At 44.5% G+C, this 139,608-nt stretch overlaps 8 protein-coding genes and 1 long non-coding RNA gene across 20 annotated transcripts; 5 read left to right on the top strand and 4 right to left on the bottom strand.

Annotated features, from left to right (window-relative positions):
- Nucleotides 1-831: 831 nt before the first annotated feature.
- Nucleotides 832-31,181, bottom strand: LOC306714224. Of its 6 annotated transcripts, XR_013767611.1 has the most exons (5): nucleotides 30,954-31,181; nucleotides 26,546-26,607; nucleotides 8,545-8,682; nucleotides 4,809-4,864; nucleotides 832-2,477 (listed from the first exon to the last, which is right to left on the bottom strand). It is a non-coding gene; the product is annotated as an uncharacterized lncRNA (long non-coding RNA). The 6 variants fall into 6 exon arrangements; XR_013767612.1 differs by lacking the exon at nucleotides 26,546-26,607 and having other exon boundaries at nucleotides 30,954-31,178; XR_013767613.1 differs by lacking the exons at nucleotides 26,546-26,607; nucleotides 30,954-31,181 and adding an exon at nucleotides 16,577-16,731.
- A 12,603-nt stretch (nucleotides 31,182-43,784) lies between these two features.
- On the top strand, nucleotides 43,785-49,860 carry wnt7ba (wingless-type MMTV integration site family, member 7Ba; the record flags this gene model as incomplete). The annotated part of the gene is made up of 4 exons (XM_079183407.1): nucleotides 43,785-43,999; nucleotides 45,089-45,319; nucleotides 48,348-48,615; nucleotides 49,381-49,860. The coding sequence occupies exons 1-4, from the start codon at nucleotides 43,917-43,919 to the stop codon at nucleotides 49,858-49,860; spliced, it is 1,062 nt and encodes a 353-aa protein (XP_079039533.1). The 5' UTR covers nucleotides 43,785-43,916.
- A 1,878-nt stretch (nucleotides 49,861-51,738) lies between these two features.
- Nucleotides 51,739-60,361, bottom strand: atxn10 (ataxin 10). The gene is made up of 11 exons (XM_079183579.1): nucleotides 60,229-60,361; nucleotides 59,442-59,633; nucleotides 59,111-59,190; nucleotides 58,906-59,002; nucleotides 58,479-58,643; nucleotides 58,256-58,336; nucleotides 57,855-58,011; nucleotides 57,562-57,679; nucleotides 57,007-57,194; nucleotides 55,026-55,089; nucleotides 51,739-53,773 (listed from the first exon to the last, which is right to left on the bottom strand). Exons 1-11 carry the CDS (start codon nucleotides 60,357-60,359, stop codon nucleotides 53,589-53,591), a joined length of 1,458 nt encoding a protein of 485 aa, XP_079039705.1. The 5' UTR covers nucleotides 60,360-60,361; the 3' UTR covers nucleotides 51,739-53,588.
- Nucleotides 60,362-62,736: 2,375 nt separating this feature from the next.
- On the bottom strand, nucleotides 62,737-80,479 carry LOC306713853 (fibulin-1-like; the record flags this gene model as incomplete). Its single annotated transcript, XM_079183692.1, has 26 exons — nucleotides 62,737-62,876; nucleotides 63,000-63,140; nucleotides 63,438-63,574; nucleotides 65,605-65,943; nucleotides 66,262-66,385; nucleotides 66,488-66,619; nucleotides 66,740-66,859; nucleotides 66,988-67,113; nucleotides 67,314-67,436; nucleotides 67,561-67,704; nucleotides 67,786-67,923; nucleotides 68,045-68,182; nucleotides 68,859-68,948; nucleotides 69,492-69,645; nucleotides 70,864-70,999; nucleotides 71,411-71,522; nucleotides 73,205-73,342; nucleotides 73,464-73,601; nucleotides 74,644-74,733; nucleotides 75,903-76,056; nucleotides 76,234-76,369; nucleotides 77,091-77,202; nucleotides 79,113-79,266; nucleotides 79,439-79,574; nucleotides 80,107-80,218; nucleotides 80,425-80,479. The coding sequence occupies 26 exons, from the start codon at nucleotides 80,477-80,479 to the stop codon at nucleotides 62,737-62,739; spliced, it is 3,519 nt and encodes a 1,172-aa protein (XP_079039818.1).
- Nucleotides 80,480-81,873: 1,394 nt separating this feature from the next.
- Nucleotides 81,874-91,465, bottom strand: trim24 (tripartite motif containing 24). 3 transcript variants are annotated; one of them, XM_079183454.1, is made up of 19 exons: nucleotides 90,785-91,465; nucleotides 90,411-90,529; nucleotides 90,182-90,329; nucleotides 89,776-89,908; nucleotides 89,456-89,572; nucleotides 89,193-89,307; nucleotides 88,961-89,107; nucleotides 88,738-88,852; nucleotides 87,959-88,098; nucleotides 87,477-87,722; nucleotides 86,877-86,999; nucleotides 86,608-86,755; nucleotides 86,430-86,487; nucleotides 85,871-85,997; nucleotides 84,834-85,162; nucleotides 84,297-84,408; nucleotides 84,049-84,123; nucleotides 83,589-83,750; nucleotides 81,874-83,494 (listed from the first exon to the last, which is right to left on the bottom strand). In XM_079183454.1, exons 1-19 carry the CDS (start codon nucleotides 91,053-91,055, stop codon nucleotides 82,859-82,861), a joined length of 3,321 nt encoding a protein of 1,106 aa, XP_079039580.1. In that variant the 5' UTR covers nucleotides 91,056-91,465; the 3' UTR covers nucleotides 81,874-82,858. The 3 variants fall into 3 exon arrangements, with proteins under 3 accessions (XP_079039580.1, XP_079039581.1, XP_079039582.1); XM_079183455.1 differs by having other exon boundaries at nucleotides 89,776-89,905; XM_079183456.1 differs by having other exon boundaries at nucleotides 90,806-91,465.
- Nucleotides 91,466-91,837: 372 nt separating this feature from the next.
- Nucleotides 91,838-94,907, top strand: LOC306714211 (aldo-keto reductase family 1 member D1-like). The gene is made up of 9 exons (XM_079184175.1): nucleotides 91,838-92,051; nucleotides 92,189-92,356; nucleotides 92,473-92,589; nucleotides 92,698-92,775; nucleotides 93,600-93,722; nucleotides 93,982-94,091; nucleotides 94,241-94,406; nucleotides 94,520-94,602; nucleotides 94,691-94,907. The coding sequence occupies exons 1-9, from the start codon at nucleotides 91,959-91,961 to the stop codon at nucleotides 94,731-94,733; spliced, it is 981 nt and encodes a 326-aa protein (XP_079040301.1). The 5' UTR covers nucleotides 91,838-91,958; the 3' UTR covers nucleotides 94,734-94,907.
- Nucleotides 94,908-95,517: 610 nt separating this feature from the next.
- On the top strand, nucleotides 95,518-109,002 carry kdm5a (lysine demethylase 5A). The gene is made up of 30 exons (XM_079183852.1): nucleotides 95,518-95,970; nucleotides 96,175-96,655; nucleotides 97,429-97,506; nucleotides 97,916-98,038; nucleotides 98,198-98,368; nucleotides 98,642-98,821; nucleotides 99,101-99,179; nucleotides 99,273-99,358; nucleotides 99,470-99,628; nucleotides 99,736-99,855; nucleotides 100,016-100,174; nucleotides 100,449-100,630; nucleotides 100,825-100,987; nucleotides 101,098-101,217; nucleotides 101,327-101,521; nucleotides 101,734-101,915; nucleotides 102,033-102,157; nucleotides 102,254-102,404; nucleotides 102,551-102,671; nucleotides 102,865-103,041; nucleotides 103,145-103,323; nucleotides 103,415-103,553; nucleotides 103,732-103,911; nucleotides 104,010-104,570; nucleotides 104,680-104,838; nucleotides 105,245-105,373; nucleotides 105,476-105,623; nucleotides 105,819-106,039; nucleotides 106,255-106,731; nucleotides 108,344-109,002. The coding sequence occupies exons 2-30, from the start codon at nucleotides 96,509-96,511 to the stop codon at nucleotides 108,698-108,700; spliced, it is 5,268 nt and encodes a 1,755-aa protein (XP_079039978.1). The 5' UTR covers nucleotides 95,518-95,970; nucleotides 96,175-96,508; the 3' UTR covers nucleotides 108,701-109,002.
- Nucleotides 109,003-111,429: 2,427 nt separating this feature from the next.
- Nucleotides 111,430-118,376, top strand: LOC306714164 (sodium- and chloride-dependent GABA transporter 2-like). Its single transcript, XM_079184119.1, has 14 exons — nucleotides 111,430-111,616; nucleotides 112,851-112,985; nucleotides 113,171-113,311; nucleotides 113,416-113,503; nucleotides 113,588-113,720; nucleotides 113,938-114,072; nucleotides 114,948-115,051; nucleotides 115,274-115,398; nucleotides 115,496-115,608; nucleotides 116,240-116,377; nucleotides 117,231-117,333; nucleotides 117,458-117,558; nucleotides 117,777-117,947; nucleotides 118,210-118,376. Exons 1-14 carry the CDS (start codon nucleotides 111,469-111,471, stop codon nucleotides 118,357-118,359), a joined length of 1,785 nt encoding a protein of 594 aa, XP_079040245.1. The 5' UTR covers nucleotides 111,430-111,468; the 3' UTR covers nucleotides 118,360-118,376.
- A 1,648-nt stretch (nucleotides 118,377-120,024) lies between these two features.
- Nucleotides 120,025-138,085, top strand: usp15 (ubiquitin specific peptidase 15). 5 transcript variants are annotated; one of them, XM_079183928.1, is made up of 22 exons: nucleotides 120,025-120,119; nucleotides 120,883-121,010; nucleotides 121,362-121,492; nucleotides 123,517-123,643; nucleotides 123,913-124,058; nucleotides 124,762-124,823; nucleotides 125,298-125,387; nucleotides 129,185-129,332; nucleotides 129,586-129,759; nucleotides 130,289-130,447; nucleotides 130,622-130,846; nucleotides 130,941-131,024; nucleotides 131,283-131,377; nucleotides 131,783-131,971; nucleotides 132,128-132,246; nucleotides 132,423-132,698; nucleotides 132,988-133,058; nucleotides 133,280-133,395; nucleotides 133,480-133,629; nucleotides 134,144-134,247; nucleotides 134,546-134,634; nucleotides 135,293-138,085. In XM_079183928.1, the coding sequence occupies exons 1-22, from the start codon at nucleotides 120,031-120,033 to the stop codon at nucleotides 135,683-135,685; spliced, it is 3,165 nt and encodes a 1,054-aa protein (XP_079040054.1). In that variant the 5' UTR covers nucleotides 120,025-120,030; the 3' UTR covers nucleotides 135,686-138,085. The 5 variants fall into 5 exon arrangements, with proteins under 5 accessions (XP_079040054.1, XP_079040053.1, XP_079040056.1 ...); XM_079183927.1 differs by having other exon boundaries at nucleotides 132,128-132,285; XM_079183930.1 differs by lacking the exon at nucleotides 125,298-125,387 and having other exon boundaries at nucleotides 129,230-129,332; nucleotides 132,128-132,285.
- The last annotated feature ends 1,523 nt before the right edge of the window (nucleotides 138,086-139,608 follow it).

The following is a 139,608-nucleotide window of genomic DNA, read 5'->3' as shown; positions in this document are numbered from 1 at the left end:
CCACTGCATACACAATATATAAATAACAATGAAACTGCTTTAAATATGTACAAACTTATTTTTCCCGTATCCAAAATCCGCCTATTGTAATATCTAGCGCCATCTACTGTGTATGGGTGCTCAGCAATGTTTTAATGTCTCCATCCTGAGGCGAGAGACGGTCTGGGGGTGTTTAGCCATCACCCTTTCCTGTTGACTTCCACAGTACAGCTAGACAACCAAAGCCTCCGGAGGACGCTCAGTGTGTTTTCACACAGAGAGACGAGTGGGAGGGTGAGCACCTGGTCTCTTGTTCCATCTGTGAGCGCCTTCCACACTCTGAAGCTTGATGAAGTGAAACACGCAGTGTGAACCAGACATCGGCTTTTGAAGAAGTCCGGGATGCAACTTGAAAATTCAAAACCTACGACTACACGATGTATGTTGCATAATGCTGAACATTTGTCAAATAAAATAGACTCTTTTTGGATACTTTGGTTTTTAAATCTTAGCTCCAATTTTTTTGTGGAAATAGATACAAAGAAAAAAAATAGAAAATACATGAAAATATTCTCTTTTGGTCCAGTAAATTAACTTATTTCATAGAAAAGAAAAAAAAGAAAAGACAAATACTAACTTGAGAACATTCTTCTGAATAGACACAGAACATCCACATGTTAAAGCCTGAGTTACCGAGCCTTTTAAGATTCTAATATAATAAGCTCATTACAAACATTACAGAATTAGGCAATATTTCATGAAACTATTCCAATAATATCTAGATATTTAGAAACTCCACCTCGGTACTCAGCATACATTGAAAGGATCACACTCCAGTCATTGTTTGTTCTTATAGTATTTCTAATCCAGTCTTTATTTATGTTTATTAATCAAACAGTACATAATTAAAACACAAAGCATGATGCTCTCTACATTAATTGCAAATCTGTTAAGTAACGACTGTTATTGAGATTTGGCACCACTCACCCGTTTGAAATCAAACGCCAGATGAGTTGCTTCCTCAGTAGGAAGGAGACTAAGTCGTGTGTGCTCCTGTGATGTATTGCTGCCCTCCAGGGAAGGCAGTATGTTGTATAGTTAGCTCCTGATGGGGTAAAATAACAACCCTGAAACCACACAACCTACTACCTCACCCTGTACGAACACCATACAGGTTTGTGCACATCTCGTCACTGTGCAAATGAAGACAGATCCACCGTGTTGCTATTGTGTGACTACAGCGAGGTTAGCTGTGGTAACATTAGAGATAAAATAAAACACATTACTCAACTATCAGCTAATGGAGGAATTTGCAACAGCTCTGTTTGAAATTCCAATGACTGTTTATATTTCAAATAATGAAGAAAGAAGGAAAATGTTCTTAATATTATGTTCAGCACCAACGTTATGTACCCCTTAACTAAAACTTGAAGATTATCTCTTACATTGCTCTCATATTTATCTGCTTCTCTCTCTAACATTATAAATATATAAAAACATGATCTGCAGTGGGGAAGTTGTATTTTTCTCCGCGCCGATGTCGATGATGACGTCGCCATCACAGTCGCTTCAGGAAAGACAGTAAGTTGTATAGTCATCTGACAGCTTGGGAATGACCCTAAAACTATACAACCTACTACCTCACCCCAAAGGACAGTTTATCTCCGGCAGGTGTCTCTCGTGTCACACGGTTGATGGTCGAGCTGAGGGAACACAGACTCAGAGCGACAAAGGGTTAATCTAATAAAAATACCCCCTCTCTCTCTCTTTGAGGGAAGAAACGTGAAACACATATCTGCTGATGAAGACGCTGAGTTGCAGTTGTAAACTCAGAAAAAGCAAAAAAAAAAAGACAAAATGTGTCATTACTGTATTATTGTATTGTATATTTTGTCAGTCGATATTTTATTCATTTTAAACACACTTGGTCTCAGGAGTTTTAATAACTTTCAAACTAACTGAAGAAATAATAATAATTTTGTATTATAATAAAAGTCCCCCGACTCTCTTTTGAGCGTAACACTATGGCTTCATCAAGACAAATCTCTATCAAAGGGATTTTGTCAGGATGTGACGTGTCCCTGCTAGCATGAACATAAGGATTCATTTAACTGCAGCAATATTTTTTTAACGTACAACTTTTGATAATGTTTCAGTTATATTTTATTGTACAATCTATATACAAAATCATTATCTACATTTGTTTTAATGTAAGTAGGGTTCACTGTATTAAAGCAATTGATACATTTGTTTTCATTCTTTATTAAATGAACTTGTGTTGCTTTGCATATTTAAAGGAAATCCAATTTGATGTGAGAGCAGAGCAGAGTGCATCTAACGGCATGAACTGAGATCGTGTCTGCATGCCAAAATTGTTGCAAATGAAAGAATGGTGTCAGGATACTTCCTGGATGTCACTTATGCCCGACAGGTCGCCTCCTCTATGCAGCTTCAGTCTCATTGGTCTGTCGGCTGTCCTCCTCTCGGGTTTCCTCGGCCTGATGGAGACAAATGAGAGGAGAGAGTGAGCCGCTGCAGGGCGTCGAAAGGTCACACTTTCACCTCTTGTCTTACACACGAGAATCCCGTTACGACTGTGCACGTGAACCTGTAAAACACAACAGACGAGGAAATCGGTATCTGTGCTTATTTGAGTGTGTGTGTGGAGTGTATACACTCCACCGTTAGCTTAAAACGAGTCAGATAAATCCTCTGAACGATCCATCATGCTTCCTCTATAGCGAAGGTGTGTATTTCACAGGAAATCTTGGTGCAAATAAGAATAAATCTGCACGTCTGTCTGAAAGGTCAGACAGGAAGGTTGTGGTTGTTTCAGAGAGTTTCCCGAGTGAGACAGGAGAGCGACCGGTGGGGGGGGGGGGGATGTGAGGAAGCGAGCTGTGGCCGAACTTATAAAAGTGAGTCACCGCCTTAACTGCTCACAGGCACGCACGCACCAGTTTGCGGCTGTTTTTATTGCAGTTTGGTCATCCCGTAAATGCCACACAAAGCTCTACACGAGCTACTTAATGCACGAGGCTGTACGGTATACAGTGGACCTGCATCTCGCTCCTACACGCACTCTACTAACGAGTGCAGTGCACGGAGTCGGGGCTACACAGGGTAAGGCCTTTTACATAAAGGGTCGATTCACGCAAAGTACAGAAAATAAGCTTTTTCTCGTTATTCTCTTTTTCCTGAAAAAGTCCCGTTTCTCTGGATAAACCACAGGCCTCACTGGGAACTGGTTTGATTTGAACTTCTTCCTCCTAAAGAAATAGTCCCGACAAAAGCTATTGACAGCTCGTTATGTGGATCATCCAGAGTAACAGATGTCAGCGCTGTGAGCGCTCCAAACTCGACAGAACTTTCTCACAGCAGACATTTTGCTTTGTCACAGTAGGAGAAGCACAGGTGTTACTAATAACACTAACGTTGGTTCCGCTCTGTTACAGTGTTACAGTGAGAGTGACAGTGAGCTCCCAAGCACGATACCAAGACCCTGAAATCAAAGCAGCTAAATGGAATTCAGCCATCATTCATTTTGATGTGAATGTGTTTCCTACTGTGACAAGTCAAGATGTTGTCTGAGGAAAAGATCTCTTCGGTACTCGAAACTAGAAACTAGATAAGCGAGACATAAGCGAGACATTTTAGCTAATATGTGGGACTAGGAGAGGGTTAAAATATTGCTGTATATTTAGCTCGTTAGTTTAACTTTAAAATATATATTTGAAATAAAATAAATAGTTTTCAGGGATTATTATCATATTAACGCACTCCAAAAGCTCCAGTCAAATATAATGTAGTATTAACTGATGAGAGGTGTAGCTGAGGAACACCCTGCAGCCATGATCTTGAGCACTCGTCAAACCTTTGGACACATGGCGCCGTAAACCCAAAACTGTGTTAAACTGTCAAGAAAGAGCCGTGAAATGATTTGAGATGAACCACTCAACTCTTTGAAGTAAGCGGACCCTGTGCGTCTGCAGGGTTGTACATAAAACTGTCTTATCAGCAAATATAGATCCAAAGCTTTTCTCTTTTCTTTTCTTTTTTTACTGTTTGGTGTTTCGACATGAGACAGAAACTCGTGACCCGGAGTCAAACCTGTGACCGTGTCTGCTGCGCCCCGAAACCATCCAACACATTCGTGCCTGTTGAAAGTACGTTAAAAAAATATATGAATTTGAGCACCACCCTCGTGTGCTGTCCCCTCTGCCTGCAGTTGAACAGAACCACCAACAGGTGTCATGTCTCCCCAAGTGCACAGGGAGAGTGAGTGCAGAGCTGAGGACTCCCGTGACAATGAGGCCTTTGTGCAGTTCCGGGTGCCAGCCGGTGTGCCCTCGTGTACTGTTTCCCTCTAATCTTCATTTGCCCTTTAGGCTGACGGCTTTTCTTTCCCCTTTTTTCCCCGACTAATTTCCTTTGAGGAGATTATCTTCGAGCCGCACCAGAGACTTACTGATTCGGAGGACATGACACACACAACCGGCCGGAGTCGGTTTTTGACGGGACGCGACACTCGCGGCCGCTGCTGTGTGCTGCGTGCTGGGAACAATGTGAGTTGGGTTGCGCTCAATAAACGAACGACAAACGGAGTTCATTCAGTTGTGTGCCTGCAGAGCGCTGAAACAGGAAACCGAAGGATGCGTGCTCCCAGCGACAGTCCTGACCCAAAGGAATTTGACAGAGAATACAACAGTGTGTCGGCATGCACACACGCAGCTAAACGCGTCGTTGAGTGTGAAGTAAATATATACCGAGATCAAATAAAAATGTATTAGAAATTATATTTTTAAAAAAAATGAAATCTTGAAACTCACCTTGACACTGAGGTGTGACCCGGAAAATAAAGTAGGCTGATTCCCAAATAATGAGCCTGCAAATGAAAGAAAAAACACACTTAAATATAGTTATACTTAAACACATCCACGTCAACACACACACACACACACACACACACACACACACACACACACACACACACAATACTGTGCAGATATATTCAAAAAACACACACACACCAAGGTGTCCATGCAGCCCTCAGGTCATAAACCTGCCTAGCAGCTACTTGACTGCATCATTATGCTGATGTCACATGTGTTACAGTGATCACGGCTCAGGATACTGCAGCTGCATTTAGAAAGGATAACGATATGACCATTTACTGGCCACTGTTGAGGGAGCTCAAGAGTCATCTCCAAGAAAAGTATTTGCTTCCTGAAAATTACCAGCGGGAATTACATTACTGTATGTTATTTATTACATCTGTCTAGATTTTATTTAATTAGTAAAAAAAATAATGGAAGAATTAAAGAAACATCAAATTAAGCAACAAATAATTTTACAAATAATTTTAAATATACTATGCAATGTTACACATTATATAAATACATATTACAGGTCTTCCCCCTCTCTTTCTCACACACACACACACACACACACACACACACACACACACACACACACACACACACACACACACACACACACACACACACACATAATACAGTTTCAAAGTGAAAATCACTTTAGAAAAAGTATTTGTTATATCATAAAGCGTAATTAAAACAATCAATCAATATAAATATGTTGTATATATTGTAACAATATTTTTGTTAAATAAACAGCCGAGTTTATTTGAGAAAATTATACAAAAATAAATGTAAAAATAAATACCTCTTTTAATCTAAAGATTACATTTTAGAAACTATGCCCCATATATATATAGATGTATATATTTATATATATATACAAATATACATAACACACACACAAGGACTTTGTGTTGCTCAACCCTTAGATATGGAAATGTTAGATTTTCCCACAAACATTTGTTTCTGCTTCATTTAAATTCTCCCTGCAAAACAAACCCGTATGACACACACTCGCACTCTCTCTCTCACACACACACACACACACACTGAAAGAAGGAGGTGTGACCGAAATGTAACCAAAAGTAAAACACACCAAATACTCATTTACCTTCCTCTTCTCTGCTTAACAAATGAAAAGCGGCTTTCTATGCCAAATTGCTGAAGCGCGAGCGTTAAAGACAGAGCCGTGTCTCACTCCATCTTTAACACTGACGTGCTCATCATGACTGTGAGTGCTCTGAATAATAATCTATATTTGTCTGTGTGTGCCGTTGTGTGTGTTTATTATACTCTAATGCACCTATGTGTGATTGGGTAAGACTGCGCGGCCATCTGTAGTTTGTGCATTGTGTGAGTGTGTGAGTGTGTGTGTGTGTGTGTGTGTGTGTGTGTGTGAATGCTCAGAGGAGGAGGCTGTGCCCTGCACTCCTTGGGAGAGGCGTGGGAACCCCATTCATCTTAGGAGCCAGGGTTCATTGTGGGGTACATCGCATCAAATGTGTCTGGGTGTTTGCCTGTGTGTGAGAGTGTGTGTGTGAGTGTGTGTGTGTGTGTGTGCGTCCTGTGTGTCTGGTTCATGATGTGGTGTGATGGTCGTTATGTTAGATTTCACATTCCCCTCAGTTATCTGCTTTCAAACATTCTGTAACAAATCATGTGAATTTCTTTAGAAACCCGACTCGCAAATTCAATGTTTCGGCAAAATCACAATTTAAAAATCACTTTTTTCTCTTAAAAAAACAATACAGTGCTCCTCAGTGGTTTATCGTGAAGCACAACTTACTGTCAGAATTTTTTTTTTTTTAATGAATTCCAAGGTCAAACCACGTTTGTTATTTCTCGTCTCCTCGGGGTGAAATATTCGGCCAATAGTTTGAGGAAATGAACTGCAGGACTTTCTTGTTATTCCTGACATAAATAGACCTGATACAGGACACTTTGAAGCATATTCATGTCGGAGGGAAAACACTTTTCCAAAAGTTAACGAACCAAAAGTTAATCAACAGGTTCCAAGTTATGAAATGTGTATTATTGATTTTCCTCGCCGCAAATATTACCTTTTATTTCTCCGCTATGTGTGTTAGAGAGTTAGATGGAATAAAGTCGAAAAGAGAGAGATGGAAAAGAAGAGCAGAGAAAAGTCAAAACGCAATCGCGTCCTTCATTTGCACCCCGTGAGCCCATTGGTGCTCGACGATGACGTGTTGCTTTTTCAAACGCTGACGTACACACGACCCCGTACGCTCGCCGGGCTGACGGTCTCAGAAGACGGGTTCGGGACGCGCCGAATGCCGGCGAGCGAAGTCGGGGATTCCTGCCGACGTGACTGCGGAGAGTGGCAGATGAATAGGCCCGTCCTACGTAGGATGTAGGTGGGATGACTAGCGCTATCTGTGATGACTCACGCTGCCTCCACTCCTACCTATCGGTCGGTCATGGTAGACTCTGATGTGCTGGGGTGTTCAACATGAGGCCGTATCGACAGGCGGCGCAGAAAAAAGAATGAAGGATTTTCAATTAGTGCTCCTTATAAAAAAAAAAAAAGTGATTCATGGGCGATAATTAAAATATGCCTCACTGGAAGGTATCAGTGATGGGTGTGGCACCTTGAGGTTTTTAATTATGAGGAAAATATAATACAGACAAAAATAGAGCTGATGTTCTTCCTGAGGGATGAAGCAGGTGTGATCCTAATATTAATGACAATATAACTTCTATAAATTATTTATAAAGCAAGCCGCTCTATTCCGGTTCAGTTACTTTCTATTAAATACTGTATAGATGGAGGTTACAAGGCTTTGGATTTAATAAATCTTCGAACCGTATAATCGAACTACACATAAATGTCTCAGGTTTACTGTTTTGAAGCATATTTCTTGTTAACTTAAAGGAAAAATAAGAAAATGTAAATGAACGCTTTATATTTGTTATAAAGCGTAATAACAGGTATGCCCAAAAAGCCTGTTTGAGCTATATCAAAGCTACGTGTGGCCACGTGTCAGCAATGACCCATTTTCAAATGTTTAACCTTCTATTATAAACCGGAACGCTCGCCCATACTCACTGAAATGAGGTTTTAATGAGAAAACTCAATATGATAATTGCTGTTAATAGTTTTCTGATAGCTGACCAGGAGAGAAAAAGGGAGAGCGACACAGAGTGAGACAGAGAGAGAGAGAGAGCGAGAGAGAGAGAGAGAGAGAGAGAGAGAGATATGGTGGGGCTCGGCCTTGTGCAGCAGGCCTTGTCTGGCCCTCGGCCCAAAGTTACAGCACTGGTCCCTCTCGGCTCCCTCCAAAAGCGTCTCTTTCACACACACAAAAGGCCGACCTGGAGTGCAAAACTGCAGGTAGGAACGCACCAGAGGAGAGATTAGCCCGGTTTCGTCTGAAATTCAAAGCCCACGCCACGTTTCCCTCTGGTTTCCCTATATTTAGTTAAGCCTCGTCTCTCTGGATAGTCATGTAGCCCTGAAGGAAACAACACCCCGACTTCAAACACACAAACTCAGGAGATCAGTTCAACCGAAGTCGCACTGTGGCGTTTGTTTCGTCTTTGTGTGTCATCGCTTTGCCAATAGAAAACCTCTGCATGTGTGCATGCTACATACACACGCACACACACACACACACACACACAAAAACCTACACACCCACACCCACGCACACACACATTGACTTACCACTGAGACTTTGTAGGCAACGGGCACACACGCCATGGTGATCAGCTATCCGGGGGTAAAGCACCGAAATCTCCGCCGTCCATTGTTGGATTTGCTGGATCCCTCTGTAGCTGCACGCAGTACGTCCACATATCCTCTCTGTGGAGAAGGGCAGAGAAGGAGCTCGGATTCAGTCACACAGCTTTGCACTCCCTGCAAGGAGTAGGCGGGCACGCCAACGAGAGACCCATTCAGAGTCCCAGAAAGTGCCAGCCTCCCTGTCTGCTTCAACGCCTTGTCTGCGTGCCTGTCTGCCCATCTGTCTGGGTTCTACCCTGTCAATCTGGCCACCTTGCCCAAAACCTGTGCCTAAGCCTCGGGCAACCCGCCTCAACCCGGCTAAGTGCTGTCTAATATTTACAAACCGGCTCCCCTCGCTCTCCCCTGTCTGCCACCTCCTAGTCTGAGACTGTCAGGGCCCGCCACAATAAGGAGGCCATGTGGGTTTCCCATGGAGTCGCGTGTTCCTCCCGTCTGGCAGTTAACAAGGCTTTGAATGAGGAATGTTAGCAAACAGAGCCACTGAATGTCGGGTGAATGCTAAGCCAGGCAGCCAGTCAGATTGCAGCACTGGCCCGGGCATATGAATAATGCAGAAGACTCGACAGGGAGGAGAGGAGGCAGGGCTCCGCCTCCCACTGCCCCTTCCAAACTCCACCCGCCCCTCCTTCTTTTCCCCGCTCAAAACTCAAATGCCTTCACGGGAGCAAGAGAGCAGAGAGGGGGGGGGGTGGAGGATTCAAGATCTCTGCTGCTACTCACTCATGCAATACAAAAAAAAAAAAAAGTCCTGCAAGAGAAGAATAGTTACACATGCACACACGTTATTACTTCAAATACGTTCTAAAATAAATACTTTTTCCCTGTCGTTGGGAACTATCTCACTCTTTTTTGGCTTTTTGTGTCTTTTGTTTGAAATTGGCACCTGTCCCAGAAAAAGCCCCGTCCCTGCTCCACCCTCCTGCTCCCCTTTCACTAGAGACTGCCCACGAGAGAGAGAGAGAGAGAGAGAGAGAGCATGAGAAAGAGAGGGTGGGGCAGAAAACCCAAAAGAGGGAGAGGTTTAGAGATAGAAAGGGTGAAGAAGGCGGAGGGCAGAAGAGATAAGAGGACAGGAAAATATATGAGAAATCATCTGCTGAAATCGAGACGCACGCACAGGTAACGCAGAATCGAGCAGCCGGCCGAACAACATGCGGAAAAAAAAAAAACCCAACTGCTGTCTTCGTCCTCAGCTTTAGGGAGGACTCACGAGAAAAAGGAAGCATGGCGAGCAATCGCCGAGCACGTGCTCGAGAAAGCCTCCGTAGAGCACAAACCCCAAACCCCTGAATGTCCCCAGTCCAGTTTAACTCTACCCACAACTACCCAGAAGCAGCAAAAACTGACCAAACGCGCGTGATGAGCGCCCGCGGAGTGAGGAAAACGGTGGGTTCCCGAAAAAAAAAGGGTCTTTGCAAATGGCGCAGCAATGTCGAAGTAGGAGTAAAGCAAAGCCACTTGTTGCACGATATTGAGTAGCAGATCGTGCAGAGAGAAGCGAGTGCAGGCAGGGGGTTAAAATCCTGGGACTGGGAGTAGTAAAAAATCCCTCCCTCTTTTGGCACAGACTAGCTGAAGGGGAGGGCCCGCCTGTAGAAATAGCAGCAGAGCGTTTTTTCCCCCCCTCTCTCTTTTTTTTTTCAGAGCTGCAGCGTCCTAGTCTACCCTCTTGCATGTGGTCGGGACCCACGGAGAGAGGAGGAGGAGAGCGATGGATAGAAAAAGAAGCTCGAAGCTGAGAGGGGAGGGGGCGAGAGAGGGAGGGGAGAAGAGTTGTGAGTGGAGGAGAAAGGGCTCAGCTGATGATGAAACAGGGGACGTGTGGGAGTGCGTGCGGCGCTACGCATTTCCATCACCGGCCCGGCGCGACGTGCGCGTGCATGAGGCGGGGTGGGGAGAGAGCTGGAGTCACAGCAAACACACACGCGCACACACACACACACACACTTACACTCACGAATGATTTAACGATTCTGGGACAACCTGCAACGCCTAACTCTGATGATCATGAAGAACGATTAACGATTCATCGTTTCCTTTCAGAGCTGTTTGCTGCTCCGAGTTTCATATCGTTGTCTTTGACCCGCATGTCCTTTAGCACAAAACTTCCAGGGGGCAGAGCAGAAGCAATGGCGCTTCCCTTAATAAAGGCCGGAAATGAAAAGTCTGGCAAGATCACTGACGAATATCGCCTCGATTTCTCTCTCTCTCTCACTGACGAATGTTAATGAGTTGACGAGAGAAGCTACATTGAGCAGCCTGGAGTGTGCGACTGCCCTGCCACGATTTGAAACAGTGAACCACGCTGTAGGATCCCGTAATATTTACCGCAGTGCGCCCGCCATGTGCCATCGCTAGGCCACGCTCGCCACGCTGCGATCCGCAGCAGCAGCGGTGGTCCTGCGTGTGAATAGGGAGAGGAGAAATGTCGGGCAGTAACCAAATGATAAAATGGACTCTGCTCGTGTCCTGCACCCCCCCCCCCCCCCCCCGCCTCCCCTTCAGTGTCCAGCCTATTCTGTCTCCCACCCTTTCTTGTCCTTTCAGCAGCACTGTTATAGCCTACAGTAAAAAAACAGCCCTGCTCTGAGCAGCTAGTGTTAATCTAAGCCTGCACGAGGAGGATCCTGCTGTCCCACCCCCCCCCCCCCCCCCCCGCCCGCCCCTCTCATGCACACCTACCAACCTCTGCATCAGCCTGCTGAAGGTTATTCACACCCGTCCGGTTTCCACCCGACTCCCCTCCCCGAAAAAAAAAACTTCTCCCGTGGCCAAAATGCTGTAATGCCCCCTTAGCTGTTTTGCAACAGATTTCCCCGATTGAAGAAAAACAACTTCCTCTCTTGTGGACGCCTTTCCCTTCGGTCTTCTCTTTCCTAAAAGAAACCCAGAACTCAGCACAGGCACATTTCTTTCCCCCCTCCTCTCTCCCGAAACTAGCAGCCGCACAAACAAGAGGGGAAAAAGGAAAAACTGTCCAGAAAATACGACGGATCTCCCATCATGGAGCACAGCTAGCTGGGCTTGATTTCAATCGGTCTTTATCCAAAGGGGAACAAATACGGTGGGAAAACCTCCTTATGTACACTCAACCGTTTTCTCGTGTGTGTTTCTTTTTTTTTTTTACTGGGGAGAAGACGACGAAGACCAGAGCGAGTAGGAGCGATTAAACAGCAAACTAATATGGCCGCTTGGTTAATAGCAGTCTCTCCTACCTCCTCACTCTCAGTCCTGGAAGCTGAAAGAAAAGGCGTTACACTGCTGTGTGTGTGTCTACCTCAGAGGACGGACCCAGAGAGAGAGAGAGAGAGAGAGAGAGAGAGAGAGAGAGAGAGAGAGAGAGAGAGAGAGAGTGCACTTGTCATGTTTAACTCTCCTCAGCTTTCCACAGTCAAATAAAACTCCAAGTTCCCTGCGTTCTGTGTCTCGCTGCACCATCGCAGATCAACAACACACAATGCGCAAACGCGCAAACTTCAATTTAGAAAAATGAGCACGAGTGGGACAGACGACACAAGGATTCGTTGCACCTCATCAAGATCCAAACTCCCTCGTGCTCCTCGATCAGAACAACGGATCGAGCGCCAAGCGGTCATCGGATTGAACCCTGTGACGTCGCATCGCACCACGTCTCTGGACCAATCGCAATCCCCCGTCAGCACAAAAACGCCGCTACGACGGCGCGCAGAATATAAATCAAACAATAGCGTAAACAAACGCATGTTGTTTTTTTTTGTGAGCAATTTGAAGAGTCCCTGAGCCCCCCCCCCCCCCCCTCGTCTCTCCAAGACACTGTTTCTAGTCAGTTGTTTACCATCCAACATGTGGCAGGAATTCAAAAAACTTGGCAGAGCCTGTTGCACCGTACGTCGTGGAGAGTTCACTTGAGGATACGACTCTGGTTTTGGCTCAGCTGCCAACTTCTGACACTGTAGCCCTCAGCGCGGCCTCGCCCCTGCAGGAGCGGCCTGCGCAATGCTGCCATTGATGAAACTCCAGTATTAACAAGCGCATTTATTACACCTCCAAGAGTCCACCACCACCGCAGTTTCTTCATCGGGTCCCCGTGTAAAAGCACATCGCACGCAAGTCATATTTTGACTCTCTTGAATATTTCAAACTTCAATGTCTTCTGAAGAAGGAGCGAGGCTGCAGTCAAGTGATTTGGTTCTTCCACGTAGTATTTAAAAGATGCAAGGGAAGAACAAAACAGTGTTAAATAAACCGGCCGCAGTGAACTCATGTTGCACGGTGGCAACAAGGCAGTGAATGTGTCAAGAGTGAGAGTGAGTTTCATGAGCTCAAACAATGGAGTTGTTGATTCAGTGGTCTTATCAGACCCCCGACGCCTCCACATCTTTATGAATCGTCCCACGGACCCACTGCAACAAACACGACCAGTCAACACACACAGATTACATTTTTATAGCACGCACACACACACACACACACACACACACACACACACACACACACACACACACACACACACACACACACACACACACACACACACACACACACACACACACACAGCCATGGGACAAGCAGTACGGCGAGAATAATATGAACTACAATATTTTAAATACCTGTATGGCAAAAAAAATTTAAAAATACAGTATAAATATGGACAAATCACAACATGAACTGTAATTAAATAACAAGTTATTCTTTCATTTCATGGGAAGTTGAACAGATAAGCCAACAAACAGCTCTCTCTTTAAATCATTAGACAACAAAAAAAAATACAAAATTATAATCAATTTCTGCACCAAAAATGCAGTTTCTTCAATGTGTTTCTTGTCGTTTTTTTAGTCCGCAGTTAATAAAATGCAGTTAAATAACTAGAAGCACCTGAGAATGCCAGTAAAGAGAGAGGTGACCCTCTCTGCAGTAGCTACTTCTGTGAATACATGACTTATTGCAGTTAAAATGCCAAAGTTCAGGTCCAGTAATATTTTCACTTCATAAGTTACTGCCATCTATGCGTTCACACACACACACACACACACTTCCTCCTCTCTTCGGTGACCGGTGCGGCGCGCCCGCTCCCTCTACGAGGTGGTCCGCTGAGGGGCCCCTCGGCAGCACGTGCCTTGACAACTTCTCTATTACAGCCGTGACCTCCGAGGTCAGACTCTGAAGGGTTCTGAACAAAGGCCACGACCCCGGGGTCAGAAGTGTAACGCCGGGGGCAGGCCGGGGGCCCCCGCTGCAAAGGGAGCGTGCTGTTTGCTTTGAAAGGTAAGGATCACTAACACGGAGGCATAATAAGGATTAAGGGGCCATCCCCTTTGGGATGTCACTCTGGGGCCCTCATACATCAGTCTCTATTAACCTCCGTGACCCACCCGGCGGACATTATGGGGCCGCGGGTCACAGTCGCCCATGCTGCGGAGCTGTGGCACCTCGAGTCGTGTGCAACGCTTACCGTGGGAGCTGCCGATTACGTGGACAAAGTGTCCCGTCTCGCTGGACACACGTGGATTTGAATGAAGAGACTTTAAGGTAAAAAGTGATCAGCCATCAGGTTTATCAATACAACTAAAGCCTGACGGGCCTTTTGAAAAAATAAATGCACATCTGAAAAATCATGTGAAAGCAATAGATGCATTTGTTTTCACTTTGGTAAAAACAGGGTTTGGTTAAACTTTCGATAAAAGCAGGTGAGCAAGAACCGAGAGGCAGAATCACAAAATGGAGGACAGGAGGAGACAACATGGCGGCCCGAGTGACGCAGTCACTCACACACACACACACTGCTCAGAACTTCCCAAATCGCTACAAAACCGTTGTAGAACTTTGCAGAACAGGTCTCTATAGGTGTGCGGCAAATGTTGTTTCATTTAAATATCGAGAGCCGAAACAGAAAGCTGCGATGGCCCGACTGAGTGAGACACGGGTCACTGTGGGGGAACCTCTGCAGCCCGTCAGGGAGCAAGTGTGCCGACACGCTGCAGCTTCTCATCCGATCTGATTCATTCACATCACATTTCATGATTTCTTCTTTTTGCTCAAACCATGCGAGGGACGAAAAAAGAATTTCAATTGTTTCAAAGTTCAGAATGAGTCTGAAATATAATTATTTCACACCAGAATGAGAGAAGAAAGAGTCTTATTAATTTATATATATATATATATATATATATATATATATATATATTAAGAATTATTAGAAAAACAGGAGAGAAACCATATATATAGTATTATTAACATAGAGTCTAAATAAAGGCTCCATTGTTAATAATTGGTAAAGTAAAGTGAGTCAGTACAACCTGCATTCGGTGCACATTTTTCAGTCGGGGATCGAAATGGGTTATGTTTTTCTCCGCATACATTTTTGTAAAACCCTAAATTAATTTATTTATGAATTTGTTTAAAAAGTGAGTCGACTGAACAGAAAAAGTGGAAAACTCCCAATTCTAAATTTGAATGTGACCTAATAAAAGAAAAGAAAAATGCAAGTTTTTCCAAAAGGGACCCATTGAAAAATACAAACTTTTATCCTGAAAAGATGCTGTATATTTAAATAGAAGATTATGATCATTTAGTTTTTATTGCACTCTAAATGTCACTTTGACCTCTTTTTATAAACTGAACTCTGGAAAGTAAAATTGCAAACTTGAATACGGAGTGTTCTTCTTTTCAGTCGAAGCTTCATCATGACTAAATGACATTTTAATTATTGCTTAAAAATTAGAATATGGCATTTGTATGAACTCCTTAAGCTGCAGGCTCAGATGGAGACACTTAAACATGAAAGAGGATTTTCCTCTCTCAGTTTGTGAAATCAAAAGAGTTTTGAGAATTCTTGTCTCTGAGATTTCACATTCTTATGAAACTCTAAATCTTTTTAGAAAGGTGAGATTCTAAAAATACATAAGCGTCAAGAAAATAAGCGTCATTCTGCAAGTAGAAAATAAGAAGTTCCAGACCTTTCAGACATTTTGAATGTGTAACTAAAAGGTCATCCTGTCATTAATGTAAATTGCTTTGATCTTCTACGTTTTTTTTATTATTTCACTAACTGCAGTATTTAATACATTACACATTTTCATCACTCCATAAAAAACAATTTTCAAAACATTTACATTACAAATGCACAAGAGGGCAAAACAGCTGACTAAGACTTTAAATAAACAAAGTGATAAAAGCCTGCAAGGTCAAAAAAAAAAGGAAAAGGTTCTGGAGTGTTTTGCGAACACAGTTCACACTTAGGAAGAGCACTGAAGCAGCACTTTGATTTGATAATCATTAAGCCACTCACCTCTGGAAACACAGCTTCTCCGTGTGGAGGGAGCCTTTTCGGCAGCCGATCAGAGCAAAGGTTGGAAAAGAGGAGAGACAAAATGGATGTGCACTCGCTACAGACCAAGTGTCCTAAACAGCTTTCAAAACAGCCGACCGGACAATAAATTCTCGGACAAGCAGCACTTTGACAGCTCAACAAGCCCGTGCTTCTTCGCAGCTCTTTTCCCACTGAAGTAAAGGCTTCGGGAGAATCATCGTCCTGCTTTTAGTTAACCATGAGACTCCCCTCTCTGGGTCACTTTGCAACTGCCAGGTTTATCAAGAGAAGTTCGCTTTCCAATTTAACAGAAGAAATGTAATTACAAGGATTTTTAACAAATAAATTCTGAACATTTGCAAAAGGGCTTTTTTTCCCCCTCTGGAGCATGGCAGAAATAATGCTGCAATCCTTGCTACCTTGGTCTTATTCACTGTGAGGCAGAGGAATATTCTGTAACGCTAGATGACAGAAAAAATGCTCTGAATGCAGTCAAGTCCTCTCAAGGGAGCAACATTTCCGTCATTTTGATCGCACTGATTCTTTAGAATAACTTGTGATTAATAATGCAAATAAACAAAGGCACATTTTAAACTGCAGACAGGTTTAAAGGATCAATTAAACATCTTTTTTTCAGACGCATTTTTGATATTTGAAACTTACCCCTCGTCTTTCCTCTTCCTAACACACACACACACACACACACATACACACACCACATTTCGGGGTCCGTCCCGCATTAATAAATGATTATTTCTGCAGCTATGATCAAACATGAGCCTCCATGCAGGTCTCTGGCGTTCTCAGGGAGTGCTAGCACCTCTTTAAAGGGTTCGGACCTGTTGTTGGTTCTAGTTCAATGCCACGTCACTGAGCCACTGCAGCGTGGATGGGCCCGCCTGACCTAGCTCGGCCCAGATAGGAGCCCTCCGCACCACAGCCCCCATCCGGACCGTACACCCACATTTCATACGAAGAAGGTTGTGGTGCAGGGAGGGAGGGGGCGGGGGGGGGGGGGGGGGATGCTTTATTTTAACTGCAACCTCTCTGTCCTTCTTTTTATTTCCCTCTTATTTCCCAAAAAAAACCCAGGCATTTATCTTGACTGAGTGACAGCACGTTCGTTTCAGTTGCCCGTGTCCGACTCAGATGGCTAATGCTTCATGAAACCTCCAAATAGAGTGTTTGTTTGATTTCATATCGCGCACCAGAGTGCACGCACATGCTGCAGGCTTTACACACATGCACGCACACGTCTGGAGTCGGGTTGCGCAGGGTAACGCGATGTCTACAAGAAACCAAGAGTTTCTATTTATAAGAGCAGGAAATTCACAAGTAAAGGTTCTGAATTTAGAAGATCATTTGTGTCAATTGTCTTTATTGCTGGTTCACTTTGACCAGACAAAGAAAGTGTGCGTGTGACTTCGTGATCTACTCAAGGACGTACACGTAAGCGTGCTAAAATTGGAAAAAAAATAAAGAGCGCTAATAGGTCGGAGCCACTCCTGACTGCCGCAGCCGTCGAGTCGTGATGCTTGTGATTTATCTTTAATTGGATTTTACAGAGGGGACTCCCAGTGGGAGTCAGCGGTCTCATTTCTGAACTGTCCCGACAACTTTTTGCAAACTGTAAAGAGAAATAAGCAAAGTTGGCCTCGCAGTGAACGGAAAATGCAACGAAAGCTGACACGTGAAAGCAAACCGACATCTGACCTACATGAATATTGTTTCATAAATCTATACAGCGGAGCCCAAAATATTCATCTGCATATTTTTACATACAATTCATGTGAAAACACTCAACACTTTTTTGTTCTGTTTCTCTGGTCTTTCCCTATTCATGGCTGACCTCGATATTAACCCCAAATCATTGTTAGAAGTGAAGCCCTGATCCAATTCCTGAAACAATGTACAGCATTCAGTTTGGCTGAACACAAACAGATTTTGAATTTAAAGAGTGAGTTTATAAATATTACACTAAAACTATACGATATCTATAATATACTTTTCTTTTGAAATACATTTTCTGAGGACTTTTTGCTGAACGAAATAGTCCACAGAAATCCCAAACGCTTAAATCACTCAAATCAAGTGTTGTTTTTTCCTCTCGGTGGTGTGTACTGCAGGGCGTAGTTTAGTGAGAGGGGAGAAGAGACGCTGGCTCTCAGGGGTTAAGATGCTAGCAGTCATGTGCCTGTCGGCTGCAACAAAAGCCTGCCTATGTAGGGTGCATACAGATGGAGCGAGCTCCTTTGTGTGTAGCGTTTCACACGTCGCAGCCTCGGAGCTGCCAGGTCTGGCTCTCTGGGCCTGGCTGCAGGCCTAGCTAGCAGCTTGTAGCACCTGATGCTGGGCTCTCACTTTGCTTCTCTTTGCTCGGGGGCCCCCGAAATGCAGCACATTTTGAGAGATAATGGAGCGGGGAGTCCAAATAGTGGGTCACACGGCTCAACACAAACAATCGCAACAGGCACAGCAGACCACGGCGCTGTAGCCAGGCGAGCTCAGATCAGCATGACAGGAGCAATTGTAAGCATGCCTCCCACTCAGGTCTGCCACAAAATAGTCGATGTTTCCCTCCTCTGCTGTCTGTCAAGAAGCCCAGTGAAACGCTCCTCAAGACTACGTGTGATACAAACACAACCAGTGCAAGTTCTGGATGCGTGTACTCGTGTGTACAGTTGTGCATGACGTGTACATAGTTCTGTGTCCTACTATATACACTGTGTCTGTGTGTATACTCTGCTATATTTATGCTACGTGCGCCAAGTCGCTAAGGCAGGTCCCTTATAGTGTACATGCTAGTGTACACAGTTGATTAAACTAGCTAATGCTTGGAACACGATTTAACATGGGGGTCCAGATCCTCACAAGCAAGAAACTCATGGGAAGGAAAATGTTTCTCACTTTTACTCAGAAATCATTCATTTGCCCTCAACGCCGCAAAAACGAAATGTGTATACATATATCTCATACAGTTTGCTCTTCCTACCTGTGTTCAGGCATAAACTACACATTTACATGTATAAACTTGACATGCTCAATTTAATAGAATCAATCACAAAAAAAAATGCAAGTTTATTCAAATGTGGAGGATTACGCTAATGTGGATTTTCACATCGCACGACTGAGATGTTGCAAAAGTCAACCCATACGGCGGCACAAAGACTTGACCTCGAATAGGGCATTGAGTTTCATTCTGCACTACACAGTGTATTCAAATAATTCTTCAGGGCAATGTCACTGTGGCTAATACCTTTTGTGTGTCACGCTGTTTGCTGAAGATTACATTTTGATAAAGCCGCACTGTAAATAGAAAAAAAAGGGATAAAAGAGGCCGAGGGGGGATTGTGTGATATTGTCGCAATTATAAACATAGACACGTACAATATGCAGCTGTCAGCGATGTGTAAAGTGTGACACTACAGTTTCACAGTTTGTTCACTCATGAGGTGGGAGCTCTTACCCAGAGTGAGTGAGCGTGTAAATCTTTCACAATAAATCTTTAATGAGACAATATTCTCCTCAAATAGGCCTTCTGGCATAGGAAGTACAGCTTTACAATGTAAGGACCGATACTGAGTGTAGCACTTCCGCACACATTAGCAAGATGGTAATTAGACATATTTGATTATTTAAACGTGACCCATTCAAAGCTCTTAAATGGTATATAACATGAGTAAGAAACTGAGTCACTGCATTGATAAGTGCGTGTTGAATAGGGAGCACTTGTTGCAGACGATATGTGCACTGCTAGCCCAAAGCTAGTTTGACATATCTAAGCTAACAGCTTCCAAAATGTTTTTGTTGTGCTTCTAAATATGACAGGAGACTTTTTTATATAATGTGTCCAGTTCCCAGAAGAGAGAAGTAAAACACTAAAAAGTCTTCAAGCAAAGTGTTACTTTATTTCTGCATAAATGCCACAATGGTCATTTATCCTGCCAGCACACTTTTGAGGTGCAATTAGCTCCCACATAGCGTCACGTACTGTTCCACACCATCTTATTAAGAGTGTAAATACTTAAGGATCGGGAAATTAAACTCTGCGCAGGTTTGTATGTGGAAAAGAAAGTCTCTGCTTTTTCTTTCTTTTACACACACACACACACACACACATACACACACGCAAAACAAACCCTCTCTGTCACTTAAACAAGCTACTGCTATATGTTGTATGTTAATTAAACCTTTGTAAGTGCAGTCTGGAGAGTATCAGCTGCTATTTTCTGGCCCTGCACCCTGCTGTGTCCCTCAACATATACTGCACACATGTATATGCACCACATGCTTGAGTTACATACGACCAGGAGAAGCCGGCCGGCTGCCTGACAACCACAGCGACGGAGGAGACGCGAGGGAGGGAGGAAAAAAAAGGTACCCTAGCGTGTTAGTTTTCTGCCAGGGAGTCCCTATTGACCTGTTAAACCTTTGTGACTGGAACAAATGCAAATGGCGCTGACTTGTTCACACAAAATACTAAAGGCCCATTCAAATGAGGCCCCGGGCCACAATGCAGCAGCGGCCGAGCGCTCTGTGGAGGCAGGGCAGCCCCCCCAGTCTGAGAGAGAGAGAGGGAGACAGATTCTTTTAGCCATTGCACAGTTCATTCTGGTTGTCTGGTTGAGAGCAACCATCCACTTTCATTACTTCTCCTTCATGAACACAGACACACACACACACACACACACACACACACACACACACACACACACACACAAGATAAAGTTACCTTACACCTCTTACTAAATCACAAACACTGTTACTCTGCTCTGAACATTAACCCATAATTACCCTGTATGTAATACTTTGTAATTGGACGCCAGGGGACCTGAACTGTTCCTGTTCATGACACCAGTCGTGCTCGATTATCAGACACTGCTTCACCCACCTTGACTTTTGCAAGGATACTTAGTGTCCCTTTGACTAATATCATATCCTACTTTAATATGGGAGAAACAAATAATCCCTAAAGTAGCTGTGCTGATTAGTAGTTAACTCATAACCCGCACAGTAGTATGATTTCGTGTCAGTGTCAGAAAGATAAAATTGCGTAAGATGTTTACATGCCACAGAATGGAAGAAAGCCAGTCAACCCAACTGAGGTTTTCCATAATCAGAGTATGAGCTATTCAAACTGAGATATGAGATTTGAATGAGCCAACCCACAGCGGGGTTAACCCGGTTACAAAAACAAAATTCTTCTGCATATAAATGCAGTCACCAATGCTAAAAAATGAAGGCAGTTAAGGCACCGTGGGAGGTTTTGGGATAAAAATATCTACCAAAAATACCAAACAAACCACCTTAAATGAAATATGACATGTTTCTGTGGGACAGAGACTCAGTTCTGCTCACTTGGCTGTAAACATGACGCAAGGATGCTGTTTCTGAAAAGACAAATCTTCATCTGATACTAAAAGAACAGTGTATGGCGCATTGGAGGTCTTGGAGGTCACGGAGGGCTTTCTTGTTCCATCTCTTCTCTCCAAATAAGAGATTAGAAAAAGCCAGAGGATGGCTCTCATCAGCACATCTGGACAACACCTGATTTGAAGCATGCTGCCTGCTGGACCTCCACTAAAACCGCTGGTCTATCAAATGAGGGGTTTTATTCCAAAAGAAGGGGTGTGATGAGCGGTAAACCAACCAGCCAAAGTCTCTTTATCCATCCAATACACTGTAAATGTGTAGAGACTAAATTCATAGTATGAATTTGATGTAAACGTATTACATTTCATTTTCTGATAATGACTTGCAGCTCCCTCACATAATTAAATCAACTGTTTGAAGTTCTTAACATTTCTCGGGACTCATTTGACTCTAAATTGTTTCCTTTGAAATTTGTTTATTGACTTTAAAGAATAGTGGCTCTTATCTGGACTCACCTGATCAGGAAATTCAATATTTTGGAGATTAATTCAATATTGCAGATATGCAGAATGAAACTGCGTAGAGCACTAACCTCCACGCGTCACAATGTTATCCAATTCCTCGTCTCACATTTTCCATGTCTGCTTTTTCCTCCTGCCTTTGTCAAACTCTCCTGCCATCTTGAAATCCCACCGCAGCAACTCCTGTTTCGGGGCCATTCCCTATGATCCCACCTGCACACCTGTTCCCATTTCCCCAGCAGCACAGTAACATACTGTATATACCGGCCCACTTATATTCATTCCCAGCCAGATTGTTTCTTAACTTCTGCCTTAGTGTTTCAGCCCTTTTCTCTGCCTGCCAGGGTTTTGCCTGTTATGACCTCCTGCCTCCCTTTTGGACTCGTGCTCTCTCGCCTGATCCCATATTGGATAAGTTGGCCTTATCTTCCCTGCCTTCCTGGGTTTGACTTTTTCCTGTTTTTTGATCTTGTGTAAACTCAAACTTCTAATTTTACAAGCCTGGGGACGTATTAATAAAGCTTCCTTGTATAAAGAGTTCCTCCTCATTTTCTTAATCAACCAGTCACAACTCTTTAGAAGAATGCCTCCTCACTACGGTAAAGGTTTCTGTTCCTTCCTTGCTACAAATATTTAGGCTAAGTTAGGAGCTCTCTGAGAGTATTCTCAGAGTCTTTGTGAATACGGTCGCAGATCTTTTGTCTTGTCAGACATCCGCACATTAATGTTGAGCCAAACACCGGACCGGTGTCGCACTCCATGCACCAAAACCCCTAGAAGTGGCTTGTCACTAGAATGAGAACATTTGATCCACCTTAAAAATCAGTCCATCTTAAGTGAGCCTGGGTTGAAGTTGTCGCTAACTTCGCGCTAACCCCCCCCCTCACTTTAATCAGCAGACGGCAAGCAAGACGCGGGAACTTGGCTTGAGTCTTGAGGAGTTGTAATAAACTAAACACATGCTACACTGCTACGGTCATAACTATAGCGTTACTGCTAACGTCATACTCACGTCACACACATGCTCTCCCTTTCTCTACACCACACATTCGCTAATGTTACAGGCTTGTAATACACTAGGTGGCGGAAATCCGGCTCGTCTCGTCACGCCAATAAAACAACTGTTGACCCCCATACTGTCAACGGTTTTTGGTCCGTCCTGTCTCCTACTCCTAGTGATCCCTTAAGAGCTTCTTCGTTGTGGACAACCCTTCCCATCTGCATCACTCATTTCCTCAGCTTTCGACCGCTGTTTTTTCTCAGCTTGGCCTAAAGAATGCTTATCACCTAGAGGACGTCTAACACACCAAGTGGCCAGAAATATCTGGTGACGCCTTTTGGTCTGACCGATGCTCATGCAGAACGAACATGTGCAGTGTGTCTATTAAAGGAGAACCAGCTGTTCGTTTGGGTTCACTGTCACTGCAGGCAGCATTCAGGTGGACTCCACCAAGGTCAGGACAGTTACAGGCTGGCCCGTCCCTTCCTAAACTTACCTCAATTTTAAAACTTCAGTCCCACCAGTTCCAGTCCGAGGACACTGGCAGTGGGGATCCTCCCTAACTCCATCATTGGAGTAGTCTCCTGGGGATTCGAACAAAAGAACATCCAGCTGGTTGTCCTGCTATTCGCCTTTGGGTCCCCGCTCATGTATGCTCGCAGGTCCTTCATTGGGGACGCTCCTCCTGCCTGGCCCGTCATCCTGGGGTTGGATGCACACCGGCTCTCCTCGCAAGCATTTCTGCTGCCTGTTCCTAACATCTCCCTGGCCTTTGTCATCGGTCTGCCTCCTTCTGATGGTAACCCAGTCATTTTTGTTAACCGTTTTTTTCCAAAACTGCTCATTTCATTCCTCTGCCCAAGTTACCCACAGCCAAAGAGATGTTTTTCGCCTGCCTAGTCTCCTCAGAGACATTGTCTCTGAATGGCGACCTAAATTCATCTCGTTTCTGGGAAGAGTTTTGCAGTCTCACATCAATTTGAGGATGTCCAAAGGGACAATCGGAGCATCACTCTGGCCCTTCGCTACATCCCTGCACAGTCCTCCCTTCACGGGCCCCTTCCGCATCTCCAAGGTCATCAAACGGGCTCTTTGATTGTCTCGTTTCATGCGCATGTGAAGGACAGCCCACTTGAATCAGGGTCCAACAGTGTATTGAAAAATGTACTCCCCGCCTATACTAGTAGCGAGATCCTTTAAGCAACAACTCGTATGTCGTGTGCGTAACGTTAGCAAGTGTGTGTGTGTGAGAGAGAGAGAGAGAGAGAGAGAGAGAGACGATGAATATGAAGTCACCTGTAACGTTATAGCTGTGAATATCGCAGGGCCGAACATTTTTTCTGACAAAAACTCTGCCTTTAGTTGGCTTTAGTTATCTGCCATAAAATATCTTTAATATTACTAAGATTAAAAAAATGCATCATGTTAAAGAACTTTAATAACACAACATGAAAAGCATTTAATGAAAATGTCCCAATTCTGCTTTTTTTCTTGAGTGAAAGCCTTTCATCTAATATTCTGGCAACTTATTTTGACATGTAAATATTAAGCTGAGATATGTTAGTACGGACTTTATTTATGTGGTAAGCTTTGCAAGAAAAGTAGATGATCCCACGTCCTGCAGTGTGTCTGTCGGCCATGATGTATGGTGAGTGACACCTAAAGAGGTCTCACATGAGCTAAAGCTGTGCAGGGAGAAGGGCAGAGGAAGTGGAGAGGAAAGAGAAACACCAGAGAGACGACAGAAGCGACTTTTACTAAAAGCATGTACAAATAGTACTTTTATGGACTGTTGAAGCTTGCTTTGTGGGCAGTGTGCTAAAGAAGAATACAATGAGTGCAGCAGATTTGAGTAGGAGTAGAATTCATCAGTTCTTAATTAGATATTAAAATAACCTTTGTCATTTCTGCTGTATTTGCTAGTAATTATTAGGTAGAGACACTAAACAACTGAAAGTACATTGTGTTCTTCTGTAATACAACTGAAGCTATTTCAATGTTCTGTACTTTTCACTCTGTCTGTCAAAGTGACCAGTTACTTTAACACTTAGATCTTGTGCCACCAGGATCAGCCAAAATACTAAAAACTGTTTTAATCAATAATGTACATATCCATTATTTAATTAAAGGGGACAATTACTTTAAATAAGTACTTTATTTGGAGAATATTTTCCTGATAATTCCTTCTGCATTTCAGAAGGTCACTCAAGTCAAATCTAAACCCTGAACATCACGGGAAAATCACACAGGTCTGGGCCAGCTGAGCTACCACAGCAAAATCAAGAATGTAAAAACTCTTCACACAGACACACACACACACACACACACACACACACTATGCACTAACCTATTGAGCCACACTACTCTTATAACACAATGAAATGCATCAGTGTTGATGTGAAGATAAATCAGGAATCGGGGACACTACGTCCAATGAAAACTGCACGCAGCACAGAAAGTTTGGCCGCCCCTTTGCAGCTTGACATTTGTTTGAAATTCGCAGTGAAGACGGAATTGGTAAATAAATAATGCTGTACGATAAAAAAAGAAGGCTTCAAATAGAGCCCGTGATTGGTGCTTAGTATCGGCCAATACTGCCTCTAGTGATTAGTGTACATCCTGAGCACCCTTTAAACATTTCATGTGATAGTGGGGCCATAAAAAGACAATCTTAAGGTTGTTGAATATTTCATCTGACACAAGCATTAAATACTCCGGCTTCAGTGAAGCCTTACATACAGAATACTGTATGCATGTGACACGAGCATATGTGTGGAAGATGTTTTTTATCACCTTAGGAACACATAAGATTAAGAGGAACATCAAGTTTCCTGCAGCTTAAGTGAACTCAGAGCCTGATATTAAAGTTATACTGCTGGATTTATACTGTCTGCACCAGTTAACTCCTTCCATCTGGTAGTCAATGTGAGTTAAAACAAACATAATAAACTACTTGCACAAAATCTGTTCCGATTGATTAACAAGTTATTTCTCTCAAAACCACATTTTGATACAAAAGCATAAATTCATAAATAAATAATACAACATATGTGGTCTGAATTATGACGAGTCAAAGACATCGCATTGTTGGCATCAACTTCAAGGCAAAGAACACAAATGTAAAATAATCAACCACTATTTCATTCTATCCCAGAGAGTCTCCTTTCATAAAATCCACGATGGTCATAAGTTTATACATAATTATTATTATTCCAAAACTAAAGCCAGGCATCGAAAGAGTGCTGACGGTGTTGCTTGACAAACTGCTGCTCATCTCTCAGATCTGATTCTGCTTATTATGGTCTGTTAAAATAAAATTGGCTGTTTTGAAACATTAGACAGAGAGTCTTATTTTCTGTCTTGTTATCACTCGTGATTTCACAAGAGCTGGGGAAGGATGCCCAGAGTGTGCATTCGATTATGAAACTGCAGTGATATTATTGAGAAATGCATCTGAGTATTATTGAGAAATGCTGATTTTCTAGATCAGATTCCATTATACTCAAACTTCATTTAACCAGGTTAGTCCTGATTAACAATGTATTTTTCAAGGTGCCTGGCTGAGAGAAAAGCATAAAGCCAAATGGGACAAATCAATGCACTACACATAACATATGATTTGTACTAAAAAGAAATAGAATAATAACTACAACGCTGCATAATTAGGCTCCATAATTCATTAGCTTATGCCGAGTGGACTTGTGCTGGATTTGTGTTTGTGTTAGAAAATGTGTTCACCTGCATCGCAGTATCTGAGGTCTTGTGGCTCCACGTCTACTTGTGTCCTCACTTGCCCTGCACTAAAAACACAAGACATAGAAAGAGACTCAAATGACGAATAAAAAACTGTGTGGAACGCCACGTTCCTGTTGTTGCGACCTGCACTGTTAAAAACAGCGATGGGAATCAATGATTGATGAGGACGTGCGGTGCTTGGTCGTCCCACAGTGTGCCAGTGCGAAGCCGAGCCAGGACATTCTTACTGGATCCTTTCTGCTGTTACATGTCGGTGCTGTCGGGCAGAGAACCCGCTGGAATTTATTTATGTCTTTTCAACCGTGAGTTATGTTGGTAGAAAAAACAAAACATTAATCATTAATCATATTTATGTAATGATTCATTTACTAAATATCAAAGACACTTTTATTTTCAATTAGAACTCTGATGAGCTGAATCAGGGTAAAAGCTATCAGGATTCTAAGCTTTCCTTTATTAAACAAACACAATAAAGGAAATGTATGTGAAAAGAAACAAGCTAGAGAATGTAGTTCTGCTCCGAGACGACTGAGACGGAAACAGGAGCAGCCATTCCAGATTAAACTGTGTCTATTCGGTAATAAAACGTTTCCCTTTGGAAGGTCGAAGCACAAAGTCATATATACTTCGTATTTCTGTCGTGCTGCAGCAGCAGTGCGTCTGTCCTACTAACAACTAGTTAAAGATTTTGCAAACACATGATAGAGGCTGAGTGGTTTCAGTTAGAATATCTGCTTTTATTTAATTCTGAAAAATCCCCTTCCACTGCAATATGCACAGGAAACCTTGAAAATTTGATAATCTACAACTGAGGTTCAGGTAATGCCGTTTCAACAATTTGTCTTGGCCTGCATTGGAGTTTCACTGAACATGAAATGTGTCTGAGAACAAATTCAAACTCAGTTACCTTAAAAGCTAATAATTCCATGTCGCATGTATGTCCAACACATGATTACAGTTAGGGATATCAGCTTTCAACCATGCTTGTTCTTTGGCATTGTGGCTACGACAGGAAATCTACTTAAATGTTTTTTCTTTCACCCAGAAGGGTTTATCAGTTATTTGGGGCTTTTGTTCTGTCCATTTTATCACAGCTTTAAGGAACACAAAGGGCTTCAGAATCCTTCCTAGTGCCTCAAAGCTGGCCTTAATAAATCCAGTGCTACGGTTTGTGTAGGTGTTTTTAGGCTATTTTTTTTGCTGTGGGTATGTTGAAAGTGAACCGGAAGAACCTGCACTGCTCCCCACAGAGCTCTGCTTCATTTGCTTTTCGTCTCTCCTTTCCTCCCCCCCCCCCTCCCCATCCTCTCACAGCGCTCATGAACTCTCCATAAACCCGCCGATTCCCCCCAGAACGCTGCTGTCTGTCCGACATCAGTAGAACTAGAAATAAAGGAAATAGTGAGAAAAAAAAGCTGAAACAGACAATACGGTATAGAGAGCGAAGAGAGGGAGGGAAGAAGAGAGAGAGAGAGAAGCAGGACAGATTGCAGAGGGTTGAATCAATGCAGCGGCCTTTTTTTCTCCCCTCTCTTTTTTTCATTTTTTTCTCTCTCTCTCTCTCAAATGATTCACAGTGGAAAGAAAAGGCCTTTTCCTTGTCCTCAGTTGAACTCCACATCAGCTTCCTGTTAGAAAAGCGAGGAGGAAACACCCAGAGCAACACGCGCGTGCGCACATACGCACACACTCAGATACACACAGAGGAAGGCCTTCACTAGTGGATTCTTCGCTGCCAGAGAAATTAGGTCAAGCACTTAAATGCCCTGCACCGAGATGTGCAGAGATTTAAAACGTGAAGTGTTTGCCGGGGACAGCAAAGGCATACCGGAGCAACAGACATGCACACACACACACACACACACACAAACGCTTGTTGCACTCGGAAATACGCACTATACTGTAAGCTCGCGGCTTGCCACTTTAATGAAAGAATCGGTGACGGACGCCCACTCCTCCTACTGTTAATACACCATCCATCTGTGCAGCTTAGAACATGACATGGTGGTGCAGACACACACGACGAAATAAATGATGTGTGTTTAAAAACGGGCTCAGAAAAAAACACCTTTTAAGTCCTTTCAGGGGCCGAAACTAAAGCGGTACGTGCTCGCGTTCTCAAAACACCAGATGACCTGATTAGGGAGTGACAGGAGTCTCTGTGCGCTTCAACACAGCTCAGGATGGGACAGCACAACACGCCACATTGCAGTATCAGCCGTGCACACCGAAAATCTCCCCCCCCACCCACCGCCTCTCCCACCCTCTGACCTGAAATGCCCTTAAAGAAACAACACACCACATCTCCATCACATCCAATCAACTATTCATAGAAAGGCTGGATTGCGCTCGGCCCGATCTTGCCGTTTAGGGTTTCAATCAATTGCGTGAGATATTAGAGAGCGGGAGGGAGAGCGGGAGGGAGGGTGAAGCTGTTCTGAAACCAAATGAGAGATATTTTTGGGAGAATCCAAGCCTCATCTCTTCTCCATGTTGGCCACTGCCAGTACGGCCCACAACGGGGCTCTGAGCTACGGGGCGGCGGGGGTAAATCAGACGATAATCACGCCAATGTTCACTCTGCAGCCACGTGCTTTCTCCCGTCCCACTGACTCACACTGGAGAAATGAGCCTCGGCCCATTGTCTGAGGGCCACCTGTGTTTCTGCTCCATTTTCTTGAAGGCACAATGGCATTTCCCTGTTCATGGCGGTAATAGCGCTTTATAAACACGCCAGACCCGGGTATTAATACATGACCAAAAGGTCATTCGGACCCTGTTCATATTTCGGCTTGCGGCAGTTCTGTTCCTCTTTCCAGTGAAAGAGACATGGAGGGGGAGAGAATGTGGTAGTAGCACAACACCACGTTTCTGTCAGCCAACGCAGATCTTTTTTTAGGAAACTGAATTGCAATTTCGACACTTCGGGTTTGAGCAGAATCTTACCGGCCTGCATACGGAGTTTTGAGAGCACAAACAAACACCCAGATCAAGCAGAAATACATGGGCAGATGTGCACTATGCCAGATATGACCCGAAAGGACGAGCGAGCCCTGTAGATAAACTGTGTGTGTGTGTGTGTGTGTGCCACATTTGAACTTGTGCTGCGGGTAAAAGTTATCTCTGGCATGAACGATATCTGGGGCATGATCTGAGACAACGGAGCGCCTGAATCTCACAAATAACGTGAAACGTGCTGTAAAGGTGGACGTGCACTATTTAAATCATGCATTTTCATGCAGTGTGAACAATAATGTGATTCTATTGCAAAGTAATAATGTTTCTACCAATGAAAAAGCACAGTAGCATATTTGCTTTTGTTGCTCAGAGAAAGACGATGAACCACACTAAGTATTTTTAAGGGACATTTTCTCAGTGAATATTCTGTAGCCCCACAAAGAAAAGATTTAGGCAACAAAACAAATTCTTTATGAATTCAAAAATACTACGTATTTGTTCTGTTCTCTTGCTTGAACACCTACATGTCCTACCGGATGAATGTGCAGCTCCTGTTGTGACTGTTCAAGCACACGCCAATAATTAAATATTATCACATACATCCTCGCTTTAACTCCTTTAAGGGTTAAGGGATGTAGATTTCTATCTTTTTCAAAACATATTTTTGTATTTTAAAGAAGCTGCACTGTGCACCTGAGAAACAGTCAGGGAGCTCACACAGGCCTTTTAATCATTGCAAATGCAGCCAGCTACTGCCGAGTTAGCCCCTCTCAGATTTCAATGAATTAATTTCATCAAAAACTTCTCTGAGGGAAACCACAGTGACACAGCGGGGGAAACCGCACAGCTCTGCCATATGTTCTCATGTCTTACACACACGTATTATCTCTGAGCGAGCAGCTCGGGAGACGCCGCTTTTCTAATTAAATGCACATTTTGCTGAAATCCTGTAAATTGCTCACTTGGAGAGCGGTGATGTCCCCCCCCCCCCCCCCCCCTTCCGCTGGATTGACGTGATCTGCCCGGGCCGTCTATCTCTGTTTGCATCGGGGACAACAAAGGGAGAGATTATGCCTCTCCGCGAAGGGAAAGTAGGGCACGAATAGGCGACGTCTTTGCTTGTACTGCGAGGGAGAATTTACGGTCTGGCGACCATTTCGTCTTCACGTGGGGACTGTTCGCAAATTTACAGACGATTATGTTAAGCTGTTAAACAGTTATTCCGAGAGCGCTTGTTTTTAGCACCCTGGTAACTTCCCCTTCAAGAACCGTGGGTCGGTTCAGTCACAACAGTGTCAATATCCACTGATATCGCTACATGCGTACGCTCAAAAAACAGACCATCGTTGTCATTTTTACGCACTTTACGCAAACCGCAAAAATAAATAAGTCGCCTCACAAAGAGAAAAAGGGTCAATTTAAGACTACGCACCGACAGGTCTCGAGTTCAAGTTGGCTGGTCGCTTCCTGCTGGGTGTCCAACTCCAAGTCCGGGGGCGTTATATCTTCTGTACGGCGGCTCGTCTTCCATTACGTCTCTGGGCACAAAAACAGCTTAAAATTAAAAATTAAAAATAGAGCACAAAGCGATATTTGTAGGCTGGGAAGTTGAAAATGCAGTCGTGTTGGAAGTGCTGGGAGACCGTATCCGTGAGCAGCTACGGAAGAGTTGTGTTCCCCCCCACCCCCCCTCTCTCTCTGCGTGTCTCTCCGCAGCTCGGTTCAGTGGGGACACAGGCAGCAGACTGCGCCGCGCGTCCTTCGCCGCCGATGAACCAGATGCGTCAGGTTCAGCTGAGGTGAAGCCTCCCGTTACACAACCAGCCCGGCTGTGCAGCAGCAGCAGCCTGCACTATCGGGCTTAGCTTATTTAATGTCTCCTATCGGAGGAGAAAAGAAAAGCCACATCACAACGAAGTACCTGCAAAAACTAGGCTGTGGTGAGATGATTATTAAGGGCTGCCTCACTCCCACCCCCACCCCACCTCCAGCCCCCTCCGCGGATCTAAAAAGCACTATTTGCTTTAGTGAATTTACCTGATGTCAGCCTTATGAAAAAGACGTTTTCATTGTGTCATTCACGTCACTTCTTTGGCTGAAAATAGCCAAAACTACCGCCGCTAAATTATAAACTAAACTTCATTATCACATGGGAATAAAACACATCTGTCTTATGACATTCAAATTCCAATTAAGCACGACAATGTCACTACAAAATCACACTTTTAGCGTCGTGCGCAGACTTCAACTCCATCTTGGGTCATTAATAAAACAAAATGCTTTTTTTCCCCGTTTGTATCATCCCCCAACTACATGTGTAACAGCAAGCTTCCCACACGCTTTAGCCACAAAGCCTTATTCATAATAAAATATACGTTCTTCAAACAAGCAACAGGTTAAAATTAGAAAATGTGTAATAACCAAGTAATACTTAATACCTTAAATATGTCTGTAACGGTGTTATCTCCCTCCAACAATGCTCAAAGAGCAGCACAAATAAATAAAAACACATTCAAACACAGCTAAACTCATCTCTCAAGCTACCTACAGCTTAAGCTCCACAGATAATTATTTTTCTTTTTATGCTAGCTGACAAAACACAACCATGCATGGTTTTAAGCTGCATTTCTCACACCGGTTTTGCCGGCGTTAATTAGCGTGGTTCAGTTGCGTCCCCTCTGTAAGTTAATGACGGTCTAGCTATCCCGTCAGAGGCCACAGGTGACTTGAAGACAAGCCCAGACCTGTTGACCCGATTTGCCTCGTGGACACTTCATTGATTAATCAGCTGTGGACACGAGTCGAGACGGAGCTGTTAAAGGATCATTCTGTAATTAAAGAAAGTTGTTAAAAAATGATCCCGAGATCAAAACCCGGCAACAGCTATTTAATTCATTATGCAGAGTCTTAATTTAAGCAGGTGGTTAGCTTGAACTTGAACCTGGCAATATTTTATTTGTTTGAATGAGGTAGAAGACATATTAGAGCAGATTATATATATATATGTATGAAAATATTTTTGAAAACACATAGCTAGCAAACAAGAGACACACAGAGAGACAGATAGATAGATTTTCAGCAGAATAAAGACATCAAGCAACAACCGATGTGAGAGAAAATAAAATGTTACACTCCATGCAAAGACCCCTGCTGGGTCACTATTTAAAAATGCAGAGATATAAATTATAAGGCATGTGAAATAAAGATTTAGCCCTAACCGGCATTTACAACTGTGATGTGAATTAGTAAATAAGAAACTGAGAGTCAATTATTAATTTAATTAATTAAAATGCTCTTATGGTGGATTTCAGTTCAATCCATTTAAAAAAATATGTATCATCTCTTAAAATGAAATTGGTTTGAAGTAAATGTTTTGACATTTAAAAAACAATTATAATAAAGTGATTTTATTATAATCATTTATTATAATCTGTGAACAAATCAGAAATGCTTTATTTAAAATTACTAATGTACTAAAACAAGCTGTTTGTGTTGTTTGATTTTTTTGCACCAGAGTAAAAGCAGCAACTATGAACCAGTGTATTGAGTGGTGGCAAATCTGTATTGACAAGTGATATCACAGTTGCACTCGGTGACCGGACGCTGGGTACAGTACGCCTATATCCATCAGCACAGAAAGATACCATAGGATTAGGAGTGTGTGTGTGTGTGTGTGTGTGTGTGTGTGTGTGTGTGTGTGTGTGTTCCTACAGCTCAGCTGCATGTAGGCTATAGCTTGGATTAGGATTAAAAGGAGACATACGTTCTTATTGATGGAGATTCACCTGATGTGACTCAAGACAAACACACACACTCTTTTTTTCAGTTTAAAAGTAAAATAAAGTGTGTGTTCTAGCAAGTATTAAAAACTGTGTTGTCTACAAGTTACAAAGCTGTGTGTGCACTTTTATTATCATTGACTAATTCACTGCTGATTCCTTTTAGCCAATTCTAAACAAATGCTTCAAAATAAGAGTGACATAATTAGTACGTCATTAATTAGAGTACTATTTGTCAAAACCTTTATACGGAAAAAATAAATATTTATAACAGTGTAAAACCAATTAGATTTTTTTTCTCTAATAATACATAGACAGACACATATACACAAGCCTGTTGCTGGAGCTTCTAACAGTCCTTATATTATCACTGTATTATTTTACATGATAAATCACACATTATGGAACAGATTTTTTTTTCCTCACTTTGACTGTGAAAGTTGAATAATATTTGTATTGTTTTTTTTAAGGTGTAAATTGATATGCTGATGAAGAGATAATAAGGATTTTTCATAGTTACTTAACAAAATGAATATCCTCATTGAGAGCATTCCTGAGCAGCAGCTGTCAAACCTATAATACAATAGAAGTTCTAAATATTCGATATATATCACTTCAAGTATGATAAGAGATGTTTGTAATGGATATACAGATACATGCACTTATCATCCAAAACCTTACACATAAATGGCCTTCAGCACTCAGCACTCATCAATCTTTCATTTTTATACGTGTACATTTGTACAAACCAATCAAGCAAAGAGTTATTGACAAAGGAAAAGTATTGACTCCACCACTAACCATCTCTAACTAGATATTTTCCATAATTTCAATCAACAACATGTTGGAGAGGAGAGGAGAAAAGAGCTTGAATCTTGTGTAGGTGACCGGGGGGCTCTGTTAGGCGCTGCTAATTTGCAATCAGAGACTCTCTTTGAGCCCTACCATGTCTCCAGACAGTGTGGATGGCAGCTGAGACAAAGCTGGCATTCTCCGCCGACCAAGGCCCCTCTTAGTTTTATTTCAGGCCACTGCTCTCAGACACAGACCATTCTGCGTGGAGCACCGAAAGCACGTCATCGAGAGAGAGAGAGAGAGGAGAGAGAGAGACTATAGGCGCGAGGTTGGAGGGCGAAGAGGAAGAGAGGGCGAGGGGAGGTGTGGACTAAAAAGTGGGAGGAGGTTTTGTTGAGGGCCAAACTGCTGTCTCTACCCCCACCGCCCTCACCGCCCTCCCTACTCCTGCTGCTCCTTCCTCTCCTCGGACGGTACCCCCGGCCTGTTCCCCTGCATCGTGCTGCAGTGCAGTGCCACGCCCCACCTCGCATGGAACGATTCGAGATTTGATCGATAAAACACTGCTGAGACCCGGAGAGCTGATCGGGACCTTCTCCCCTTCAACATCTTTACTTACTTCCTGGAAAAATCAGATTCTGGATAAGTACTCTGCGTAGGAAGTTCAGTAAACTCTTGAGCGGCCAACTTTGTCTGCTGCACATGCACCAAATACTATACGGTATATATATCATCCACATTAAATACAGTTTTAGGGCTACAGAAATCCCACCCTCATAATAACGTACATGGCTTCCACATAGAGAGGTACAGATTAAAATTTTAGGAATAAAAGAACACTGGAATCAGATTCGTACTAGCAGTTAAGTCGAAGTATTTAGGAGAGAAAACGTCAGAAAGTTGTGTCCCTAATAGCTTCTTGTTGTACATCTCCTCCATTGTGGTGGGTGTGCGCACAATATTTTTTAGGTCAGGTTGGCTTAGCATGCATGTTTTTGCAGCAATGCCCTGCTTTGGGAAATATTGAAAATGAGTGAAGGATAAATAGCTTTAACTGGGGCTTACTGAGAAAAGCACACGTCGCTAATACGACAGTATAACTTCTATCTAATTTCCTCTTTTAGGAATCAATGAAGTGTGAGCACACGATGCATGGCTGAACGCGTCGGTGCGCCCCGCGTTATCGCGTCATTATCAGCAGTCCTGTGGCTGTACAGTATGTTGTGGCTAGGTTGCCACAGGTAACAGGTCAATGATTACCCAGAGGGCCGAGGGTGTCCTCAAGCTGAGGTCAGAAGCACTTCCCCATGAGAGAGAGAGGGACAGCAGTCCCTGCCATCTATAGCTCTTGGCCTGCGCAGTTATCAGTTATCAGAGTCTTATCTGCTTGAAAAAAAAAAAATGTCACACCGTATGTACGACTGTGATATGAGCAGGGCCACGCTGCAGGAGTTTATGCTCTATTTTATGAAGGGATGACATGATCCTTCTTTTCCTTCGTGGTCATTTTAATCAAGGAGCGGCTACATCATTTTTCTGGGTCGCTTTAAGCACAGAGCTGCCACCTGTTCAGCCACGATTGAATCAATGACTGGCGTCTTTCATTACACATCAATAATGTTTAAACGCAGGCTGCAGAAAAAGTAAGGCTAACACAAACACAGAGGGGGGAAAAAACTGCCTCAGTCCTCTTTTTTTTCGGTTTGGGCCGATTCCCACAGGTTGCCTCACTTGTTAGCCGCTTTTCTTACGCTGGACCCAAAAGCACAATCCCTCTCAGTCTCACTCGAACACATAACAATGCCAGGAATGGCTGCATTTGTGCAGCACGACCATTAGGCAACATCCGACCGGCCTAATTCATTCAATTTCTCCCTCTGCCATGCCAGCACAATTGGCCTGAAAGGGCGCAGGCGGGGTGGGGTGGTGTGAGGGGGGGGGGCAGCAGAGGCTGGGAGGCTCGTCGCTGTAAATGCAAGAAAGCTAAAGTCAGTCACACAGTTGTGACTGCTGGAGGGCCGGATGGGTTAAAGCACAGGACGATGGGGCAGACTGTTGGGGAAAAATGGTGTCCTTGAGGCGATCCCAGCAGGACTCAGCGGTCACCCTGAACACCCCCCCCCCCCCCTCTCCCGCTCCGAGCTGGACTATATCTGTAGCAGTGAACGATACAAACGACTGGATCGTATGGCTCGACTTTCTCCCCTCTGCAGTCCAGCTCTCTTTCTCACTTTCTTTTTCTCTGGATGACCACAAGCAGCCATTGTCAGTGGCAGAACCACGGGAACAATTGGGTTCTTATGCTGCGGCCGGTCAGGGGACGGGAGGGTACACTTCAGCAGTGGCTGCACTAAGTAAATTATAGCTCCGACGGCCTGTGTGGTTTGGAGAGGCTGCGCTTTTTGTGAGAGGTCCCGCGACTAAAAAAAAACGCCGGTTCAGCACATTTGTTTGCCTCTGCGTGTGCAAAATGTCCACGGCGCGGCAAACGTAGACATTTTTTTTCTCGGTTTTGCAAACACTTTCAACCGACGGAGAAGGGCCGTTAAGGAGCACAAGTAGCTCCTTTTGGAAAGCACTCGACACTTTCTACACTACACTGAGTCACATCTTAGGAAAACTGAAAAGGCCTAAATGCGTGACTGCGGGGCAAAGCAGCGCTCCCTGTCTCCCTCCTTTCCTCTCTCTCTCTCTCTCTCTCCCCCCTCTCTCTCAGATCGAGGCTCCGCCTGTCCGCTGTCCTCCCGCGCTCCGATCACTCCACCCTCCCGCCCTATCCCCTTTCTACATGACATCATCTGCACATCTGTCGTCCCAACAGTGTGCTGGTGACACAGACAGGCCACACAATTATAGAGCTCTTTCCCACTGCTTTTGTCACCATCTCTCAGTTTCTTGCTCTCTCACTCCCCCCCCCGTCCCTCTGTTCTCCTCATTCTGTCTCCCCTTTTTCTCTATAGGTGCTTTTCTTACTTGTTTTTTCATTCATTCTTTCTCCCCTTGTTTCCCTGCTGCATCGTGTACTGTTATACGCTTGCATCTGACCGTTTCCTACAGTGTGACACGCACATTTGAGCCGGCAGGAAACAGCCATTAAACTAAATGATCCATTGGCCTGACCTCAGTCTTGACCCGTGTGATTGTGAGCAAACTCAATCAGCAAGGTCAGCACTGACATGATGCGACTCTTACGAAAGTTGTTTTTTCTTTCTCGACTCTCTGATTTGAGCTATTAGAGACTGCTAAAAGAGTTAAGAGGCTGAGGTTGCGGTTATATCAATTTGTGTGTGTGTTCGGAAGTGTGTGTGTGTGTGTGTGTGTGTGAGAGAGAGGAAGAGAAAGAGAGTGGGAGCGATTTTTTTGTGTGTTTCGACAGTAAGGCCCAACCCATAAAAGGGCCAAGTATCTTCAAGGGAATAGAAACTTACAGAAGTGTAACACATGTTTAACTCCCAAAGCCCCAGTGCAATAATTCTCCACGTACAAATTACTAACAGATCAAATCATCGTTGTACTGGATCAAACCGGCTGCAGCGGAGAAACAATCCTTGGCGAAGCAAATTATCAAATACAATTAATTCTACAATCAACAAAGTTTCCTTACATTTTTTTTTATAAATAAGAGTACTTCTTCTATAATTTCTCTTTATCTAAAAGGGTTCAAAAAGGGAGAAATAGCAGCTCCCGACCTGTTCCGAACACATATTTTTCTTGAGATAAGTTACAAGTTACAAGTTTAAAATAAAAAACATATTAAAATATAATTAACCACAACTGAGAAAATGATTTGCTGCTGGTGGACTTTAAGCAGGAGGATGTGGATTGTCTCTACTTTTGTTTTGGGGTCCTGATCTGACCCGAAGCGACTCCATCTCAGAATGCAGCAGATGAAATTTGAACCCAGGATTACACAAGGGTGTGGGGGGGGTCATGATGCCCGATGACCGCCACACAGTCCGCAAGCAAAACACTAATTTATAAAGTAAGCATGAGTCTGGATTATCACTTCAGTAATTCTTACTAATAGGCATCTTTGTTTAGGAAACAGCATGTTACAAAATGTGGCCCTTTATGTTAATAATAAGCACATTATCTAGATGTGTTCCTGTTGTTGCTGTGGACACCGGAGCAGTTCTGATGGCGTTTGAATCTCTTCGTCAAATACTAATGAACATCTGGCTCACGTGTCTTAACTGTATGTCTAAAATCCTGTCAGTAGGGAAGTGAACACGTTGCCCTTCTTGCATGCGGGTGATCAGATTGCACTAATTCAGCAACAAGTGGATGGAGGCATAAAGTGTTATAAATATCTTTTTAATCTCTGCAGTTCAAACGGATTCATGAAAAGCAACAGTGAACACAATTATCTTTGATCTCACGGTTCACTGCAAGCGTAGCGAATCTAAGAGAGCATGTTTAGTGTCCCGCGTTTACACGAACAAGCGTCGACGGTTAGGTTTTGAAATTTCGACGGTAGGAACCAAGATGGTGGAACCTCTGTCGGCTGGTGGGAAGGACAGGCTGCTGTACAGCTTCGCCTCCTGTGCTTCTGAAACACAGGAGCAAAGAGCCCCCTTGAGGATCTCGAAATGACTCACTTCATTTACTCTGAAATACGGAGACGCGACAATGCCAAAGTCACCTCGGGGATGAACACTGAATATCTGCACAGAATGTGGAATAAGCGGAAAGAGAAAGAAGCAAGAGGCGTTTTCTGTAGTTTAAACACGACTCACTGAATTAGCCTCTTCCATTTAATACTAAATGATACAAATGGAACGTGATGATGAAACCTCTGGAAGCGTATGGATGATGGTGCAATGCTGGCATCTGTTGTAATAACGCGTATAATAGCTGCTATTCTAATGTCAGGAAAGACAAAATGCTGGTGTGAAAGGGACTCAAACCAGAGAGGACTGAACTGAACTAAAAGCTTCTCTGGTGCTTTGTCTCCCTCTGCAGGTACGACTGAGTAAAGACAGTTGGACAACAAAGAAAAGAGAGTGAGGCGCAGAAGGCTGCAAGTGTTGCCAAAAGTGGAAAGAAATAGCAAAGCACTGCATGCATACGACATGATTATCAAACAGTCTGCATGTTTTTATTCCTATGCATCACTACGGGGGATCATTTCATCTGTTGGGAGCCAGAACTGTGCAATATTCATGTTTTTGGGCTTAGATTGCGCATAGTTAAAAAAAAATGCTTAACCAGGTCAAATCGTGCATTCATCACTTCCTTTAGATAACCGCGAAAAATGAAAACATCATACAGATAAGCAGCTGTTTTGACCTGCTCGTCTGAATGTGCTGATCCCTTCCTTTCTGTTCTGCTCGTTCTGTTAGTCGCTCCCGCTGTTGACTTCCAAACCATCTCTGGTGATGCCGTGTAGCCATATTCTCAACATCTGCAACATGTTTCCAACTCCAAATCTGCATTTCCACACAAAAAAAAAAGATAAATCCTGTTTACGTAATAAAAAAAACAACAACAAAAAAAAAAAGGAATAATTTCCGCAGACTTTTATTCGCCTCTTGGCATTTGTTCATCTGCTCTCAAAAAGGTTCAAGATGCTTCAACGACAATAATTGCTCAAAAGTGGAATTGTTGTTCCTCAACATGGAAACAATTTCCCGCCGTCAGCTTTGTCGGGTCCCATGAATGCTCGAAACGGTTAGAATTAGATTTGATTACAAAGTAGTTGCTTTTAGTTGTGTCATAAATGCTCTCCTGCCCGTTGACCCCCGGGGTAGTTTTGTTCTTCATCCCTCACAGTGCAGGGGGGCGACATTCAACCGCACTCGCATTTCTTGCGGGTTTCCAGCATGAGTTTTGCCCCCGTGACACATACAAGCACCATGTGTTTTGTCTTGCCACATTACAGCCTAAACAATGCCTCTGACATCGCGGTAAAGCTGGAAAAGCCACTGGAGCTGCATGTGGCTGCGTGCTAAAATTGCCCATGTGCACTTGTCTGACCTAAGCAAATGAAACCCATCAGTGTGTCGTTGGTGGATCAGAGGCACACGATATACGAGGCCAGGGGCCTTTGATGCACGTCTTTTCCCATCTAATTAAAAACTCAAATGCCGCACTTAAAGATGAACGCTGGTGCTTTTTTTTACATTTTCCTTTTTTTGTCAACAGCCTCGACACCGTCTGGCACTCGGCCCCGTGCCCTTCAGTTTCTACGTGTGTCTTCAAAAATGGGTCACACACATATAGTTTGTTTTAAAAAAAGGTAAACTCATTTCCTATAACAGTGCGGTGAGCGCTGGCGTTCACAGGATTGACAGCAGCCGTCGTGTTCATTGTAATAAAGGAACGTGCCACCCACGAGCCTCACTGATGTGTTCCTACAACGGCAACAACGGAGCCCTATTGAGTTTAAAAATAACTTTAAGGCACAATATTATCATCATATATTAGATACCTTGCATAACTTGATATATATAGGACCGAAGAGGTGTTCATTGACTTCCACAGTAGGGAGGTTAATGTATTTAGAGACAATCTCGGATGATTTTATCTGTTCATTAACTAAGCCATGGATTATTTTACTTGAGGAAGTTAATATTTTATCTTTATGTTGACAATGACAGTCAGCTGTAACACCACGCTGTGTTGGTTTGATTTCGTCAGCTATTGCCTTTTAATTCTGCACGTCACGTGTAGTGACTGTCGACAGCAGGCTGGCCCCTGGGTGTGTCCTAGGGGCCAAAGTGCTGCATTGGGTGTTCTTTGATTAATTATTCATCTTTGACTACTGTCTAGAAAACTAAAATTGGCTTTCATGGCTCTCGTCGGTGCGAAGAACCTTCCTTTCCGCTTCCAACTGCGTGTGAATGGGATTGTTGCGGCTCACACACTTTCACCTACGAGCCCTGTGCTAGTCTGCAGAAGACAAATGTCACTTATGACGAATTGTCAGATGTTTACTGTTATGATCAACAACACCGTTTCCTCGACAACCGCAAAAGGGATTCTGGGCTCGAGGACAAGATAGGCCCAAAAGCCCACAGAGTCACGAGAGACCCTTATTAATCTGGACTTTTTAGGCCTGCGTCCAGCTCGGCCCCCCCCCCCCCCCTCCCCCCTATGGGTCACCGCTCCAGTTTCTCCAGCGGCCGTCACTCATCACCATGATGAGGATGGTGCCATCGAAACCTTTTTCTGTCAAAACTCTTGACAGCTGTCCCTGTAGATTAAAAAAAAAAAACCCAGAGTCGTGTTAGTTTTTACAGCCACTTTCATCACTGACCTTACATCTTGTAATAAGTAATAAGAAATTCCCCGGGCGGCCCCAAAACTTCTCAAGTCTCCGTGTTCGCCTTTCCGAGCGAAAATATGAAAAGAAACAGATATCACAGCGCGAGCGCCAGGACAGTGAGTGCACGCTGCTTAAGTGCTGTCTTGGCTTTGGATATTGCGGTTTCGGAGGATTATCTGGAAAGAAAGAGAGAGAGAGGTAGAGAGGAGTGAGAGTAAGAGGTGTACAAAACACACACACACACACACACATGTATACACACAAAGGGTTCTTCTGCCTCTGCCGACGTTATCTGCGAGTCGTCCGCCGAAATAGCCGTCGATGGGAGTTCCTGTGACGAGGTTTCGGCAGCCAAGACGGGTCCAGTTTAGTGGCACGGCGGCTTCTCATTCTTGACACTGCGGCGCATATCTGACCGCAGCTATAGTTACACACAGTTTGAGTGGGCGTCACGATCAGGCCAATCTCATAGCAGCCAAAGTATGAGAAGCATGCTATTATTTTACGCTCCACATCACTGCAATCTCTCTTGGTTGGCAGTCAAGAGAGAATTTAAATGAAAAGGTTCATTTCCACAAACTGCCCTCAATTGTTTTCTAAGACGGGGTCTCTCACTTTTGTTCCGATTGATATCGCACTGCGGTACAAATGTTATTAATATTATCTCCTCGTGTGTTATTTGTTCCGCTCAAGTAAAGATCAGAATGTCTCAAATTTCGGGCCGACAAAATGTCAACAACAAGCGAAGAAGATATGTACTTTGTCCCCCGTCCACTCTGTGAAGTAGACCTATAAAACCCCTCGTCCTTTGAAGGTGCCGTGGAACCGAACAGGATGGCCCCCTCCCATTGTACTTAAAGAAGAAGAAGAAAAAAAACTCTCTTTAAAGTTCCACAGCAAACAGGGCGCTGTTTGCTGTGGAACATCTTTAAAAGGACGGATCAGCGTACATTCCTTTTGTGCCGTCCTTGTTGGCTTTCCCATCGGTTTACACCTCGACACTTCACTTCAAAAGATGGGTTTAACAAGAGAAGTCTCCATGCAGAAGAAATGTCACGTCTAAATGTCACATAGCGCTTAATCAAAAAAAAAAAACACTCTTTCTTTCCCGTATGAGAAAGGTCTTCTTTTTTCCTCGTTCATTAAAAAGTAGAACTTGATAAACTGCAGCTGACCGACACTCTACTATCTGCTGTGCACTCCAGCATCAATGTCTAGCCAGATGTTTTGGGATGATGACATTTCCTTCATGCGGCCACAGGAGGGCGTATTGTTGGTGATGCACCAGCAGGACATGTGAGCTGGAAGCCCACAGAGTCTCATCAACTGACTGACTGAAGCACTTCAGCAAGAGGAGGAATTCCCTGCAGGGATTTATAATGCACACCATCAGGTGATACATGACATAAAAGTGCATCTATAGTCTTTTATTAACGGTTGTTATCGTCAGGGTTGTTTGGTGACTATTTTCCCGATTCATCAATTAATCGCTTCGCCTAAAAATATGTCAGAAAGAGTCGAGACATACACAAAGCCCAACAGTCCTCATATATGTTTAGTTTAAATCTATATTTCAAATAGTTGCTGAATAATTGTCTGTCGATCGGATGTTGAATTTATCTACGGATGGTTTCAACTAGTTGTCTTTTCCCGTCCTCTTTGGCCCACATCAACAATCTGTTTCATAACTTCATGGTGAAGGTAAAACATGATCCCATTTTATTTTGAAGTAAAAAAAAAAAAAATCACGCCACAATAACATCCAGCAGCTATGTAAGGCATGATGAGATAAGTCATGTGTGGCCACGCTCTTATTCAGAGACAAGGATGCAGATGTGAATTCATTATGGCTGGCAATATATTACAGAGAAAGGTTTTCCTTTATATTGTTACAGAAACGGAATGTCACGGTTAAACTGCATTTAAGATGCATGGTGGAAAGATTGCACCCAGAGGGTCACAGGTGAGAAAGAGTAAAAACGGTGGGGGGGGGAGGGAGAGAGAGAGAGAGAGAGAGAGAGAGAGAGAGAGAGAGAGAGAGAGAGAGAGAGAGAGAGAGAGAGAGAGAGAGAGGTGTGTTGGGGGTGGGGATACGGTGTGATGCGCGGTGCAGACTCATCCCGGGGGCTGGTGCACCGGGAGAGGCCACTGTCCCACACCCTTCCAAAGTCACAATAGTCTCACTTTTAGAGACATCCGGAACCCAATCTGCCCCCCCCCCCCCCCCCCCCCACTCCCTCCCTCTCCCTCCCTTTCCAGCCCAGTCCTCTATCGGTCCAGGTGGCAGAGCGCACTTCGGCCGTGGGATGCAGCCTCTCATCTCCCAACACATGGACAGCGGAGCTTGGAGCTGCCGCAGCGCGCCACGGCTCCACTAGCTGAAGACAACCACCTCCTCACACAGCGGAAAGAAGAGACGACGCTCCCGCGTTTGAATCTTGGGACTGCACTTTTTTTTTTAAAAAAAGGATATACTTCTACCCACGACTTTTTTTCTTCTTCTTCTATTTTCAAACCGCAAGAGAGCAGAGCCAGTTGTGTTCAATGCGCAACCATGCTCATCATCTCGTCCCGCAGTGCGCTGCTGTCCGTCTACTACCCACAGATCTTCCTCATCCTCACCAGCGGTAGCTACCTGTAGGTTTCTTATCCATGCACTTTCGTCAACTCAAACACACCTACACGTTTGCTAAGCTATTAGTTGTACCTTACGCGCAAATTGGCCAATTACGCGCGGGGGAAATTTGATCGCACCTGGAGAGCATGTAGCTGGTTGTTGCAGGTGTTTTATTAAATCACTTTTTGAAGTTGCTAAATGTTGTTCTGCTATTTGCAAAGAGATTGTTTTAGAAATGAATGAAGTGTTATTCCACAATGGAATCACGGGCTACCACGTATTTCCGAGCAGTCGTCTAATTTTCATTTAAATATTTGATCATAAATAGACTCGTTATGAAGAGTCAATGATGATTTGACTCATTAAATCCACCTGATTCTCACATGTACTGCTGATGAGATAACCTGCTCTTATGGGTTCACCAGAATGACTTTGTCATGGGAGCACCTCGTCAGACAAGAGCCACAATTGGAAAGCCGCATATGGAAACGAGACATATTGGACTACTTCATGCTCGGCCTATAGGCGCGGGCCTATGGAATGAGCTCTTTCTTATGGCATTAAAAGACCCAGGCCCTCACAAAGCGAATGATTGCTGCACCATACATGCTTCTCATTCATAACAAGGGCAGGCCCTGAAACTTTAAATAGCTGTGGTGGTTCATGTTTTCTGTAACACGGAGAGAGAGAGAGAGAGAGAGAGAGAGAGAGAGAGAGAGAGAGAGAGAGAGACAGACAGAAATGAGCTGGATTTGGACCCAAATTAACTATTGTTCCCTTTTATTGTCTTTATGAAGGTCCATTAGATTATACACGATGGGAGTCTGCTCTTATCTTCTCATTTGGTTTTGATTATTTGGGTTTTGTCTTTATGATTTGTAGACTGGCAACTTTAGCCAAAAAAAACAAAAAAAACATCGTGCTTATTGGAAACAATTCTCATCAATTTTGTCCCAAAATCGTTGCCAAGTCATGTTCAACCAGGGCCCAGAATTCAAACGATATACGCTGCGTATGTTTTCAGGTATACATTTTTCATTTCTCCATGTCTCCTCATCTGTTCTCAATTCCCCTTCTCATCAATCCCCGTTTCTTCTCTCCGCCCCCAGGGCGCTGTCCTCTGTGGTAGCTCTAGGTGCCAACATCATCTGCAACAAGATACCGGGACTGGCCCCCCGTCAGAGAGCCCTCTGTCAGAGTCGCCCCGACGCCATCATCATCATCGGCGAAGGCGCTCAGCTGGGCATCAACGAGTGTCAGCACCAGTTCCGCTACGGCCGGTGGAACTGCTCCGCCCTGGGACAGAGGACTGTCTTTGGACAAGAGCTGAGAGTAGGTCAGTCTGTTTGAAACGCAGCTTCTTTTAGTTGTTTGAAACATATTTTTCTCGATGCAGTCAATAGAAAAGTAGGCTGAGTTGGCTCAGAGGATTTTTCTGGGACAACAATGTTTGTTTTTAGGCATTCTTTATGCCGATATTTTAACAATAGATAGATGACAGGAAATGAGGGGGGAGAGATGGGAGATGACATGCAACGAGGAGGCTAAGGTTCACGGTTGGGGCTTTAAACCGCAGGGGCCAAACTGCTTTTACCCGAGTTTAACAACAGTCAGTTTAGACGCAGAACAATCTCAGCTTTGAGGCACGAGTGTGGACTGATGTGTGACCCTCCTTTTGGTGTCGCTTTAATCTGTGCACAGGCATGTAAAGGTTAATGTCAACAGGTACGTTCAATTGGTCAAACCAAACCACAACTGAGCCGTGTGGTCTGGGTTTGTGGATGAGCACGGTTCAGCACCACATCAGCCCGCTTCCTCATTCTCCTCGTAATGTCCTCGACCCTCCTGTCCTTGTTGTCGGCGGCGTGAGAAAAGGCGGCAGCGTAGCTCAACTAAGTGGCCCGAAAGACTTAAAAGATGGGTGACGAAGCTTTGACAAAAGCATTTCTGTTTGGAATACCACATGCAGCGACCGCAATAAATTCTCTTCCTCTTTTAAAACACACACACACAAAAAACTGCAACTCAAAAGGCCTCGCAAGTGTCCCCCGAAGGACATTAAATCTGTGTGTGACATCACTGTGCTCGCAACACACGTATTGTCACAGCGACGCAGTCGTGAATGGAATGTGAGGACTACCTTATAAAGCAGGGTCTAACGCCTATCTGGGTGTGCCATCTCCTGAAAGCATTTCTATATCAAACCTACACAATCTATAAGCACACACACACCTCCCTGCTTCTCGTCAGCATTCTTCCCGGTTTGATTTCTCACAGAAGCCCGTTTGCTCCTAATGTGAACCTCTCATATAAATTGTATTTGAGTCCGACATGTTTTGTTGCGGTCCTGCTGTGGGTTTGGATCCGTGTTTAATCTAGCAGCCCTGGGAGCAATCACTTTCTTCTACACGGGACACAGGCAGACAGACGTCTGGATCCCTTTATTTCTTTTGTCAGAGGAAATGTCTCTTTTCTCTTGTGGTGTGTAAACGAGCTCGGAGAGACGCTTTGGACCCAGCGTAGGCCCTCGTGTGCTCTCCTCGCAGACACTTTAGCCAAATAAGGAAAATCCTATTACATCTGTAAAAAAGTAATGAAAACCTGTTATTGTATAAACACATAACGTCATGGATTCTCAGTAAGATGGGTTTTTCTCTTCGCCATCTCCGGGTATCATTTTTGCTATTTTCAAAAAGAAAACAGGAAATGCAAGCCAGAGCCTTACCCCCCCTTGTTGTGCCGCTAGCGTACCATCCACCACTTCATTTTGATTGACCTGCCGGGCCTGTGAACTCATTAAGCATTGAGAAAGAGCAGAGAGATTCATGCTAACCACTAATTGAAGTCAGCTCCAGCAGCTGGATGGCAACAATGGAGCCCGGCGCGCACTGCCGCGCAATCAAAACAAATCACAGTGCGAGGAGATGGCTGTTTGGCTATTGCATGCGCCTTGATGCCTTGAGAAAAATGCTCACCATACAATATATCCGAATGGGTCGCGGATTTAGCCTGATGAGAGAAGACTTCAGGGTTTGTTATGAGTTATGGGCCGGGGGGGGAACCGCAGGCCCGATGGTTCCTGCAAGTGAGTTTGTCAGGTTGGAAGGGAGCCATTAGAATCGCCTCTACCAGAGACGCCACGCATTAATACTCTGTTGAGAAGAACAGAGGCCCAGCATTATCCTGATTGGGAGAGGGAGGATATCCTATAACCAATTGTTGTGCCAGTAAATTAATTCCCCCTTCCGTGCCATAAATATAAATGTGTTTATTCTCAAGTTCAAATGGTGACACACGAAAGCTTGGATCGGCCGGGCACATCTCAGTCAGGCCCGGCCACAGATGATTCCGACATTGCAACACAGCGGTATCATTTGCTATAATAACGTGGACCGCCTAAGACAGACACAGAAGGACACTTAAGCCGCGTGAGAAACTCCATTGATGAATACCATTAAGACACAGCAAGGCTGTGAGCGCCGATCCAGACAAGAAAAAAAAAAGCTCCTCCAGTCAGCCAGTAGATGTCACTTGTGTTGTCTTCACTGTTCTGATACAGTGACATGAGTTTGATCTAATCAGCCTTCCGTTCAATGCCAAATAAGTACATTGATTCATTGTAAAAAGCTCTCTTTCATGCGAACAATTTTAACACCTTGTATATTAGAGACAAGTGGGAAAAGAAGCAGGAATGAGGCTTTGTGGGAAGGCTTGGGGGGCCTTTTTACAAAAAATATTTGTAAGATATTTAAAAAAAATACAAGAATATGAATTTGACGCATTGGCGCCAATGTGGCTCAAGAAAGGCAAATCATTTCCAAATATTTTGGGACTGCCCCAAACTGTTGTATTTGAATGGCCTTCGTGAAACGTTAAGCACGGTAATTAAGACCGAAAGACCCTTGAACTCGGAGACTCCTTATCTGGAGCCACGTGTTGTTTGGAGACAGGCACTATTGGCATCTCTCTAAACCTCCCACTAGCTTTGCTGCAACTGTTTGGGAGGAGGATTCACACCTTCAGCAATTTAGTTGAAACAGAAGACACTATACAAATGTCTCATGGACTGCGTAGTACTTCTCATAACATGTAAACCGCAACTCATGCGTAGATTTGGTGCAGTGTTCCTATCATTTAACACATTCTTTGATAAAGGATGAAGGTCGAGCAAACCTAAATCCTCCTGCTGGTGCCACAACAGCGCAGCTGTATGATGGGCATGCAATTCTTGCCATTCTAGGTAAAGTACTGCTAGTAATAATTGTAGAATATCTACTCAATTTAAAGTACTTGTCGTTTGCCTGTAGAGAGTACCTGCATGACTCCTTTCCATATTCACTCAGATTCTGCTCGTTTCTCTCCAGGCAGCAGGGAGGCAGCGTTCACTTATGCCATCACTGCAGCCGGAGTTGCCCACGCAGTGACCACCGCCTGCAGCCAAGGCAACCTCAGCCAGTGCGGCTGTGACCGCGAGAAGCAGGGCTACCACGACCAAGAGGAGGGCTGGAAGTGGGGGGGCTGCTCGGCCGATGTTAAGTACGGCGTGGAGTTCTCGCGGCGCTTCGTGGACGCCCGTGAGATCAAGAAAAACGCCCGCCGGCTGATGAACCTGCACAACAACGAGGCGGGGCGAAAGGTAATGCAAGCAATAAACAAACTATATCCATCAACATCGATTTCTTTGGGGGGTTCACTGATGAAAACATCACATGACACCATATTCCAGTTACATCTGTGTCGGTAGAAAGAAGGAAACGCCCGGTTCTGAAACACAACTTTAAGTTATCTTGTGTATTTGCTTTATTACTGTAAATATATCAGCCCGATTTGACTCGTGCTCTGGACAAACACGTCACTAGACGTTCTAATGACTGAATAATCACACCGTCCTATAGCGAAAATGTGAAGGTAATCTTTTTCACATTATCAAGCTCAGTCACGAGGGCAAACAGTCACCTGTCAATTTTGTCATCTAAAATATTTATATATTTATAGTATAAATCTGGCTCAAACCACAAAGTAATTCTATACGTGTACGTACGGTTGCACAACAGCTCTGGTCACTTCTCTCGGGCTGTCACGCCATTCTGTGGTCTGAAGAAAGGTAAAGTTAATTAGAGACCGCGGTCTTGGTTTACGAGTTATTTTCCCCAGGTTTTCTTTTTTTGACATAAAGTTGGCATACTGGACGGAGCGCTGAAAGCTGAAGTGTCCGCAGAAAGCCCGGCTCACCAAAAGAGACGGATGTGAAGGCCGTGCGATGGCTATTAACCGTTTCAAAGTCAAGCTGCGGACGTGTGTAAAATGACCATTTATGTATTAACCACATAGAATATATTTTCCGCTCTTAACCACCTCTTCAAATTCACACAGACCTAATTTCCACTCTCTGTGTGATCAGATCCTAGAGGGGAGGATGAAGCTGGAGTGCAAGTGTCACGGCGTGTCTGGTTCCTGCACCACTAAGACCTGCTGGATCACCCTGCCGAAGTTCAGAGAGATCGGTTACCTGCTGAAGGAGCGCTACGGCGGCGCGGTTCAAGTAGAGCCGGTCCGGGCCTCGCGCCTCCGCCAGCCCTCCTTCCTGAGACTCAAGGAGGCCCGGGGCTACCAGAAGCCCACGGACACGGACCTGGTGTACCTGGAGCGCTCGCCCAACTACTGCGAGGAGGACACGGCCACGGGGAGCACGGGGACGCGGGGGAGACTGTGCAACGGCACCTCGACCCTCACGGACGGCTGCAACCTGATGTGCTGCGGCCGCGGCCACGACACGCACCACTACACGCGCATCTGGCAGTGCAACTGCAAGTTCCACTGGTGTTGCTTCGTCAAGTGCAACACGTGCAGTGAGAATTCGGAGGTCTTCACCTGCAAGTAGGGAATGAGGAAGTGGGGCACTGGAAGCAGGGGAGAGAGAGAGAGAGAGAGAGAGGCTGGTGAAGGTTGAAGGTGAGAGGGTTGTGACAAAGTGGAATTCGAAAGTGAAGGACTTGGAAGTATTTATTCAACAATTTGCACATTTTTACATCCTATTTTGGAATTCTTTAAACAAAAGAAAAAGTCCTGAAAGAGATTTAAAAAAAAAAAAAACTGACATGATGCAAACATGTTGCAGTTGAGAGGATTTTCTTTTTTTTGCCTCCAGCAAATCACTATTTTGGAAGACAACATCTCGCAAAGACGTAGCTCACGGATGTCCTGCACGAGAGGAGAAACAACAAGGACTATTGTTGGATCTTGAGGAGACTTTTGGAACGAGGCGAATTGGAAATGCGACAACAGCAAAGCGCTCCAGACGGCCACGACGGAAGACCGAGAAAGATGGCAGTGGAATACTTTTACCTGTACGCTCACACTGTATTCTGTTTGAACACTGAAAATAAAACGCAATTTATTTATGTAAAAAAAAAAAAAATATCTTTCAAACTTAGTCTTATAGGATGGATAACAAACTCATTCTCCATTTATTTTATGATCTTAAATTGCTACAGAATCATTTCAGTCACGTGGATTCACATCAGCTGAATTCTCTGCTCTTCCCTTTTTATTCATTAGCAGTCGTCTGTGGCGTATTTCGCCATTATTCTTTTGCACTCACAGTCACATTTCTTTCCGTTTTTTTTCATGGAACATCAGTAAGCTGTGTCGTTGAGCGCCGTGCTGACATCTCTCTCATGGACAAATCCCCCCCCCCCTCAGAAAACAAGACCCTTTGTTACGCCAGGAGCCAAAGAGGCAGAAAACACTCCCAAACTATTTTAAGCATCCAACTTGTCAGTTGGAACGGCCCTCTCCATCCCGACCGTGTTCATTGTTTTGTTTTCGGAGGCCTCTTGAGTTCTGAGGAAAAGCGTGTAAGCCCTCGCTGGAACGCCATAGAAGTGCAATCGGGTTCGGATGCATCCAACATTCCCATGAACGGCAGAGACGTGGAATTCCACACGATGGCCTCTGCTTACACAAGGCCTTCCAGCGCGGTTTAGGCCTGACCGGTGGATGGCATGTGCCCCAACCACACAGAAAGGGGGTACGACAGGATCAAAGAGCTATTTTTGGACAGCACCCTTAATGTATTCAGAAGTGTTTATTTAGGCTTTATATAACTTACAAAACAATTTGAAGAGTTTATTTTTATATGAACGTGGCACTTTATGTCATTTATAGATGGAACAGAAAGTCACTATTTACAAGTGTTTTTCTAATGTCATTGTATTTCAGATTTGAGAGCGGTAACTTATTTGGGATATATGTTGTTTTTTTTTGGATCAAAGTTGCTAAATTGTAAATACTCCACGTGTTTTATCAAAGTAGAGCAGATTGTCCATCTCGAGACGACCCTTCACACTTCAACGGAGCTCGTAGAAGCCGAGTGATTTGGAAAGTCCAGGACATTCTGTGGAAACCACTGTTAAGTATTTGAGTAAATGCGTAGAATTGCGAGTAGATTATACGTTGAGGGTGTCCGCAGCCAACTAGTTGTGCATCTTTAGAACGAAGACATTTCTGTGTTTCAGTAACTAACAACTCATCGTAGTTGTGACCTCATATTCAGCTAGTTTAGGTTTATTTGTTCTGTGGCAAAATCAAAGTCTGCATCCCTTACAAACATGGGACAGTTGTATCTTTTCTTTTTTACCAATAAAATTTGAGCATTCCTTTTATTGCCTCTTGAGTTTTATATCACGTCTTTAAAATCATTACCAAAAAAAAAAAAAAAAAAAAAGCGGTTTGTCACACACAATACTTTATTAGGCATTATATAAACATGTTTTTTGACCCAAGCATCAATAATGCGCAACACCCTGACAAAGTGTTTCCCTTTTTGTTGACGGCAAATATCAAACCAGAAGGCACAGATACAACATAGTAGAGGCCTGTGGCGTAAAACGCTGATATGGGAAACACAAGAACTTGTGGCCTCGACTGGTGTGCACTAATGTGTTAGGAGGTGACCGGGCGGCCATGCCACCTCATTCAGCCCGGCTGACTCGCACAGCCTCTTTCCTGTGGGGCTGAAAAGCATTGCAGCCAGCCAGTCGAGCGCGAGTAACAGCTGTTTTGTTAGCCGTCTGAAATCCTGGGGACCGGAACCGCAATAAGCTCCCTTCACTATGCCGGCGGATTGAGGGGAGAGTCCAGCCGATTGTTTCAATACATTTTGTCATTAAAAATCAGGAGGCAGAGCAAACAGGGTGGGGCAGGGTGTGAGCAGGCCAGCAAAGCACCGCATTGTTGAGGTGTCAGGACTGTTCAGCTTTATGCAGCAACGAGGAGGAGCAGGGAGCGATGTCATTCTGCAAACTAATGGCTCCGGTCCGATCCACTCAGTCACTCATTCACTCGATCACTCAATCACTCTTTGGACGTACAGTTAGTATGATCTCATCCATTGTCTGCTGAACCACAATCACTATATCTGATCAAAAGAAAAAACACACACACACATCTACGGCTAGATAGGAAGTACAGCATTCACTAACTCTCTAAGAAAGTCGATGGAGTCTGGCAAAACTCAAACACAAGCTTGTTCAGAGTCGAAGGTGTAAAACTCAAAGTTGTGAGTTTAAAGATGGTTAATGATCTACGATGCATGCCATAAGCCCTTATCTCTTATTTATCTAGTAATGTGTAATAGGATGGAAATAGAAGATTAAGAATAAGATTATGAGGAATAAGATGAAATTAACTATGATTGAGTATAAAACTCATTACTGTTATAGCCTTAATACAAGAAGCAGAGACACAGTGACAAGCTCATGCTGTATACTGAGCATTGTTTTTGTTTCACAAAACATGCATAGCTTCAGTTATTAGTTTCAGTATTGCATTTTGCACTCAGATGTTCTTAGATTAGAATGTGAACGTCATGCCTGTTTAGAGGAATTGTTTGAAGCGTCTGAACGTCCCTCTGGCAACGAAACCACTATTTAAGTAGCTAAGGCGGTGAGGGGGTTGATTACATCATGTTTTGGTCATTCTCTGTTTTTGCGGTTAGTGCAGAAGTCACTATGGGCCCGGGATTAAACCCCAACCCCTGCTGGTAACATCAGTGTCTGTGACAAGTGAAAAGTCCGGACACCGTGGAGCTCTTTGTCTTTGGATTAAACCACAAAGCATCCGACCAGCAAAAGGAACCAGCATGTGCTCGCCTCTCCCAAACTCTTCATTTCCCAGACTCAGGTCAAGACAAAACAAGAGCTCCTGATGTCTTGACCTCTGCTTTTACGCCAGGGGGACCCCATCGGCCTTTTGTGTTTCGAGAATACCTCAAATCTCATCTGGGCAAGAGTGGAAGCATTACTAAAAAAGGTAGAAAAGTCATTTAGGCATACTTCTCTCTGATTAAATACAATTCTAAAGCGTTGTTCTTCCTAATCTATCGGCAGTGTGGCTGTCACTTATTCTGGACAGGCACCAAATGTATGTGTTTAGTAGTGGAGAGGTAATTCACCCGCAGATGAAGCTTAAGTATTAGGTAACATTAATGAGGCTTGTAGCACAACAAGAGTACTAGAGTGTACTCCTTTCTAAAGAAATACTTCACATGAAAACCTGCTTTGTGGGTCGAGCGCCCCCTCTCTCCTGGCTGCTCCTCTAAAGGCCTTTTCAAGAGTCTTTCCTCACAGTTTTGAGCAGCAAGCTTCCATCTCGCTCCTCCACCAGGAAGCCCAACTCCCTGAGCGCCGAGTAGTCCGCGGTGCCGCGGCGTTCCAGGGCGGCGATCTGCTCCTGGTTCTGCGTGTTGTGTTCGAGGAGGTTCTTGATGGTAAAGATGGCCCACTGGCTGATAACTAGAGGTCTCTGGTTAAGGACGGCAACGACAGAACACTAGCCCTACAGAATGAAACACACTGCAGTTCGTTCTGGTATTTTTTGAGCATTTTTCTAAAACACACTGAAATAGCGTAAGTTCATAACACTCGTGATTTGTTTCTGCTATGTCCCAATTGAAGATATTGATACATGACAAAAAAAAAACAAGACCTTTTATAACATCTCCAATAAATGAATAGTTAATACTAGACATGAGCATGTGCAAGCAGTTGTAAGGGAAGATGCATTTCACGAATAAATGCAGACATGAAAAGAAAGATATGTATATATAAACGGTTAACAATGTAACATGCTAACACAGGCCAGACATTTTCAATGTCAAACTCATAAGGGCCTGGTATTCGCTTTAGGTCGCCAAGTACGCAGACAGCCCAACAAACAAAAGAGTTAAGCAGACAAGTTTCTCAGCTCGCCCCTCTCAAGTTTCCCGCATAAACATTTTTTGTTTCTTCGACGGTCTTTTTCTGAACAGTAACAAATGCTGACACCTACATAACAAAGGTGGACGAAGTGGATTGTATGTGTGGAAGTGGGAGAGGGGCACGGGGACAAAAGGACAGGCTCAAACTATTGCCCTGGTTAAATGACAATCTGGCACGCTGCCCCAGCTTTAGCCAGCTAATACCAACTGGGAGCAGGATGTCCAGCGGGAGCAGGAGATGACAACGACTCAGTAAAACAGAATTTGGCTCGTTCTCAAAGCCTGTCGTTGTGAGAAAATCATATACACACTCCCTCCCATTCAGCGTGGACCTTCAACTTACAGTACAGAGTCATCACTGTGTTAGATAGACCAGTACAATCTAATGCAACAGCACAAATAAGGTCTTAATGGTTACCATAGAGCGGACTTAACTTTCTGATACAGTGACAGACCGGACATGATTGCTCCTCTAAACAAATGGTAGCATTTACAATGAATGCAGTCAATCAGCAAAGATCTATTGAGCGGTGGTGACCGCTGTGTGAAAATGTCACGGCCGGTCTACACACACACTGTTGTAATCAAAGCTTAATACAACACTTGTGTTTGGTTGCAAACTCACCAGCCCGCGAACACGCCAAATCCAACTCTTAAAGTGACAGGATAAGATACACAAGGACTAAAATAACTTCTGGACATAAATATGAACAATGATTTTAGATAAACTTGAATTATATGTACATAAACATGTCCGGACCGTCACCTTATGCGAACACAAAGGATACATGGGTTGTTGCTGTCTATGTTGCAGTTGTCCAGGATGAGGGGGATGCCTTCCAGCTCTCTCACCTGAGGAAACAACATTCACTTTCAATGTTTGGCATCAATGAACGTCTTTCAAATAGTTTTCCACAATTTAATACCAGTTCTGTAACAATGCTTTTGCTTTGTGATGATATTACACCATTTATCAGGGCATTCTGTTGTGGAAAAACACAAAACCTGAAATCACAGCTATGAAAAACTAAATGTGGAAAATGTTTGAAAGCCTCTTATTCGCATTTTCAAATCAATAGGTCATTTATTATTAATGGGTTTCGTTTTTGGCTACCCCAACTCTGATGTTCTAGTGAAAAACAAGAATAAGTGCATCCATGCATGCAGCAGCAGTGTGGTTGTGGGTTGGTCTACGGCCGTCACAACAGGGCGATCTGCTTTGCATCATGTGTCTGATTCTATAGGCTTAATTGTCGTCTGCGCTTGCTGTTGCCGTTGCGGTTGCCCTCCAAACATACTGCTGGCAGCTCCAGAAACGAGACAAAGCGCTGACTTTCAGAAATGTCATTTCAAACTGTTGAGGAAACAAAGTCGCTGACCATTACGAGCACCCAGGTCTGATTTTCCACTTTTCAAAATGATTGTCTGAAGTTGCTCTGCTCACACTACGTCCAAACCTATAACGAGATGAATAACAAGCGACTGGGCTCTGACTTCTGTCCGGTACACGCCGTAAAACGCTTTGCCTGCATCTTAAATTGCAATCTCTCCCAAAGGTGAACAGAATGACATTTGGTTTACTGGAAGAGAGCTTACTGAAAACAGATATGGGGTGATTTCAGACCACTGACAGACCACAGATCAGCATCCATAAATAATTTGGAGAGGCCAACTGAGGGTGGCCATCCCACAAGCATTCCACTGATCTGTTTCTATTAAGCAGAGCGGAGTCTATAATGTGCCACAGAGAAGAGGCCAACTCCTCCGCACCCCGCGCTATTATCTGTCTGTGCTTTCTGTTACTAGTGAGATGCTGACAGATGGCGATGGAGGGAAACTGATAACATCACCAAAGCGAGGGAGGAAATGTTTCACATTTCAGTCCAAAACCAAGTTATTGTGTTGAAAGAACTCCGAAGCTCGCAGTCATTACACTCATTTCCAGTCCTCGGTTGTCCTTGGGACCTCAGGAGTTCCTGTGGTTTGACACAGCAGCACGTTACCAGAACCTGCATTCTGAACATGTACATTTAGTGAAGATCGGTCTGTTGAAGTCAGACCAGCGGGGCCTCTCACTCGCTCTTTGACCTATGACCCCATTGTGTTAAGACTGATCAAGGGTGCTCACCCAGATCCCAGAGAAAGAAAATCCAATGAACACGCATACAAACCAAGAGTTCTCTCATTTCAGGGACTCTATGAAGTTTATTTCTAAAACCCTTACTTTCTCCAGGCCTTAACTTCTTGAGGACCATAATTTAGTTAAATGTTAAAATATCATTTTGAAGAAGCAGATTTTCCTGCATTTTTTAAAAAGGCAGATATCTATACTGGATATGATATTAATTATAGTACGGCATATTGTAGAACTGGGAAACAACAAGTGAACTAGCAGTGAGTTTACAGCTGCAGACGAGCTGCTTTTGTGCCCGTTTGTAGACCAAAGAACTGAAAACCTGCCGTCAGTGCATTTTAACTACAGTAAATAGGGCTTCATGGTCAATGCCCAGTATGTTTAATCCCAATATCCATTAACTCTTTTCAACCCATCAGCAGGTTGACATTTACAAGTAGGTTTTTGGCGTAATTTAAGGATACTGATTAATTGCTAAAGAACTCTGTTGTGGACTGAACCGCAGCCCAAATAGGAGAGTCTCTGTAAATTGATCCAGAGCTAAAATACAACAATGTACAATATTTTCTATGATCCAGACCAACTCAAACACAGCACCCTTTTTCTGTCCTTTCAGCCATACATTCATTCCAAACCTTGTTCTGGTTGTCGGTATTGCTGTAACTGAGGTTTCCTATCAGCCTGATGAGGTGGGCCTTGAAGCCGATGACAGGGGATTGGGAGGAAGCGTCTCCATCTCCATCGCCACTGAAGGAGAAGTTCTGAGCAGCACTGAAGATGTTCTTACTGGCCTTCCCTATAGCATGCACCTGCCGCAGGAGCTCTGCAGAGAGAGCACACAAGAGTGTGAGATGTACAAAAAAATACATTTAATCTCACATTCAAGCTGTTACAGCTTATTATTTAATGTATGGATTTAAATTTCGCAACAAAGGTAAATAAGACATGGTGTTTTAGTAACCAATGAAGTGATTTGTGTCAGTCTTATTTGCTGTGTGTTTGTTGCTTGTCAACATAAGGCATGGTTGTGTGTTGATTTGTTTTCTGTGGGTGATTTGATGACGGATCTGGATCTTTCACTATTTCAAAGAGTGTCTACGGTGTACAGACGACATTTACTCTAAAACGGCCAAAAAACTCACGCTGTGGGTCCGGTCAGAGAGGTTGTGTGAGTGTTTGTTTTCATTTACCAACAGTAGTCAACAGAAGGTCAGGATGGTCCTGCAGGAACATGAACTGCCTGTGGTCTGAGGTCATCTCACACAGCACGTCCAGCAGACTAATCACTGTCAGTGCCTCCTGCAGGACCTACAGGGGATTACAACCAAGGAGTTGGTCACATGGGGAGAGGACGTTGGATGTGAGATAACGTTAGGGTGGGGACTTTTTAGAGAGAAAAAGCTCTCTAAATGTTAACACACGTGTCATGCACTTCATGAGGCACTTCTCTGTGTTTACATACAGTCAGGTTTACTATCTGTACCTCATCACTGGAAGCGGAGCCGGTGGCGAGTGTCAGCACAGCCCCACAACCTTCCTGGAAGGTAGTAGCCAGGAAGCGAGCCACGTTGGGAGGGACGCCACACTCCTCCGAGTCCTCCTCTTGTAGCTGGGCAGAGAGCAGCTCTAATAGAGTAACTCTGAAACACACACACACACACACATCTATATGAAACACCTATTTACCTTTTAGTATTAGATATTAGTATTCTCTATGTGTATTAACTACATAGTATTAGCATACAACGTGTTATTCTGCAGTATCAGAAAAGTCTTTTATTAGAGGTTTGCCGGGGCGGTGTTTATTATAAGATCAGTTTCTGTGTAATTTAAGGAGGCTGATTGGTCTATATTTACTGCCCGTCACTATATCAAGTAAAGTACCTTTCATGGTGTGACATCCCAGAGTACATGCTCTCCACCAGAGCTGAAGACTTGAGGAAATACTGGGTGGCAATGAGAACCCTGTAAATCAATAAATACCAAATCAACAAGCAGAGATAATAGTTGGGTCATTTCTTGGTACGATACATACACTGTTAACTCTTTCGATATATAAAAAACTAACAATTGCTTGACACACACCAACACAGACACACACTCTTACGTCCAGTCCAGGTCAGGCTGGGTCCTACAGAGCTCCATCACTCTGAGTGCCAGTTGGATGTTCTGTGGATCAGAGAGTTCTTCCACCTTGGCTTCATCCAGACATGTGTGGAGTACCATAGAGGCATAGCTTACCGCCTTCTCATCATCGATGCTGAGCAGCTGCCTGTTCACACATGTTTGGGTTGACTCAATATGTGAGGACAAATAAATACTATTAATATAATCGTATAAATACTGATACAGAATGTGCGTTAGTGTAAAAAGTGAAGGGCTTAATGTGGTGAAAGAGACAGATATGTGGATGATATTTATTAACTCTCGGCTAGTTTTTGGCCCAATGAACCACCAGGATGCTCAATAAACAGTGTGAATTATATGAATTGTATGTAACTGTGTTGCTTAGTGTGGTGAAAAACATAACTTACAGGAGAAGATTTGGAAAGCTCTGCTGCCAAATGTCATCTTTACACGTTTGGTTTCCGACCGACATGTTACCGAGGAACTGGATCCCACAACGGAGAGCTGGGGGCACGGAGAATGATATAAATGTTTTTTAAAGTTCAGTATCAAAAGGTTTGCCTAATAACAAAATCAAATAATTTTATTACAATTACCGAATTTTAGACTTACGTTCAAATATGCCATCTCTGCTCTCTGTGGTCTGAAGGAAGCTCATGTGTTTCAGGGATACATCGATGAAACCAAGCTCCCTTGAGGCAAAAGAGAATTATATATCAGTGTGTGCTTGCTGTACATTTAATCGTTTCCTTGCATGTTCATTTAGTCAAAGAAGGTGCACATGGACACGAACACATACAGCATAATGCAATCTAATACAGTTTTGCATTATGCAAAGTTGAACTGGCGTTGGGACTGTGTCTCAAACGGGTGTTGATTCATCCACACAGTTCGCCACGTCCCAATATCTCTCTCATACCATCCAAGCTACTGATCCCATTACCTGAGCAGACTCTGGTTGCGGGTACTCTGGACACAGGCGTTCCTCTGAGCCCTGAAGCACTCAGCGGTCAGCTGCAGCTGCAGGGCCACAGACCGCAGGTCCTGGTCGTCACAGCTGACAGCCAGAAGCTCATCACGCAGTCGGGACAAGACCTTCAGAAGACTGGAGAACGCCTCCTCCTCCACAGCATCCCTGGGAGCAGAACAAGAATAAGACAGGAGGGACAGTTACTTTATGGCAGTGGTACCCAAGGAAAATGTGGAGCGAAACTTAAGAGGAACAGCTCTTTTTTTTTGCCTGTTTGCAATGTCATTAGTAATTAGTTACACCTGTACTTTTTCTATGAACTCGAAATGACTGAATTCACAGATAGCTGGGACAGTCGGCTTTGCAACAGCTGAAATAATGAAGTCAGTATAACGAACAAGGCTTTATTGCAGATCTGTAGATTAATCTATTTAAATCCGCTTTTAACCTGTGATGCTAGTTATGTATGGGTTGGTTCCTTGCTGTTGTGATATCCACTTTTGTTCGTATTGTAGTTGCTTTTGTTTGTTTTTTACCATGTAAAGCGCCTTTGAGTACCTTTTTTTAAAGCGCTATTTTATTATAATGAATGAACTTCCACCTTTCTGTTTATACACACAGAGAGGACAAGAAACAGGCCTGAGTAACAGTAGCCAATGGACCCGTTACGCCCGACTAAAGTATTAACAGGATAGCTTAGCCGGTATGCTAACACCCTCCGTTTTCTTCCAAAAAGGCAGAAACATGACTTCGTCCGCACCTGTATTCCTTGTCCCGTAATGCAGCCGTGAATTTTTTTAAAACCTGCAAGTGTTCAGGGGAGTGTTCCTCATTCAAAATGCCAGCGATAGACGCCGAGATGTCCAAGTTGCTGTCGGTGGTAGCTGCCATGTTTCCCTGTCTGCTGAGCTAATTCGTCTGGGCGAGACTTCCGGATGAATCTCTGCACGCTATTGGTTCAATCCAGGGCGAAGGCGGAGTCAGAGCACGTGCTGCTGTTTTCACACATAAGTCACTGGATGCACGGTGATACATGTAATGTGTCTGTGTCAAAAGTACAGAAAGTGACCAAAGAGAGAACTATAGTAATTTATTAAGAGAAACTAGGGTGATAAGAAGCTTCTTGTTTTCTCCATGTATCTACACTTTTTTTTTAAAATGTATTGCTCTTAATTCATGAAATGATGGAACCAATAAATTCACAATTAGATATGCTCTATTGCCTTCTTGTGTTACTGACATCTTCAACTTTAATCTCCTGAAATGGAAATTATTTATTAGCTGGGTCAAATATAAAACAGTACAACCTTCTATAAAGGTGCCCTGTATAAAGGGTTTATAAATGGCAACTAATAGATTCAATATTGGTTGAGAAATAATTTATGTGATTTAGATCAGTTATAAACATTCCCTGTTCTCCTCGAGCATCAGTAGCTTTTTAGGTCTTTCAGGCAAAAAAAATGCAATTTATTTAATAGTCTGTTGAGATTTATCCTCATGCACAGACTATATCCAACATGACTCGAAGATAAAGTGTTTGAAAGTGTTATTTGGGCAAGTAGGCAGCGCCCATTACATGTATTATTGTGTACCTATACTTAGACTCACAATATAACATCCAATCATTTCTGAGATAGAAGTTGTGTACAGGCTGTAAGCTGCAGCTGCACTCACATATGAAATCCATTCATGTAAAGCAATGATTACAGGTCAGAAGATCAATTCATTGAGCTCAGATAAGTTGTGGGACAATGGCTGCAGCTGCAAGAGCAAAGCCACAGTACAAGCCTTTTGGGATTTCCATGTAAAGTGGCGAATTTTAGATTACAGGAGTTACCTCCGCGTGGTTGTCCCCTGTGTTTTCACTGGCCAGGCACAGCACAGCCGTGGTGAAAGGCAGATTAAAGTGGAAAGAGGGTTGATTATGGATAGTGAGAGCTATCCACCTCAAGCAATTTGTCAGCTTTAAGATGAGGTATTCAAACATTCCCAGTAAAGGATTCCCATAATTCATTCTTCTAAGTTGAATAACTGTAAATATCCTCGCAAACTGGGAGTGGTATGGTTGTGATGGGGAATCAGACCGTACCAGATTTGAATTACAGGAAAAACAGGACATACTGGGAACCTCAGTTATGCTAAGTAACTAGAGGACAGTTGGTTTAGTCTGCAGTGGCAGAGGATCAAGCTCTTCTCAGTGAAAAACATGAACACGATTAACCGCACAGAGTATTATTATTCACAGATGGGCGCTTGGTCTGATGGTACACAATCAATGTTGAAAGCAAGTCCATAGATGAAGCTTTTTATTATCAAATGAAGCATGTCACATCTGGTCTCTCAATGCAGATGAAATGGAGCAAATATTAAACAGTTCCACAGGTCAGCCAATGGTCTATCATAATGGCACCCGTGGCAACAAAGTCTGAAATTCGAGTTAAACTGGTACAGTGGTTAAGGAGATGAAAGCACCCTGTTAATCTATAACATCAATTTATTCCACTCTTATAAAAGGCATGTCACTTTCAACACATCTGGGATAGAGGTATAACGTGAGGGACAAGTCTATTTTGTTGCCAAAAGAATAACTTTTTATCCATGTTAGCGATGTGGCTCTTTATGGTTGGTCGGTCCACCACAACTGAAACGTCTCAACAACTATCAAATAGACATTTATGGTTTACGCATAACGTATCCTAATACTTTGGAGACTTTTTTTTATCTAATGCCACCATCGGGTCAACTTTTCTTTTTGTCCAATACTTTGGTTTATGACCAAACACTGATGACCTCACCTGTGCTTTATGTTCAGGGCTAATTAGCAAGTGTTAGCATGCTAACACGCCAAACTAAAAGGGTTCTCATGGTGTTATACCTGCTAAACATTAGCATGTTTGCATTGTCACTGCAAGCATGTTAGCATGCTGACCTTTTAAACATTAAAAATACATTATATTACATCACACATGAAAACATTTAACTTAAAGCACCACTGTACCTGAGTACAGCCTCACAGATACATCATTTGTAAACGTGTTCGTGTTTCATCTGTACATATTGTGTTGAAATTAAAAATATCTTTGCAATACGTTGCAAACTGATTCTGTAACTTTTTTCCGTAACTTTATGACTAAAACACTTTTATTTATCTTATCTTGCACGCACAGTGGTTTTAAATGTTCAGCCAGTGGGGCGACTCCCGATATTCAAATCGTTTGCCAAGTTATGTGCTGTATAAAGCTAATGTAGTATCGTTCAATTCCTAAGCTCAGAACCAGAACTCAGAGATGAAGACCTGGATGATGAAGATGTTGCGATTGGAAACAACCCCTGACGTGACATAGTTCATAGCCACCTGCAACTCAAGGTCCCTGGGGCCAAAGATAGGTTTCACCTGACGAACCACACCTAAAAGAAGAAAAATACTCAATTTTTGGAGACTTATGAATCATCTGTATATACTATTTAATAAAGGCTTTCATAAAGGATTGACTGCCTGGTTCCAAGTGATAGCCTACTCTCTCCACTTACCCACTAGCATGCCCGGGTGGGAAAGCTTAATCACATCAAAAGAGAACTGGTCATCTGTAACCAGGATGTTGAAGTAAAAATCGGTGCCACCGGGTACAGGAAAAGGGTTAGACGCTCCAACTGTCCGCAGGAAAACTATTTCTGTTGGAATAATTGTTTTAAAGTTTGTATTAGTCTGATAGTAGCGAACCACCGGGTGCATTTAGTCCTTCAAATAATATCACACATATATCTATGATATAATTAAACAATTGTTCTGTGGGTTGAAACAAGTAATTTAATCTTATGCGCTAAATCATATGATACAGGCTACTACAACATATTCATGCACCATAGATCTTCATGCACACTATCATGTGCAATTGTAAATGCTGGTGAATGAGGCCATCAAGGTTACACGTACTAAGGCCTTGCTGTACGTCCACCTTGTTGTCTTACCTTGTGGTCGACGGATGTCTCTGAAGGTTGGCAGAGAGACGGAGATGTAGGTGAGGAAGTGGATGGGAGAGAGACGGCAGCCGACGTCGTTGGGTAGGCAGGCCTTAACACAACGCCCGTGGCTTGAAGCATCATTTCTGGATCGGAAAAAGAAAAACAGAAGTGATGGTTAGCAGGCAAGATGGAAAGATGAAGAAAACGTGGGAGGACATGGAAATATATCACATAATGTGCCAAGGAAAGAGGAATGCACACAAAAGGAGAAGTGTGGATTTCTCACAACTTTAACCTACACAGGAGACAACAGTATTCATTAGGAAAACGTTGACCACAGCCTGACGGCTGAGTTGAGCAAGAAGAACCTGGCAACACCTGAATAGCTACCATAGACCTCTATGGTTAACCGACGAAAGGGTGACTTAACAAGGAGGCCAAACCCTGATCCCTCAACCTAATATCAAGTTTGTGGGGCTCTCGACATGAAGACATCAGCGCTTTCAATATGAACTTCAAAACTGCAAAGGGAGCAGAGCCATGAAATTAGCAGCAAGCAGGTGAGTCCAAGTTGTTGCCACAGACATGATTGTGTGGTATTCATGCCACGAAGGGAAGACGGGATTGTAGTAAACCAGGAGAGGGTAAGTAGGACCGAATGTCATTTGATGTGATCAATGACATCACACTGAAGTGCATGGTGGACAAAAAAAACACGGTTTTGACAGAATCTGCAGCGGAATAAGTATAATTGCATTTCCAAATAAGACACATACAGATACTATTATCTTTACATACAGCATTTCCCAATTTTCTATATTTGAAATAATCAACTTAGCATTTGGAAAGTGGGTGGTTATATGATACAACGATTTAAGAGAATAATTACCTCATATATTTAATTTCAATCAGTGCTATGCGTTAAACCCCCAAAAACCAATGGAAATGGAACAGTGGAAAATTTGTCTGGCTGCATTTATCCAGCTGACCAACACAGCTACTGGCCTTTTGGTATCATTTACAGCAAATCAACTGATAACCACCCAATACCAACACTAAAAGCACTATCCATCATGTGAGCTGTAATGCTGCTCCACCACTAATTGAGCCCCCATGCTGGCTGAGCCCCAGGTGCCCATAAATAAGTGCCACGCTTATTTTTCTTTCTGTCCGCTAAGGCGAGGCCTGTTTGATCCGACGGTGAGGCCGCTTGGAACAGATCATAGGAAAACATTAGAAATTACCACAGCGGAGGAAGCGCGAGAGTAGTGGCAGAAACCATTGCCAGTGTGTGTGTGTGTGTGTGTGTGTGTGTGTGCTTGTGCTTGAATATCGAAGAGTAAAAAGTCATTTTTATCCGTCACTTTTTAATTCCACACACATAGAAAGTACACATAAAGGGAAGCTGCTGCAAAGACACGAGGTAGAGTGAGCTGCATCATGCAAATGAATGCACATGAACAATCCTGTCACAGTGTTGTCGAGTTCCAGCTAATGAGCCCCATCTAGTGGTAGCATGTCCTAATATTCTTTTGTATCTTCTGCTACACCATAATGCTGGAATAAATAACAAAAAAAGGCATTGAGTGTTTAACAACAGCTGAAAAACAAGAGATTGTTTTAAAGAAATGCATCCCCAAGACCACTTTGCATATACAAATGCAATTCAATTGGCAATTTGGACTTGTTGCTTCGATAACCAATCATTCACTGTAAAGTAAATCATTTTAACACCATGTTTGAGGAATATTCTTTGTTCTTTTGGGGGAAATGTGTTTAAATTTCAATTTGAAGTTAGATGAGAAGGTCCGTACTAATATTCTCAGATGGCGAGAAGAATTTAGCAATAGAAATAAATAGATTTTTCTTTAATAACCAGTCAAATTCACCATAACAGACTGCTGGAGCAGCATTTTAGTTTGGGGTGAATCAGTGTTAGAATTATAGATTTGCCCCTTATTAACTGTGCCAAAGGGTAGATGGAAAGCTGGAGCTCTGACTTCTGCATAAAGAAAAATATGGATGAAAATGAAAACCACCTTTATAATACATGAGTGGTGAGTGAAAAATAGGGATAGACTTAAAAACACTCCAAACTATTCCTTTAAATTTCAGAGTTTTCTAATATGTAAATGTTCCTGAGGGCTGGATGGAGTGCTCCTGTGTGACAAACACAGCAATCTTGGCCAGATACAGATATGCTGTCCCGTAGCGAACCAGCCTCATCTCCACGGTCAGAAAAAAGTCTTGCGGTTGGGATAATGTACGGCGCAGTGAGATCTCTCCTCCGTGAGCGTGCTGCTCCGCGACAAAGTATTCCTCCTCATCTCCGGAGACTATGCTGAACAGCATTTTGACTCCCTGCGCGGAATTGGAGACTTCCATCCGGAAAACAACAGCGGGGACGGGGGCGTTGGTTGGAAAGCTGATGGTGTAGAAGGAGATTCTCAGCGGGAGCAAGAGACACGACGCAGGATCCCGCATGAACTTGCAAGTTACTCGCTCGCAACGGCTGAAAGGGGGAAACAAATCAGATACTCATTGGATGGAGGGCAGAAATGGCTGCAGGCAGGGGTATAAAAAGAGGGAAAGAACAAAGAGAGGGAGTAAATGATGGAAGTAGGAGAGTGAGAAAAGAGTTTTGTGACCGTAAACTGTAGGCAAATATCATAAGCAGCCCAAATCTGCATGACAGGAAATGTGTGCAAAATGAGAAGGACGGAGTCTTAATACGACACTACAGAGTAGTAAGATGCATCACACTCAGCTGGGGACAATCAACCCTTTCATTCAAACAGCCCGTCATGAACAAGTAGGCATCAACACTCACCCGTGCGCTGCTTTCCGGAAGCTTTGAGGACATGCAAAGGACAGACAGCGAAATCCTCCCAAGATGTTGAAGCAGCTTTCATGGACAGCACAGGTATGGGTCCCTGCTGCACATTCATCAATGTCTAAAAACACAGGGGGGGAAGCAAAGGTGAGACATTAAATAAAGAATAACACACCTCCACTTGTTTTAATGGCAAGGGTACCAAATGTTTTGTCTAAATGACCTTGGCATGTGTGTCCATTGTGTGCGATGGTGTAGCCTGTGGGTGGGCAGGTACAGTAAAAAGTTCCCGGGGCGTTGGAGCAGCTGTAGGAACACCCATGACTTGCAGCAGGCAGAGCACACTCATCAATATCTGAGAGTAACAGGCAGTAAAAGGTCATTAGAAAAACTCAGTGATGTGTTTATGTGACATGTGATCACATCCGGGGTTGATTTGCAACATCACGAAGCACCATGAAGTAACAACAAGCACCTTCACACGTCGTCCCATCGATTTCACTCAGCCGGTAACCACGGCGACAGTAGCACTGGTACGAGCCACGGTTATTTGCACACACCTGGCTGCAAGGGCTGGCTTCACACTCATTGATATCTGTCGGCACACAGGCACAGAATCAGACAAAGTCCACGATGCAACGTGAATCACATGAAGCTGAGATGTCGCTCATCCGCGACATAATGAGCCCTGAATGAATCCATGAAAGGAGGGAGTGATGTTACCGTCACAGTTTCTGCCGTCGTGGGACAGTTTGAAGCCAGCGGCGCAGCTGCACTGGTAAGACCCCTCTGTGTTGTCACACATGTGGGCGCAGAGTCGTACGGTATAATGCTTGCACTCATCGATATCTTAAGAACACCGGGGGACAGAGCATGAATCTGAGAGTCAGAACTGACTTCCACTTTCCACTTGTCTCGTGCCACTTCTTTCTCCTCTACTCACTTGAATTTATTCACCGTAAACAATGTTTAATTTCACAGCTGATATGCACAAAATATTACCAACGATGCAAAAACATAAATAAAAATGTGATGCGTTTGTACTGCACCTTCACACCGTTTGGTCACACTGTTGCGGATGAAGCCAATTCTGCATTCACAGCGGTACGTGCCCACCAGGTTGACACAAACATGGCTGCCACACACATTCCCTGTACGACACTCATCCACATCTGTAAAACATGAAGGGGAGAAGTTACATGTCTGAAATGGGGAAATTAAGGTGACTTATAATGATTTATGGATGCAAACAAAATACTTTAAAAACAGGACATCATTTATTGTGACAGTATTCACCTTCACAAAGCGTGCCGTCCGGAGTTAGATGATAGCCTCGTCCACAGGTGTATGTGTTCCTTCGACAAGTGTAGGAGCCCACTGTGTTCATACAAGTCTGGCCAGGCGGGCAGGCACTGGTATGGGCCACACACTCATTTAAATCTAATGAGGAAACACATAAAGCAAAGCCAGCTTAACTTTTACCCGGGGATTGTTTTTACCTGAGTGTGACACTAAGCTTACCGATGCAGCTGCCGACGGCGTCCGGAATAAAACCGACTGAGCACGTCGCCTTTGGGTAGCAGTAAAACGAGCCTTGTGTGTTGGTGCACAAAAAGTCTGATCCACAGCTAGGTGTCCCCAAAGTACACTCATCTATGTCTGGAACAGGCAAGGAGGAAAAGATGAAGAAAGCATCAATATTTGTATTGACATGAAATACTGTAGGCTATTGGACATGTGATGGCTATTTTACCTCCAACTAAAATGACAGTATTGTTACCTTGGCAAGTGTTGCCGTCTTTGAGTTCATACCCGGTGTTACAGCTTTTTTCCGTCTGACATTGGAAGGAACCCTCTATGTTAATGCAAACTTGACCAAAGACGCAGTTGTGACTGCCAGTCAGGCACTCGTTAACATCTGAGGAGAGAGACATCCAATCAAAAATAAGAAGAGCGGTCTATCCTCATAGTTAAGCATTGTCAGTGGATGGGATCTAGTAGAGCATCATTTTTAGGATACTGCATTTGACATGCTATGATGTATTAGGACATACTAACTGTGCTTTCCAATATCCACACTACCATACTACCTAGTATGCCAGAACGTTCGACTACATCCGATCACATTTTGCAGTGTGTAAGCCAGTATGCTGTCTTGGCTATTCTGACCCACAATCCTTTGTGCAGCAGACATATAAGCAAGAGGGTCAAAGTTCAAGGTGCCATGTTATGAGGAAGTAGTATGTCCCAACTGAATGCATACTGCATGCAACAGTACGTACTTTGTGAGAGCAGCTGCAGTATGTACTAAAATTCAAAATAAAAAGTATTTGATTTGGAAATGCAGCTTAAATATTTTGGGTATTGGAACGTCGGTTGTGTGGGTGTTGAAAAGCACAGCTTATGCTAATGTTTGCATGGTAACATTGTCACCATGCCAACATGCTCATGTTTAGCAGGTATGATGTTTACCATGTTCACCATGTGAGTTTAGCATGTTAGCATGCTAACATTTACGGTGGCTGATGGCTGCTTAGAAGGGCTACATTAAGAAGTAGGTACATTACAGCGACGCTTTCATTTACATTACTCACCTTCACAATTCACTCCATCCTCTTGCAGTCGATAACCATCAAGGCACGCGCACATACCTTTACCATTACACAACTGGGAGCATTTGGGGTCTGAAAACAGCAGAGACACACGTGAAGAAGTCGACATCACTGTATACAGTGTGAGTCCTACATCACAGGAATCATGTCACTGGCTGATGAAAGACAACGGCCACCAAGAGGCGGGTGCCCAAACCTCTTACGCCTCTACTTATAACAATAAAGATCACATTAAGAAATGAAGGTGGCAAACCTGTACAGGTGTCCAATCCCCCCTGAGGCCCGGCCGTAGTGCTGGTCTGAGGCATTACTGTCACTGGTGCTATGGAAGAAAAGGCCTCATTAGAATGAAAATCCCTGAAGGGTGAAACACTTCAGCACCTCATCACTCATTGGAACTCCACAGAGCTCTGTGGCCTTCCCATTGGCATGCTCTCATTGCTTTTGGCCTTCAAACTTTTGCTTGTAAATCACTTGGCACCTTATGTGTGCAAATGAGTATACCGATTGTCTTGAGAGTCACAGACAGCCAGTAGCCATTCTGTCTGGATGAGACAGAGTGGAGCCAATCAAGACACTGAAGACTGAAAGCACAACATTGGTTACATCTCTTACCTTTTGTACTAGGATCGATTTCTGCTGTTGAGGTTTTGTCGCAGCAGGCTTTAGCTGTGTACAAACACATGTTAAACATAAACAACCCCTGGAACTCGCAGCTCGAACCCCGGCTCGCTGTTATCAGGCCGAGCATACAGCAGTCACAGCACATCTGAAGAGGAGACAGGGAGGGTGAAACAGGATGAAAGGCAGCTGAAAAAGAAGGAATCTTATCTCTAGGTTTGAATTTTTTAGGTGTCTTGTTTGCAGTGGCGGGCCATGGATTTCATACCTGGGCCTTCTGTGCTGTCCTACAGTTGAACCACCTCCCAATAACCTCATTATGACGCCACGGTTATTATTTGTTTCTAGGGGTGTAACAATACACGTATTCGTATTAAACCGTTTGGTACGAGGCTTACGAACCGAACAATACGTTTGAATAATACAAGTGCATTTGGAAAATGCAGAAGCTTAAATTGTGGGAAATATAATGTTTTCGGTGGACTTTGCACAAACTGGCAAAATGCTGTCTGACACGCCCACCCCGGAAACAAAACATTGTACAAACAACATTCGTACAAATCCTTTCCCATGCTGGATCAGGGCTGCTAGCTGTGGGGTGGGCCGACCCTTTGATAGACGTCCATTTTTTCCTGAAATGTCCTCCTCGAGAAAGGCGTTGCCAGTAACTCCGCCACCTAATCCGTTTCTCCTCCTCCTTCAGCAGTGTTAAAAAAACAAAGCTAGGTAAAAAAAAAAAAGAATCTACACCAAGCAAAACGCAAAGAAATGTCATAACGTCTTACATATCTTTCAACTTGAACTCTTACTACTAATACTAACTTCTGCTCGCTAGCTTTCTGCTTCACAACAGTGACGCTAGTCCACTGACCAATCACGCCGCACGTTAATGCTGACATAGTTGTAGGCCACCTAGAATGCTCTGGCACGTCAAAGAATACGCCCAACATGTCAAACTAAAGATCTGATTGGTTGAACACTGTGACAATCAACAATATCGTCTCCATATACTTTAATCTGCAAAGGCTATCCAGCAGGCATCGGGCCTCTCTTCTTACCTGGAGACATAGAAGTGAAATCTGATTGGATAAAAGCTCTACTTAAAACAAGCTGCACTGGAAGCAGAGCAACAGAGTAGGACAGTAGCTGTGCAATGAGAAATTTGCTAATGGGGAAAACAATTATAATACATATAGTGTATTTATGAAAACTATTAAATGATAAAAAAAAGCTATAACTTTGTGATTCTGTTTAGGCCAGCAGAGAAGGCCTTGCAGGCCCTGACGGCCCACCACTGCTTGTTTGTGTGCGTAAGAATGAAAAGACACGTAAAGGTTGAAGACATTGACATCGGAGAGGAGTTAACCTTAGAGATTTGGGTTTCCCAGAATTTTCCTTGGAAGTAGGGCCTCTCACAGGCCCCTTGCCCCTTGGCTGACTCGATGCCATTATCACAGAATCGCTGTCCTACTGCTGCTGCACAGCACTGCTCCTGGATGATCCTGTAAATAAACGGCACACATTTAGCTCATCCAGAAGAGAAACATGCATCCTTTGATCCGTGAGGAAATGGCTGTATAAAGAGCAAGTGAAGAAATGCTTGTTATTTGAGTAAGATACAGTCCATCAGCTGGCTGCAAGTAGAGCTACTTTGAAACTTTCAAATTATTTTTATAATAAAAATGCTTAATTTCTTCATGGGCAAAAAGTCTCTCCCAAGGACACACACATTTCCCACAGGAAAACGGCACACACTCATTTGAAGAGGCCAATGTGATATATATTTGTACCCCGAAAAAGGTTTTTGAAGAATAAACAAAACAAACTTCATGCTTTCCCTCTGTACTGCCCCGTCCTTGGTCCCTGAGTCGCATTCTGAGACACTCTCTTTTGAGAAACCAGGTGTTGCTTACTGGCAGGTGTGGGTGGAGGAGTAGATGAGGGGGATGATTGCACAGTTTTGTCCTCCCAGGGCCCAATCCCTCCCATCCTGACAGCACTCTTGTTCATTAGGAAGCTGATTCTCTGAGGATGAAATACACAGCAGAGGCATGACGGAAAAATATCACTGCTGCCCCCAAGTGACAGTTACTAAATCAGATTTAATTCAATTGGGCTCACACTCTCAGATAGACAGACAGTGTTTAGAAAATATTATCACGCAGTACCTCACATATTTTGGTTTTCTCTTTTCATCTTCTGTTAATCAGCTCGTGGCCCCTCAAAGTAATCTTGCGACCCCTTGTGGGGATTCAGACCACAGTTTGAGAACCTCAACTTTTTTCAGGGTGTAGCCTTTTTATCTTTCATTATCTCAAAGAATAAATAAAAAATAAAAAATAAAATAAAGATGACAGTGGGAGCAAAGAACAACTACGATCTACATTTAACCCTCTTTATTACGATTACTGTGAATGCAGGTAATAACATTGTTTGCAGAGTTCATTTACAGCTCCTGTGTGTCCTCAATAAATAATGAAAGTGTTAATATTGGACAAAGTGATCTATACTGAAGTTGAAGTATCAGTTTGACGTCATGCGAGTTCCAGAAAGGTTGAGGTAACTGAACCTTTTTGGTTCTGTGGGTCTAATTGCACACTTTCATTGCTTTCAGTGAGGGAAACCAGCTAAACAACAAGGCGTCGGCCTAATCTTATGTAAAAGTCATCATGCTGCAGGAGAGCAAGGACACAATTGGGAGAACACACACTGATGATTAGAAGGTGATCATCATGTCTCTGAATTATCTCAGAGTGCGAGCAGTAAAGTCTGAAGAATTGTTCTCCTGATAAAAAACCAACAAGGCTGCTTCATGATAAAACATTGTTGAGATTTGGCCTTCAATCTACATCAGCATGACACTTCTGCTTTTAACTCAAATCGAGTGTTCTTGCAGCTCTGTCCTTGCCAACATGTTTTGGGTTTTTCACCTGAAGCCAGATTGGTGACAAAAGCTACAAGTCACAACACCGGTTGGCACTGAGTTACCGTTTGGCAAGGTGTCTACAGATTAGCCCGGTGAATCCCCCCGTTGGGTCTTTTTGTTTTACATTGAAAATTCTAGGGGTGTAGCATAGCACATCCGAATATCCAAAAGAACCCTCAGTGGTTGTGTTGAACAAGTTTCAGGTCACCAGTTTAAAAAAAATCTCTTTGGCTGGTGTTTATCCTTTCTATTTAGCAATACTGCAGTTATAAATGTTGGTAATCCACCAACAAATGGTCATGGGTTCCCCAATTTCTAAAAAGCCTTTATAAAGTCTGTAGTTAATAAGAGGGATAAATAACTGGATTTTGGTCCAGATCATCTGAAGCCTTTTTCTAAATATAAATGGTCTTATAAGTCAATATGAGATTTTACATCCTTTCTATACAAAGATTGTTCTTATTAATTACTTATATTTTTCTTCTATGACGTATTAGGGAACTTTATAAACCATTAAAACTTTTATAAACCCTTATTAGGTGTCACCAAATCATATTGTGCTGTAAATCCCTTGGCACCCAATGTGTGCAAATGGCCGAGTATACCGATTGTTTTGAGTGTCACAGACAGCCAGTAGCAGTCTAGCTAATACAGAGTGGAGCCAATCAACACACTAAATACTGAAAGCACAAATAGCAAAAAGGAAAAATAGCACATTAAGCAAAGCCAGCTTAACTTTTACCCGGGGATAGTTTTTACCTGAGTGTGACACTAAGCTTACCGATGCAGCTGCCGAGGGCGTCCGGAATAAAACCGACTGAGCACGTCGCCTTTGGGTAGCAGTAAAACGAGCCTTGTGTGTTGGTGCACAAAAAGTCTGATCCACAGCTAGGTGTCCCCAAAGTACACTCATCTATGTCTGGAACAGGCACGGAGGAAAAGATGAAGAAAGCATCAATATTTGTATTGACATGAAATACTGTAGGCTATTGGACATGTGATGGCTATTTTACCTCCAACTAAAATGACAGTATTGTTACCTTGGCAAGTGTTGCCGTCTTTGAGTTCATACCCGGTGTTACAGCTATTTTCCGTCTGACATTGGAAGGAAGCCTCTATGTTAATGCAAACTTGACCAAAGACGCAGTTGTGACTGCCAGTCAGGCACTCGTTAACATCTGAGGAGAGAGACATCCAATCAAAAAGAAGAAGAGCAGTCTATCCGCATAGTTAAGCATTGTCAGTGGATGGGATGTAGTAGAGCATCATTTTTAGGATACTGCATTTGACATGCTATGATGTATTAGGACATACTAAATGTGCTTTCCAATATCCACACTACCATACTACCTAGTATGCCAGAAAAAGATTTAGGATGCCCCAATACATGTCAAAGGCAGTATGTTGAAAGTACCAGAACGTTCGACTACATCCGATCACATTTTGCAGTGTGTAAGCCAGTATGCTGTTTTGGCTATTCTGACCCACAATCCTTTGTGCAGCAGACATATAAGCAAGAGGGTCAAAGTTCAAGGTGCCATGTTATGAGGAAGTAGTATGTCCCAACTGAATGCATACTGCATGTACTAAAATTCAAAATAAAAAGTATTTGATTTGGAAATGCAGCTTAAATATTTTGGCTTAGATAGCATGGTGGAATGGGTATTGGAACGCACAGTCGATCGTTTTCTAGCAAACTAGTTGTGTGGATGTTGAAAAAGCACAGCTTATGCTAATGTTTGCATGCTAATATGTTCACAATCATAACGTCAACATGCTCACGTTTAGCAGGTATGATGTTTACCATGTTCACCATGTGAAGTTAGCATGTTAGCATGCTAACTTTACAGTGGCTGATGGCAACATGTTAGCATGCTAACTTTACAGTGGCTGATGGGAACATGTTAGCATGCTAACTTTTACAGTGGCTGATGGGAACTTCATTAGCTTTGCAGGTATTTTGTCAAAGTGTATTGAACCAATTTAATTCCTAACCTGCTGTCGGCACTAGATAATAAATGAAGGGATCACACTCCAGCCAGTAGGGGGCTACGAATGAAGAATTTCACGACAATCCATCTAATAGTTGTTGAGATATTTTTAGTCTAGGCCGACCAACAGACTGGCACACTGACATTGTCATCCCCAGAGCCATGCTGCTTAGAAGGGCTACTTTAAGAAGTAGGCAATCATAGCGACGCTGTCATTTACATTGCTCACCTTCACAATTCACTCCATCCTCTTGCAGTCGATAACCATCAAGGCACGCGCACATACCGTTACCATCACACAACTGGGAGCAGTTGGAGTCTGAAAACAGCAGAGACACACGTGAAGAAGTCGACATCACTGTATACAGTGTGAGTCCTACATCACAGGTATCATGTCACTGGCTGATGAAAGGCAACGGCCACCAAGAGGCGGGTGCCTAAACTTCTTACGCCTCTACTTATAACAATAAAGATCACATTAAGAAATGAAGGTGGCAAACCTGTACAGGTGTCCAATCCCCCCTGAGGCTCGGCCGTAGTGCTGGTCTGAGGCATTACTGTCACTGGTGCTATGGAAGAAAAGGCCTCATTAGAATGAAATTCCCTGAATAGCAAGCACAGGGTGAAACACTTCAGCACCTCATCACTCATTGGAACTCCACAAAGCTCTGTGGCCTTCCCATTGGCATGCTCTCATTGCTTTGGCCTTCAATCTACATCAGCAAGACACTTTTGCTTTTAACTCAAATCGAGTGTTTTTGCCGCTCTGCCCTTGCCAACATGTTTTGGGTTTTTCACCTTAAGCCAGCTTGGCGACAAAAGCTACAAGCCACAACACCGGTTGGTCCTGAGTTACCATTTGGCAAGGTGTCTACAGATTAGCCCGGTGAATCCCCCTGTTACCCCAGTCTGTCTGCCTCTCTGGTAGTGATCTGCTCCATGGCTTCCGCATCAAGGCCATCGTCCAGTTTACTACACAACAGGGCTGCTGTCTGTGCTCCGAGTAACGCTGCCTGGATTGATGTGACGCAGTCCTTCTGAAAACTGTCTCCTTTTACCCGAAAAAATGAGGTTCCACTTTCAAATAAGCTACCCTTAACACAGGGCCTGTCACTGAAGGAGAGAAATAACTGGATTTTGGTCCAGATCATCTGAAGCCTTTTCCTAAAAATAAATGGTCTCATGAGTCAATTTGAGATTTTACATCTTACCTATACAAAGATTGTTCTTATTAATGGTTTATATTTTTCCTTCTAGTATTAGGGAACTTTATAAACCATTAATGAACATTTTTATAAAGCCTTTATTAGGTGGCACCAAATCCTATTGTGCTGTAAATCACTTGGCACCTAATGTGTGCAAATGGCCGAGTATACCGATTGTTTTTGAGTGTCACAGACAGCCAGTAGCCATTCTGTCTGGATGAGACAGCGTGGAGCCAATCAAGACACTGAAGACTGAAAGCACAGCATTGGTTACATCTCTTACCATTTGTAGTGGGTTCAGTTTCTGCTGCTGTCCTGTTCTCGCAGCAGGCTTTAGCTGCGTACAAACACTTTCTGTCCAGCAAAGACCCCTGGAACTCGCAGCTGGAGCCCCGGATCGCTGTGATCAGGCCGACCATACAGCAGTCACAGCACATCTGAACAGGAGACAGGGAGGGTGAAACAGGAAGAGAGGCAGCTGGAAGAAAGGGAATCTCATCTCTAATGTTATATAGTAAAAAAGAAAACAAGGTGTTAATTTATTAGGTGTCTTGATTGTGTGTGCAAGAATGAAAAGACGCGTAAAGGTTGAAGACATTGGGGGAGGAGTTAACCTTAGAGATTTGAGTTTCCCAGAATTCTCCTCCCAGAAAGGGCATGTCACAGGCCCCTTGCCGCATGGCTGACTCGATGCCATTGTCACAGAGTCGGTCTCCTATTGCTGCTGCACAGCACTGCTCCTGGGTGAGCCTGTAAATAAACGGCACACATTTAGCTCATCCAGAAGAGAAACATGCATCCTTTGATCCGCGAGGAAATGGCTGTACAAAGAGCATGTGAAGAAATGCTTGTTATTTGAGTAAGATACAGTCCATCAGCTGGCTGCAAGTGGATTTATTTATGATGTAATACGTTGCATATTTACTTGCAGCAATAAGTAACCCACCGTAGCTTAAAAGACATCGTAACGGTCAGCAGCTACTTTGAAACTTTCTAATTATTTTTATAATAAAAATGCTTAATTTCTTCATGGGTAAAAAGTCTCTCTCCCCCCTGCCTTTCCTCTCCAAATGTTCCCTCTACTGACCGCCATGTGTCGACCAGGTGTTCCTCTATGTCATCAATCACACCCTCCATGTTCCTACACTCAATCAGGGCCATTTAGTGTTAAAAATGCTCCAGGGGGGCCACTTAACGCCCGTCCTTACTGTGTAGTTACTATGTGTCAATCCTCTCCTGTAGCAGGACGGATACCGTCAGAAACGCTGGCTTACAAGGACACACACATTTCCCACAGGAAAACGGCACACACTCATTTGAAGAGGCCAATGTGATATATATTTGTACCCCGTAGAAAGTTTTTTAATAAAAAAACACAACAAACTTCATGCATTCCCTCTGTACTGCCCCGTCCTTGGTCCCTGAGTCGCATTCTGAGACACTCTCTTTTGTGAAACCAGGTGTTGCTTACCTGCAGGTGTGGGAGAGGGAGTAGATGAGGGGGAAGAATATACAGTCTTGTCTTTCCAGGGCCCAATCCCTCCCATCCTGACAGCACCCTTGTTCATTAGGAAGCTGATCCTCTGAGGATGAAATACACAGCAGAGGCATGATGGGAAACTAGCACTGCTGCCCCCAATAGCCAGTTAGTAAATCAGATTTAATTCAATTGGGCTCACACTCTCAGATAGACAGACAGTATTTGAAAATATTACCACGCAGTACCTCACATAACGATATAATATGCCCCCAAAATGAATAGTGTATTAAAGTTGTTCAAACCACTAACAAAGACTAAAATACGGCATTTTAATGCCAAAATGTTGCAGTGCGTCTTACTTTGTCCGTGCGGAACTAGAGGGTGGTGAGGGCGGACCTGTGTTTAACCGTCAGGGCTCCTGAATTATTCAAACGTGGACGATATTTGGATTTATTTGATGCGACAATGCGCCAACACTAAGCGATTCCAAAGTGGATGTTACCAGATAAAAAAAGTGAAATAACACAGATGAATTTAAGAAAAGTTGGTTAAAACAAGAGAAAACTCATACAAAAATCATTTTGGGAACTCTTTTTTAATTTAATAATGATTCGTTTTTTGAAAGAGGGTTGGTTTAAATTCGAAGTGGTTTCTTTCTTAGAAGTCATAAAATGCAAAAGTATCAAGTAATTTATGAATTTTTAAAAAGCTGAAGTTAGAGGGTTAGTATAAAAGAAATAGCATCACTTTGTACAACTTAAATGTTTTGTTTTTCTCTTTTCATCTTCTGTTAATCAGCTCGTGGCCCCTCAAAGTAATCTTGCGACCCCTTGTGGGGATTCAGACCACAGTTTGAGAACCTCAACTTTTCTGGGTGTAGCATCTTATATTATGTCAAAAGGATAATATTTAAAAAAACAACAACTAAATAAAGATGACAGTGGGAGCAAAGAACAACTACGATCTACATTCAACCCTCTTTATTACGATTACTGTGAATGCAGGTAATAACATTGTTTGCAGAGTTCATTTACAGCTCCTGTGTGTCCTCAATAAATAATGAAAGTGTTAATATTGGACAAAGTGATCTATACTGAAGTTGAAGTATCAGTTTGACGTCATGCGAGTTCCAGAAAGGTTGAGGTAACTGAACCTTTTTGGTTCTGTGGGTCTAATTGCACACTTTCATTGCTTTCAGTGAGGGAAACCAGCTAAACAACAAGGCGTCGGCCTAATCTTATGTAAAAGTCATCATGCTGCAGGAGAGCAAGGACACAATTGGGAGAACACACACTGATGATTAGAAGGTGATCATCATGTCTCTGAATTATCTCAGAGTGCGAGCAGTAAAGTCTGAAGAATTGTTCTCCTGATAAAAAACCAACAAGGCTGCTTCATGATAAAACATTGTTGAGATTTGGCCTTCAATCTACATCAGCATGACACTTCTGCTTTTAACTCAAATCGAGTGTTCTTGCAGCTCTGTCCTTGCCAACATGTTTTGGGTTTTTCACCTGAAGCCAGATTGGTGACAAAAGCTACAAGTCACAACACCGGTTGGCACTGAGTTACCGTTTGGCAAGGTGTCTACAGATTAGCCCGGTGAATCCCCCCGTTGGGTCTTTTTGTTTTACATTGAAAATTCTAGGGGTGTAGCATAGCACATCCGAATATCCAAAAGAACCCTCAGTGGTTGTGTTGAACAAGTTTCAGGTCACCAGTTTAAAAAAAAATCTCTTTGGCTGGTGTTTATCCTTTCTATTTAGCAATACTGCAGTTATAAATGTTGGTAATCCACCAGCAAATGGTCATGGGTTCCCCAATTTCTAAAAAGCCTTCATAAAGTCTGTAGTTAATAAGTAAATCACTTGGCACCTAATGTGTGCAAATGGCCGAGTATACCGATTGTTTTGAGAGTCACAGACAGCCAGTAGCCATTCTGTCTGGATGAGACAGAGTGGAGCCAATCAAGACACTGAAGACTGAAAGCACAGCATTGGTTACATCTCTTACCATCTGTAATGGGTTCAGTTGCTGCTGCCGTGCTGTTGTCGCAGCAGGCTTTAGCTGTGTACGAACACTTTCTGTCCAGCAAAGACCCCTGGAACTCGCAGCTGAAGCCCCGGCTCGCTGTGGTCAGGCCGATCATACAGCAGTCACAGCACATCTGAACAGGAGACAGGGAGGGTGAAACAGGAAGAGAGGCAGCTGATAAAGAAGGAATCTCATCTCTTGATATTGTCAGAAAAACTAGGTGTCTTTTTAGGTGTCTTGTTTGTGCGAGCAAGAATGAAAAGACGCGTAAAGGTCGAAGACATTGACATCAGGGAGGAGATAACCTTAGAGATTTTGGTTTCCCAGGGTTCTCCTTGGAAAAAGGGCCTCTCACAGGCCCCTTGCCACGTGGCCATCTCGATGCCACTGTCACAGAGTCCGTCTCCTACTGCTGCTGCACAGCACTGCTCCTGGGTGAGCCTGTAAAAAAACGGCACACATTTAGCTCATCCAGAAGAGAAACATGCACCCTTTATCAGTAACCCACCGTAGTTTAAAAATACATTGTAACAGTCAGCAGCTACTTTGGAACTTTTGAATTTATTTTAATAATAAAAATGCTTAATTTCTACATGGGCAAAAAGTCCACCCCCCCCCCCCCCCCTGTTGTGCCCCTCGCAAGCGTACTCTCTTTTTGAAGATGTCAAGGCTGGGTGCCAGGCCTTGACTGTTTGTCTACATGCACACAATGTTCAGAGTTAAGCGGAAGAACATACTGATAAATTGCCACAACACTATATGTGGCAATCCTCTCCTGTGGCTTGCAGGACACACACACTTCCCACAGGAAAATGACACACACTCATTTGAAGTGGCCAATGTTTGTACCCTGTGGACATTTCTTGATGGATAAACACAACAAACTTCATGCATTCCCTCTGTACTGCCCCGTCCTTGGTCCCCGAGTCGCATTCGGAGACCCTCTCTTTTTTTGAAACCAGGTGTTGCTTACCTGCAGGTGTGGGAGGAGGAGGAGATGAGGGGGAGGTTTGTACAGTCTTGTCCTCCCAGGGCCCGGTCCTTCCCGTCCTGACAGCACTCGTGTTCAGTAGAAAACCCATTCTCTGAGGATTAAATACAGAGCAGAGGCATGATGGGAAATTAGCACAGCTGCCCCTAAGTGACAGTGACCGAATCCGTTTTAATTAAATTGGTACAAAATAAAATATTACCACGCAGTACCTCACATAAGGATATATTATGCCCCAAAATGAATAGCGTATTAAAGTTGTTCAAACCACCAACAAAGACATTTAGCAGTGCGTCCTACCTTGTCCATGCAGAACTCCGTATAAAGAAAACAGAAGTATTTTCCACTGTGCCATCACAGATGTTTCCCTCACCGATCGTCTAAAATGTCACAGCTCTTATTTAAAATTACCGGGATGATCAGCGGCCAAACGGCAGCAGTGGACGGTGTGTGTGTGTGCGTGTATGTGTGTGTGTGTGTCTCCTCTGTGAAAGTGTCCCGTCAGGGAGGAGAACATCTCAATCAGAGCTGCAGGAGAGGCGACTCAGGCCTCGACGTGTGGGGTTAGAGATTAGGGGGCGGTGAGGGCGGACCTGTTGTGGGTACATCCCAAATCTCTTCAACGCATCCACGTGTTCCCTGCGGAGAGAGGAAGCGAGGAGATACGTTGAGACGTCCTCTCCACTGTGTATAGCGTCACGTGTAGCGACGCCTGTTTGTGATGACTGCGGCCGCTGATCACATCTGGATCGGGCTGTCAGTCGGCTTCAACAGCTGGAGAGACTTGTGTGTCTGCACACAGGTGAACTGCACTTATACTAATGAAGACAGAGTTATCATCACTGCCAGGGTGGAGATGTTTTTCACACTGCATTGAGTTGTTACTGTGTTCTAGGAGGAATGCGTTTGTCTTATTAATGAATTAATTGCGTCTTTTTATGAAATTCTGATTGGGATGTCATTATAAAATGACCCAGACTATGATTGTAGTTTCTCTAGAACACTGGAATTAATTCATCAGGCTCCATGTTTCGGGGGAAATTGAAATGATATAACTCATCAAACCCGACACATGATCAGTGACTGAATGGAAATGATGATAAAAGATGTAAAAAGTAGTTCGTCTCTCCAGCTCTGTCTGACTTTAATTGCATCCATAATACAAGTTATTTAGGGAATTATCAGATCATGAAAAGACAAATATTTCTAATAAATGAAGAAAGTTGTTCAGACCTACGATGAACATCTATTTTATCCAGATGGTGAATCAGAAAACTAATCAAATATAAAACTTGACTTTAATCTGTGATCTGTCTTCAGTATGAAACTCCAGTGATGTCGAGAACAATCCGATCAGTCCGATCGGCTGCAGCGTCCAATCAAATAACTGATTAGCAATGAGGGGGCGTGTCAGCCCGTAAAACACTTCCTGGGAAGCTGCTCTCGTGCATCCTCGCTCCTCAGAGCAGAGCTTCTGAAGTTAGATGGTTAGAAATATATATATATATATATATATATATATATATATTCTGTTTTCATTTTCTGTTAATCAGCTCGTGGCCCCTCAAAGTAATCTTGGGAGCCCTTGTGAAGGTTTAAGAACCTCATCTTTTTTTCAGGTTGCAGCATCTTACATTATCTCAAAGAATAAAATAAAAATAAATAAACAGAATAAAGATGACAGTGAGAGCAAAGAACAAGTAGGATCGTTATTTCACCCTGTTTATTACAAATATTGTAAATGCAGGTAATAACATTGTTTGCAGAGTTCATTTACAGCTCCTGTGTGTCCTCAATAAATAATAAAAGTGTTCATATTAGACAAAGTGATCTATACTGAAGTTGAAGTGTCAGTTTGACGTCATGCGAGTTCCAGATTCCAGTTCGTTCTGTGGGTCCTCACTTTCATTGCTTTCAGTGAGGGAAACCAGCTAAACAACAAGGCGTCGGCCTAATCTTATGTAAAAGTCATCATGCTGCAGAAGAGCAAGGACACAATTGGGAGAACACACACTGATGATTAGAAGGTGATAATCATGTCTCTGAATTATCTCCTAGTGCGAGCAGTAAAGTCTGAAGAATTGTTCTCCTGATAATAAAAAAACAACAAGGCTGCTTCATGATAAAACATTGAGGTTTAAAATGTTCTAAAACAACCAAGCAGCATACTTAAAAAAAAAAAAAATCCCATTATTTGTACATACAGCTGTCCTTTAATACAATACTAACAAAATAAAAAATATATAATAAAACGCAATAAAACGCAATTTGTTAATGAGCCCAATGGCTAGTGCAAGACAGCCAAAGTCTATAAACACCAAAATGGAGGCATTGCTATTTACATCGAGACGTCTTGCATGCATTACTAATCCAAAATCCTTTCTCAATTTGATGATGTTGACTTACAAATGGTCTCATGACTAAGAAAACCATTTTTCGTGTGCTTTTCAGTTTTGTCATTACAGAAAACAACAACCTATGTTACAGTAAAATTGTAACCTCTGTCCAGCGAAAAAAGCTCATTTACTCCCTCCATTGTGCATCTACTGCATGACTGCTCCTAAATAAGTCTATTTAGCATAGCAGTACCTTTTTTCCTATTGCAAATGTAACATATTACAAAATAATTGTGATTGCGAAATGTCTGATTGCAGCAAATGTCGGTCCCCACTGGGGCCACTTCTGCGGAAGACTGAAATCATCCATCTTGTCGACAGCGTCTCTCTGCTGTGATCTATCCCTCCTTCTCCTCTTTCGCTGAGTCTGCGGGAGCCGACTCCTCCTGGGTTTCGGGCGGTTCCACAGCCGTGTCTGTGGGGAGCCCAGGGCTCTCCTCTTTTGGGGATTTGGGAGGCTCCTCTTCTTTTGTTTCACCATCAGCAGCTGGAGAGCTTTCCGCTTCCTTCGAAGGACTCTCCGCCTCCTGCTCCGCCTCCTGCTCCGCCTCCTGCTCCGCCTCCTCTGCGGGAGGCATGCCCCCCTCTGCGGGAGGCGTGTCCCCCTCAGCGGCTGCTACCTTGTCGTCCGCCCCCTCTTCCCTCGCGTCGACCGCCTTCTCCTCCGCTTCGGACTGTTCTTCCTCCGCTTTGGACTGTTCTTCCTCCGCAGGGGCCGCTGCTTCTTCCAGAGGCGGCAAGTCCTCCTCCACAGGCGGGATCCCTTTTCCCGCGGGACTTTGTGGTTTGTCGTCGTCAACGGGAGCCGTGCCCTCCGCCGCCATCTCTTCCTCTTCGTCTATCTCCTCCTCCAGGGGAGGGATCATCTGTTCTTCCCTCCCTCCGGGGAACAGCGTATCTGGGTAGATCAGTTTCAACTGCTCCTCAAAGTAGTCCTCCAGGTACAAGCCTGCGCTCCCCACTTCGGAGGTCGCCTGTACGATCAATGCACAGAAACAGAAATGAAAGAGTATGAGCTTTACTGTGCGACAATCATTTCGCAGAGAACTCATATCGAGCGATGTTTACCTTGTAGTACTTTACGCAGTTGAAAAATATGAGCCGGACGTCTGCGACGAACCCCTCCGGACCGTTATAACCGTCTCCCTCCTGCGACTTCGACTCCAGTCGCTTCTTGACAATCGACAAATCCATCGGGGTCTTGATCAGCTCTTTGTACCGCTTTGTCTCCTACATTAAAAAAAAAAACAATTCAAGCACCAAATATAACTGATACGACAATCGTATTTCCTCTCTAAAAAATATCCACTTTCAGACAAATTGTTTTGTACTAAACACAACTACAAGTCAATGATAACACATGTATGCTGGATTCTGGTAGCAATTCAACCCTTTCAATTATGATTTAAAAAACTAAACTAAGACATTTCACCTTTAGGCAACTTCTCTATTGTTGAAATCCCATCGATTAGAGTAAGTATCAGCAAGAAACAGCGCAGCTTTTAATTTATTGACATTAAAAACGTACTGATGGAGTAGCAGCCTGCTGGAAGTCCGTGCTGAAGTCATTGCAGAACAGACGTAGGAGCAGCCTCTCACACCTCTGCATATCAGAAGAAGAGGACGCATTAGACCAAACATTTAAGTGATCGGGTTGTGGAGAGGAAATTGTCTTCCTCAAGAGGCTGAGACTTGGATGGAAAAGCAGAACGACGAGGCTTAAGTAATGAAGAATATCATGCACAGAAACTAAATAAAACAGCTGAGTGAGCGTACCCTTCTTCCAATAGGGGGGAACCCCTCAGAGACCGGGTCATCCTTGTTGTCACAGTCGTACTCCATCTCAGGAGAGGCGAGGTCCCGGCAGAGCGAACAGAACCACTCCCCACTGTGGAGAGACATCAGGACAGGAGAAGCTGTTAGGGCTCATGGGTCGGCACGCTACTGCTGAATAGGATCATATCAGACCGCCCAGGGTTAGCCATGGAAAAGACCTGGAGAACAGGTTCATCAGAGTCCCCATCATCAATGTTCATTTTGGATCATCCGTCAATTTCTAACAGAGTAAAACCTGGAGAAGTACCGTTCGAGTCTGACGACAGGAAATGCAAGAATTGCATTAGAATATCATAAAAAGTCCTATAAAAACCTTTTTTGGTTAAATATTGTCCTTAATTTGTTTACTGTGTTTTCAGATGTACGACCACCCGGTAACACAAATTTAAAAACAATAAAGACCTCGATAATAACTGTCTGCAAGAAATTTAAATACTAAATACAAGCTTCATTGGTTTTGAGATACGCGTCTCTCACCTGGGGGACTCATTCAGAGCGGGAATGTGGCAGGCCAGATGAAAGACTTTGGGACACTTGTCGCAGCAGAGCAGCTCCCCCCCGTTCTGACAGACGGCGCACCAGTCCTCGTTAGGGTCCTCCTCCGGCTCCGCTCTCTTTTCGGACTCGGGCTGCGCTGCGGGCTGCGGACCGTGCTCTTTGACCGCTCTGCTGGACTCCGCTCCGGCCTCCGCTCCGGCCTCCGCTCCGGGCGCCGGGACTGGTGCGGATACCTTTAGCTGCTGCCGAGGCTTGGACTGAGCGCCGGTGCTGCTGTCGGGCAGGCTGGAGCCGACGCTGGACTGCACCTGTGGGGCAAATGAAGATGTAGGACACATGCAGTTGGAATAAAACTGGTGCAGTGCCCCTTTCGGAAACATGCCTGTTCGCAGCGGGCCCGAATGCTCGGCCTGTGGCGCTCAAACGAACAAACTTCTGAACTCTGCGCTTCCTTGTGTCCCCACCACACACCTGCCATGACAGAGTTGCGTCACTCGGTTTTGACATAACCACTGCAGTTATAAAGTGTTATTATAGCATTAAAGTTGTATTAATAGCGTGGAATCAAGCGGGGAATACAGTCTTACACACGGGGGGGAAAGTGGCGGCTTCCTCTGGTTCTATTCTGCTTCCAATTAGCTATTCGCTCGTATGAAGACAGAGTTTAATACAGTGAAGCTTTGTCAATGACCCGTGGTCTGCCCGCTGCCAACTACATGCTGGACTCAATCTGCAGACCCCCGAAGGCCCGCCCCCGCTGCTGAGCACTTGTTTATACACTTAAATGTATTCAAATTGAACGTGACGCGTGTCCAAATTGCACCAAATTCTACACAAGTACTCCCTTGGATCTCCAGCAGGACACCCGCCAAGTGTGAAGTAGCCCGGATGAGCAGTTCTCTTGAGATTCCTTGCTTTATAGTAAAATGACTCAGAGAAACAGAACCCAGACAGATGGGACAGTGAGCAGGACATTAGCAGGACATTCTGGCCTCGTGCCCCAGTAATTCTCTTACAAATCGAACATCATCCTCGTCCTCTGGTTCGTCCTTGATGACGATGACGGGCCCCGGGGACAACCTTCGCCGTCGCTTGGCTGAGGGGGCCGACGGAGGCTCAGAGCTCTGCCTCCAGGAAGTCGTCCTTCAACGAAGAGCGAGCGAGAGAGAGAGAAGGGGAAGATTGTGACCAGGATATAGTTGAGAAAAGAGTGTGTTTAAAGTTTGTCCTCTGAATCAACATAAATGTGATGACAAGAGGGACATCGTTTTTATTCATTTATATCTTTAAATGAAAGCTGATATTTCAGGGAAGCAATTAAATTGCAGGCTGGAACAACAGAGTGGAGTGTTAAGACTGAAGGCTGATTACAGACAACTGCTGTGAAAACATGACATCATTTGATGTCATTTCAGCGTTGTGCGTAGACGTTTAATCACATATCAACTCCCACGCATCTATCTAGTTAACAAGCACAGACAAAACAACACGAGGGAAAAAGATCAGTAATAATCTAAAGATGGGAGGAAGGGAGGAACTCTGAGGAGGAGGGGAGATTTTAGGATCTTTTCTTACCCCGTGCCTCTGTCTGAGGAAGACGGTTTGGCCATTGGGGAGTTCTGCCGTGCTTGAGCTTGAGAGAAGAGGAAAATAAATCTTTAAAACGGTTTGGAAGTCGTCCTAAATTAAAGACACATTTTCACACAGGATAAGATCTTTGGGGCCGTTGTTGAATCAGAGCAGCGATAATGACCTGCAGTGTGATTAAACGCGCTGGTTTTATCTGCAGTTGCTGCAGCTAGACTCGGACCGAAGCTGGGTTTGGGAATAGAGATGGTGATGGAGGGGACAGATCCACCGGCCTCACTCCTCTTCAGGAAGGAGGACTCCGTTAGGCCGCGCTTTAGGGAACAAGAACAAGAACGGCGTGTAATTGCTGCTTCGATAAAAGTGACACAAAACCAGCCGAAACAGCACTTTCTCTCCAGGATCATGAGAGACTGGAGACGTTCTCCCACCAACCTGTTGTAGTGACATCTGTGTAGCTGCTCCGGCAGAGAGGGGCTGCTGGTAGCGGGACGTACCCTGCAACACATCCATGGGTTTAGGGGGGAAGCTGGAGCTATGGATCAGATCTCTCAGAGACTAGAGGAAGAAAAGAATTGAAGTTGAAATGAACAGTTTAAAGGTGGGTAGGTTTAAAAAATAATTGTAAGAGACTTTTCCTGATTGAAGATGGTAAACGGTTAAAGGGTTTAACAGTAATAAATACCATTCTGCTATTATTACACAGTGACAATAGAATTAAATGTTTTTTAAGAATGAAGTCCTGATACAAGAAGCGAGATAAATATAATCTAATAGAATAAACAACTTGATTCACCCACTTTCATAAGATAATGTTTTATCAAAACTGTTACAGCAACATTTACGTCAATGAAATGACGCAAGTGTGATTACAAATCACGAAGTGGGCTGAAGACAACACCAGCGATGGGAACGTGATGCCTTCCTGGTCATTTAAACTGTGGCTGTTCACCATAAAACGCTCCATGTGACGAGCCTCACACACACGTTTGGCATCCCTCACACACACGTGTTTGCACACGCTTATCTTTCTACCTGAGCAGCTGGGAATCCTGGGTTGTGGAGCATGGATGATGTGGGGCTTCTAGGGTTGGGGTAGGAGCTTCCGTATCTGCGCCCCGGCTGTCCCAAGCTCGGAGGGCCTTGGGAGGAGGGGGACCCTCCGTGGGCGGGCCTGGTTGGGGGTGGAGGGCCGGGGTGGCCTGGGACCCTGACATTTTGGTACCAGGACCAGTGGTTGGGGGGGGGCTGTCTGTTGGGCTGCTGGGCAAGCTTATCCACCTTGGACAGAGGAATAACAGTCAATGGAGTAGATGACAAATAAACGCGTAATAGTCAGTATGTGACAGTAGTGAGCAAGAAGCATAAAGGACGATTTCACAAATTTGACTAGAGCAACGTCTTTGTGTTTTTATATTTCACTGCCTCAAAACAAGTTCACTTGTCACGGTGCCAAAACTACTGACTGTGATGAATATATAGAAATATATGTATATATGTATATATATAATATATACATGCATCTGGAGCTGAGCCAACGTGCTCTGTCTCTGCTGAGCCGAGACGGAAAGACCTCCAGGGGGCGCTTCTGCTCTGGGACCTGCCTGCTGGTTGGTGATGGGCGGCCGGCTCTGGCCCCTTTCTACAACCAAACCACCTGGAGAAGACAAGCAAACCATCAAAGAACACAGCAGGTATGACATCATGTAGCGCAGGTCCCCCCAGCTCATCTCAAAACAGAACCGGTCGATAGACAATGAAATAAAAAATAATAAAATCATACAGGTGTTTCCAGCCTCTGATGAACTTAATGCTGCTGTTTAAGACTACCGTCTGTAGGTTGACATTCTCTGTCAAAGACAAAGTATTCACACATGTGGTAAAACAGAAGATAACGGAGAGGAGAAGATTATGTTATCTGGAAACATAAAGATTTAAAAAATGGTTTTAGACCAGATATCACTAATACACTGGAAGACTGAGATGCAACAACTATCTTGTTTACTACATTCAAGAGCGCACTGAGGCATAAAGATTGATTCAAAGTATAGGATGACGTCAACAACGGAAGCCTTTCTATGGAACTCTCCATCAAACTGCTGCGCACTCATTATGTGAACGATCTTATTAAAAAAATAATTTCCTCTTTTTTTTCCTTGTCTTGAATCTCAGCTGCTGATGAAGTTATTCTATCACTCAAAGATCAACAGTAACTTTGCATTTTTTTTTAACTTTTATTCCCAGTATGCAGCAATAATAAAAAAAAATAAAGTTTCTACGGAAGTGCAAGTCTTACCAAGGTCTACGTTCGTGGCCCAGAAACCAGAGCGGCACTGAAAGCGAACAGAACTCTGAGGGACGATGGAGGGATTACAGCTCGCTCTCATCAGGTAATGGATCTGGAAAAGGATCTAGAAGACAGAACAGACTAATTACTGATATATATATTTACATACTGTTTCTACGGCGACAGAGAGTGCGTGGAACAGTTGCTGCTGTTGGATGTTAAAGCCACTCACCAGTCTCTTGCAGTACAGCAGGGCCGTCCCGCTGTGGCTGGCTGTGGCCCATTTAGTAAAGCTGATGACGTGGTCCAGGTGCCTGCTCAGAGCGTTGACGTCCTCTTGCTGCTTTTTCAAACCCAGCTCATGGTCTTTAGTCAGAGCCTATGAGCAAACGTTGGCATGAATGGAAAAAAAAAATGTATTTCACATTTCATAACTGCCTTTGAAACGTCATTAAAAAACGTACCTCAAGCTGGTTAACCAGAATCTTCCCCTTCCTGTTGATCTCCATGATCAAGTTACAGATGGACTTCTTTATTTCATTGGTGACCTCCTTCCGGTTTTCCTCCACTTGATGGAGTCTGTGAAAATGAATGTTATTGTCATCAACATCAGTTTTTAAAGTGATTAAATTGTTACTATACAATAGTAACAAGTAATATGCTCATATCTGAAGATACAAAGAAACATAAACTCTGATGAGGTCCCAGCTGTAGAGGAGAACTTTACCCGGTGCTGATACAGCTGGACACGTCCTCGATGGCCTTTCTCTTCTCTTGCAACTGCTGCGTCATGTTCTCCAGATGCTGCTTGTGGTTCCTGTACGCGTCATCCAAAAACTGGTAGCTGGAAAACAAACAATACGTGCATTCATTATTGAAAGTTGATCTTTTTTTAAATGGCTGTTCTTGTTCTTTTGGTCCAGTTCAGCCAATGACGACTTATATCTTATGACGAGCTGAATCACCATTGCCAGTTGCAAAGGATTCGTATTTATAGAAGATGAATAGAACAATACAATACTTTCATTTGATAAAAAATCGGCCTACTTGTGATCCTTGTGCTTAAGCAGCTGACAGTCCCGACATGTGAGCCGGTCACACGTCTCACAAAACAGCTTCAGTGGCTCCTGCTTGTGGATGTCACAAAACACAGGCTTCTGTGTGGACATACCTACTGCTTCTGTGATACATACATGGAGGGGAGGGGGGGAGGGGGGGGGACATAGAGAAATGTAAAGTTATGTGACATTAAATTGTTCGCTCAGCTTTTTTAAAACAACTAAACAACCATCAACATTTTGCCAGAAAACGTTTGCCGACATCAACGGAGACTCATCTGGTTGGTTTGACTGCAGAGCTTTGAATATTTAACAGCACTCTCTCACTAAAGTATAACCCTAACTGCTGTTTTTCTGCCATGTACCACACACACACACACGCACGCACACACTACCTGGAGACATCTCCTCCTTCTGGCGTATGGTGTGATCCCTGGTGAACTTGACCCTTTGGTGCGCCTCAATACACGTCACGCACAGAAACTCCACGCACTCCACGCAGTAACCGGTCGCCTCTGTGTTGTCGTCGCAGCTGATACACAACTATTGAAAAAGAAGAGGGGGGGGTGTCATAAAAACTGTTTGGAGACGAGCTGCTGGGGATAGGACAGTTAGGGCCTGTACCTGGCTGGACTTCTCCACGGTGCTGCTCGGCACCTCAGCAGAGTCCTTGACGAAGAAATTATCCAGCATGTCCATCTCCCAGCATTCCTGCCTGCATACTGGACATCGCATGGCACCCACTAGAGCAGGAGAGACAAGATCCACTGTTATTGGTGTCAGCTCACAACCACCGACAGGCCTTTATTGTTTGAAACAAACACACATATGTGGGTGGTGTGACACTAGGAATTCACCAAGGAGGTTAATATAATATAGACAGAGAGAGATAGGCAATAGATGTGGCCGTTTGAGGCTTGAGTTTTACTTTGTTTGAGTTCAAATTAACACTTGTTCGTCTGCTTGTACTGAGTGACATGAACATGAGCTATTCTCACATGATTTGGTGTCGACTTGACCTTGTGCGTCGCGCCTCGGGTCTGCGCTCCTGAAGGGGGCCGGGAGACACCTCTTGCAGAAGGAGTGAAGACACGGCAGCAGTTTGGGCTCTCTGTTGTGGAAGCTCAACTTGCAGACGGGACAGGTGTCCATGAGCCCGAAGGCGCCTTGCGGCTTCAGCCTCTCTTCCTCGGCCGGCAAACTTTCCGCCTCGTTTTCCACAATAATGACAATGTCGTCGTTGTCAACATTATCGGCACTTTCATCCATTTTGTTTCACTGCCCCGCTTCGCTTTCAACCAATCTGTATAGCGTTACGATTGAAAACAAAGGATAGCCTATTCCTGGTTTAACAAGCCAGAGAGCGAATACACTTTCTTGATATTATGCATTACAACATTAAAGACGGGGACAATTCATCCTACAAAATGGTTTATTAAACTGTGCGATAACAGTTTTAGTTGAAGTGCAACTATTAATTCTTTCCGTTTTGAAAGCTAAATTAGCATCGTAGCCTAATTCAACAGCAGCTTATTACAGGAGCCATAAACAATAAAGTCCCCGGTTTGAGGCGTGTCTTACTCATACCACAAGAGAGATAAGAGCGCATAGTCACTTATGACTTAAATTTACGCTACATACATAGTATTTTGAAGCTCATATGTCCATGGGAAAGGCGGCCATCTGTGCACTCTTTACAGAAGGCAAAAACACAAACCAGATATTACCCAGGTGGCACTACGGTTCTTTAAAGCTACAGTGCCCGGTTGGGGCCAAACTACATTCTATGGGCAGGCAAATTGAAGTTTGACTTTTCCAACCAGTGGTGTATAATATTGAGCCCCATTTAACGTTATATATTTTAAAATTTTAAAAAGTAACGATTAATCCTCGTTGTACGTGTGAATGCATTATATTGTGTTGGTTTATCTGTTAGATATCATGTTTGTATCACTCTCTCAATCATTTGCCAGTTAAGGTGGGAGGATCCTATAGGGAGAATGATCTTTGTATTTGGGAGGAGTCTTTGCTGTGATCAAAGAGCAGCAAAACAGGCCACATAAACTGTGTCAATATGTGCAATTTGGCATATTTAATCGCAGCTGTTTGAAATAACATACAAATAGTAGCACTGAGGGAAGTTTGCCCTAGACGACTCACACTTTGAAGAGCATGGACTTGACAGCTGTGAGTCACTCCATTCCTCTGAGTGACGGAAACAGCATACCTTTAATGGGACTCGGAACTTATGGGGATCCCCGCACGGTAAGACACATTATTTAACCAGATTACTTACTGGACATTAATGAATAACTTATATGTAAGTCACAATATCAAAATTACGTTTCAATCTGAGTGATATTCTAAGATATTATCACTCATGAGATTTTTTTTTTTGATAGACCCCTAAAGAAACTGCATACGAATCAGTCAAATTGGCAATTGACATAGGGTACAGACACCTCGATGGGGCTTTGGTCTATTTCAATGAACATGAGGTGGGACAAGCTATTAGGGACAAAATTGCAGATGGAACTGTGAAGAGAGAGGACATCTTCTACTGTGGGAAGGTTTGCAAAAGTTTGCTTTTTTTTTGTGCAAGTGTCTGAAAAGTTTTAGCTTTTGCCTGCAACAAACTGCTCCACGTTTACAACTAATACATTTTTCGTCTGCACTGATTATGCAGTTGTGGAACACATTCCATTCCCCAGAAATGGTTCGACCTGCTTTGGAGAAGACTTTGAAGACATTAGAGCTGGATTATGTCGACCTCTACATTGTAGAGATGCCCACAGCCTTTAAGGTATGCGTGTATGCCATTTCTTCTTCTTTATTGCATTTTATTGATACTCATTGCTGTGAATTATAGTCCAAATCATATCTCCTTACTGAATATTTTTATTTTCTGAAGCCAGGAGATACATTTTACCCCAAAGATGAGAATGGGAAGTGGATTTATCACAAGACAGATCTCTGTGCAACATGGGAGGTGAGACTTGTTTGAAATTCATAAGAACCCACAATGACACAGTAGTCACTTTAAATATCTCAGAAAAACCAATGTGACGTATTTGTCACAATAAGAACATTAGTAAAGAGCTGCTCAATTGATTTAACTGATTCAATTATTTGTAATTAAAATATGTTCTGTTGTTGAATTCAAAAGACATTTAAATAAATATAAAATATTGTCAAATTGATTAAATTATTAGTTAAATGTATTATGAAATATTTTTGCATATCAGTAAATAAAACACACAAGCAAACTATATTTAATGATCCTATTTTGGTCCTTATTCAAAGTAATTTCATTTTCATTTGCAGTAAGGATTAGACTGAATGATGCAGTTTTCAGGATGCACTGAAGATCATCCAAAGAGACATTTTTGTCTTTTAAAAAAAATCTTAAATATATTTTTTGGTTAAAACTAACCAGAAAAGTTATAATTTTGAAATGTGTTGTGGAAATGAAAATAAAAAGGGATTTCTTTGTTGCTAAGCAAAAAAAGCCAGTCTGTGTTATATCCCCATATCATTTTCCTTTAAGGAAAAACTGGTTTGGGTTCTTATGGGTTAAGGAGAAAACTGACTATAATTTGATAATTAAACATGAAAATCAGCTCTGCCTTTTGTCTCGGCTCAAGTCTACAAATCCATTTATTCACAACCACAGACTCCCGAGGTCAATGACACAGAAAGAGAATAGAAATGTGCTGACGGCCAGTTTCCTGTGTTGTGTGACCTTAAAACATTTCTGTTCAAAGTCTAATTTGTTGCTTTATGACTGTGCTCTTTTTGTTATGTTGTGGACAGGCTTTGGAGGCTTGCAAAGATGCTGGGCTGATAAAGTCTCTCGGAGTATCCAACTTTAACAAGAGACAGCTGGAGCTGATCCTAAACAAACCTGGGCTCAAACACAAGCCTGTGTCAAACCAGGTAGAGAGACCGGATAATAGCACACTATGTTCTAGAGTAAATTCAATTTTGGATTAAAGAGTAAACCTCAGACAAACACACGAAAATGCCCCAAGTCAGTGACTTATTATGCTAAACAAATAGAATATAAAACTGGAGCTACGTCCTAAGAAGACTTGCTTGGCAAATAAATACTGACTAAGACTCATATGAAGAATTGAGTCTTTCTTCAGCAACTGACAAAAACTATTTGTGTTTTCCCCCCTTTTTTTTAATACAGGTTGAATGCCATCCCTACTTCACTCAGCCAAAGTTGCGTGAGTACTGCCAGCAGAAGGACATTGTCATTGTGGGATACAGCCCTTTGGGGACATCTAGAGATGCCTCGTGGTATGGGATAGACTTACACTTATCACATTCAGTTAATGTGTAACTCATAAAAGTTACTGGGTTCATGACCATATGACCGCGAACTTACAAAGGTAGCATTTAATGAAAATGTTATTTGCATCATTATAAAATGCCAATCGTTTCAACAGGGTAAACCTAAAATGCCCCCCATTGTTGGAAGACGAGCTACTGGCATCGATTGCTAAAAAGCACAACAAGAACACAGCCCAGGTGGCGTTGAGGTTCAACGTGCAGCGAGGAGTGGTGGTCATCCCAAAGAGCTTCAACCCTGCTCGTATTGAGGACAACTTTCAGGTTTGTTTGTCTTGCACCAGTTTAGACAAACATTCAGCATGCTGGGGAGAGCCTGCAACAGCTCCTCTAGAAAAACAGGAAATATATCAAATGTGTTGTTCTTAACACTGCAGATATTCGACTTCTCTCTTTCTGATGCTGAGATGAAGGCAATTGAGGGATTGAACAAGAATATTCGTTTTGTGGAGCTTCTCATGTGAGTATGGCAGGCTACATACTGTGAGTTGTGTTTCTGTTCTTGAAATAAACAAATAAATACTGTTTATCTTTTATTGACTCAACAGGTGGTCTGATCACCCAGAGTATCCATTTCACGATGACTACTAAGATACCACAGATGTCAACACTTCAGTTAAATGTAATCAAATAAACTGTCTTGTTCATTTTGTTGCATGCTTTTAAATTCTGTGCATTTAATTTAAAATAATTTTGAACGTGTATTTCATGAAATATTTCGATTTTATGAACGATTTTAATAAATAAAGACCATATTGTTTTCTATTTTCATTGCTAGCCTTTGTGACTGATTTAAAGACGGAAGTGGAGGATGGCTCCTGCCGTTTGTACGCTGTTCAAGAAACCGCAATCGCTCATTGTTGTTGTATTGTTGCAACAATTTATGAATGTTTATGAATGTGACATTTTAGATTGAGCATTCAATAGTAAGTTAGATCACGTATTCGGCTGTAATGCAACATACTTCCCCCCCCCGTCGTTACTGCGAAAAGAGATCCCCTATAAAAACAATGCTGCCTTCAGGTGCCGTTGGAAATATTCTAGTTATGCCCATTGAAGTGTCTGGCAAAGTGGTACAAAGGGCTGTCAAAGTATTTTTAAAGGTAAACAGTTACTCAATGTCTGCCATATAGATAGTAGCCGTACCATGTACGGTTGTAACAAGTAATGCGACCACGTGTGTCATTGATTATAAACAGAATGCCATTGTTTACACAGCCTTTTATTCAACCTGCGAACTCGGAAGTAGTAAACCGTTTCCGAGTGTTGTTGAAGGCACCATAATAGCTATCCAACCTTGCTACTTGTAGCTAGCACGTTGGCTAATGCGGATACAACACCCATAGACGACGTTATATTATACGGAAAGAGACACCCGGCAGAACAAAGCAAAAGGATTTAAGCCTTTTTTCTATGTGATTCCGATTAACCTACTGAAGCCATGGCAGACTGTCCTGCCCAGCGGACTTTCTCAGCTAACGTCAATGTTAGCTGCGCAATGAGCAGCGGCAGCTAAGCTGATTTTAGCCAAATTAGCTAGCTGTATGCTAGTTTTTCATTGCCTCAAATGCTTCAATGAATGAGGGTTGTCGCACGGACAGAAGGGACCAGTAAACAATGTACGCTCGCTACTTAGACTCCTCCTTGTTATGGTCCAGCTCGGCTGCTTCTAGCTACCAGATGCTCAAAGAAGTGGACGTTAAGCCCGGAGAGCGAGTGTGATTACGATAGCTAATAAACACTACCAGCTATCTAACCACGGGACTAATCCAACCGTGGATAACTTTGTTGGGAATGCATCATCACGAAGAAACCATGCATTACACAGGTACACAGACGTAGCAATAGCAATGCTAGCTTGCGTAACGTAATATCGTATCCAACATTGTAACGACAGAGCCGGGGTGTTTTTGTTTTCCAATGCTTATTTGGGAATCCTGTGATCGCCCCTGGCCCAAGTCCTGATTTTGTAGAGTTGTCGTTTGCGAGAAGGAACGATGGCGTTTCTGACTAACCCTGCCCTCCGTCACAGGTAGGGGAGTGGTGGTGAAGACAACCCTAACCCTGGCCTGGCTTGTCCCCGGCCCGCTGTTTACGGATGATGGCAAGACATTGATCATTAGCAGCGCTGTTGTTGTATTTATGCAATCACCTTCGAATCAGGTTATGACTCGCGACTGGGATGCCATGTCATTGAAGTGAATAGTTATTCGAGATATTTGAAGGATCACGATGGACACGGAGGAAGTTCCCCAAGACGAAAATTATTGGAAATAATCATGGACTGTTGAGCTCAACTGGGTGCATTTTTATCAAAAACAGTTTTTTTTTTTTTTTAAAGTGTGTTTCACTGGCACCACACCAACATGTCGGCATTTGCTGAGTTCGTCCCACCTCCAGAATGCCCGGTTTTTGAGCCGAGTTGGGAGGATTTCTCGGATCCTTTAGGATACATCAACAAGATCCGACCCATTGCGGAGAAAACGGGCATCTGCAAGATCCGACCCCCCGAGGTAAAGACTCATCTTATTTTTTAAACAAACATGGAACCAACGTCTTCGATGATTTGCCTGTTGTGCTCCTGCGTAGATAGAGCTGGTTCACCAGGGCCCTGCGTGGATTGTGCGATAGTCAACGACGTTAATAGTTCCCATTAGAGGTCAAATACGGATTAATTTATGTTGCACTCAACAGCACACATTTGGTACTTCGTTAAACTTAGTTTTTTCCTTCTATTATCCAGAAAAGTTTTGGACAAGTGAAATAGATTGAACAGTTTTCGGTCACATTTCCTTTGTTTTTGTTTTCTTCATCGCTAGCTTGAGTCACAGCACAGTGATTGTTACTGTTAGCTGCGAAGATGCGACATTGGGCTACATGCGGGCCTGTGGCTCCTGTCACAATATAAACCACCATGTATGCTGTAGTTATATCTACTCGCGAGCAGTCATTCGAGTGCATTTACATTTTTTAGGACCTTTTTTAAATCTTGAGGTGTGTCTTATGTGGCCAGCAAAGCACCGACACTCTTTCAGGACAGACAGAATTACATATAGAACATAATAGCTTTAAATGGTCATTATTTATGCAGTGTTCCTGTAAAAAAAAATAGGCTGAAAACTGCACTTTGTAGACTATGATTACCGTGTAATGAATAGCCAGAATGTATTAGGCTCTGCTCATGTTAACTTTCTTTAAATAAACCCACTTTGTTCCAAGTTGCACTGTTGTTGCCGTCGTTTCCTCATTGATTGAGGGTGAGTTCTCTTATTTTCTGGTCTATCAGGATTGGCAGCCTCCCTTTGCCTGTGATGTACGCAACTTCCACTTCACTCCTCGAGTACAAAGACTGAATGAGCTTGAGGTGAGTTTGCTAAGGAGTTGCATCACAATAATACTTGAGTGAAGGCATGTCGCCAGCGCTGCCTCATGAATAACATTCAGAATGACATGTGTTTGGTATTATTTTAACTCATTATGCTACGTACACCTTGGATAGAACTATGCAGACTCCACCTACAGTGTCTTCTGTCTTGCACCTGTTGAGACGTGTGTGTTTTTGTTTGTTTTTGCAAGCCTTCTATTTATTTTGTATGTTGTTTTAACATCTGAAGAGTGTAGAGCAAGAGCAGCAGGACAGGTTTTCACCGTATGGTCGTGTATCAGTGTGCAGCCATTCAAATGTCATTGTGCCCGAGGTGTCCAGTGTTCGTACGAGCAGAACATTGGGCTGCATTTAGAGTCCTCCTGTCCTCTCTCTCCTGTCTGTCCAGGCCCTCACTCGGGTTAAGCTCAACTTTCTGGATCAAATCGCAAAGTTCTGGGAGCTGCAGGGATCCAAGACCCGATTTCCTCATGTGGAGAGAAAAGTGCTGGACCTCTATCAGCTCAGCAAGGTAAAATTAGATCTATTTCTTATTTTCGACTGCGTTGTTGTTTAATTTTAGCCCGTTTCCTGTGTCTTTTAACTTTTGGCTTTGCACTTGGCTGTTAAGTGTTGCTTTCGTCCTTAACGCGAGTACAAAATGCTCACCTGGACACCTGTGTGTTTTCAGATCGTGTCCTCAGAGGGCGGTTTTGAGACCGCATGTAAGGAGAAGAGGTGGTCCAAGGTGGCCAGCAGGATGGGCTTCCCAGCGGGGAAAGGCACCGGCTCACTGCTGCGCTCCCACTATGAGAGGATCCTCTACCCATATGAACTCTTCCAGTCTGGGGCCACGCTGACTGTGAGTGCTGCTCATTTAACAGAAGCTAACACAGCCTGTGTGGGGGATTATATTCCGTTGTTTTAATTTTTTTGAGGACGTTTTTTTTGGCCCAGTGTCCCTCTGAATATTCAGTCTAGTATTGTTTTATACTATGGCATATTCACCAAACCCGCCTAACCAAATCACACACGTACTGTCACAGTAATACTAAAACCTTCCAAGGACCGATTTTTTTTAAAAAAGGCTTTCAAAAACCCAACTTGTTTTCACTCCGCTCCTTTCTCCAACCAGGGCATCCAGCGGCTATACGAGGAAGGAGACGATGAAGAAGAGGTGGATGAGGGAGTGGGTGAGGACGCAGAGGAGGAAGAGGAGCTAGATGAGGAGGAGGAAAAAGATTGCGAGGGCGATGGGATGCAGACTAAAGAGCGGCTTCTGCCTGAGAGACGCTCCAGGCGCCTTAAGTCTGAGGTGAACAGGGGGAAAAACTTTTGTAATATATATACACACACCACATAAATGTTTTGCCAAGCTGGTCTCAAAAGTGTAATAAGCTGTTAGTTATTTGTAATAAAATTTTTGGTTGGATATCATTTACACAGAGTGTTATTTATTCCTTTAACATTCAGTCCGCTGATCTAAGCGTCCCTTTCTCAGCTATGCAGGCTTGCTCCCCAGAGGCCGTCTTATCATTTGGCCTTTTAGCACGATCACTTTGTCTCACCGTCTGCTGTTGTTGTGTTTCTCCAGAGGGAAAACAAGGAGCCAAAAGGCCTAAAGATCTTCGGTACAAATCCCAAGATGGTTGGCTTGGAGATTGTATCAGCTGGTAAGTATCATTTATGGTTGACTTGTGTTTTTTTTACACACGGCAGACACCGAGTGTTTCTATCCTCACGCCGCCGCTTTCCCCCTTTTTTAGACGACGGATTCAACAAGAAGCACCTCAAAGCCCAGGCCTTCGCCATTAAAATGAGACCACGCAAGGAGACCCTGGAGGTCAACTTTGTGAGTGCCAGTTCACTTCCTGGTGGTTGATGTTTGTTATGTCTGTGAGGAACCTCTGGGTGTGACCACCTCCGTACGTTCTTTGTTGACACCCCCCCCCCCCCCCCCCAGATCGACCTCTACCTTTGCCTGGTGTGCGGACGGGGCGATGAGGAGGACCGGCTCCTGCTGTGCGATGGCTGTGACGACAGCTACCACACCTTCTGCCTCATCCCGCCTCTACAGGACGTTCCCAAGGGGGACTGGCGCTGCCCTAAGTGTGTCGCTGAGGTGAGGCGTGAGCGCTGTCTGGCCAATCAAAAATGAATTACATATTCAACCCTCGTATGCATAACGCACATGATGTAAATTTCTATTATATATATCTTCCCTCACAGGAGTGCAGTAAACCCAGGGAGGCATTTGGCTTTGAGCAGGCAGTGAGGGAGTACAGTCTGCAGAGCTTCGGAGAAATGGCCGACCATTTCAAGTCTGACTACTTCAACATGCCCGTTCACGTATGTAAAATCCACTCGGCGAGCTAAGAGAGTGTGTGTGTGTGCCGTTACGTCACTGTCCTTGCGTCATCTGGCTGTCACACGTTCTGCGTTAACAATTAGAGGTTTAATGTGTTGCTCACAGCAGGTGTTTTCATTATTTCCGCCCTTGTGCCTCCAGATGGTCCCCACGGAGTTGGTGGAGAAGGAGTTCTGGCGCCTGGTCAGCAGCATCGAGGAGGATGTCATCGTGGAGTACGGCGCTGACATCAGCTCCAAGGAGGTGGGCAGCGGCTTTCCTGTCCGGGACGGTAAAAGAAGGCTGCTGGGAGATGAGGAGGTGAGAAGATCGTTACTTTATATTTCCATCAACTCTGCCAAGTGTTGATTCTCCTCAACCTTCTATCAGAGGTCTATAACCAGCAAAGCACTTTTTTGATGGGGATTCCCCTGGGTCCTAAAGGCATTACCTGGGTCATTTATTCATCAGACTTTCATCTCACAGATCCCCTTAAAGCTGTTTTTCTTTTTTTTTACTTAATAGCGGTACATAAAGTGAAACCATGACATCTGCCCTGAAGTGAAAGTAAGCACTTTGTTTGTTCTCCTGTTAGGAGTATGCCAACTCAGGCTGGAACCTGAATAACATGCCAGTGCTGGAGCAGTCGGTGCTCACCCACATCAATGTGGACATCTCGGGTATGAAGGTGCCCTGGCTCTACGTGGGCATGTGCTTCTCCTCATTCTGCTGGCACATCGAGGACCACTGGAGTTACTCCATCAACTTCCTGCACTGGTGAGACGATTCTGACACGTGTATGTATGGTTGGTGCAAAAGTAGCAAAGAAATACTGACATTTGAAAAAGTAAAACCCTTGAATTATTCATGCTCATAGAAGCAAACCTTATTCTGTTCCACTTGTGTGTCTCTTTGGGGAAAAGTGCATCAGCGAAATATCTTTAATGTTAATGCATTCCTCTGTTCTCCAGGGGTGAGCCGAAGACTTGGTACGGAGTGCCGGCCTCGGCAGCAGAGAAGCTGGAGGCCGTGATGAAGAAGTTGGCTCCGGAGCTGTTTGACTCCCAACCTGACCTCCTCCATCAGCTGGTCACCATCATGAATCCCAATGTCCTCATGGAGCACGGTGTCCCAGTATGTAGTCTGAGCCGTGGTGTTTTGTGGGGTTGGATCTGATTAGGTGTTGGTCGTTGGGGCTCATGTTGGTTGTCAGTGACACGTATGTGCATCTTTCCTCCCCCCAGGTGTACAGGACCAATCAGTGCGCGGGGGAGTTTGTGGTGACCTTCCCCAGGGCCTATCACAGCGGCTTCAACCAGGGCTACAACTTCGCAGAGGCCGTGAACTTCTGCACCGCGGACTGGGTGAGGGGAAAGCAAATACTTCTTCCATTTATAAAAAAAAAAATGGATGCATTGAAGCGATTTCTATGTTGAATGTGCATATTCATCTTTGACACATTCCCTTCCTTAGTTACCGATGGGTCGTCAGTCTGTGGCCCATTACCGGCGCCTCCGCCGCTACTGCGTCTTCTCCCACGAGGAGCTGCTGTGCAAGATGGCCGCTGATCCGGAGAGTCTTGACGTGGAGCTGGCTGCGGCCGTCTTCAAGGAAATGGGAGAAATGATGGAAGAGGAGACAAAACTCCGACAGGCTGTCCAAGAAAAAGTAAATGTTGTCTTTTTTTTTGTTGCTCAATTTATGCCTGTAGAAGTTCTGGGTGATTGGCAGTTATCTGGCTTTGAACCTGTGCCTTACCTGTAATATAGCCGTTAATAGCCTCGACTAGCGCCTTTTCTGTGTCCCCTTCAAACGGCAAGTTTTATGTATCGTCGCAGTATGTTTAGAGTTGGCATCATCCGTGCTCTCCTCATCTACAGGGGGTACTGTCGTCAGAGCAGGAGGTCTTTGAGCTTTTACCCGACGACGAGCGCCAGTGTCACAAGTGCAAGACGACCTGTTTCCTGTCTGCACTGACCTGCTCCTGCAGCCCCGACCGACTGGTCTGTCTCAACCATGCAGCAGATCTCTGTGACTGCCCCCTCGGCAACAAGTGTCTTCGGTAAGAGATCTTTTGAGCAGCACACTGTCGAGGAATCCAATTAGTTTTGGCCTCGGAACATTCACTTGCCCCACATGCACCACATTCCCAAGTACATATCTGCACGATATATTTCAGGTATCGCTACGATCTGGAGGAGTTTCCGTCCATGCTGTATGGGGTCAAGACACGGGCTCAGTCTTATGACACCTGGGCAAAGAGGGTCACGGAGGCCTTGGCTGCCGACCAGAAAAACAAGAAAGGTTTCAAACTTAAATACCGCCACGAGATATGTACATGTTGCGCATCTCTTTGTGCCATTGCGTGATTTATTTTAATTTTTCCCGTGTGTCTCGTAGATCTTATTGAGCTCAAGGTTTTGCTGGAGGACGCGGAGGACAGGAAGTATCCTGAGAAAGCTTTGTTCCGACGCCTGAGGGAGATGGTCAAAGAGGCGGAGACATGCTCCTCTGTAGCGCAGCTGCTGCTCAGCCGCAAACAACGGCACAGGTCAGTGGACATGGACACACAGGGGCCTTAATGTCATCCAACAGAAAGGCAATTCACTGATAACCCGGCATTTGCAAATCAATACCGTATCTGCTCGGGTTCAAAGGTGAACTAAACCGTCAATGTTTTTCCATGTATGTCTGCAGCACCCGTCTACGGTCCGAGAGCAGTCGTAACCGTACCAAACTGACAGTGGATGAGCTCAAGGCCTTTGTGGATCAGCTCTACAGGCTGCCCTGCATCATCAGCCAGGCCAGACAAGTCAAGGTGAGTCCCCTCAATACCTATGTGCCGACTCACTCTCTCAGTCATCAATGAAATACAGTTCACACCTTGATTTGTTTCCTTATTCCCTCTTTTCCCTCCGTAACTCCTATAAACGCCCTTATTTCACCATCAATACTATTGAATTACTGCTAAGCTACCTTTTCCTCTGGTCGGTCACCTCTCATGTCTCCAGGAGTTACTGGAGAATGTGGAGGACTTCCACGAGCGAGCCCAGGTGGCGCTGTCAGACGAGATGCCCGATTCCTCCAAGCTGCAGGCGCTGTTGGACCTGGGCAGTGGCCTGGACGTAGAGCTGCCAGAGCTGCCCCGACTGAAACAGGAGCTCCAGCAGGCCCGCTGGCTTGACGAGGTGGGCTATCGCGACATCCCTTCGGATTTTATGCTGTTTTGGCCTGGTTGTTGTAATTTGTGGCCTCCATGTAAACACGACGCCTGTCCTCTTCATTTCATAGGTGCGCGTCACCCTGGCCGAGCCTCACCGCGTCACCCTGGAGCTGATGAAGCGGTTGATAGACTCTGGGGTGGGCCTGGCTCCCCACCACGCCGTGGAGAAGGCCATGGCCGAGCTGCAGGAGATCCTCACTGTCTCCGAGAGATGGGAGGACAAGGCCCGCGCCTGCCTGCAGGCCAGGTAAGGTTTCACACACATGCACACGGACACATTTGGACTCCAATGCGGATGTTTGCACTTTTCTAACTGATCTGTCCTCCAATAACCCCAGGCCTCGACACAGCATGGTGACCTTGGAGAGCATTGTGCTGGAAGCTAGGAACATTCCGGCATACCTGCCCAATATCTTGGCCCTCAGAGAGGCCCTACTGAAGGCCAAGGAGTGGACATCTAAGGTGGAAGCCATTCAGGTACTGTCTGTGTGTACGCTACGTCATTTAGGAGCCTTTCTAATCCATATCTAAAGCCGTGTGTCCCTTTTTTTTAAGGATCTTTGATTGAGACTTAACCTGTGTCTCACTGCTCTGAATACGGGCGTCCGCTGAAATGTCTCTAACCTCTCTACTTCTATGTGTCCACCTCACGCAGAGCGGCAGCAGCTACGCTTACCTGGAGCAGCTGGAGAGCCTGCTGGCCAGGGGTCGCTCCATCCCTGTCCGGCTCGATCCGCTGGTCCAGGTGGAGTCTCAGGTGGCCGCAGCACGAGCCTGGAGGGAGAGGACCGGTCGCACCTTCCTCAAGAAGAACTCCACGTACACACTGCTCCAGGTGGGCCACCAGGGGAAAACAAGTGTGCCTTGTCTGCTGTTGGCGGAATAACAACGTATTCATATTTTTGTCGCTGTCCCGTGCGCCTCGTCTTTCAGGTCCTCAGCCCTCGCGTGGACATCGGCATCTACGGCAACAGCAAGAGCAAGAGGAAACGCGTCAAGGAGCTCATGGAGAAGGAGAGGGGAGGCTTTGACCCCGACGCCCTGAGCGACCTGGAGGAGAGCCTCGAAGAGGTGCGGGAACCTTCCACCGTCGTAGCAGCCTTCAAGGGCAAAGAGCAGAAAGAAGTGGAGGCCATCCACTCTCTCCGCGCCGCCAATTTGGCCAAGATGGCCATGGCCGACCGCATCGAGGAGGTCAAGTTCTGCCTGTGTCGAAAGACGGCGAGCGGCTTCATGTTGCAGTGCGAGCTTTGTAAGGACTGGTTCCACGGAGCGTGCGTGCCTCTGCCTAAGACGGGAACCCAGAAGAAGGCGGGTGTGGGTTGGCAGAGCAATAACAAAGACTCCAAATTCCTGTGCCCGCTGTGTCAGCGGTCTCGGAGGCCGAGATTGGAGACCATCCTGTCGCTGCTGGTCTCGCTGCAGAAACTGCCGTTGCGTCTTCCGGAAGGAGAAGCCCTCCAGTGTTTGACAGAGAGGGCAATGAGCTGGCAGGTATGGAATTGCTGATTTGTACCCGCTCTATGTCGATCACTGAATTTCCGGGGTTTACTTTTGATGCTCTACTAAACCATCCTCACATCCGGTCTTACTGTCCCACCAGGACCGAGCGCGTCAATCTCTGGCCACGGAGGAGCTGTCCTCGGCCCTGGCAAAGCTGTCTGTGCTGAGTCAGCGCATGGTGGAGCAGGCGGCGAGGGAGAAAACTGAGAAGATCATCAATGCAGAGCTGCAGAAGGCTGCCGCCAACCCGGACTTGCAGGTACTTTATTTTTTCATCATCTTCAATGATTTTACATTGTTCTTATTTCTGTTCGAAACCAGCACGTCAGTGAGACTCTAGGAATGCTGTTTCGAGGTGTGGACTGTAATTCTTGTGGTTTCCACTGGGGCTTTGTATGTAAAACTAGAATGCACCAGAAGAGGGCGCTAATGTGTAAACATGAAGTAGACCACAAGACCGGCTCTCAAATATGAATAAATGCAGGGAGTTACAGACGACAGGTGGTCCGTTTTTAAACCATTGAATTGTGTGAATCTGAAAAGGACTACAAACACAGACCATGAACGTACTCGATATCTGCATTCGTGGTTAAGTACCTCATCAAATACAACAAAACATAAGAGACATCGATCGTGTGTGTGTATGTGTGTGTGTTCTTCCTCAGGGCCACATCCAGACCTTCCAGCAGTCCGGTTTCAGCAGAGCCGCGTCACCCCGCCAGTCCGTGGACTACGATGACGAGGAGACCGACTCGGACGAGGACATACGGGAGACTTACGGTTACGACATGAAGGTATGTGAGGCAAGTGATGTTGTCCAAGCCGCCTGTAAGCGAGCAGGATTTTTTTTTTGTTTTGTTTTAAATTCCTCCCTGTTGCTGTCTGTTTTGTTGCAGGACCCAGGCGAGGTGAAGCCCTACCTGTTCTGCGACGAGGAGATCCCTGTTAAGTCTGAGGAGGTGGTCAGTCACATGTGGCCGGTCGTCACGCCTTCCTTCTGCGCCGAACACGCCTACTCCTCAGCCTCCAAGTCCTGTGTGCAAAGTGAGGCCACTGACTGGGATTACGTGTATTGCTTTAAGTCTGTTTACCCATGATCCCCTGTTGCACAAACGATTCAGCTTTTGTAATACACATCTAATTACTCTCCTCTGAGAGATTCCAGTTTAGTTTGTGTCTCTGATTTAGGAGCAAATGCCGGCCTTCATCATGTCACGCTCACAATATTTTGCATTTCAGACATGGGCACGCCCAGAAAGCAGCCCAGGAAGACCCCTCTGGTACCTCGCAGCCTGGAGCCGCCGGTGCTGGAGCTGTCCCCGCAGGCTAAGGCCCAGCTGGAGGAGCTGATGATGCTGGGAGATCTGCTGGAGGTGTCCCTGGATGAGACCCAGCACATCTGGAGGATCCTGCAGGCCACGCATCCCCCCTCTGAGGAGCGATTCCTGCAAGTCATGGAGGTAGGGAGGTCATCCATTACTGTATGCAACCTGGTGGCGCACCTGGGCCCCACGGCAAATGCTGCGTAGCGACTAAACATCGGCTTTGGGTTTGAATCAATAGCTCTGGTTGGTTGTAATGAGGAGTTTTGAGATTAGATGCAGGTCAATTTAGGTTTAAGAAAGTACAGAGTACAAATAGCTATCTCATTTCGTCTTTCCTTCCTTTCCTGCAGCCTGACGACTCTCTGATGGAGAAGCCTCTGAAGCTCAAGCTTAAAGATTCGGAGAAGAAGAGGAAACGGAAGCTGGAAAGAGCCGAGCACCACCACATGCTGATGGCTGCCGCCGCCGCCGCCGGCGGGGCTTCAGCGATGGGCGAGATAAGACCAGCCAAGTCCAAAGAGCTGAAAAGGGTCGGTCTGGAACTAAGCCTCGGGGGCAAACCCAAGAAGAAGAAACTGAAGCTCAACCTCGACAAGAACCGGGAGATGAAGCAGCTGGCCAAACGGTTGGTCAAGGAGGAGAAGGAGAGGAAGAGAAAGGAGAAGGCTGCGGCCAAGGCAGAGTCCGTCAGGGAAGGGCTGGAGAAGAGGAAGGAGAAGAAGATTCTCGACATTCCCTCCAAGTATGACTGGTCCGGGGCCGAGGACTCCAACGACGAGAACGCCGTGTGCGCAGCCAAGAACTGCCAGCGACCCTGTAAAGATAAGGTGAGCGTTTTTTCACTGCTTTTGAAAAATCCTCCTCCTAAAACGTGGGGATTTGATATAGAAATGTCTTTTTTTTCCCCCACAAATATAAGTCTGAGTCTCAGTACTTGAGATTGTGTTGATAAGACGTTGCAGTGAAAGAGGCTCAAAGGGGGAATCGTAGATGAGTGATAGCTACAGTTTAGCAATTAACAGAGGCCAAAGGAGACCGTGTGACTGTGCGAATCTGTGTGATAACTGTCACAATGTAAAATAGTCTACTCAGTGAGGTCCTGTTGAGTCCAGAAGTGCTGCAACTAAGTATTATGTCAGTGGTTATGTAATCCTCCCAATTATTTTCTTGAAAAAAGGTCAAAAAGGAAAAAAAGCTGATCACAATGTGATGTCTCCAAATGTCCTTTTTGTAGTTTTTTTTCCTCACGAGTTTGCTCTATTTTCACAGGTCCAATATTTTTTGGTACTCCCTTCTGCTGTGATTTTTTAATGCCTCCGCGGTGTTATGTTTTCGGGTTGTCCCTCAGTCTGTACCATTCTCATCAACGTGATTTCTCAGAAACCCATCAAAAGCAGACTGACTGACTGACTGAATGAAATTAGGACTTGATGTCGCGTTAACATGGAGCTCGCCTCCAACTCTGCGACGCTGTTGGAGGACCGTGACGTTCGCCTTGTCAGTTCGACCATTCTTGACCCTCCGCAGTAACGTGGCGGTAAATTCTGGTTCGACACTTTCAGCGCAGGAAGTCGGCGACCCCTCAGAAGTCGAAACGCCCAGGTCGAAACACAGGTTTTTTTCCTTTTGGGTTTGCTGAGTTAATAACAAACGCTTCCCCAAAAATGAGCATCATGGAACTTTATTGAATATCAACAGCTGATAACAGCACTGGAACACCTTAAAGAGAGTTACACATAACGTATTAACAGGACACACGGATGTGGTCCTCTTCGGAGACGGGTTAACCAGTGGCCAGTCGCCAACCCCGGTGTGTCCGACAGGGCAGCCAATCAGAGCCGAGGAACCGGTGGGCTCTGCAGCTCAGTGGGTGGAGTTTTGGGAGATGAAATTAGGATGGCGCCACTCTTAACTAGGTCGACTACACCCGAAGGTTGGGATGATTAACGTTTGTGTGTCGAGATGGAGATGGAGTATTTCCTCCCCCATTTTCCATCTCACAAATCAATCATGTGAGTCTTAGTATTTAAATGAGGTCCACTTATTTAGTAGTGGCTTTATTAAATCTATACCAGTCAGAGGAGGAGATGGAAAAAGGATTATATGGATATATATCCATATATGTGGATTGTGCACAAGAGGCCCAATGTGTTTTAAATTGGCTGACGGTCCTTAGTGGCGTGTAAAACACGAGACCATTTACAGACCATCAGTGTTTTGCCAGTGAACAAATGTTTCAGCTCTGTTTTTCAGTACATTAGATCAAATACAAACAATGACTGACTTGTGTCTTTAACACATGCTGTTAAACATTACAGTAGGCTGTTCTTCCCGAATTTTGTGTTGTGCTTGACAAACCACAGCCACGTGTCTTCTTTGGTCGTTGTTGGTATGTTTCCCTCACGTGTCTGCGTTTTCTCTGCCCTGTGCGTTCCCCAGGTTGACTGGGTTCAGTGCGACGGCGGCTGCGACGAGTGGTTCCACCAGGTGTGCGTGGGCGTGTCGTGCGAAATGGCCGAGAACGAGGACTACATCTGCGTGGACTGCTCCGGGAAGGCCACCGGCGGAGGCGGGGGGATGACCGTGGAGGAAGTGGCGGAGGAGGAGGAGGAAGACGACGACGAGGAGGATGAGGAGAGCGTCGTGGTGCTGTCCACGTCCATGTGCAGCGTGCAGAGTCTGCCGTCGCCGTCCGTCGTGGCGTCGTGGTCTCACGTCGCCGCCGCCTCTCATCTAAACCCAGCAGCCTCACATCATCATCAGCAGCAGCAGCAAGAGCCTCAGCAGGGCAGTTAGCGCTTACAAAAAAAACAAAAACAGCCTAGGACTGAGTTTCAAAACTGTACCTCACACAATGAGCATAACACAAGACCTAGTACCCAGGCTAGTGTTTCAGCCTCTCAACCTGTAAAACAATAGCCCTTTGGGAATGAATCTGAAGGAGGAGGGACAAAACAGAGGTGTTTCTGTGACCGCCTTGATTATAGAGCACAAGAAAGAAGAGAACTTGCATCTGGAACTCTAAAGAGGAGAGTCCTGCAGTCACCGTGTGGCTTCAGCAAAGTCATGTTCTCTCTCTCTCTCTCTCTCTCTCTCTCTCTCTCTCTCCAAGCACCAAGATCTGTTGAAAAGGTTGTTAGTACACACATAAGACTTAGTCCTCCCACGAGTTTTAAGTCTCGAAGCGTCCACCAGCTACTTCCTCGTCTTCCCCTGAACAATAACGCGTCATTGGTGCACTTAATTCCAGTCAAACACCCAGTTACTCCATCTGTTGTATTCAGTGCAAACAGGCAAATAAACAAATGTGTCCCCGGTCGTGTTTTACTGGACGTCCTGAACCGCTCCCCCCCCCCCCCCCCCCTTCAGTCAGTAACATCTCAATATGTAGGACTCCAGAATAGGAGAAACACAAATGGTTGTAATGTAGTGGAATTATTTATAATGTACATACTTTTAAGCAATTAAACAAATGGATTGTGGCTTTTTTTGTTTTCTCACCTTTAATAAACTATTCCTAGTCAAATGATTGATAATTGTGATGTTTTTTCTTTGTGTTAATATATGTTTGTTTTTTTTCTTCTTCTTTCTGATCATATTGCTGAATGTCATATATATATATATATATATATATATATATTCTTATTTTAGTCTTGGAAAAGAAACAGAGAGAGGACAGGACAACACGTCGTGCAAATGAATCAAATCAAAAGTACAATTTAAAAGTGCAATGTTATGGATGTATCGGTCCATATTTAAGACAAGCAGGCAGAAGATCTAAATAAATCTAGCTCTTGTGCCTCTGGCTGAAATGTCAGGTTGATTGCTGGGTCAAATTCTGAGGGCTCAGCGGTGATTTATGGCCGTGCCATTGAGAGGTTGATTTCAAGTTGTAAGTTAATCTTCACATTTCCTGTGTTACTCGTTAGGCCCAATTAGAAGAGACATGTGTTGACGTGTTGTGGAGCTCTGGCATAACGGTTTCCTTAAAGAATGTGCCTTTTTTTTCCTGTTGCATTTCTTTGTCCCCTAAATTATAAGCAGTGCCAAATGTGCATTTTGTGTAAAAAAAAATCATTTATAGATTATCTTTTTGGGGGGTTTTGTTTTGGGAAGGTGGTGGGTGGGGTCCATTTATTTTCAGATTTTATTTAGCAATCCTCAGCTTTTCAAAATGGTACGCCTGATTGTCTTGGTGGGGAGGAAAAGCAACAATTTCATAGGATTTACACGTAAATGTGCAGAAAATGTGTTTGGGGGGGGGCTGCTGTCACTTCTAACCCAGCCGAGTCAAATCCGGTGCGAACTGACCCGAGCTGCTTTCTGCCTCCGCCTGAGTCGCTCACCTCTGCCACTGTGCTGACTGGGAGAAATGTGCGATCGCGAGGCGCTGCGAGGCATCAACGGCACGAACAGTAATGGTACATAATTGATTGCATAACGTCTGCTCCGTCATCTCGCACCACCACATCCCCATCGCCCGCTGAATGTCAGACTCGAGACTGTAGTTTCTCAACGGTCACAAAAGCCTTTCTGTGATCATCACTTGATTTCGTATTATAGTTTCTGTGATCTGTTTTTTTTGCTTCCTGTTTATGGCTTCCCTTCATCCATCAGTTAGGGAGCAATACTGTTATGTAAATTCAGCAGCATGGCATACAGAGATATGCAAAGCTCCTTTCTTAAAATACTTTAATTCATAATGAATTGATTTCTAATTCAACTGGGAGAACCTCAACCCCACACATGAAATTGGGATTAACTGTGTTTGCAAACAGGAAATGTATGGAACCCAACATCTAAACCATATAATTCGCGTGCGTCTCTCTTCTGAAAGCATACAATAGGACGTGTGATTCATATTATTTCAATGCATGATTCATTTTTGTTGTTGTTGTTAAATAACACAGCTTCTGCAGCAGAAAGTGGTCCACTTGCGGCGCACACCGACACCATACAGACGCGCTCCGGTGTCATCCTGTGGTGCACCTTATTTTAAGCATGGAGTCATGACAGGTGATGTAGGACTTTGCTCTGAAAGGGGCAGACGAGGGCAAAGGAAGGAAGAAAGAAAGAGGGCCGGCCTCCGTTTAGCATTACAAACCCCCCGCCCCTCACTCCAGTGCGGTTAAATTCCTAAAACCTGAGCATTTACTGATAAACCTCCAGAGACCGCTTCAGCCCCGAGACTAGAGCCACACACAGGAGATCAAGTGACACTGCGATGAAGGGTAAGCTGTAAATGCATTTTTTTACAAATTGCCTCTCTGGAGATGTTCAGTTCAATTAAGATTGGTCAATTCTTTTGTTAGTTTAGTTCTTGTTTTTAAGGCACGGGTTAAGAATAGCATTGCAATAAATCTCTTGAGCTAAAAAGCAGAGAAGCATGCATGGAGCTGCTTGGTGTCTTTGGTGCCTTGCTTTGGGGGCATCTCGACCATTACTGAGTAGTGGGGTAAACACTCAACACCGACCGGCCTTTATAGCCTCCTTTTTTCCTCTCTCTCGTCTGTTTTGTAGGTGACGCTGCCAAAGCGTGCGCCCTAAATGGCATCAGCCAAGCCATGGACCAGACGCCCCCCTCGGAGGAGAAGATGGAGGAGCGGGGCCAGTGGGCCAACAAGATGGAGTTTATTTTGTCCGTCGCCGGCTCCATCATCGGCCTGGGCAACATGTGGCGCTTCCCGTACCTCTGCTACAAGAATGGAGGAGGTGAGTGGACGGAGGAAGGAGCTCATGCTCACGTCCCCTTTCTGGGAATTTCTAAAGTGAATGCCAGCGGTGACAGAAGGTAGAACTAACATGTAAAAGGTGTGCAAACGGAGCGTACATACTTTATCTCAGGCGCATGCTGAAATAATAATATTTAAATATTGCTCCAGTGCACTTTTACTGTCAACCATGCAGTTTTTTTTTAACTTGCACTAAATGAATGGACGATTCAAGATAGCTGACGTGAAATTGAGAGTATGCAAAACACCTGAAGACCCTTTTCAGAATCTGTCAATCAAAATCTAACCTTAGACTCACTCGAGCTCAGGTGAAAGAAGTAAAAACATATATATATATATATGTATATATATATATATATATATATATATATATATATATATATATATTTATGGTCTCACACTTAACCAAATCAGACCTCAGACCCCATCGGCCATGCTTGTGTAGGTGCTTAATCCGACGCCCCTCATCATCCCTCCATGGGGCGGCAGGGTCAGGGTTCAGGGCCCAAGCGGGGTCAGGCAGCTGTTGTTGCTCCGTGCTCACTGCAGCTGTCCCTGCAGAGAGGCGGAAATCTGAGCACGCCAAACATCCTCGGCCGCCCGACGGGACGTCGGCACAAAATGCCAATTAAAGAACTTTTCTCCATGTCCCCTCGCTGTGCTCCGTGCCTTTTTAATGCTTGCTCTTATTAAGAGTTATAATACAGCTTCAGTTTGTTCAGGCATGTATTCTTTCATATAGTTGGTGACATCATTAAACTCTTGGACATGAAATACTACATCATCTAGGCTTGAGCTTTGTGCGGTTTTTAAAACGGTTACACGGTTTACTTTTGTATTTTAGGTCCGTTCAAACCAGGTTAATCCGGTGATCTGTTGATAGCCGCATTTTAAATCAGACACAGGAAAAACAAACATGTAGGTAATATGTAATTAGTAATAGCAAATCCAAGAATGAAAGAGAGGGGCTCGACCACGAATCATTCTTATGTAATCTTGTATCTTGTACAGTTTCCTTAAGATTAGCATTTTTCTGCAGGACACTCTGCACACACTCGGGACTCAACATGGGCTTTTTCGACCATTTGTCCTTATTTGAGGACAGACTGTGACTTTTGGAGCTGCAGTCTGGATCTGGGTCCACATTTGTTGCAGTGCAAGAAGGCCCCGGGTTACGTTGACCCTGAATCCTTTGCTCTTTTTTCTTAACTCAGGTGCGTTCTTCATCCCCTACTTGATCTTCCTGTTCACCTGCGGCGTCCCCGTCTTCTTCTTGGAGGTAGCCCTGGGCCAGTACACCAGCGAGGGAGGCATTACCTGCTGGAGGAAAATCAGTCCGTTGTTTGAAGGTCGGTTGGACACACAGGGATCCTGGCAAAGCATACACACATTTTAGCAAATGTTATGAAGCCATGATACTAAAACCTGAAAAATGGAATATATGAAGTGGAAGACGAAAATGTGCAAATCTTCTGCTATTTAAAACGTATGTTATAATACACGTTACTGAGTATTTGTTTTGATTATTCTGCAGGTCTGGGCTATGGCACCCAGGTGATAGTGACTCTGTTGAACTTCTACTACATCATTGTTCTTGCCTGGGGCATTTTCTACCTGTCCTACTCCTTCTCCTGGGACCTGGCCTGGTCGCACTGCAACAACACCTGGAACACAGGTAACAAGAGCACTTTCAAACACACGAGGAGCTCCACCAATGTTCTTGATACGTTTAAGAATTACAACATTTTGCTCTCCCCTCCCCCCCCCCCCCCCCTCCAGAAAACTGTGTGGGGTTACATCGGAGAAACACCTCAATCGAACAAACAGCCAACCCAAATGTCACCTCTCCCGTCATCGAGTTCTGGGAGTGAGTGTTCGGAGCGTCTCGCCTCCTCTTGGCTGATACATCAGCGATGCATCGACTCAGCGTTTCTTTCCTTTGTCTCCGCAGGAAAAGAGTGCTGAGGATCTCCCCGGGCATCGACCACATGGGCGCTATGAACTGGGACCTGGCCCTGTGTCTGTTCATCGCCTGGGTCATGTGCTACTTCTGTATCTGGAAGGGGGTGAAATCCACAGGAAAGGTGGGTGACCTGGTGACCCTTTTTATTGATTTATTGATTTTACTAGAGACAGCTCTCGGGACACTTTAAGGATGACATCTGGTATTTATTTTTTCTACTTGGCATGTATTTATCGTTTCCAGCCCCCCCTGTTCCGTCCCATCCCGCGACCCCGGATGGATGTTTCTTTATTTGTTTGCCTACTTATTATCAACGTCGTATGTGTGTGTCTGTATAGGTGGTCTACTTCACCGCAACCTTCCCCTATCTGATGCTGATCGTGCTGCTGGTCAGAGGGCTCACCCTGCCTGGTGCTGCGATCGGCATCCAGTTCTACCTTTATCCAGACCTGGGACGCCTGGCAGACCCACAGGTACCACGATGCCACGCAGACAGCTTACAAACGAAAGCCGAAATGCAGATCCACAGTCACCGCCATTACACCAAACCACTAATTCCCTAAGAGGGCCTTTGGAAGACGCGGTGATCCCTGTGGGCGAGGGGCGCACCACGTGCAGGTATCCCGTGGTTCTCTGCTAGGGAGCCTAGTTTCTGCTGGGTCCATCTGCTCTGCATGAAAGAGGCAGGCACGGCAGGGCTTGAATGCAGGGTCAGGACACCGCTAGGAGTGTAAACACGAGCTCTGCCAGGACTGAGGCCCAGTCAGCTAACCGGGCTCTGTGCTCGACCGCAATCAGACGATTTTTCTAGAGTCCCCAAAATATTTGATGTGTCTCTTTTTGTTTGATTCTGCTTGTATTGTGTCGTCTTATTCCTGTTTAGTCGCATTGCTAGTTTGCCACAAAACTGAACCAAACAAAGTAGCGCAAACACACACAACTAATAATTCAACCTGCCATTTCCTTCTCTCTACATCTCCTGATTGCTTGTGGTTCTTCATTCCCTTTGCTATTTTGTCCTCATTTGTTTTGTTTCTGATGAGGGATGAGTCTTTACTCGTCTATTCGTTACAGATCTCGCACTCTCTGTATTTGTGGAAGCTTGGGTCCTTCATCAGTGTCGAGACAAACAAGACCAATAACAGACGTGTGACAGTTTACTATTGTGCAACGGCATTAGTCAATGATTATGAACGCCAACACACGTAATCCTATGGATTATCTAAACACACATGGAACGCACATGTTTGTACGTCGACCTAAGTAATGTATGCGCGCCTACTTTGGACTTAGCATCGCTTTAGTTTCAGCGGTTCATAGTTTGTTTTGATTTTGTCTCTCGTGTCAGGTGTGGATGGACGCTGGCACTCAGATCTTCTTCTCCTACGCCATCTGCTTAGGGTCGCTGACTGCTCTGGGAAGCTACAACAAATACAACAATAACTGTTACAGGTAGGTAAATAATGTATATGCATACACGCTCAAATGAACAGGAATTCCTTCCCGAGTGACATATTTACACGGTCCAATATGGGGAAGAAAAGTCTCATTTTGAAACTCATCATCAAGGTGTGATTTGTGTGATCAGCTGTGTTGTTCTGAAGCTGCCAGAAAACAATGCTGAAATGAATCTCCTCTGTTCCATCAGAATGAAAAATGTGCTGTCTGTTGCAGGGATTGCATGGCGTTGTGCTTTCTGAACAGTGGCACCAGTTTTGTGGCGGGCTTTGCGATCTTCTCCATCCTGGGTTTCATGTCCTACGAGCAGAATGTTCACATCTCAGAAGTGGCCGAATCCGGTGAGGCTTTTCCTCCCATTGCATTCAAAAACGCTCCGAGAACAAAAAGGGATGGCAATAGAGTGGCAAAATAATCTGTTTATAAATCCTCCTGTAGGTCCCGGCCTGGCCTTCATAGCTTACCCCCGCGCTGTGAGCATGATGCCTTTCTCTCCCCTGTGGGCCGCCCTCTTCTTCATCATGATCGTCTTTCTGGGGCTTGACAGTCAGGTACGTACCTCCGACTTAATTAACACTTCTTGCTTTCCACAATGACACTGATTACTGAGGAAATACGGTGTGATTTGACTTTGTCTTGAGAAACAACACATATTTTAGAGTGCTGCATTTCCTTTTAATTATCTTAATTATTTGGATTAAATTGGATTAAATCGATTGAATTGATATTTTACATTTGAAGAAATATTTGTATTCCTATTTATACTATTCTTGCATTTATATTTAACACACTTAATAGATCCCCCCATCAGCATTTTAATTTACTATTTACACTGTACATTATACACATAATTTACATTATGACGATAGTCTTTCTATTTTTCTTAACATACCAATTTTCCACAGGGGATCAATGAAGTATTTCTGATAAAATGCTTCTGAATATGGTACTTTGACTTCCCAATTGTACTGATATACTTTCACTTAAGTAACATTTTCAATGCAGGACTTGTACTGGTATCGTATTTTCAGTGTCGTGTTAGTATTTTTACTTCAGTAACTGAGCCAGGAAGTAAGAAGTCTTTCCTTCATCATAGCTGACAAACAAAAAAAAGGTTTAATTTATCAATGCTCTCCTCTCTCCCCCTCGCCCCCTCACACCTCTCCCCCTCCTTCCCATCAGTTTGTGTGTGTCGAGAGTCTTGTGACGGCGGTCGTCGACATGTACCCCACCGTGTTCAGACGTAAAAACCGCAGGGAGCTCTTCCTGTTAGGTGTGGTCTTGGTCTCCTTCTTCATGGGCCTCATCATGCTGATGGAGGTAGGGGGGGTCACACACAGAGATCCATGCACACAGGCAAACATCTGCAGGCATAAAGATATTTATTTACTGACATGCTTAAGTCCTAATTATTCAGTAAAGGTAACAATATGTTGTCCATTCGGTGTCTTTTAAATGTAACATTGCAATGCTTCAGGTGTTTTCCCTCATCGTACCACCTGATGGTTGTTTAGGGGTAAACCAGCACAGGATGCCTTGTTCTGCTGAAATACGCTCTTTACATAGTTCCACCTAGTTCACATGGTTTCACCTCTGCACAGCTGGAAACATGAATGCTCTGCAGAGGTGTCAACAGGTCATCATTTTGTAAGTACAAGCAAGTCACAGGTTTTGTGCAAACGAGTCTCAGGTAAGTCTCAAGCATGTCAGAAAGTCTCCAGTTTTTGGGCGTCTGTGTTTCAAATCTCAATCGCAAACGTGTACATCTTTAAATATCACCAGTAGGAGAGGAGATTTATCTGGAGGCTGGATATGCATTTTCATACAGAAACAAAATGTATCGCGTTGTCTCACCAAGTGTGTCCAGTACGTCCGTACTGACAATGCATAACAATGAAGACAACACAGACATTCCAAGAAAGAAAACACCTGCAAGTCAACAAAAAAAGTCTTTCTAGAATGGTCACACAGGCAATTTCATCTGATTTCAGTTTATTTCCTATTTATATGTCTGGCTTAAGGTAGATGTGTTGATATGAAGAGCATTCATTCAACTTCTTTCTATTCTAGTATTTAAGTCATTTCCATTGTGTCTTAAATTGAAATGAATTGTAGCGTGGACGTTTTCCAGATATAACTTTGACTCCGTGCTTCATATCTCTTATCTTTGTAGGGAGGCATGTATGTTTTCCAGCTCTTTGATTACTATGCAGCCAGTGGCATGTGTCTTCTCTTCATGTCCATCTTTGAAACCGTCTGCATTGCATGGGTCTATGGTAAGCTGTCCTCAAAACATAAAAGGCCGCCTCTCACGTGTCTCTTGAGTGTCTTCCGGTGTACATGCTGTGGAATAATTGCCCTGTCAACATAGATAGAAATGTCTTTACTGTGTTTTTCCAGGTGTAGACCGCTTTTACGATAACATTGAGGACATGATTGGCTACCGTCCAGGATGTTACATCAAGTACTGTTGGTTGTTCCTCACCCCAGCCACGTGCATTGTGAGTATCAACAAACTAATTAAGTGGTATCAAAGCTTTCCAAAAATGACAAAGGGGGACAGCAACTGAGGCCTCCTCTCCTCTCCTCTCCTCTCCTCTCCTCTCCTCTCCTCTCCTCTCCTCTCCTCTCCTCTCCTCTCCTCTCCTCTTGTAGACGTAAAAACAAATCGGTTCTTCCTTCTTCATCAATAGTAATGCATGTCTAATTGTCTCTCCAGTGTACCTTTGCCTTCTCCCTCATCAAATACACCCCTCTAAAGTACAACAACGAGTATGTGTACCCTTGGTGGGGTTATGCCATTGGCTGGCTGCTCGCTCTCTCCTCCATGGTCTGCATTCCACTTTGGATGGTGTATAAGATCAGCACCACCCAAGGGACATTCAGAGAGGTAACATTTGATCTTGTTTTAAGTTGTTCAGTTAGCTGGGAGCTGTTATCAGATACACGTTGTCTCATACCTGCTAACCATGGATGATGTGTTTAAATTATTAAAGGATTTGTGTGCCAGTTTTGGCCTTGGTCTTAAATCAGACTTCCTGTGAACTCGTCCCTAACCCGTCTGAACTTTGACTCGACTTGAACGTATCCCATTTCGGAATTTATTCCAAAAAAGACTTGAGCGCCTTCACACTGGTTTTACCTTTCTACAGCGCATCAAGCTGCTCACCACACCATCTGACGCCTTACCCAAAACCAAGAGGGAGCAGGAGAACTTACTGGCCATCTTTGCTCCGGAGGGAGAAGCCGCCATGGTTAGAAACGGCTACTATCCTGTCTCAGAGACAGACTCCAACTTATGAGGCCCCATGGTGATGTGTATGGGGAAAGACATGTGGGTTTTTGGTTCCATCCTTGACTTGCTGCACCCTCGCCTCCATTCCAAAGATCACTGCAGGGAAAGATCACCATTAAGTGTCACATCATCGATTTTTAAATTATAACAGATATGGAGGACTCAGGAGATAACAGGCATACAGTGTGTGGGGTTTGGCAGCGCCTGTACATTTCAGGGATGGCAGTAATGTAGAAAGAAAAAAAAGGATAAAGATAAATAAATTAAAAAGTCATTTATTTGAGTTTTAAATGGACAAAGGCACTTTTTTTCAGGGACTAAAGTTATTTACTCTACTCAAACTGAAATCTATGAATACATTGGCATATATTCAACTCTGCATTTCACAGATGATTTAAATCAACTGATTCAAGGTCAGCTGAAATTCACGAGTCAGCCTTGTTGATGAAAGTTACAATTTTATAATGGAGGTTAATGAGGTTTTCATCTCAATCAAAGGTGGCAATTGTAGCGACAGACACACAGGTTCCCCCAAAGGTTTATAATAAGGATAAAGTTTGTGTCAATGTAACAATAAGAAAATCGGTGATGGAACAGGTTCACCATTTGTTACCGCTACATGTAAGATAAGGGTCCTTGTATATCTGACATTGCTTCGAGGCTACTTAGCCATATTTGTATCATATATTTTTATTATCACAACTGATTGGGGGAAAGTTTCCCTTTTGTATTTACAAGAATTAAAATAAAATGTTGCGTTTCACATGAATAGGCTGTGTAATGAAAGGATATGTCAGTGAAAAGTATAATACTGTAGCACTGCTGTAGCTGTAGGACTAACATGACATATACAACGTAGTTTCATATTTTGTACTGTAACAGAATATGACTGTACAAATGTGAATCTTGTAAGTATGTTTTTAAATAAACATGCAACATTTCATGTTTTCTTGAATAATTGCTATGCAGTGCTGTATTAAAGTCTGATAAAAAAAAAATCTCTCCAAGTCCCCCAACTTTGTGAAAGTACAAATTGCCGGAGTGCCTCTTTAACTTACTGAACATGACACTGTATGCTCATAATTGTGTTTGCTTGACACATTCATTATGGATTGTGATGGAGCACAGCAGGTGTTGACCTTGCAAAAGCGTAGTTTGCATAACATGCTATCAGTGCTGTGTTTCCCATGCTGGGGGACCAGGTATCAACTTATACGACTTCCAGACTTGTTCTCAGGAAAATGCAGAAACTATGCATTTTACTGTTTGGAAAAGGAAAAAACGTACAGTCTAATTTCTAGACAGGAAAACCAGAGTAGATAATGGTACAGTTATGGTGAAAAAATAAGTCAAAAGAAAAAAATCTTTATGAAATGAGACTCACACTGTATGGGGCATAATACAGTAATATAATTATATCGTAAACATATAATTTATATAATACCCCTGGCTGAACAAAGAGGTGTGTCGTTGATGAAGACAGTTTCTTCGATATCAAGAAGCCACAATGATGGAGCAGTTTTGTAGCATTTTCTAGAATCATTTCACCGCTGGGTGTCACGCTTCTGCTGTACTGTCGGGTGAGCTGCTGATTGGCTGAAACCGCCGCGTCGCTCTCTCCGTGTCTCGGTGACGCCCCGCACTTTCCCACCATGCAGCGGGTGATGTCTGAGGAAAGATGGCGGAAGGAGGAGCGGCAGATCTGGATACCCAGAAAGGAGAGGTCGCGGCGCTGTTGAAAACACAGCTAAGAAAGGGAGACACTTGGTAAGACTTGAGCTGAAACCTTTTCAAAGATACCGCGTGGCCGTCGGCTGGCTCCGCCGAGGCTGTCAACGCCATGAAGGGTTAAGATAGCTGAGGTGGCGGGCCGTGTTGACAGTTAGCTTCGATTTAGCTAACGAGAGCCTGTCAGCTTCATGTGTGTCAGCCTGGCATGCTAGCGGTGCTTGAGCTAACGCTAGACTGTCAATGAACAGCGATAGTCCCCCACATATCTTTCAACGTTAAATGTCGTATTGTGGTGGTTATATTCGCTACTTCCATATGGTCATGTCGCTATTCGTCTAATGACATAATCTCAATGAGGCTGCATTTTGTTTAATCTAATCTAGTTAGCAGCGCTAATAGCTAATTGGCTAGCCTACCGGAGCACTAAGTGGGTAGCCAGCCAGTGGGTTCATCCGGCTACTTCGGCAGGGCGGAGTCGGAACAGAAGCACCTGTCAAAAATCACAGAGCCAGCTGGCCAGGCATGCAGCAACCTGAACTCAAGTCGGCTGTTACAACTATCAATCTGTGTTGTTTTAGCCTCGTGAAGTCAGATTTGTTGAGAGCACTGACAGAAAGCCATCCTTCACCTGCTGGAGTATTGCTATTATCACCATTTAACCTGCTAAAGAAGAAACGCTAAACCGATGGTTTACACCTCAAAGCTTGTTTCATGACCCTTGGATAATCTAGATTGATTGTCAGTGTCCCACCTTGTTTCATCAGAGCTGAAATCACAATACTGCTCTCCCTCTCTGTAGGTACCTGGTGGACAGTCACTGGTTCAAACAGTGGAAGAAATATGTGGGATTTGACAGTTGGGACAAATACCAGATGGGCGACCAGAACGTCTACCCAGGACCTGTTGATAACTCCGGTCTTCTCAGAGGTAAGACGGATGACGCTTCGCCTCCTTCGGCATTAATTCACAATGTGGAATGTATTGTGTATATACTGTGTGGCACACCACGGACTGCCGGTCAGTACAGCTTTATTATTCTGGAAGTGGTAACAAAGAGTTTCAGAGGAAAAGGGAACAAAAACAACATTGTTGACAGACTTCCATAGAGTAGCCTTTTGAGGGGGTTCATAGAAAGCTCTCCAGCATACCTTTTTTTTTTCTTTGTGCGTTTTGTGCCGTTTGAGACAGCCAGTGCCGGGTCACTGCTGTAACTGCTGCTCCACAGTGTGTCTGCTCGCTTGTTTCTCAACCTTGCTCTTATCCCGTCCTCACCTCTAGATGGGGATGTGCTGGCCATCAAGGAGCACCTCATCGATGAGCTTGACTACATCCTGGTCCCCACAGAGGGCTGGAATAAGCTCGTCAGCTGGTACGGGTTGACGGAGAATCAGGAGCCAATTGCACGGAAGGTAAGGGCTCAGCCATTAGCGTAAGGCTACCAATAGATTTCATGGTTGGAGGGTGTTCCGCTCACTGCGTTGAGAATATAACCAGCGGGGCAACGTATCACCAGCAAAGGCGGTTTTCTGTGGTGCAGTTCGATGGTTGTGGTTAGTTATTGCTTTGGTGTTGAGCTTGTGTCGGGGTGAAACGGAGAATCATGTGCGATTATGGCCGTTTGAGATCGGGATATCAGGAGAATAGTAAAAGACAGCCATATGATACTGGATAACTGCTCATTATACATCTTTAACTAAATGAATTGCAAAAGACAGTCCGGCACTAAACGTAAGGAATGAAATACTTCAGGCTTGTGTGGCCATAAGAAATGCTGCAGTACGTATCTAATGGTTCACATGATTGTTCAGTTAGATGTGCAGAGATACACTGCACAGGTACTGCACTGGTAACAGATGAAGAGGATACTGGATATTTACCTTGCAAGAAAAGGAAGCAACGATTGTGGCGTTTTTCCTTCATCTTTTCATTCGTTTCGGTCATGAGCTGCGATGATTTTAATTAAGGTTTAATAACTACTTTCACAGCCGCGGTAGAGTGGAACAAACTACTAAATGGCTGTATGTGTGGTTACAGTCGATCAGTCAGAGGAATACTTCACGATGGCGCCGACAACTTAACAGGACCTGCGGTATCAAATCCCCACTTCAAATCTCGCTAGTCATGGCATCATGGCTGCTAGAAGAGGTTTCCTGTCCCCCCTTCATCTCTATCATTCTCTCTCTCGGTCTTTCTCTCCCCCCCCCTTCCATTGACCCTCCCATTTTGCCATGTATGTCGTGGGACGTATCGGGTGGCTGCGGGGTTTCTATTTTCAGGCAACGTTCTGGATGACTGAAAAGCGACATGGAGCGATCTGCGAGACACAACATGCAACAGGTTCATTATTAGTTTTCCTCTTCTTTTGAACTCCTTGTTCCTTTGTTTTCGGGGTTGCCATCTTGTGGTGCGGAGGGAACGCGAGTGTCAAAAAGGATTTAGGAGGCGTGTAGTCACAGGTTTGGCGCTACGTTTCCTTTCCGTCGTCCTCCGCCGGTGTGATATGCCCACAGCCGGCGGAGTGTTCCTGCGTGTCCTTGTTTTTTGAAGTGGAGGAATGCCGGCTGAGGTCACACTGAGCGAGGCAGCGTGAACGCTTCTGAGAGGAGTACGAGAGGCATACGCAGTATGGGAGGAGGAGGAGGAGGAGGAGGGGGGGGGGGGGGGTGAGGGGTGGGTGGGGTGAATGGTTTTGGGCCCGGCTCTGATTTGACAAATTCTGCCAGAGTTTGGTGATGAGTTGGGCTTTTGCCCCGAATTTACAAACACACGGGTGTTGTGTTGAGGGGTAGAATGGGCCCACCGGGGGTTTTCGGGGTATGGATAGGGGAGGAGTGGGGGGGAAGAATCTGAGCCGAGTGTGTGTGCATGACTATTGCAGTTCTCAGGGACATTTGTGAAGTTGGTGCTGTGTGTAGATATGCGTGTGTGTAGATATGTGTGTGTAGATATATGTGTGTGTGTGTGTTGGAGGGGGCTCAGCGGTGAAATAAATAGGCCGGGACCCCTCAGCTGTTTCCACGAGGTGCTGCTAATTTAGGCACTCCGACACCGCTCCTATCAGATGAGCGGCAACCAGGCCAGCAGACTGTACTTTGTTAACCATGAGAAACAGAAGCTAGTGCAACCCCACATTTACCAAACACTTTTCTTTGTTTGAGATCGCTAATGAGTCATTATAGAGAGGTCATGTAAGAAGTGTACCTTGGACGTACATGGAAATAACAATAGCAAACGTACTAATTCCTATTCAACAAATAACCAGCTAATGGCTATTGTTCCATGTTGGTAGCTGTTAGAGAGTCCGTTTTTGTTTTATGGTTAGCAGGAGGAGCATCTTTCTCATTGAGTTCTGCACACACGGTGTATTTGTCTCGTCATGGTTTCATTCAGATGATGTGGACAGTTAATCATTCATCTTTTTTTCTCCCCCCAGGTGGTAGAACAGGGTATGTTTGTGAAGCACTGCAAGGTTGAGGTGTACCTGACGGAGCTGAAGCTCTGTGAAGACAGCAACATGGACAATGTGATCACCAGACGCTTCAGTAAAGCCGACACAATAGGTAGGCCCGAGGAGTTCAAAGTTCACTCTTGCAACTCGTCCGATTTCATGTTGTGAACTTAGATTTCCCCCGTTTACATTTCCCCTTTGTGTTTGATTCAGGAAACTTTTAAAACATTAATGAACAACAATCATCGTGATTTTATTCATGAAATACAGAACATGTGTGTAGATTAAGCCATGACCTGACACACACACACACACACACACACACACACACACACACACACACACACACTTTTTGTAATTCATACTCACACTTTGCTGCAGACGTGATAGAGAAGGAGATGAGGAAGCTGTTCACCATCCCTGATGAGAAGGAGACCAGGCTGTGGAACAGGTACATGAGCAACACCTTCGAGCCCCTCAACAAACCAGACAGCACCATCCAAGACGCCGGCCTCTACCAAGGACAGGTGGGGACTGTTTCTAATTTGAATAATGTGAATGGCTCAGGAGGGTTCATTTCCAGGAGTCAGCAAAAAGAAAATAAATCGTATTTGAAAAAAATCAACACAGAGCTGTCCTTGTATGGCTTGCTATGTAGACAGTTATTATTCCTGAGCTCAGTGAAATATGCTCGAGTTTCAATCGCCCCTTTTTCAGATAGCTTATCCTTATTTGTGCGCTCCGCAAGTCGGCCCTTTTCGGCCTACAGTGAAGCTGTAGAAACCCCTTTTGTTTGAGTCTGTATCCAACAGGTGGCCACTACCTGCAGAGGGCAGTCAAACTAATCTCAAGTTCTGAAATAACTTCAGTGCTCAATTCTCTTCAGATTCTCCATGAAATTCTTCCAACGCCGCAGGTGGTACTGTGACAAGTTTCTTCTTTGCAGAATCAGATTTCTATGAAAATGATATATTGGGTGATTTAAATCCCCGTCTTGACTTCCACCGGAAAAGCCTCTGGAGTTTACGTTAACACAATGCGGCCGGGCCGTCCCGTGATGAGTTGGTTACAACTTCAAAACCCACCACATCTGTTCGTCTGGCTGCCTCTCTCTATACGCCTCTTAAACTCCATCTTGTATTTCACAGTGTAGGATGCATATACGTGAACGTTTGGTGTCTTTTAAACTGAGCAGACGGAGCCCTGCTTTCCCTCTGCCGTCTCCCACAGGTTCTCGTAATAGAGCAGAAGAGTGAGGACGGCTCATGGCCCCGAGGCTCCACGGCACCCAAGTGAGTGAAACCGCACGTCACCCGGCTTGCATCTCTTTGTCGACTGAAGGAAAATGTTGATTGAAAACACCGTTGATTAACCGATAGATCACACGCAGGTGGTGTATTGTTGAGTTGCTAGAGACGTAGTCAGTTTGAAGGGGAAAAGAAGTCATGTGATGTGACACAGCGTCGTCTTGGAAGCGGTCTAAAACACCTTTCAATTGCTGCTTTTCCATTTTATTGTTACACCCCCCCCCCCACACATTTTTTTTTACTTCCCTGCTATGTCACCACAGCACCTTATCATCTTCAAAACGTTCCCGTCTACGACGCCTCAGTCTACCTCTGCTGCCCGACCCGTTGTTGCTCACATGTCCCTCCTCTTTGTTCAAATTCATCTCCGTTTTATTTTATTGACACTCGCACACCTTTCTGGAACGGCGCCCTATTTTCTCTTCTCTAACTCATGGTCTATGCTTTATCTTTTTGAAGGTCATCTGGTGCTTCCAATCTCTCTGCTTTGCCAAAGATCTCGCCTTCATCTCTCACAAACAATCATAACAGCAGCTTCAACAGCAGGAAGTAAGGCCTAGCAGTGGGTTGAGTAGCTCAGGGGGGGGGGGGGGGGGGGGGGGTTTCGGATGCCAGCAGACAGAGATGGAGTCTGGAGTGTTGCTCAGCACAAACTTTCACGTTAACCCTCGCACGGAATCTCTGATCGAATTTGGCCTCCCACAGAAATTCCTTCCCAGAGATGAAGTTACTTCAGTTTGATCTATTTGGACTTTTTTCTCAGCTCTGCTCAATTTGCACTCATCCCCAGCTCAGTCGTACTAAACGATCGGCTGACAGTATGAAGTTTGTCGAAGTTTGTTTTGCACAGGTCTATCTCTGCCTGTGGTTTGGGTCTTAAAGTCATCTTGTGGTGATGCAGATTCAGCTGTAAAAGCTGAAGTCAGGGGTGGGGCTTACGAGGGATTGATCTTTTTTTAATTTTCTCCAGCGACAGCAGTGCTCTCTATATATGGCCCTCCGGTGTCTCTGGGTGCCTTACTCAGCATTTAATCTTGCTAGTTGATCGTTCGCATCTGATTTGCTATCCTGACTGATGGATGGCTCTGGCTAGGGCTGCATGATTATGGTTAATACTGTGATTATTTTACCCATTAATGTGTGCCACACATGGTCTGGATTTCACCGTTACCGTCTTCGTACACCACTCGATCAAAAAATATGATTCAGATAATAGAATATTCACAATGTATTTGGGGCTCAAAGACGAGCCTGAGACACGCTTGGTACAGACCATTTGCACGTGTTTTATCTGACTCAACACCAAGACATAGCCAGATAACATGACCTCCCTTAATGAGCTCAATAGATTTTATGTTGTTGCCGTGATAGCTTTACAGAGTCTTAACATTCTGTTCTGTGCACTCGTGTTCTCCTGGTTCTGATACTCAAACTGGATGAAACCGTCCTGGATCCTGTTTCATTTCTCAGCGGTACCTGAAGCAGTCCGCCCACACCAACTGAGCCATACTCTTATTTAGTATCCAATTACAACTTTCAAATGATAAAATATCAGCACTTTACTGTATTTCTGAGACATCTGCAAGCCTGAATCTTTGCAACAGTTGGTCATCTTTAAAACGTATACATCTTAAACCAAAAGTGATGCTTTCGATTCTTCTTCGCCCATTTGCAAAGTAGGCCTCCCTAAGATTTTACTGCCCACATCCTCATCTCGACTCTCGTTTTTGGTTTGGAAGCTGATGGACCACGTGAAGGGTGCTATTGTTAATCATTCAGAAAGACAATCCCAGTGTGAGCTTAATCATGCAGCTCAAGTACACGTCTACATTTCTTAACCGTCTTAAAACAAGAGGCGGAGCTGAAGCAAGTATGTGGTCAAATCGCATATCAAATCAGTCAGTCTACATTTCTTGCTCTGCCAAAATGAATGCTCGCTTTCTTTTCAACTTTCAGTATCTGTTTCCTGAAAATGTCTCCTTGCATCCTGTAGCCTAGGTGGTTAGGGTTTGTTGCTGAAGCACTGGGATCCAGAGGCTCCGTCTGCCCTCTGCTAGAGAGCACTGCTCGGCTGTGGGTGGAGCTTTTGCCGTCCAGCAGACGTTACTGTCCCCTCCTTCCACCTGACTGTGTGTCATTTACTGCATGCCGGAGTTTGTCTGTGTGTGTGTGTGTCTGCGTTTTTAGATAAACACTCTGCGTTTCTGGTCCTGTCAGAAAGCCGACCGCCACCCTGAAACATATCAATATTGATAAAGGGAAGCAGGGTGAGCTACACTCACAAGCTGAAAAGAAACGATACTGCCTTGTACTTCCATTTACACATTATCATTTCACAGCTCTGCTTTGTTGTTTGATAGCAGCGGCATCTTTCCCTGCACAGAGTGGGTGACTTGGGGAAATTGGATCTTCACTCCCAGCAGCCCTCCTGTCCTTGATTCACTGTAGTGGCAGAGCTGTCGTTTCCTCTGAATTATGCATGGGGCCTCTTTTTTTCTCACTCTCTCTCTCTCTCTCTCTCTCTCATATGTAGCATTCCCGCATTACGTAACACTTGTCTTTTTGATTTTGCGGTTTTGGCCTGGTCGGTTTAGCCTCAGTAGCAATGCTGTGTAACAGCAGTAAGTTTCACCGTCTTACTCTTGGCAGGCAGTCTCTCTCTCTCTCGCTCTCCCCCCTCCCTCATTCAGTCTCTCTGTCTCTCTACCTCTCCTCTCCCCCTGAGCTCATTGCGATGCACACGTTCTGCAGTCTAAGTGACCTTCAGAACACATTTCGTGTGCTCCCCTCGCCGCCTGCCTTCACACACTCTCGCGTACCGGGCCCCTGTGATGAAACCTGCCTCTTCCTTCAGAGTTTTCTCAGCTTATTTATTTAGACCCTCTCTTTTTTAAAAAGCTTTCGCACAGACAGCCATGACATATATTAAAGAAGACGAACGAGGGAGTGTGCGTTTGAGGGATTCTAACAATGTCACAGGGTGTAATTTCAACAGGGAGGAGAGGGGGCGGGGGTGAGAGCACAAGTTGTGTGTTAGTGTGTCGAGATGAGAGAGAAAAGGGGGATGAATGGTGGAGTCGGCATGTGTGAATACGTTCATGTGCGTTGGAGACAGATACTAAGAGTCAGGCCTGTGAATACTGCAGCCTCAGCTGGATGCAGTGGATCAGCTGCTCCCTCCATCCCCATCTCATTTCTCTTCTATACACCCCCCCCCCCATCCCGTGCTGTCCGCCCCTCCCCCTATTCTCTCTCCCTCCCTCGCTCTCTCTCTCTGTGCACCTCTAGCTTCGGTAGCAGTAGTCTTGAGCATCCTCGCTGCTGCTGCTGATGCTGCTATAAATATCTGCTGGTAGCCATAGAGTGGCAGAGAGCAGCAGGCAGGCCAGAGGACAGGACAGGACAGGACAGGACAGGACAGGACAGGACAGGACAGGACAGGGGGAAAGGATCTGAGGCAGAGAGGATAACGAGATGACAAGCGGTCGTGCTCGAAAAAGAAGAAGGGGGGGAGAAGAGAGGAGAGGAGCTGCTTAGTTAGCTCTAGGAAAGAGGAATAGTGTGTGTTTTTGTTCGTTAATGCTTCCTGTGGTTTGATTGTTGGCCTGGCCGGACTTGGAAGTCAATTTTAGGCCGAAACTTGGTTCGGACTGTATTCTAACAGCTACTGGAGCTGCACTGGGTTGAGCTGAGTTAACATTAGGACTGGAGACTGGAGCTGGACTTTCCTACGCGGGCCTCTAAATACCAGGCTTTGCGTGCGCCGGACCTGAACCCGAACCCTATCGGAACCCCCCTACGGGCTGCTGGTCGTTCAGTTTTCGTGCGGACATGCGGGCCGGCATGGGCCGGGGCGGGGCTGAGATGTCATGCTCCTCTGTTGCTGGTGGTGCCTGAGGCCAGAGGCGGCGGAGCTGGACAGCAGGAGGGTGGACCACCATGTGCTGAACTGCGAGGCCAGCGCCTCCACCGCCATCACAGCTGTTTCCCTTGACCAGTGGGAGCCAGAAACAACCAACACTGCCCCGCAGCCCTCCCAGAGGTCTGCTGATTGCTGCAGTCAGGGAGGCCTAGCTTTAACACTCGGAGTGTGTAGGAAGCCTGAGAGAGTGTTTTTTTGGGGGGGTTTCATAGGTCTGGCTTGTAGTTTGGTCTTTCGTCGAAGAGGAATTTGCCTGAGTGTATTAACAGCGTTATCTTATTAGCTTAACATAGATGTAGCATTAATACATTTATGTTTACAATAGGATGTCCGTGACCTTTCCTTTAGCATGTAGCAGTTTAACAAACCCCATTCAACCCGATATAACGTGCCTGTTTGTGCTTTTTGTATGTTTATTGCACAGTGTGAAGAATTCAAGCTATAGTCTACCGTCCTACCACCCTTACAGCAACAGCTACGACTACTCGGACCAGAGCAGGCAGAGTGAGCGCTCGGGCCTCTGTGGACTCTCCAACCTGGGCAACACCTGCTTCATGAACTCTGCTGTGCAGGTAACCGCATGCCTTCAGAAGTTATTCTCGTTCTTCAAAAGTTTGTTCCTACAGCCTCAAAGAATTGGATGTTTTTATACAGTAATCTGAAGGCTTGCGGTGGCTCGACACTATCCTGTAACACATTCATTGTGTTGTCTTTACCGTTCTGTAGATGTAAGAAAAGCAAAGTGACTGCATGGTAGTTCAGAAATGCAGATCTTGCGAAGAGCCTGAATCCTCCGCTGATTATTCTCCTCTCCTGCTTCTGCAGTGTTTAAGCAATATCCCTCCTCTGACGGAGTACTTCCTCAAAGACAAGTTCACAGACGAGCTGAACGAGGACAACCCGCTGGGCATGAAGGGGGAGATCGCCAGAGCCTACTCGGAGATGATCAAGCAGCTGTGGTCGGGGAAATTCAGCTACGTCACCCCAAGGCCTTTCAAGGTGACTACCTGGGGAAACTATGGGGGGAAAGAGTTCTCTGAGCAGTTTTGTATCTCGGGGTCACTGCCTAAGCAGTCCACTGTTTATACATTTCGGAAAAGGAAAGTCTGTAAAAATGATTGTCACCCACAGTAAGGCAGATGGAGCAGGAAGCAAAAGTATGTCATACTATCAATGCTACTCTGAAAGGTACACAGTAGGAACAAGTAGGAAACGAGCTACTGGCCTAACACAGTGTGAAGGGTTTTAAAGCTCTGGTTATTACCAGTTTCAATCCTCAAGTAACAGATTTAACGAGCTGAAAACAACCATGTTGATATTATTGGTTTGTTTGAATGCTTTCATAGAAATGTGAGGGCTAAATCGATGAAGTTTTAACTGATGGCCAAGAAAGCACCAAAGTATATTTTTGTTAGAATAGACTCGTTTCATTTGATCTCTGTCTAATATCGGGCAGAAGGTATCCTGGTTTCTCTTTTTGTTTCTGTGCCGTTTTGTTATTTTCTTTCATGCGTCTCCCATCCTCCAGACCCAGGTGGGCCGCTTTGCCCCACAGTTCTCGGGCTACCAACAGCAGGACTCTCACGAGCTGCTGGCCTTTCTCCTGGACGGCCTTCACGAAGACTTGAACCGCATCAGGAAGAAGCCCTACATCCAGCTAAAGGACGCCAACGGCAGGCCTGACAAGGTGACATCATAGCGGCTCTGCAGATGTGTTAAACTGTCTCCACATCTTCAAGTGCATTTAGCTGGAGAATGCCCTTCTGAATAAACACGGTCCTGTTGTTCAAAATGATTTGTGTTTTATTTGATATTTGACAGACTTTCATAGTGCTAGTTTATGTGTTGCGGTTTATCTCAGGTGGTGGCGGAGGAGGCGTGGGAGAACCACGTCAAGAGAAACGACTCCATCATCGTGGACATCTTCCACGGCCTTTTCAAGTCCACCCTGGTGTGTCCCGTGTGCTCCAAGGTCTCTGTGACATTTGATCCGTTCTGCTACTTGACCCTGCCCCTGCCCATGAAGAAGGAGCGGACGCTGGAGGTCTACCTGGTCAGACTGGACCCTCTGGCCAAACCCACGCAGGTACACCGCGCATTGCCTGGCTGGGGGAAAGCACCTGAACATGGCACCCGAGTGTTGTACCCTGACAGTATGATTGTGTGCGTTTCCACTTCAGTACAAGCTGACCGTGCCGAAGGTGGGCTACATCTCTGACCTGTGTATCTCCCTCTCCAACCTGTCGGAGGTGCCTGCTGAGAAGGTACAAACATCACAGCCGGCTCTGCTCTGGGGCAGTAATGATGCCGACATCTCTTCAAACCAAAACAGTGTATTCCATTTTCAGCTGTTCCTGCCCACCCAGCTTCAGCAGCTAGTGGGGGGAAACGTTTCCTTTTTCCTTTTTAGATGTGTCCAAAATATTTAGCCTGCTATACCAGTTTGCTTAATATCATTAGGAATTGGTTCATTCTGCCTACGTTTGAAAGAGTCTTCTGACTGCTTTTCTCTGATTCCCCAGATGATTGTAACTGACATCTACAACCACCGTTTCCATCGGATCTTTGCCACCAACGAGAACCTCAGCAGCATCATGGAGAGAGATGATATCTACGTGTGAGTGTCAAACTTGGCAGACAAGCAGACTCCATTATCTACAATTTGAAATGCCATCTAAAGTCCAAGTTTCTGGCCTGTGTTTACCACATTAATAAAAGATTATTTTAGCTTAAATCATAGTGTAATTTGACAGATTCAGCATTTATGTCTGTTCTTATCAAACAGCATCATTCATTAGTACAAGATTTGACTTCCTAGTATAAATCTATCGACTGTTTTGACTTTATTACTGAAGGTTTTGCGACTCCAGAGATTTAAAGCATGGAGTCGTTGGCTGTCGACCAGTTTAAATCGCTTCTTTTGCCAAGCGCATAAATATGCAGGAGTTAGGATTTCACATCTTTGCCACTAACACGTAGCAAACACACCGACTTCCAAACTGACCACACTTGGCCCGTGCAGATTCGAGTTGGCGGTGAACAGGGTGGAGGACACGGACCATGTGGTGATCCCGGTGCACCTGAGGGAGAAGTACAAGCAGTCGGGCTACAACCACACCAGCACGCCGCTGTTCGGACAGCCCTTCCTGCTCGCCGTCCCCAGAACCCTCAGTGAGGACAAACTCTACAACATGCTGCTGCTGCGCCTCTGGTGCGTTCAGTCGTCTCCGCGTTTGATCCCACGGTCACTGTTGAAGATTGACGCCAGTGCTTAGTGCTTCTCAACTTTGATGGCAGCTTTGTCTACAAGCCGCTTTGGCAGGCAATCACAAATTGCTGTAAATAGAAATGTTTTTTGTGTCTGCAGCCGGTTTGTGCGATCTTCGGTAGAGGAGGAAGAAGAGGAGTGTGAAGAGACACAGCCGTCCAAACAACACGCCGTCAACGGTAACGCCACTAATGGACTGCTGGAGGAGGGGTCGCCGAGTGAGTGCACAACCCACCCCCACACGCAGACGTGTTCTGGTCAGATACTTTACCTGTAACAGTTTTGACCTTTCCAAATGTCTTACTTTTGTGCCACATAGCACTTGCTATTTAAAGTGATTGCTCTTTAGAAGCAGCCGCCGTGCTTTTAAAGTCCTTTTGTGTCCTCCCATCAGGCGAGATGGAGACCGACGAGCAGGACGACGAGTCCAGTCAGGATCAGGAGCTGCCCTCCGAGAACGACAACAGCCAGTCGGAGGACTCGGTGGACAACGAGCTGGAGAACGGCGTGGTCGGCCCACAGAACTCCACCAAAGGCCAGCAGACGGCAGGGCACAGCAGGAGGAGACTTTTTACATTCCAGTTCAATAACATGGGGAAAACGGACTTCTCCCTCATCAAGGAGGACACCAGGCAGATCCGCTTTGACGAGGGACACCTCCGACTCAGCGGTAGGAACTGGGGGGGGGGACAAATAAATGAGGGAAGGAAAATAAATCCTCTCATAGTATCCTCAAATACAAAAAAACAAAATGGAGTCAGACTCCTATCATTACAGAAGTTATTCATCAAGTGTCGTTGCATTTTCAAATGGTGGATATTCTTTATTTTGCGGCACAGATAAGTAATTTAATCATTTTGTAAGCGGCAAGATAAATGAGCCTGTAGATGCATGGAGGAAGAAACGGACTGATTGATGATGATAGCAAAACTCAAACATCTGATTCTGTGTTTTGACAGACCGCTCTTATCTCTCCTTGGACTGGGAGCCGGAGATGAAGAAGAAGTACTTTGACGAGACCGTTATCGAGGTAAAGCCAACACCAGGAGGCGTTCTCTGATACACGCATCCAACTTACACGACAGTATTTTCTTTTTATACATGCACCAAACTTGTTTCTTATAAACTTAAGACACCTTATTAGTCCGTATTTTAAACTTGTGTAAAAGCATTATGTCTGCACAAAAAAAAGACTATGAGCCAAGTTGTCTTAACAGCTTTATTTGTTTGTGTGTGTGCGCCGGGGAGCAGGACTTCGACAAGCATGAGAGCATGGACTACAAGCCTCAGAAGAAGGCTTTCTTCAAGCTGAAAGACTGCATTGAGCTTTTTACCACCAAGGAAAAACTGGGAGCAGAGGACCCATGGTGAGAACAGGAGGTGGCGCCCGCTGTCGGCCCGAGTGCTGCAGCACGTTGGCTCAACTGCGTTGTGTGCGTCCTGTCTCGTAGGTACTGTCCAAACTGTAAGCAGCACCAACAGGCCACGAAGAAGCTGGACCTGTGGTCTCTGCCGCCGGTGCTGGTGGTCCATCTGAAGCGCTTCTCCTACAGCCGGTACATGAGGGATAAACTGGACTCCCTGGTTGATTTTCCACTCAGGTACTCACACACACACACACACACACACACACCTCTATCATGTCTGCAATTTAATACAACTTTATTGATCTATGAAGGCTATTTGATTTTGGGAAGGTAAAAACAAACAGGAAACGGTAATATGCAAAGATGTTAAAGATTATTGTTTTTTAAATATATATATGAAATAAGTCATAATAAAATAACGCTGGAAGTAAATTACTAAGGAAATTGTCCACATGGCACATTTTACAAGATATAAATGTATTTCATGTTTTCAAATGTTGTCATTATTTGGATCTGTAATACATAATGCATACATCATTTGTAATGCACTGCAATATCTTCCCATTAGTTCAAACTATAAAGGGTTTCAGTTCCGTTTTAGTACCCGGAGATACCTCCGAATACCTGTATAGAAACACAGACCTTTTATAGTGTTCTCAAGTATACTGTGTAGCAAAGACTTTATTTTCACTAATGCATTCTTGGCACATGACCACTTATGGTACACCATGTGATGTGTTTCCTGCAGAGACCTGGACATGTCCGAGTTCCTGATCAACCCCAACGCCGGGCCCTGTCGCTACGACCTCATTGCGGTGTCCAACCACTACGGCGGGATGGGTGGAGGCCACTGTAAGATGCACCCCGACACTGTGCAGCATTATCAAGGAAAACACTGTGCAAATATATATTATTCATCACATGCCTGAAACCCAGGGATTGCAGCAGGGCTAGCAAGCTTGATGTAACCATCAGTCATAACTAGTGTTGGAGCTCACTCCCAAGTCTGCTTTGAAGGCCGCTTGACCTAAATTCTGTGGACTTTGCATTGCCAAAGTGTTTTAGAATACAAACGGTTATGAGCACCGCATGGTAAGCGTTAAAAGCTGTGTAATACTGCATCCTTGTCTTTTGATCCCGTGCTGCTCAGACACGGCGTACGCCAAGAACAAAGACGACGGGAAGTGGTACAACTTTGACGACAGCAGCGCGTCCCCCGCCAACGACGATCAAATCGCGGTGAGTGTCCTCGTCGGCTGAAGCCGGGCAGCAGCACTGCTGTAGAGAGAGTTTCTAAAGGCTTTTCCACCTCACTACCCACAGACGGATCCACGAGACACACAGCTTCTAAGTTAATTAGTTTGTCAGGTTCACAGCACAATCGCAGCTGATGCTTTTTAATGACTTGGAGGTAACAACCACCGCCTGCTATTTGGGAAATGTGTTAAGAGTCCGTACAGCCAAGGAGGAAAATAGTAAGAAATATATGCGTGGGCACGTTTTAACAGACATTTAACACATTCATGTAATTGTTGAATTGTGTTTAACTGAAGTCATTGTAAAATAAACAAACACGAATTGCTGTTGGCTGATCTAAGTAAATATATATCACACTATATACTGCTTGAGATTCAATGTAAAAACCAACGAATAGACCAAAGCTGACTCATATTTTGTCTCTAATCATTTAGCTTTTCCTCAACGGACGGATTTGTCATGGCTGTAATTAATGCAGCATCCTGTTGACTCATTATCAAAGGATAAAAATTGCAGTCATGTTATTAGAAGTATAACGTAGAAGTGTTGACGCAAGTTAAAAAGGGAATTCTACATCAAAACAAAGTCAGTTTTTTTTTATGTAGCTAGCTAATATTGTTCGTCGTTGTCTTTCTCTCAGTCCAAAGCCGGCTACGTGCTGTTCTACCAGCGCCAGGACACGATGAAAGGCACCGGCTACTTCGCTCTCGACCGCGAGGAAGAGGAGGAAGAGGAGGAGGAAGGAGAAGAAGATGAGGAGAACGAAGGCGAGGAGAGGCAGGAGAGAAACGGCCCCTCGTCCGCTCCAAGGGCCTCTTCCTCCGCCTCTTCCGCCGCCGGTGCCGCCTCCGCCTCCGCCGGTGCCGCCACCCAGAGTGACGAGGAGGACCTGAACGAGAACCGGCGCAGGAAGAACGACAACGAGCAGGGATATGAGGAGGAGGAGGAGGAGGAGGAAGAAGAAGAGGACGAAGAAGAGGAGGAGGAGGAGGAGCAGGCGCCCAATCGAGATGTCACCATGAAAACCAACTGAGGCAAACGAGGACGCAAACACATGGAGAGAGAGAGAGACAAGGATCTTTCCATCCAAAGCCATATGGACACACAGCATGGCAGCGGGCGCCACCGGTCCCGCCCAGCGGCCTCGGACTCGGCCGCTCGACAGGCTGAGCCACTGCGGGGGTGCCGGCTGTTAGGTCAGGGAGCTGCCGCGGTACGCGACTCAGGGCCCTCCTCTGTGGTTGGAACACTGTGTGTGTGTTTGTGTGTGTGTGTGTGTGTGTGCGCGCGCGTGTGTGTGTGTCGCCACGTCCATTCGTTTAGGATCCGCTCACCTGCTCTCTGAAAAGAGTCACTGAACGACATTGGGGACAGATTTAGAGGCTAATCCCCCCCCTTTGCTTTTTGTGTTCCATTCTTGTTTTTTTTTATATATATATATTTTTGAGAGCAATGCATTATTGGAATATCATTTTATTATCATTTAGACCGTGTAAATATTTTAAACACTGAATCATATCGGGTTTTCATGATGCGCTGAAACATTTTGAACTTGCACAATCACCAACCATCCACCTTTTTTTTTTTTTTTGTATGTATTATTGCCAGACATACTGCAGCTGCACCATACCGTTGTCTCTCAGAGGGTTTTCTCACGTAGCGTAGGAAGCTGCTTTTAGTGAGCCAGCAGTCTGGACTTCACTTAGAGAGGTTCCGCTCATTGCTGGTTTTTATAAAGTGTCGAACAGCCAAACTGTCTTAGCTTTGTGCTGCTGCTGCTGCTGTGATCTTGCATTTTTTTAGAAAGATTATGAGTGTATCGGCATGAACTTTAGCGATTTATGGCCCCACTTTTGCTGTCTCTCCCTCTCTCCCTCTCCCTCTCCCTCTCTCTCTCTCTCTCTTTCTCTCTCTCTCTCTCCTCTGTTGATCATTTATATTTCTTGAAACCTAAAATGAAGCAGGATTTAGAAGTCATCCGGCTAACTTTGCAAGAAAACAACACATTTTATCTGCAAAAATTCAAATAAATTAAAACATGTTTCACAACATAATTTGCAGGGATTGCAACAAATATGTTTCAAAGTTAACCGGCCGACTCTTAAGTCCTACGCCACAAATTTCATCTTTCAGTTATTCATAGGTGGTGTTTAAGGCTTTACCACGACTCTGCTCTCTCCCTCTCTCCCTCCCTCTCTCTGCTCTTCATCTTCGAGGCACTGTGAGATTAGGAACATCGGTGATTTCGCTGACATCGGATGGATCATCTCTTGTTTCGGATCACCTCGGCCTTAACTCTTAATCTCAGACCGGTCGCCTTTTCTTTGCACATTTACCAATCCACACCTCACACCCTCTTCTGTGGCACACGCACCAACACGCGTGCACGAATGTCCGTCTCATTTGTCCGCTCGTCCCATCGCAGCCACGTCATCTCCCCACAAGAGGGCCAGAATGTATGCTGAATGGAATGAACACTGACCAGATGTATGTGGTTGATGCCTTTTTATTTTATATCCTTTTTATAGGGCCAGGTTTTTTTTTTTTTTCTTCATTTTTTTCCATGGCTCCCTTTCTTGGTTTGGTTGAATGTGATGGGAAAGGGTATGTTCGCCTTTGGTGTTAGCTGTATGAATCCACGGGTATACTGCTGAATGCATCCCTTTTCGGAGGGGGGGGGGGGGGGGGGGAGAAATGCTTCTTTGTGGTCTTGAGCTTTGAGGGAGGGAGGGAGGGAGACGACTGTGGGGTGAGTCCGCCCAAAAGGCCCATCAGCTTCTAGGATCATGATACAGTGAAAATGCAGGATATTCCTCCATCAGTGTGACTCGTGATGAAGCTACTCTCCACGGTGGAGTTTTCTGTTTTCTACCTGTTCTTCCATCAGCGTACCTGTTGTTGCCTCCGAATAGTAGACGTGTACCATGCCTTTATGAGCATCGTCTACTGCGCTTCATCGCCTCAGCGCTGCCTTGCCTTTTGGGGCGACTCACCCCCTCCCTCCCTCCCTCCCTCATCCTGACTGAGTGAGATGCGATTGCTACTTATAGGCTTATACAATACTGTACATAAGAGTTCACTCTGTGAGTGCACATTTGATAAAGTTTATTTATTTATATGTAAGCGTTTAATAATAAACAGACAATATATTTAAAACCTTGGCAAGACCTGAAATGTCGGGGGGGGGGGGGGGGGGGCTTAAGTCCATGCGTACACTAGTTTGCCAGGTCTAACCTGTGCTCTTGTCAGGGAGGGAATATTTAAAAAGAGAAAAAAAAAGGATGGTTCTGTTTTGGGACTTTTTTTGTAAAAAATAATCCTTGCATGATGACATAACGAGGGGGTTCCAGGTTTGGCTGCACTTGAGTTCACTTGGGTTTACATTTGAAATGTGCATGTGTATTCATACACAATCTTCAATAAAGTTGTGTAAAGCTTCCCTCTGGCTCTTATTCTCTGTTGCACTGCGGTGCCTCGGCCTGCGGTGCGCGTGTCTCGTCTCAATGGCTAGACTCTGTCTCTGGAGTGTTTTACTGTGTATTCTTCATGAATAATTTAAAAGTACACATGTTAGTTCTCACATAATCAGAAGCAAAGTTCAAGGGAAATACCAAAAAAAGATACTTTTTTTTTTATCATATAATTATTGCAGCTTTCAGCCCTCTGAATCAGGAAGGAAGGAATTAAAACAAAGCCTTCCATTTTATTTAGCCCTCTCTCTGCTCCAGTGTGTGCAGCAGCTGCAGGCTGATCTGTGGAGGAGGAACACTGTGTTCTCTCAGGGTTCTAACGGGTTCTCTGCCCGCTAACAGCTGGGAGGTTCCCCGGAGCAGCGGCTCATCCTCCTAACCAATGAGGAGGAGGAGGAGGAGGAGGAGGGCTGTGTGCAGGACAGTGGATCACTCGCGAGGAGAAAACTGAAACCAACCTACTGGGTTCAAAGAGGTCGTTATATCCTAAACCTAAATGCTGATATGGAGCAGAGACAATTTTTTATTTTTTGTTAGAATATATATTTTAGTCCGTTCACATATGACTGTTGTTTCAATATGATTTTTAATGATTTAATTTAGCAGACACTGTTGATTGGCTGGGGAAAAAATAAGCTCAACCAGCTGATGGCGCACTCTGGCGGTTTTCTCTTCTCTGTTTGGGTGTTTTTAGGGAGAAAAAAACCCGTCAGAGTGAGACCTCTGCGTTTTCTCTGATCTCCGCTCGTGCCTACACCCGTCCTGACGTTCCCCGCGAATTTTATCCACGCCGCTCCGACCAAATCCACTCATTTTCCACACCTACCTGACATGCGGCATTTTCGGGGAGAAAAAAGGCAAAAGAAAATCGCGTGTCGCCCCTTCGTGGATTTGAACACGCGTTCGTGTTTTGAACCGAGCGGGTTTGATTGCGGGACAACTTTTCCTCGCGACGCAGAGGCAGAAACGGACAACAATAGATTATAAAACAGTCTGCTGCGGTTGAAGCTGCAGGGTGAAGCACGGGAGACGATGTGGATTTTTATTTTTATTTTGTGCAGTTTCTCACCAACAAAATCCCGGTAATATTTATTCAACGATATGCGTTTATTGTGACTTTTTGGTCTATCTCGAGTGCAAACAAAATACTTTAATACATTAATTTTCTTTTAATACTAAATGACATTTATTGTAGTGTTAGTTAAATTTGCTAGACATTGTGATGTGTTTATCTTTGCACGCGTGATTTATTGTTTTGATGTCTGCAGCATTGTTGCGTAGCCGAACTGTGCCGATCATACATTGTTTTCTTCGCTCGGCTCATTCATGTTATGCTAGATTTTTACTTTGTAATGCCATTATGGAAAAGCAACATTAATACCACAATCACCCTTTTTTTTTTTTGGTAATGTGACAACGCGATGCGTGTCGCCTGTGCCGCTCAGGAAATCCACGGAGAGCCCCGCCGCCCTTACCTGCCGTATGC

Source organism: Pholis gunnellus (assembly GCF_910591455.1).
Source record: "Pholis gunnellus genome assembly, chromosome: 22".
In the NCBI taxonomy this organism is placed as follows: Eukaryota; Metazoa; Chordata; class Actinopteri; order Perciformes; family Pholidae; genus Pholis; species Pholis gunnellus.
This window is presented reverse-complemented; position numbering and strand designations above follow the sequence as displayed.

What these genes read in the sequence shown, in the direction of transcription:
- usp15 (XM_079183927.1), top strand. Translation starts at nt 120,031, where the DNA reads ATGGCGGAAGGAGGAGCGGCAGATCTGGATACCCAGAAAGGAGAGGTC. An exon ending in TAACTCCGGTCTTCTCAGAG is followed by an intron (nt 121,011 to 121,361) that starts GTAAGACGGATG and finishes CCTCACCTCTAG; the next exon opens with ATGGGGATGTGCTGGCCATC. An exon ending in CGGAGGTGCCTGCTGAGAAG is followed by an intron (nt 131,025 to 131,282) that starts GTACAAACATCA and finishes CTGATTCCCCAG; the next exon opens with ATGATTGTAACTGACATCTA.
- kdm5a (XM_079183852.1), top strand. Translation starts at nt 96,509, where the DNA reads ATGTCGGCATTTGCTGAGTTCGTCCCACCTCCAGAATGCCCGGTTTTT. An exon ending in GCCCTAAGTGTGTCGCTGAG is followed by an intron (nt 99,629 to 99,735) that starts GTGAGGCGTGAG and finishes CTTCCCTCACAG; the next exon opens with GAGTGCAGTAAACCCAGGGA. An exon ending in GATTCCTGCAAGTCATGGAG is followed by an intron (nt 106,040 to 106,254) that starts GTAGGGAGGTCA and finishes CCTTTCCTGCAG; the next exon opens with CCTGACGACTCTCTGATGGA.
- atxn10 (XM_079183579.1), bottom strand. Translation starts at nt 60,359, where the DNA reads ATGGCAGCTACCACCGACAGCAACTTGGACATCTCGGCGTCTATCGCT. An exon ending in CGCAACCAGAGTCTGCTCAG is followed by an intron (nt 59,191 to 59,441) that starts GTAATGGGATCA and finishes TTTTGCCTCAAG; the next exon opens with GGAGCTTGGTTTCATCGATG. An exon ending in CCTTCTGTTGACTACTGTTG is followed by an intron (nt 57,195 to 57,561) that starts GTAAATGAAAAC and finishes CTCTCTCTGCAG; the next exon opens with AGCTCCTGCGGCAGGTGCAT.
- LOC306714211 (XM_079184175.1), top strand. Translation starts at nt 91,959, where the DNA reads ATGGACTTGACAGCTGTGAGTCACTCCATTCCTCTGAGTGACGGAAAC. An exon ending in ACATCTTCTACTGTGGGAAG is followed by an intron (nt 92,357 to 92,472) that starts GTTTGCAAAAGT and finishes CTGATTATGCAG; the next exon opens with TTGTGGAACACATTCCATTC. An exon ending in ACAAGCCTGTGTCAAACCAG is followed by an intron (nt 93,723 to 93,981) that starts GTAGAGAGACCG and finishes TTTTTAATACAG; the next exon opens with GTTGAATGCCATCCCTACTT.
- trim24 (XM_079183454.1), bottom strand. Translation starts at nt 91,055, where the DNA reads ATGGATGAAAGTGCCGATAATGTTGACAACGACGACATTGTCATTATT. An exon ending in TCAAGTCGACACCAAATCAT is followed by an intron (nt 90,530 to 90,784) that starts GTGAGAATAGCT and finishes CTCCTGCTCTAG; the next exon opens with TGGGTGCCATGCGATGTCCA. An exon ending in TGCTGTACTGCAAGAGACTG is followed by an intron (nt 88,853 to 88,960) that starts GTGAGTGGCTTT and finishes TCTGTCTTCTAG; the next exon opens with ATCCTTTTCCAGATCCATTA.
- LOC306714164 (XM_079184119.1), top strand. Translation starts at nt 111,469, where the DNA reads ATGGACCAGACGCCCCCCTCGGAGGAGAAGATGGAGGAGCGGGGCCAG. An exon ending in GACGCCTGGCAGACCCACAG is followed by an intron (nt 114,073 to 114,947) that starts GTACCACGATGC and finishes CTCTCGTGTCAG; the next exon opens with GTGTGGATGGACGCTGGCAC. An exon ending in CTCAGAAGTGGCCGAATCCG is followed by an intron (nt 115,399 to 115,495) that starts GTGAGGCTTTTC and finishes ATCCTCCTGTAG; the next exon opens with GTCCCGGCCTGGCCTTCATA.